Source organism: Excalfactoria chinensis, chromosome 12, assembly GCF_039878825.1.
Source record: "Excalfactoria chinensis isolate bCotChi1 chromosome 12, bCotChi1.hap2, whole genome shotgun sequence".
Taxonomy (NCBI): Eukaryota; Metazoa; Chordata; class Aves; order Galliformes; family Phasianidae; genus Excalfactoria; species Excalfactoria chinensis.
In genome coordinates this window covers 4,393,618-4,531,441 of record NC_092836.1, presented here as the reverse complement: position 1 = coordinate 4,531,441, position 137,824 = coordinate 4,393,618, and the positions used below count along the sequence as shown (strand labels likewise).

At 40.5% G+C, this 137,824-nt stretch overlaps 1 protein-coding gene across 1 annotated transcript; it reads right to left on the bottom strand.

The window, feature by feature from the left end:
• Positions 1 to 28,602: 28,602 nt before the first annotated feature.
• Positions 28,603 to 67,729, bottom strand: MDFIC2 (MyoD family inhibitor domain containing 2). The gene is made up of 5 exons (XM_072347637.1): positions 67,582 to 67,729; positions 66,816 to 66,903; positions 37,590 to 37,658; positions 32,724 to 32,945; positions 28,603 to 29,053 (listed from the first exon to the last, which is right to left on the bottom strand). The coding sequence occupies exons 2-5, from the start codon at positions 66,901 to 66,903 to the stop codon at positions 28,794 to 28,796; spliced, it is 639 nt and encodes a 212-aa protein (XP_072203738.1). The 5' UTR covers positions 67,582 to 67,729; the 3' UTR covers positions 28,603 to 28,793.
• Positions 67,730 to 137,824: the final 70,095 nt, after the last annotated feature.

Here is a 137,824-nt window from a genome sequence, read left to right as displayed (position 1 = left end):
TGCTTCCCTTTGAAAGGCAAGGAATTTTTGAACTTTCTGTGAATTCATTTATTTATTTGCACGAAATCAAGCTTGCTACTGAAAACTTTGCAAGCAATTAAGTGAGCTTGCTCAATAATGACAAACTGTTGTTTTCCAAGAGGTGAAAAATGAGTTTGCTTATGTTCCAGTCCTTGGGCTGTTAAAAAGCATTCTCATAGGTGTTTTAAATGTAATTAATTTACAGATACCATTTATAAATGTCCAGTGGATAAAATCCTTTTTTTTTTTTTTTTTTTTTTTTTTTAATTTCCTTCATCTGATCTAGGTCTTTGATAAATACTACAGACAAACTGAGTGCTGTAGGATCAATCTTGACAGTTCTTCAATAAAAGGCTGTGTGGTTCTTCGTCAGTGTCTTCCTTTCAGTGACAGCTGCTTTGTTCTTTTTCAGTCAGATTTTCTAGTTAACACATCAAAAGTGTATCTGTGTACATGCAGTACTGAGAAAACAGTTCAAAGAGGCAGGAGATTCACTTTTAACTCTTCACTGCATCTCCCCGCACTTGTCACAGAAGATAGCTTATACAGAAAGATTCTGAACAAGGTGAGGAGTTCACCAAGGAGCACTGTGAAGTACAGCGCGTGTGGATTAGTCTTAAAACACAAATTGGTCAGTCAATCCACTTACCATCCCAAATTAGGCTGCTTTCGAGCCAAGCCATTAAGCGATAAGAAATTTTCAGGTTTAGGCAGCAAAAGCTTCACATCGGACACAGATAAAGGTATGTGTTTGATCAAGCACTGAAGTTCCATCTGATGGTTCTTGCTGCCGTGTCAATACCTTATAACTAATTAAATTGAGTTCAGTGTTCAACTTAAACTCATTTCTTTAGAGGGTTGCCATCAGTTTCTCAACCAAGGTAAATAGTAAGGACAAGAAACTACTTTGCATATCTCTAATCTATTGTGGCTGAGAACTTATTTCTGACTACACTTTTAATAGCCTATGTTTCTCCCACCAGCTTGACAACATAACACACATCTTGGAACATTTTCTGATAATCTACACCTATTAGGCATTGCTCAGGTAAGGAGCTAGATCAGTGGATTAAAGTGTTAACTTGTGAGAACATATTCCATACATCGTATCCTAGTCTGAGCAAGGTGTTAAACCTGTGCTAAAATTCAGTAATGTTACACCTTACAGGAAGGCCTACTTCTGAAAAAAGGGGAAAATGTCATGACTGGTAGTGATGAAAGCTTCTCCATGATTGCTGTCAGCCTTAAACTACAGCAGCCTGTTGCTAACTGTTGTATCCCCAACTAGCACTGTCTACCCGGAGAGGCATCACCTGGTGGGTGCTGCTTCCTGTTGGGGGGCACTATGTCCCCTTCAAGCCCCTCTCCCATTGATGGGAAGCTAGCAGAGATCTCCTTGTCTCCAGCAGTGAGGTCAGTGAGCCCTTCCTCACTCACCTTCCACATGGGATCTGTGCCGACAAGTAGGAGCTACAGCATCTGGCAATGACATTCTCTGTGTTACCAGACCCTGCCTGTTAAGCTGGAGTGGTTGAAGGCCCACCAGATCTGCGTGTGTTCTCCTTAGCTCAGCACTACCCATCAGCTCTCACTGACATGTCCTCTGTGTGACTCCTGCAGATAATGGAGACCAGAAACACTCATCTTCCCGGAACAGACAAGCCTTCCTCAAGCTATCCTTGCTGAACCCATCTGTGGTATGTACAGCCCCAGACATGAGGCAACAAAGCATGTGGGAAGCCAACATCAAAGCCAACGCTCGTTGCAAACACTTCCTTGTGCCCGTCATCTCAGGAGTGGGCTGGAATAGCCTTGTGCCAAAATCCCTGCATTTACTACATGGATTTGTACTGTCTGGGGATGTGATGCAGCAATCTTGGTAGAGATCATCAAAAGGAGTGGCAGCTGGTTACATGAACAGACAAGGAGGTACGTGTCACAGAGCACAAGCTGACAAATGGGGATGGGCTGGAGATTTATGTGTACTGGAAACAAGTCACCATTAAAGCTGATGGGTTGGAGGAATGAGAAGGGGAGCTCTGTCCTGGGGTGGACTCCTGGGAGGAAGTGAGCAAGTCCAGCAGATGCATCTTCCAGGAGAACCACCAAGCTGTGCTGGGTTTCTTTTGGGTAGAAAGCAAGTAGATTAAATTTGTTGCTTATACAACAAAATAAAAAGTACTGAGAATATGATTTAGGGTGGGAAATTAGGCACCAAGCAGTTGCTATATTTAAAAACACCCAACATTATACATGGAGGAACTGGGTATACATTTATACATATTTACTTTGGAGAAAGATGTCTGTGCAACTAGCTGGTGGTGAAGCCTCATGCACTGCAGCTTGCACCTCCCTCCCTGCTTCTCAGCCCCACTCTGGCTGAGATATGAAGTATTCTGCATTGGATTCATTTTAGCCAATTTTTGGAACCCGTTTTCCACACTGCAAAGCAGCAAGAATAGTTCTGCTAAGCTCAGTGGTCCTCTGACATCAGCTGGCATTAGCAGTAGTGAATGAGAGGTCGAGAAAAATGTTTATATATACTGTCAGCCAGGTAGAAAGGTGGGAAAAGGAGTGCATTAAATATTCTGCATTTATTTGTCAATATCAGAGTGTGCACTGTCAGTAACCTCTGGCTTACATTGTTTTACCATGTCAATATTTCATAGCATCATAATGCTATTATATGGCTGACTAATGGGAATGGCTATTAACAGTGTTGATGTAGTTTGAAAATAGCAATCCATATTTTATGGACCAGAAAGAGACCAAGCCTTTACCTTAGACCTTAGCAAGCGTAAAAAGGGAGATAATGTAAATGAAATTTACCTTCTCATTTCCATCTTCCCCCAATTAGTTCATAATTCACACATTGTCCGTCTGCTTTCATGCCTTGAATGCACTTACACAAATTAAAATATCCTGAGGAAGTCTGTTGAAAAGTCATCCTTTTTTAGCCTGAAGTACCATAGATAGTTCTGCTCTGCCCAGCCGAGGAGTCTTACTAAATCACATCTGTCTTTCATGTTGTAGGCTATGCAGTATTTTGAGTGATTTACCAACATATGCTGCTAAGTGTATGGACTGTTGGTGCTGAGTGTCTTGGCAGGGAAGAGTAGGGGATGGTGACTTCCCAAGATCTCAGATGATGACCATAGTATCTGTAGCTTCAGTCAGGTTTGGTGTGAATGGAAGAGTTTAATTGTGAGAGCAGGTAGCCCAGATCTTACTTAAATCCAGGGCTGCGTGGATAGGACTCTGTTATTTCCATGGGCACTAGGCTAATGGCACAAGCATGTTTCCTTGGCTGAATATCCAATATATTAAATATTTCTGTGCCTAGTAGAATGTTCAGCTCTGCCTGACGCTCCAGTTACTCTTATTTTCCAGCTCCCTTTATTTCAGAGGACATCAGGAGACACACACATTGCTGAGCAGTGCTGCTCTGAATCTGTGCAGGTTTCTAACACATGCTGTAGAGAGGCAAAGGGAAGTATTATTATGCTGTAATCATCAATCTTCTGCACTAACCTGCTCTAGACCTTCATGGAGTTAAGTCTATGACATTAAAGAGAAGAGAAATGAAAATTGCAAATGGCCTGTGAATAGCCTGACTCTGAAAAGCTGCCATAATGCATGGTTTTACACAGGCAGACTAAATAGACTTTAATAGTAACCTAATGGCGGAGATAGAAATTAAATAGATCGGGTGTTAATTAGGTATTGGTTAATGCTATTATTTCACTTCATTATTCCATATTCCACCCTCAAAAAGTAGAATCTACCCTTCTGCTTGGTAAGCCCCTACATATGTAATACTTAAACCCTATTGCACTCAGTGTTGGGGTGTAAGCTCTTCTATTCTGCAAGAACAGCTGGAATAACACATCTGAACTTTCCTCCTTTGAAAATTAGCGGCATATTATTAGTGCATTATGAAATTGTTTCTACGAAAACTACATTAAATATCTCTCCAAACCAGAAGATCATTAGTTAATTATTCAAAGAAAGTGATGGGAAGCTTTCATTGAGGCATCCCACTAAAATATTTTGTTTCTTACCTTGGCCCTTACTGTCCTTATTACCACTGCACTCTATAAAAAATGCCGTCCACACAGTGGTGGGCAGCATATTGCCCTTAAACTAAGTGCCAATGAACAAGTATAGAGCTTGCCAAAAAGTGGAGAATTTGGAAAACCAGTGACCAGCCTGTGAGTCCAAGAGAGCGGGGTGTGCTGTCAAATCTGGCTTCCAGTTATGGGCATGATGTCAATGTTCCTTGTGAGCACAGTGAGACGTCAGAGCTGCAGTAAGCTTGCTGGGAAGAGGGACTGAGTGACAAAACCACTTTGGTGAGTTAAAATGAAGTTTATCCCAAGGCCTCTTGAAACTTCACTGTCATTTATGTTTCCCTTTGGATCAAGGCACCAAATTTCCTTTGTTTATCTTTTCAGTACAATCATGGATGGTCCAATAATGGGTGAGAGTGATACTACGTTTTCCCAGCAACTAACTGTAGAAAGATAAAGACAGGAATATTAAAGGTAAGCAGGTTTCCTTGGGTACAAAAAGAAAAATCTAAAAATCTAACTTACTTTACTCAGCATTATAGGTGCTCAAACTGAGATAATTTTCTCATTGGATTTTGCAAAAAAACATCTTTTCATTTTTTCCCCTGAAAATGCTGACTCCTTCCCATAAAAAAGACCAGGTATCTAGCATGGGCAGGCATGTTCAGTGATGTGAGTTTTCATCCCTGTGGGATTTTATCCAGCCTGAACAATTGTGGGTGTAGACTCACAGGATAGGAAAACCAGATAATTTTCTTGACTTTTTTATTAGTAGCCCCACACAAGCATTTTGTTCCATGTAATTTATGTCACTAGAGCCTATTTTCTTCTAAACTTAATCAAAATATCCTTGGCATGCTTTAAACTTTTAATACCGTGGTACTTGCCAAGTTAATTTTCAGTCTTTTCGTTGACACTTTGGGTTCATCATTTCCAGACTCCTGCCATGACATAACCATAAATCCTCTGCACCAGCAGAGCCCAATGGCATCTTACTCAAACAAGAAGGGAAGATTTTTTGTAGTTAATGTATGAACCAGGAGGTTGTAAGAGACTCCAGGCTATGGGGGCCTGACTGGGGGTGAAAATGACCAGTAAGAGCTGCCCTGAAGACACTTTTACATTAGGAGAAAATGGAAGAGCAGGGCAAACAAAATGCCTCTTCCTTGCTGATGTTCTTAGCAAAGTATGCCTTAAAATATATTTCAAGTGATTTCTGCTCTAATTAAGCAAAAAGACATTGTCTTTCCCCACACCTTTAAAAAACTCTTTTTTTTGCTAAGGTCCTCCTTTCAGGGATGTGTCATGGCAATGGGTTTGGTCAGCACAAGCCATCATTGCTCTGTTAGCACAACTCTATTGCTTTTCTTTCCTCTTGACTGGCAGGGCTGGAGCGCTGCAGGAAAAATGTCTTGATCACTGAGTGAGTTTTAAAAGCATATGATTTAATCTACAGAATTTGAATGGAAATATTTTAGTGCTATGTTCTCACTTTTCTAGTGGTTAAATGGAAATGGAAAATGTTAGCTTAGAGAACAGAGTGCAAATTGAGCATTTGTACAACAGAGACAAATTGCTACCACCTCAGTTCGGCGAAACAAGAAATCATAAAGTATTTTTCTTAAAAGAAATTGTAAATATGAATTTGTAATCCAATATGTATTGGCTCTGGTTTCTTCAAAATATATAGTTTCCAAATCTGAATTTAAATATTTATGCAGTAGCGCACATTCCTTTTATAGCTAATATAGGTAATATATTTATCTTTCGAGGCAGCAATATTTTTTCACTCATCTTTGACTTTTAAGTTTAAATATGCGTATGGGAAATGGTGCTGTCTAGGAGTTGTCTATGCTTATTTCTAAGTACAAATCAAGATAATTCAGAATGCTCCTTTAGGAGGGAGGTTTGCTATTTCTGTGTTCCAGCTGATCAAGCACATTGTGATAGTTTATTGTCACTTTTCATTTTTCTTTTATGGCTTAGACACTTTTCTGTACACACCTTCCAGAGTAAGAAGGCAAATTTCCACAGCCAGTGGAACTGATGGGGAAAAAAAAAAATCTAATGATAAATTGCAGTTTTTCCTGTAAGAACTCCAGAGAAGATTTTCATACATGTGAAGTCTGCCTTGCATCGTTCTCACACTTTAAAGGGCTTGTGATGAGTATATATATAGAGAAGCGTGAGAGGGATTTAGGATAACTGAAGCTCTTGTCCATATCTCTGAGTAGCTGGAAAAATCTATTTCTGTTGGACATTGCTGATAGATCCCTGACGTATTCTCTGGTATTGAATCCATGGCAGTTATAGCCATTGACTCCCGCTGAAAAGGAGATGCTGATTCCCTGCTGGTTGTTGCTGTCTGAGTTTCCAATCCTCAGTTTTGCTTGGGCACTGAACTTTCTTTTTATCAGGCAGAATTCCTAGATAAAGTTTTAATTTCTCCTCCAAATGCTTGAGGAAGAACCTTTCCCTTAGGGAAGTCCTTCCTCTCTCAATTTTTCTTCCTTTTCTTTGTCTTTCACCCCATTTTAAAGCAAAAGTAGGTGACAATGGAGTAATTTTTTCCCCCTAATTTTCAGAGGCGCTGTTTTTTCACGTAAATGTTGAATAGGTGACCCACCAGTTATTCCAAAGAGAATTTCAGGGGCTAGAGACACTGCAGCTACAAAGGATGTCTGAATGTCCTTATTTCACGAGACTGCTCCTCATTCTCTGTATCCTGACCTCTCCATCCAGCAGGACAGCTGTGGAAGAGTCCTCCCTTCCCCCCCCAAAAAAGGAAAGTCTCTCATGCACCAGCTCTGCAACAGAAGTATTATTCTGTCAATACAATGGCCCTTGGGATGTCAAAAGTTAAAAAATCTGAAGTGGAGAGAAAAGCCTGATACAGTTGCACTGACTTTGCATACACTTTGAATGAGCCATCACTGTGTCAATCAAGTGTCTAAGACTGAGTGATTTCACAATGTCAGTGCAAGCTCTGTGTTAAAATCAATGGCAGAGTTCCTATTAATATTTGGAATTTCTATTTTCTTAGACTCTTAAAGCTATTTTCATATCTTTTGAATATTTAGCAATGCATGTGAGAAATATTGCTGCTCTTCAGCAGTCGTCTTGTTTTCTGCGTTAGGGGTGGTGTAACAGTAAAGTGTTTTTCATGAACCTCCCTGCTGGCTCCTGCTTGAACAAGGATGCCTGGGAAAGATCTCTGGTAAGCTCTGTGTACATATACTAGAAGAATGAAATATTCCTGTGGTTTCTGAATCTGCCGCTGCTGATCCTTGCTTCTTTAGGTCTGGCAGGAGAAGAGTCGGTGCAGCCTTAGAGATAAGTTAAGTTGCAAAGGGACAAGAGTTGATACAGCCAGATATCTGCCTGCTCTCATACAGACAGCCCTGACCTGTAAGAACCCACCATATTAACCCAATCACCAAGCCAAAATTATCTGACATCCCCCATAATTTTGTAAACTACACAGGGGCTTATCAATGGCATTAAAATCATTATGCAGTGCCCCATTAAATCCCTCTGCAGCTGAGTTATAAGAAGGGAAATAAGAGACAGCATGCACAGAATATTGTTCCTCGGCATGGGTTGCCTGTCGACTGTACCAAGAGAGCAGAAGGCGAAGCAGCACTGGGTTGTTGGAGATAATGCCAGCACATCAGCATTAGGCAATAATGGGGAATGTATTCCTCATCCTTCTTCTCTCCCAGACAGATAGAGGTGATATATCTTTTGGCACTGTCAACCTAATCTAGGTCAGTCCTATTGTCAGGCTCCTCAAATAGTACCTGTCCACAGTTAAAATTTATGTTGGAAAAGCATTAATGCAAGCTTTTAATAAGATGAAGAATTTAACAGTATGCTGTTATCTGGAGATGATATATTTTATATACAGGAGACATATTTAATTAGCTTTGCAATAGTCAAACTGGCTCGTGCCGAGGCAGGCACTGCTGTACCTCCACTCCTTCCTCCCATAATTAGAGGCAGCAAATGCGAGGCACATATTAACTTTTCTGGCGGCTGAGCTGCCTTGTGTAGACCTCCGCACAGACTGCTGTTCACATCTAAATTAGCTTTTGTAAAGCACACTTGGTGGATAAATAAAAAGGAGGGAAGATGTTCCTTGAAGTTTCTCTGTTAGGTACCAATAGCAAAGGAGGAGTCCATGAACATCCACGTGGTATTGCAAGGCACACTTGGAAAAGAAGGCAAATATCACCATTGTGAAGCTAGTAGGGTTGCAGGGAGCCAAGTTGTCCCCATCACTGGGAACCCCCATCTCCACTGCTGGTCCAGCATCAGCATAACTGTGGTTTGACTCCTATCAGCAGTGTATGAGCCACATTCCTCCCTCCTGGAGTCAGCAACATGGCTGCAGCCAAAGATGCTTAAATGAAAGGTAAAGTTAGGAGCTACTGATGATCTTGCACAGGTTGTTACAGAAAAAAACAACACCCCAGCTTCTTCCATTTCTCCATCAGCCCTCATCATTTCCTCTCTACTTGTGCTAGATCCTGCCAGGAAAGCAGACATCTCACTGCCATGTGCTTCTGGAGGCCCTATGCAGCTCAGTGGCCAAGGACTACCTTGAAACCCTGCAGTGTTTCTGCTCTTGATTACAGCTCACCTGTGCCCCAGAATAAAAGCCCACCATGGGCAGGGTCAGGTCTGGCAGCTGATGATAGAGGAAGGCTGAAATGCTGGGACCCTGTGGCAGTGTGACAGCAAAGGTAAGCACAGCCATCACATGAGCCTTGGGGACAGCATTCTGAGAAGACTGTAAGTGCTCTGAGGGGGAGAACTTTGTTGTTTTAATGCCAGAATGATTTCTGAGGATCAGTAATGAACAGCAGATCTGTTTCAAAGGGGTTGCATTTGTTAGTGCTTAAAAATGAAACATCTGTGAAGAGATAAGTCAAGAGAATGCTTTAGTTCTCCCGTAAGAATGATATATCTGAGGCTAAATAGACAAACATGTTTTATAAATACAGTCTTCTAGGCTATTAAGATTCTTCTCCTGGCTGAAAAGATGCAACAAATCACCATAAACTAACTAAATTTAAATGGTTTCTATTTAAAAAACGACACAATAGCTCACTATTAATAAGCTGTTGAATAACAGGCATTTAAAGAAAGACATAACTATGATATTAAATAGATAAATGTAAAGTACTCCGTGTGCGTTTAAATGTGAATATCACATTAGGAGTTGAAAATCACAAAATTTTAAATACTGTAGGAGGTTGTTATGTAGGTAGTCTATAAAAAACAGACAATTTGGAATTCCTCTAAAGAACATAAATCCTAGATAGAGCTGCTAGTTCCTTTGATAAAGACAGGTCTCAAGCTGAAGGTTTGATGTTTAAACCCCCAAAAGGTGTCTGAGCTATCTTTTTCTAAGGGATTATATAAGATAAAAGCTTGCGCTGTAAGTCCCTATTTTAAGAAACAGAGTTGCTAGGAAGTTGCTAATACGAAAGGCTAATTGTGCATGCAAGAGCAGCACTGCTCCATTCACAAAATGAAGTGCTAACAGTTTGACATGAGCTGAACATTTGCTGCTCAGAAGCTGCTGCAGGATGTGCTTCATCCAGGGCTTCTCCTGGCCTGGAGCATGGGACAATGCCAGAATCAGGCCAGAAGCAGCTATAGGCACAGTGGAAGAGTTGTTAGCTCTTACACTAGTTATGAGTGAATAGAAGTGTGATACATATAGGTTTTGTCCAGTCTTCCCAGACTGTTTGCATCTCTTTTACCTATTGGTTTTATTCCATTCAGCACATTTTCTTCCCTTCGAACCTTTCCCGCTAACATTCCCATCTGACTGAGCTGCTGGCCATTTGTTAGTTTTCTCTGGGATATTTTCACCTTTGGGTCCCCGGTTTCCAAGCTATAATGCAAGTGCTCAGTGCTCCCTTTGCTGTCACTGAAATTACCTTTGCACTCCACAGACAACATCTTATATCTTAAGAGGGCTGTGTTCCCTACTGGCACCTAGTGCTTTCCATAGACTAGGACTGCAAACCAGCCCTGCTAATTTAAGCTTCGCAATTAGTTCAGATTCTACAGTTTGAACTTGATCCAGGCATCAACTTGATCAGGGCTGAATCTAAGGCTAGTCTGCAGTATAATTCCTCCACCAGATCTGACTTATGTGATTGAGGTGCAGGAGGAGGTATGTACTTTTAAGTGAGATGAAGGGAAAAAAGATTCTGAGTACGATTGGGTCAGCAGGGACCTTACATTCACTCTGCTGCACAGCCTTGTGATGCGAAGCTGACCCTTCTCCTTTTCTATCCTCTTCCTGGGCTGATGAACACATGTAGTGCAGCCCATGTAGTCATGCCTTCCCATCCATGGCATTTCAAGGGTTCTTTTTAACCATCAAGGTCTTATATTCCTGGTGATGCAGCAATTTATCTTTGTGTACAAGGGCTTGTATCAGAATTAAGAGCCAGATCCTCAGCTGATGCAAATTGACATCACTTCATTAATGTGGCTGCTCTCTGTGTAGCTGGGTTGATTTACAGCAGCTGAAAATCAAGACTCAGAGAGCTTCCTTTCATTAAAACACTCCTGATCTGTAAAATAAAGTTGCGAATAAGATGATGGTGACAGAAGGGGAGAGTCTGCTTTGTAGTACCTTGTTCGCTAACATTATAAATGGTATGGAAATTCAGTTGATGTTTTGCCTTTAAAATATTAGTTAAATCATTCTGTCAACACATATTTTTTAATACATATCCTCCCTGTCAGATTTTACACTTAATCTTGGAGTCTGTAGACAGCTCAAGAGCATCGCTTTCCACAGCGACTCCTGCATCAAGGTCTCCTTTTCTGTTATACTCAGCTTGCATCTGTTTAAACACAAGATAGGAGATAAATGATAGTGCCAAGCTTAAACATACATCATCAGGACTCTGATGTGAGGCTGTGGAAATGGCAGGCCAGATGGTGTAACGCAAAACTCAGACATCACAGTTTGTCATGCCGTACTCCAGTCCACCGTACTAAAAATGGACTTCCCGTGCACTTAGTCAATCATCCCTCTGGTGACCAGGAAGTGGGGGTCAAAGCAAGAAATGTCATGAAACAGAGGTTGTGGTCCTGCTTGGCAGCTGTTCAGCCCTCCAAAACTGGGCTCTGTCCTTGCTAGCTGCAGAGGAAAAATTAATAGTGAAAGGAACACGTTTGTGGATGATATCAGTGGGTCTGAAGTGTCACACTAAGGGTTAATGAAGGAAACAGAGCCTACTAATAGAACAGTCAAGAATATAAAGACCCATCTGGAGGAATGTAGTGCTAGGGAACTGTTTTCCTGGAGGACACTGAAGAGATCGATATATAAATAAGTTCTTGTTATGTTTGCTTGAGGGAAAGTACGTAAATGCCACCCAGGGAAGCAAATTAGCCACTACCTCACTATATTTATAGACAAAGTGTTAATCGGGGAGAGGAGTGGCAGAATTAAAAGATGCTAATTTGAATGAGTTTTTGGTGTGAATTTTTGCTTGTGACATACAACAGAATGTAGAATGGTAGCCATATTTTAGATTTTTTACATGCTGGCCTTAAGATTATATTTACAGATAGTCTTATTGACAGACAGACATCAGCATCAGATATATGAAACTACCAGGAGTAATTGTATTGGACATTCACTTATAGTCATATATATGTGTTTTGGGAGGATAGTTGCTTCAGTTTTGTATGTGTGTGCAATTGCAGTGAACATGCACTAAGATTCCATTGCTCCAGTTGTGCAGTGGTGTAAATGCTGGGACAGAGCAGCAGTGAGCTGAGCTCTCTGCTGTTAAAGGCAAGCTGGGAAGGAAGAAACCAAGGCTTGCATCAGCAGATTAAATACATTGTAGACCCAACGAATATGAAACGGTGCTTCTAGTTATCAGGAAAAACAAACAAACAAAAAAACATTTGTTGTATTATGCAGGGCAGGTTTGTTTGTTAAACTCCTTCAGCTGGAGAGAAAAAAGCAGTATGTGGTGTATGTTTTTGATTGATCAAGGTACGCTTTGCATTGCACTGCTACCTTTGCAGTAGAAGAGAAGGTTTCTTAAATCATAAAATCCTCGTCTTTCTGTTATTCTGTCTTATCAAGCAGCACCTCCAGCATGTGTGTGAGAAGTGGAAAAGACTCAAACAAAATGCAGACGTGTTTAAAAACTGCTGCAATTACCCAATTTTCCTATGTATTCAAACTGCCCTGAGATTAGACAGGGCCGAGTAAGAGCCCAGCACAGCTTAAAGCTTGTCATTATTTGTTGCATAAAATGAGATCTTTGGAAGCACATGTTGACGATACAGTGACTCGCTGGAGCAGACTGCTAGAAGTTGAGTTATCCTGGTTTGAAAGCATAGAGTTAAGCTGAATTTTATTTATGGGAGCAAAACTCCGAGAGCCCATTGGTATTTTATAGAGCTTTGATTCGATAGGTTATTGATTTTGGCTTCAGGGGATATAGCCTCTGTTCAGAAAGTATCAAACTCACACTTAATAAAATTGTCAAAATCCTTAAAACCAGTAGTGAGGTACTGGTTAGCTGCAACTGCAGTGCTTCTAATGGAGTGGGGAAGATATGCCTTATTGCCTTCAGACCTCTGGAAGCAGTTATGTGTATTAAATACTGGAATAACTTGATATTTTAAAAGCTTATACGCTCATCCAAGTAAAATGGGTTTAGAAGACTGCTGGGAGTTTCATTATTTTATGACTAAATCGATACCCAGATTTATGCTTTTTGGACACAGAAACTTAAATTTAATTGAGAAAATGGATCTAATGAGAATAGACCTTTTTTTTTTTTTGCTTTTTTTTTTTTTTTTCCATGCAGGTGCCCTTGTTTAAAAGCACACATGCAAGCAGCTCTGTACCAAATAAAAGGAGCAACTTTTGTTTTAAGGTTTGAATGCGCCCACCAGAGAGAGGGACACAGCTAAAACACTGGGGAATGGGCAGTGGCAGAGAAATAGTTCGCCCAAACACCTGAGAAACCAAAGGATTTTTTTCTTTCCTCTTGAATACAAAATTCATTAGTTAATGCATAAAAGCATATTATATTCCAAGTTATCAGCAAAATTAATGGCCAGATGGCAATAACCTGGCCATCAAATTCTGCACTTCTGGCTGACTCAAGTGCAGCATCAGTATTTCCTTTTTGCCCATTCTTTGGCGAATGTTTTATGTGTATGGTATTTATAATACACTTTTCCTACTATAAATTATTATCTGTAGTGATGAAAATCAGAAGGAAAGTGTATCAAGTGTATCTAGCTGAAGTCTGCTGCTTGCATGGAATCAATTAAACAAAAAGCCCCAGACAAGTACTTATGTGTGTGCTTAATTTTGTTCCTGTCTCTGAGGCCAACTTTAGACCGTGTGCTTTGCCAAATCAAAATCAAAACGTGGGGTAACCCCATTGACTTCAGAGAAATAACTCGAGAGCCAGTCCCACATATTTGTCTCAATGTGTTTCATTGGCTATAATAGGCAGTAACTATTTATGTCACAGTTTTCCTGGACTTTTACAGGCACAATTAGCACTTCGAGGGGCAAAAGAAAACTAGAAGGAAAAACTAACAAGTATAGAAATGTAGATAGAGATTCATTAACATTTCATTTCTTCTATACTTAGGCGCACACACACACACACACACACACACACACACACACAAATGACACTCCGCTGGGAATGTACACATCTTGAAAATTCAAATTACGCACTGAGAATAGGTTTGTGTTGCAACGTACAGCAAGGAATTTTCAAGTTTATGGTTGGCAAGAAATTAGCATTTACTATATAGAGAGACAACATGATGGGGTGTATTTTGCTCTTTATGCAGAACCTCCATTGATTGCCATGGGAATATTCTGCATGGAAAGGCAGTGGGAGCTGTGCCTGTAACAGGAAGCAGCAGTGATAGTGATGTTTCTGTCTGCACAGAAATAAAGTGCTAATAAAAAACAAAACCCTGCATTTGTATTGTTTAAAAGTCACAGCCGATAGATTTTTATTTTCCCCACTGACTTGAACAGTAAACTTCTGTAAACAAAATCTGACATGCCTATCTTATTTAATGTAATTTAAATGAGTACTCTGGGAAACAAAAAAGGCTTCAGTGAAAAGATACATGGGGTAGGACTTGAAAAGTAAACTGTTTGGGAGGGTACTTGGGTACGGTGCTGCTTTTCCCATGGAAATTGGCATGGCCATTGGATACTCCTTTCTTTGCCAAAGTGTGAAGGCACCACTTCCACGCAGGGGTGAGGACAGATTGGTGTAAGGGGTCCAAATGGCCCAGAGGGGCATTTAGTCTGCAGCCATGTTGGTCCCTGTATTTTATGGCCGCTTTGGGTGCATGCAGCACGGTGGCAGTGGGAGCAGCCAGAATGACTTGTCTGCTGTAGGGCTTGCGCTGGGGCAAACACTGGGCTAAGCATTCACAAATGCACAGCTGCAGATCCTTCTGTAAATAGCTGCCCATAAAAATAAATCTTGAGAATGAATAACTGCAAGCTATGTGCTCTGTGTCTATTACTGCTTGCTGTGCTGATAGAAATTCCCCGTCAAGCCCATACCGTTCGGTTCACACCAACGGGTTTCTGTTGGAGTTAATGGTGTGACTGTTGTGTACAGGGGCTGCCTTTGTGCACTGCTTTGCCCAGGGTAATTTGGGAGGAAGTGATCCCCATGACGAGCCCACTGGCTCTGATGCAAACCGCTGTGCTCTGTCCCATGGCTCCCAATGCTTGCTAACAGTGTGCTGTGCCACGAAGGAACTCGATGCTTATTAAAAATAGATTATTTCCTGCCACTTAGCCATACTTTTACTAAGAGTTTTTTGCAGTAAGTTTTCTTTTTTGCTGATATATTTCTTAAATTATTGTTTTAATGATCAACATATGATTACTCAAAACGAATCTAAAAAAAACCATGCCAAACCATGGAAGACAATCTATAAGACCAGAGTGTAAAGTATAAGTCTCTCTTAGAGACAACCAGGATGACTCCAGTGTCCCCATGCCCTCTCCCTGCAAAGAGCACCCAAGTAAGGGCCGTTTCATCGTCCTCTTTTCAGAGAAGGAAGCTCACATCTTTGTGATTAAGCTGCCCAGAGAAGAGCCTGCACTTTCATGCTAGAGCAGTTTGCGTTTGGTTTCTGCCAAGTGAAGTTTTCTTTTTCAGGCATGTTTTTCACTTTATTCTGTATATGAATAGGGTCCAGGTAAAATATTTTTAATTCATTTCAGGCTGGATTAGTTATTGGAAAAAAAGAGACCTTTTTTTCCTTGTTGTTACTTGATTTAATTAGTGCTCTGTTTTTAAAGTGGCAAACCAAGCTTTGCCAAGTCTGGTTCTCTGACTCATGCTAAAGGGTTTTATAGCCCCACCTGCATCTATGAGGAGGAAATAAGACCCAAAGCTTTATTTTTAACTCTGTGAATGTAGCTCAGTCATTCCATTAATGGTCAGTGGGTGCTGACTGGAAGCCCACCCGAATCCTTTGGTTGGTGGATGCTTCTGCAGTTAATTAACATAGAAAATAACTAAAAACTGTGTTATCATGGCTTTTCTTCTCTCATGGGACTCTGCCCTGTGTGCTTCTCCAGCAGCTGGGCCTTGTGTGGGTGGATCAGAGACAGCAGCTAACCTAAAATGCCACTTGTTTACCTGATGGGATGGAGAAAAATGTGACTGCATTTCTCTTTCTCTCTTTCTTCCCATTTCTTTTCTCCCAGCCCATATTGGCAGCTGTGTTTTGCACTCCTAGCCCAACATTTCCATCCCCATTCTCACCTCACCCTGACCCCAGGGCATGTCTCCCTGCTTTAGGCTCACCAGCAGTCTGGGCACGAGCCTTGTTTAAGTCCTGTTGGAAAAAACTATCATATTTACCATTGCTGAGGCTTTGCACAGGAAGAGGCCTGCTGTGGTGGATCACTCCAGTTTGAAAAGGGCTTGAGTTTAAAAAAAGAAACAACAAACATAACATTCTTTTTGTGAAAGCTGTCCGGGTTTTGACTTTGATTTGTTTTTCCTATTTTTCCTCAGAATTCTTGTGACTTTATTCCTGGGCCTAAAAACCAAAAATTCTGTGAGCTAAACAAATAGGGACATGGTTTAGTTGGTGTGGTGTTGGTGGACTGATGGTTGGACTTAATGATCGTAGATCATCTTTCCCATGCTCAATGATTCTATGACTGAAGGCTTCAAAATGACAAAAATGTACAGTTTGCTTTTACCACTGCTCAGAAATGATACTTTTAAAAATAAATTCCTCCTTTTTTAACCCTGAGCACAGACAGTCAGAGCCAGTGAGTGGTCAAAGCCTCCTGCAAGGTGGGAGAACTCTCTCCCCCAGGCTCTGCATAGTGCAAGAGTTCTCCTTCCACCCTCCCTTCTCGCTCCCTCCCTCCCTAGAGCTGCGTCCTCTGGCTGTGTCCCCGATCCCGCTCTTCCTGCTGCTGGCACCCTCCCTGCTGCCTTTGGCAGGAGCAGGCCTTTTCCTGTTGATTTTTTTTCCCCTCCCTGTCAATCAGTTCCTTTGACATCTAAATGTCAAATGACACCACATGGCATTTTTCGCTTGCGATTTAATTGCAGGCGCAAAGCGGTGGGTGCAGAGCGAGAGGGTTTCGAGAGAGTGGATCATTAGCAAATTCAATCAGCTGGCACCGGCGCGGGCTGGCATGGAGGGCTCTGGTGGTGCCAGGGAGGCTGGTGCCATGCACAGCTCCCCAGGCTGGCTGCTCACCTCTGCTTTCCCCAACCAGCCCATGATCCTGCAGTGCAATCCGCTAATAACGCGAGGGTCTCTGCTTCCAGGAACGATCCTCCTGCAGCAGCACATCAGCATTTCTTCTATTGTAACATCGTTCCTGGAAGTGGTACGATGTGACATGCCCTTGCTGCCTGTCTCGGTGTGAATGAGAACGCAGCAAAGCTCATGTTTCCCATTGTTGAAATACCAGCATAAATCTCTCACTAATGCACTGCTGTCTTTTATTATAACAGTCACTGTGGCATAGAGAAGTACGTCAAATCTCTCTGTATTGGTGCAGTCAGTTGTTGGCATTGCCCTGACATGTTGTTTCTTCCCTTAAGATGGCTTTGTGAAGGGACTCAAATGAGTTGCTCAGATTCTGGCAGCACCTCCGCATGTTTTGACAAATCTGAGGCTTCAGTGTTGTGTGTGAGAAGGTTCAAAGCAGGGGGAAACCGAGTCCTGGTGGTGGGCTTTGACAAATCCAGGCCCATGTTAGCGCTGAACAGGTGGTGGTAAGGAACCAGGACAGGAGTACGGGGTGTCCTTCAGTCATGGGTGGAAGAAGGTTGATCTCATATGCAGGTACAGCTTTGTTCCACCTTTCCCCTTCACAACTGAGTATTTCAGTTGTGTCTGCAGGATTGCTCACAGGTTGAGGTTGTTTAAGAAAACGCTTGTAAGGAGAAACAAAACCACAATGAGGTAATGAATATCATGACTGGCTGTTTGAATCCTGGAGCATTCTGTATCATTCCTATCCATCCACCCATTAATGCCTTCTTTTATTTTTCTTCCTGTTTTGGTGTTTTTCATTCAGTGAGCTCTTGCATGATGGGAAGCCTCACTGCACTTTCCAGCAGTGGGCTTCCCATGGCCCAGCATAGGCAGCTGAGGCTCTTCCTTGTCTCACCTGCTGCAGGATGCTCCTAGGATGCCTGCCCCAGATGCTGGCTTTAAATTGCCTCTTCTTGCAAGAAGGTGAGCCCCTCTCACCTCCTTTCAGAGAAGCAAAAGGCGCAGCCTCAGCCAGCTGACCCCTTGGTTCATTTTCTCTCAAGTCTTTGCTCCTTATAAGCAAGAAAGGAAAATACTTACAAGGTTTCTCCTCATGCCTGTAAGGCCCTCCTCCATCCCAGGTTGGGAAAAAACACTTGATGCTGATGATCTAAGTCTAGGGAAAGGCTCATCTCAAAGGTCCCAGTAGGGCCACAATGGCAAACCACTGCAGAAACTTCAAGTCATTTCCAAAAAGAGGAAAGCTTGAGTCCCATGTTTTCCTGTTTCTCTTCTTCTCAGTTTCCAAACGATGCCATTTGGAAGTGGATGTCCCTTTAGTGTCCAAGAGAACCAAGTATAGGACGTATTCACTTTTTTACATGGGAAAACGCAGGCAGAAAGCTTGTCTGAGGCAGCAGGGCTGCACATAGATTCTGGAGCAGAAATGGAATTAAACTGCACCTCAGCTGAAAGCTTTCCTGACAGGTCTGTCCAGCAGCCTCATCTCTTTGCAGACATCTCCAAAGTTCCCACCCCAACCCTTCTCCAAGGATGCACACTTTGTGGAGCTGCTGCAGGGTAACTTTCAGATGCCCCTTGCAAAAGATTGCAAAGCATTTGGCATCAGTGCAAATGAGCAGAAAGTGTTTGGCAAAGCTCCCTGGCATTTTTTGTTTTTCTTTTTTTTTTTTTTTCTTTTTTTTTTTTTTCCATTCTGCACAAGATGTTTTACAGCCTTTGTGAGCCCATGTAGAAGCTGGTTCCTGGCATGTGGTGTGCTGGAGACTGCAGGCTGTTGCTGAAGCCTCAGGAGTGCAGCTGGCCTTTAAGCTCTGCTTTATAGGAAGGAAACTCTCGTCTTGCTGGAGGGAGAAATGATCTTGTGACGCTTGGTGGAAATAGAGCTGGTTTCGTTCGATCAGAGGGAGAGGTTTTCCAAGGAAATATGAGGTTTTTAATAGTTTTCCCAAGTCCAAAAAAGTTCAGTCCAATTGTCTTGCTTTCCCAGGCTAATTTTATGAGGAGGCCCTAAAATGTGAATGAGGAGTGATTTAGTTCAGCCTGAAAAATAAAATTAACACCGGTATGAAAGGGACTGAAGCCCAGGGAACTGCAAATGCCTCGTATTTTACTGAAGGATGCAAAGGCTGCATTTGGTACATAAACAAAGTCCACTTTAAATAACGTATTTCATACTTGCCTAAGAGAAAAAAGTAAAATAAGATCCCTCTGGGTGGAAGCAAGCCCTTAGTGCAATAAAGGAGAACAGGGAAATTCCTTCTTTTCCTTCTCTCTTAGAGCTGACTTTGGGTCCTTTCCCCTAAAATCTGCCATTTCTCTCACTTAGGTAGGGTGTTCTATCTATTCTCCTTCTCACCAGCAATGTCAGAATTCATCTGGGCTCTATTTGCTTTGGTGCCTTATGTGTGTTCCCATCCCCTTTCTTCTGCTCTCGTCCTCCAGCACTGTCCACCAGCTCACCCCTTGGCTGTAGGCATCTCCTGTACCTCACCCCTAGTGCTTCAGGAGGGTCTTTAGGAGCAGTGTGACCAAACCTGGGTTGAGATGGATGGCCCTGGTGTCTGTCAGCAGTAGATAACTCAGATCACTGATATTTGGACCATTGAGAAGACAATTTCTTTGATGTGACAGTTTAGCACATAGTTCTCCCAATCAGTTAGACTTTTTGCAACCAAACATATTCTGGTAACTTCTTTGCTATATATAAAGTTCCCCTCAAACCTTTCTCAAACTAAGTCCCGTCTCCTCTCTGTGAAGCATCTGCTTCCCATTGCCGAATTCTTTTGCGTTCCTGTCCCTTTGGTCGTGTTTTCTCTGAATCCTTAAAAAAAAAAAATTGCATTTTGGCTGCGCGGTCATGCCAAAGAGTGTGAGAGTTTGCACATTTCGAGCAGGGATTGGCCCGTCTTGAATTGGTGCATCCAGAGAACCTGTCACAAGTTCCTTGAAGCACTTCTGCCTTCTGTTGTGCTGGCAGCGAGCTGATGGGCGCTCATTTTGCATGTCTCGGCTCTGCGCTTGGCTGCTGAGGATATTTGCAAAGCTGGATATTTCTGGTTCTACTCCACAGAAGCCTTAAATGGAATATTTGCTGTGCCCTGCCTACAAAAAGGAGGCTGGTAATAAAAGTTTGAAGGCTCTTGTTCAAAGCCTTGTGTCAGACCTGCCTGGGCGGTGATACGTCTCTCTCTGTTTGTGAAGGAGTTTCAGAATTCCTTGGCTGTCACCACGCTTCCTGAGCTCTCCTTGCTTTGCCTCACCGATGGGTTTCGGAGCGCTTATTAATGCCAGTTCTTCCTATACTGTTCAAGATGTTTTTTCAAGCCTGGATTTAAAGGTTGGGAAGCAGCCTGTGGCTGAGCTCAGACCATCTGTGCCCTGAACCTCCCTGTAGGGATGACAGCAGAAAGTACTTATAGAATCATTAAGGTTGGAAAAGACCACTAAGATCATCAAGTCTAACCATCAACTAATCACCACCATGGACACCCATGCTGCAGTCTGGAACCCCAGGGCAGGTGAGAGGCACTGACAGGGAGCAGTTCCTTTTCTTATAAAGCAGTGTATTAGAGCCTTGATAGCTCCATTTCTGTTCAGCCTCATGGCCTCCATCACTTAGTGGCAGGCGCCAGTGTTGCCTGACCAGCATGCAGCAGCAGCTACAGATCACTGTCTGCAGAGCGAACTGCATCCTTTGAGGATACCAAACTGGAAGTGATAGCATATGGATGCAGGTCTATCACCTGTCTCATCTGTCAGCAGTGACTTAATTACCTGGCACCTTGGGCTCCCCTCATTGCCCAAACAGAAACAAGAGGAAGGAATGACTGATTAAAAACCTCCTCTCCCCCTGTAGATTCTGGTCTTTGTTGCCAGATAATTTCAGTGGTACCTTCTGACCTTAAGAGGGATGAATCTAAGTTAAATATCAGGCGTTTCAATCTCAGCAAAGTTCAGATTTCCAAGATGAAGAAATACAAATAGTTAGAAAGGAGACACCATGCCTGCTCTTGGAGGGCTGAACAAGTGCCATTAGTGCTTGAGTGTATTCCCAACTAGATATAAAAGGAATCAGGAGTGTTAAGGAAAAACAGAGTAAAGTGTATGCCTATTACAGCTGTCGCAATAGGAAAGTTGCAACATTTGCTTGTAGGAAAAGATGCAGAAGCACACAGAGTACCTGTTAATGCGAGCGAAGCCAGACTTGGGCAGGATTTCAAGTGTTGCAGACATAATCCTGAAGGCTATATACAGAGCAGCAGACTTTTCCATTATGTTGGTTGAGATGTGCCATTACAATTTGTTTTTAATCTTTTTTTTTTATTTTTAGGCTGCTGAAGTTTTCTGGGCCTTAGATGTAGTAGACAGCTTAGGAGCACTGTGTGCACTGCAGGACAGGGCTGAGGGAGCAGCGTCCTTGGCCACATTACAAACACTGCTTGTCCCTGGGCTCCTTCACTGCAGATCAGTTTCTTAGTTGAGAAAATAACATTCTCAGTGGAAAAAATAAATCCACCCTTGGTCCCTTTGTCTTGATTTCCTGCTTACAGACTGTGCGGTCTTACACTTCTCCCTATCTGGCTTGAAAATTAGAAGCTCTCTGGGTCAGACAGGGTCTTGTCCCTCCCCTATAAAATACTGGTCATGACACAGATGTTACACACAGCCAGGGGTTTTATTCTGCCAGGGATTCTGAAATTTGGGGGGAAAAAAATGCTTTTTGTCATTAGAAAAATGAAAGGACTTGCATAGAAGGATGGTGAAAGAAAATTCATCTGGGAAGAAAAGGAAGGTTTCTGTTCTAGTTCTTATTTTATATTTTAATGAAATGGAACAGATGGTTGACCTCAATCTCAAGGACTTCCAGGCTTCCAGGAACGTGCCTGGGTCATCCTTGCTGCTATGGGCTGCCAAAGCCCTGCAGAGCCCTCCAGGGAAACCAGCAGTTCCCAACACTTGGTTGCTCGTGATGCTGCAAGGTCGGTTTGAACAAACGATCGTTCTGTCATAAGCAACCATTTTAATGGAAAATTTCTGCTCTACTTTAGCTCTGATAATTATACAGCTTCTAAAGGTATTAACAAATAATGCTGATCTGGCTTTGTCTTATAAAGCTTTGTATCACAATTAATCTTTGCCCACTCTCCATCATTTCTTGCTTCTTGGAACGCAGAAGCATTGCTATAAATATCCTTGAATATAAATATGGATTTCTACATACACACATACACTCAAGTGCACAAATTGATATTTTATCATATCGTACCATACTGTGTCGTATAACTTAATACAGTATTGCAGATATGCAAAGAGAAGAGGCATTTTTTCTGGCCCGGTTAGTCAAAGTGAAACATCGAAGGTTAATTTCTCTCTGCCTGTAATTTGCACCAAGTAAGTTAAGCCTGACTTTACTGCACCATGATAAACTTTGGATAGTATACCTTGTATAAAGGTAAAATACATTTTCCATGACTTAAAACCTTGTGGATCAGCGCTATGCTAAGGGCAATTAGATTTAACATCTCTGGAAGCTCTGAAGGCATTTTAAAGGGCTCGCTCTTTTGTTCCAACTCCGGTGCTCAGAGAGACTGAGACATTTTTGGAATGGGTTTTGATGGACTTATATGAAAATTTATATGACTAAGAATTGGATTTGTTCCTCTGGAATATTATGGATTATTTTTGCACTGGAATTACATAAGTGTGCAGAGCTGCATGCATTTGGCTTAATGTAGCTGAAAATATACATTCTGATTTCCACTTGGAAAGGTGGCTGGATTTTTCTCGATTCCCCTCTCAGTAATGACTTTGTGGTGTGTATGGGTTGTAGTTTACATGGAACTCTGAAATGTAGAGTAAAATCAAGGCCTTGAAAATTGATTGCTATTTGATTACATCTTTGAGAGGGTGATGTTATTGCGTGTCCTTCTCCTTTCTTGATTTTGAGCAGAAGATCCAGCTCTCCTATTCCGAAAGAGAACAGATTAGAAAACCCAATCCTTTCATTTTGAATGATTGACTCTTCTACTTAATGCCAACTTTCAACACATTTTTTTGTTCCCTCCATGAGGAGAAAAGACAGTACAACACCCCAAAAATTTTTAGGAGCTCAAACATTGTGTCTGTGGGCAGCTCTGCTGTTTCCCAAGCAGCGAGCTTGTGTGTGCAATGACTGCATTGAGTGCTAAGGAGGATTGACACTTAGAGGAGATGAATGACACAAACACACTGAACTAAAGATGAAAAAATTGAGCAGTTAGCAGCATGCTTCCATTAGGTTTTTGAGTGTTTTATAAGGTGGAACACATGGCATAAAACCAAAACTCTACTTTTGTTCAGCATCTTCACCTCACCCTGTGTGCTTTTTAAAACGGACATGTCACTTTGGCTGTATAATCTTCTTGTATTTAGATTTGATTTAAATCTTTCCTTTTCTCAGCTGTGCTTGCTAATGGAATCACTCATGCTTTTTATACAGTTGATCTAATAATATTTTCTTCACCGCTCTCTGATACTATTTTCTACTCCGTAGAAATCATGGCAAAGCTGGCCACATAAATTGAGTCTGCATCTTAATGATATTGATGGTGATTTTCCTGTGCTCGTATAAGGTGTGGGTTTTCCTCTTTTCCTTCATACCATGATCATTCCAATACGCTGTGGCATGAGGCAGTAAGTGACTATTTCAGTGGCAAGGCTCCCTAATAACAGATTACTTTGTCACTTAAACTGCCCTTCTCAGATAGGCCATCAACACAGTGCCTATGAGAAATGTTTTTTTTTCTTCTTTACATTTTATAAGCAGGGTGCTGTAATGCCTGTGAACTGGGTGGCTGGAAGTCTACAGTCTTCTGAGGTCTCTCCTTAATATCAGGAGAGTGGTGGCTCACTCCTGGAAGGCTCTAAGATAACTTGGTGACATTCAACATCTTCTGCCTTGTAAATTTCTCAGATTTCAGGTGAGGATTTATGAGTAAGTACATTATATTTAGTGACAATAGATTTTTCTTAGCTCCCTTCTGAACATGCCTAAAGAGAGGACAAAGCTTATACTGACAGTGACTGCCTCTGTTTCATTTTCTGCTCATGCAAACTCCATGATGACTTTACTGGGGGATTGGGAAGAGGCATGCTGAGTATGCCCCTTCAGAGCCGTTTTTCTCCTTGTTTTAAGGGGGATCTGTGATGGCAGGGGATATCACAGGGGAGTGAGGCCTGTTACAGAGGCAGCAGATGCAGTTCAACATTGTTTTTTTCTACTCTGACCATGGAAGAGCTAGCACTTGGGACAGAAAGTGCTCCATTTGCTCTCAGGCCTTGGCATTTCTCCTAAGGTTACAAATTATAATGATGGTTTTTTTTGTTGTTGTTGTTGTTGCTGCTTTTTTGTGATATGGGCACACATCCATTAGCAATTGGCTTGTGCCCACCAACTCATTTTACACAGGCCATGGAGCACACATCAGATGGCAACAATTCCTGTTCGCGTGCAAGGCTAAGAAAGTCTAGATTGTTACCAGCAGAATGACGAATTCCATATAATTGTTTTGCTCTGCAGTGTCAGGAAGTATGCAAAGAAAAAGTGCAGTTTCTCAAGAACTCTTCCCCCTTTTTTTTTTTAACCACAGGAATGATAGATTATTAATCATGATTAATACTCTGTTACTGTGAGTTATGGTAGAGAAGTGCCTAGTGATCCCAGTCTGTGCAGTAACCTTATGCTCTTGCATAACAGGAAACTTTTCGTTTAAGAGACCTAAAATACAACTTGGCATGGATGACAAAGACAGCAATGCAAAATACAGACTGGAACCACTCATTTCACATAATTAAAAGACATGTTTAATAGATATATACATTCTTAGTCAAACAGTAATTAAAGTTTTTCCATATATACAGGCATAACAATAGGATTGCAAGCATCTTACTTGCTCCTATATTTTGCTTTCTTCCTGAGAAACAAGGTCTTCTAGAGCTCAGTTGTAGCATGCAGTCTGAATCCCTAAGCAGCACTGGAGTTAAGGCAAGAGTCATCTTGACATTTGGAAGAGCTTGGTTATTCTGGTTGTGATTGCTTAAGAGAGTATGGAGGATTAAAATGCTCTAGGAAGTAAAGGAAAGTCACAGGCAATGATATAATATGCTCCATTCCTGAATTCAGAAAAATACACGGGATAATTTTTGTTTGCCCCCTACCTGAAGGGACTTCTGTGCACGGAGTGTAAGGCACCAGAACTACAGATGGGAAGACTCACTCAAAGTTCAGTTGGAGAACTGCATTTCCTTTGAGATAACTGCTTAAATTTGCAGAAGCACCCCGAAGCCCTGTTGCTGGGTCCTCGCATAGTGCTGGGGTCTGTACGATATTTAGCAAATGACAATTTCAGCTGCAAAGAATTTGCATCCAAATCAGTATAATGAAAGGAGATAAAAAGACATTTTATGTTATTAATTTTTTTTTGTAAGGATGAGATTGGTGAGTCATTTCCAAGTGGAGATCCTTAGAGAGCATCCCGTGGTCCGCTCCTGTAGAAGGCAGCAATAAAGATCTTCGTTATTCTCTCCGTCTCTCTCTTCCCCCAACCAATCTGTCGGCTCATTTATGGTGCTGAGGAGAGGCGTCGTGTCGGATCGATGTTCCCGTTTGCAAAATGGTAACGTTTATTTGTTGTTCTGAGGAGTCAGTTTCACACACTGCAGAGCTGACATCTCTCTGGGAGCACAGCTGAGTCCAACATGTTCAGAACAGCCATCCACCCAAATGCCTCCTACTCGCACACTCAGGCCTTTCTCCACAGTAGAGGAAAAATACAGAGAGAACCTCGAATTGTTCCTGATAGTTCTGCTTAACTGGAATGTCTATATCCATGTTCTTATCTGATAAACAGGTAGTTCTCTGGCTGAGGAAGTCAGTTTAATATAGAAATAGGGTGGTTCCCCAGGCAGGAAAACCAGTTTCTGGAATGCTGAATGGAAAAAAAATCTCTTTGTTTTTCTGGTGACATTAAACGGTCCCAGCATGGTGAAAGTTTAACATTACAATTAGCACTTTTATGGCAGAAAACAAAGTTGTCATGAGCTGCTGGCTGTACTGTGTTGCATTAAATAAAGTATGAAAACCATTAAATATGGAAGAATACTAACACATTTCTCAAGACTTCATTGCTTATACAGAATTCTTCTACAAATCTACTTCCTAAAGCAGGAAACTGAGCAATGCGTCCTTGTAGACTTTAGGCAAGAAGATATTGCTGTACCATTTAAAACACTACTGTTCATAGAATCATAGAATCGTAGAATCACTAAGGTTGGAAAAGACCTAAAAGATCATCCAGTCCAACCGTTCACCTATTACCAATAGCTCCCACTAAACCATGTCCCTCAACACAACATCCAATCATTCCTTCATCATGTTGGCAGTTCCCAATATTTTCCAGCATGATTCAGTTCATACTGTTGGGGCATCCTGTCTAGCCATGGCTGTTGCCCCAACCATTTAAAATCTGTCTTTAGCCTTACCCATGCCCTATAGTAGACTTGACTTCAGTATCCAACCTACACACTACAACAGGAAGAAAGGATTTATTTTTTTTTAAATAGTGGAATAGCTGAAAATAATATTTTATACCAGTAATCCCTAATTTAATTTGTTTTCAGAACTGATACCTGAAGCCATCTATCACAGGTTATCCCAGCATGGCAGAATCATGAAGTCTTGTGAGCTCAGAGCTGGAAAAAGACAAGCAAACGCTTCACCTCTATACACCTCATTGGCTGTGCTTTGAGGTGTACATCACCCTCTGGATGCCTCTTGGGCTCCTTCCAGACATTGCAAAAGTGAAAAGCTCTTTTTTGGATGGCAACATCAAGAACAAGTATTGCCAATATGCATCACTATTGGTACTCCTCTCAGAAAATATGTGTGGGTGAAATTTCTCCTCTTCTGACTTTTAAATGTTGTGGGTCCATCTCTTTATCGCATGAGCCTAATTGCCAATTTGTTGAAGATAACCTATGGCAGTTTTGGAATGATCCAGGCTTCTGTCACCAATACCCAAAATGTTGCCTTACCAGTGTAGCCTTAGTGCTCAGTATGATCAGATTGAAGATCAAAACCCTGCAGGAGAGTGCAGACTGGAGCACTGAAGCTCAGCATTGCTCAGCCCCAGGTGTGCAAATACAGTGCCTTGCAGATGGCGGTGGTTAGCACTTTCCATGTTTAGGTCCCGTTGCATCTGGCAGGTTGGCACAGGTGTGACAATTAAGAACTAATGACTTTCTTCCTTCAAGTGCCTACAACTCACAAAAGGCCACTGTAATTAGAAGAAGAAAACCTATTATTTTTTTCACTGATGCCCTGGAAGGAGCACAGAAGCAAGGTATGCTGGGCTTTAAGCTGCATTTCTAGTTTTGTTGTCCTCAAATCTGCCTCATTTTTTTATTTGTTATGGTAGAAGCATTTCATTTGCTATGTGGTAAAGAAGCTTTGAAAGATACTTGGTAAAGATTGTTAGCATTTATACCTACTCTTTACTTTCTGATTTCCAGAAGTTGAAAACAATATAAACTCACATTGGTCTCTGTCTCCATACATTAAAGATAGGTGCATCACAACTGGAGATTTGAGACAGGTTATTAAATAAGTGGTTTCAATGATTTCAGCAAAGCTGAGTATCCTGTAATCTTGTCCAGAACTCTTGTTTGGGATGCCCTGGGCATTTCTGCACTGAAATCAGTGGGGTTCTGGGAGAAGTTTTGTGACTATGCAAATCAAATGTGGTCTTTGGTATTAGTCTATAAATATCTAATGTGAGCAAGCAACTCTGTATTTTTCTCTGTGCTTAATACGATCGTTCTGCACCCTGAGGCGGCTGAGTTTACATGCTTTTGTTGTTGTATGTGTGATGCACAATATGTATTTCCTTTCTATTAATCAGACCTGCCATCAGAAAAGAGATAGAGGGAGTCTGAAAGCACAACCAGGATAGATACTGTCATTTTGTAATCTTTTGTGCACAGGTAGAGATGCCTGTTTCCACTGGAATAGGTGGCAATATTCTGCTGCTTGCAGGAATTTTGCAAATGAAAATCAGGCAAAGGAGTTACTGGCTATCCATGGGGGTAATTCTCCTCTGGAAGTGTGCAGTCAATTCCCATTTAGGCTAATTACACTTAAGGAGCCCTTTTCTGCAACTAATGAACAATAGGCATAACCTGTTATTACATAACCATAGGCACGCACATTAATACACTGCACTACCCTGTTAAAGTGCTTCCTCCACAAAATTCACTGGAGGTTTTTAGAGGCATTTGCTGTAATTACAGCTAGCATGGTTTCTAATTCATTTAATTTTCTTTTCTACCTAAACTGAGCATATATAAGTGTGTTTTAAGAGATTGAATAAATAAATTTTTAATTATAAAATGATGCTGTATCATACATTATTAATAATAACCAACAATGTGTAATACATGTTTATGTATGAATCCATTAGGAAGATGAACTAATATATATCAGTCCTAAAAGAACGTCCTAATTTGTCCTGTGTTTGTGAATGGGGGAAATCCGTGTTTAAAGCAATTAGGGGTTTATAAAAGCATTGCATTGGCAGCGGGTAACGCATGGAGCACACTTGGCACTTAGGAATTCTGTTGTTGTCTATGGCAAAGGAGATCTTTTCTTTTTTTTTTGCCCTTTATTGTCATAGAACCAGAATGTTACAGATATACAGACCTCCAGGGTGGGAGCAGCATGATGGCATAGTCCTGGTTGGAAAACATTCCTGTTGTGGTTTATTTTCCCCTAAAAAACCAAAGGGTCTCCTTGTACTTTGTCCAATCCCTTTCAGGCAGTTTTCAGGATTTTTGTCAATTGTTTTCCTATTAGCGATAGCAGACTTCAGATATCTCCATGGCAAGTTCCAGGCATTCGCCAGTCTCGTGGCAGGACTCAAAGAGGCTGCAATCAATGTCACAGTCACAGTTGCAGTCATTGTTGGAGTGGTCTTCATCGGAGGTCTGGTAGTATCTATTGGATGGACAACAGGTATCTATCAGCCAGTGTTCACAGGTATCAGGCAGCATTATAAGAAAGTCCCAAAATTGGCAGAACAAGCAGGCCAGGATAAGTGTTGCACATTCATCTAAGAAAAAGGAAAAGCAGGGAGACATGAGAAAAGGGGCATGTTTGATTACCCAAGATTGTTCTGCTGTGATTATGCAAAAATGAAATAATTCCTTTAATTTGACACTATGGAAATATGGAAAGATAAAAACAATCAGACTGCTGCTATTATTTCTTTGAAGATTGGAAAAAAAAAAAAAAAAAAAAAAAAAGAAAATCAACAAAAGAATCCCCACCCCCCAAAAAATAACCTCTTTCAAGGGTAATTATTTGCTTACAAGTATTTTGGTACTGAGTCTTTTTTGAGGGAATCTTTTCTGGGTTGTCTGTTGCTGTGCTCTGATTCAGTCTTTGCTGGAAGTCAATGCACAAACACCCAAAGCTTCTGTGGAGAGTGGAGCAGGTCTTCAGACTCTCCAGGTCTGGTTCTTACTGCTGTACCTGGTTGTTCTGGATGCATGGGACATGGTGTCCTTAACCCATGAATTAGATGTGGTATCAGGGTAAGGACTGAGATGATCTTATGAGAGCTGTACTCACAGTGGGCAGAAAACAATTACAGTTTCCTCAGCTACTTATAGTTTGGTTTCTATTAGAGGTTTGATTCCATGGAACTGTTTAATGACTGCTAGATGGCCTCGCCAAAGAGAAGGGGTAACAGCAAGTACAGAGAACCACACTGACAGAGGGCAGTGTGGATGGATTCTCAGCCCAAGGCTCTTCTACTTTCACTTCCAAATTTTACCACCTTTTCATTACAGCCCTGTCAACTTCCAAAACAAGACAAAAAAAAATTGGAAAACAATATCAAGAAGGATCACGTCAGCCTGTGACAGAAGACTTTCTGTTCTATTCAATCCCCCACAAAAAAACATATATGTATTGGTTACCACCCCAAGTTCAAACTATGACATCTGGGGAAGCTGGTGGAGTGCAGCAGGGCTCCAAGCAGGTGCAAGATTCTGACGGTGTGAATCCTGTTGGATTGCAAAGAACCAAACGTTTCCATTTTCTTCCCCTCCTTGTTTTTGGAAAAGAAAAATGCTTTCAACAACACAAATGTCTTTTCATTGGTTCTTTCAGGAAAGCATATGGTTACATCCGCGTTTCTTGCCCTGGGATGACTAACTGTGAACTCATTCAACTGCGTTGGTTCTGTTGTGGCATTTTTTTATCTCACGTAACATAAAGTTCACAGCCAGGAAGTTTCCAGAATTATGCTCCTTTTTTTCTTTCTTTCTTTTTTATGAAAGATTTCTTGATGGAAAACAAAATTAAAAATCATTCCGATGTCTTTATGTATACAAAAAGAAGGCAGTTATAGCAGGTAGCAAGAACAAATAGCGTGTGATTGAACTCCTTTCTAAGTAGCGTATCATCATCAATGCTATCAATTTTAATACTTATTTAAATATGTCAAGATCTATTTAGGTTCAGACAAGCACAACTAACTTCTAAGTCGGTTCTGTTGAATAAGAATGACTAGATTTTGGTGATACTGAGTAAATTCATGCTTATATTTTTTTCTAAGTAAATGAACTGAAATAATTATAAAATTGAAACATTTTATAAGGTGACACTGCTGCGTTTAATTGTATGAAATTTACAGTGTAGAAAATGTAATCATTTTATCCAGTAGCCTATGGTGTAATTAAGACTATTTTTCTTAATGTGTTTATGAAATTTCCTTTCTATACCTAGATACAAGAGATCACTTTCAAAATCAGGTATCAATTAAAGACCCTTCCTTTTAGTTTTTTTCCCTCTCCGAAGATCTGTTTTCTAATATCGTTTTCTTTCCCCCTTGATGTGCTCACCATATTGGTGCTCCTGTAATCTTCAGAGAAAAGGTGCCATCCTTAGGGCTCCATCCAGGAGAAGGAGCACACAAAAAGCTTAAGATTTTAATAATAAAGTAATGTTTCGGCACAGAGTCTGTGATGTGCAGTAAAGATGCTTTTAAATTCCCATCAGAGCACACACCATGAACTGTGATAATGGATGTAACACATTTCGAAAAATCTGCATGTGTGAGGCTTTTTTTGTCCTGTTTTAAGTGGGGTAATGTATATAAATAATAGATATTAGCAATTAAGCATCCATTCCTATGCATTCATTTATATATTTGAAAATAAATTAGCCACAAACTGCATAAAAGGAGATGCAATCTCCTGTTTTCTCTTCTGTTTTCCCCGCTGTTTGCAAAAAGACATTACTGCATTTATCTCAGTGAGAACAATGACCTCAGCTCTCATTCTCTACATTAGTAGATTAATTACCACAAAAGAACTTATAATAATTTACCCAGCCTGCTTCATCTCTACTTTTCCCTGTTCTTGTCTGGTGGCTGCCAGTTTGCCCCCTGTTTAGCACAAATGTGGACTAGAGCTTGCTCATGCCACCAGGGCCAGCATGGTGAGACCTCTGAGCTTTGGATCTGCTCTTCTCTCAGCACATCTCCAATTGCTGTGCCTTCAGAGATCCTCCACACACCAGTGAGTAGGATTTAGCTTTGTATGTGTGTGAAGTAAGCAGTAACCTCTCAGAGTAGGGAGAGCAGGGTATGCAGTGACAACCACAATTCTGGTTTCCTTTGGTTCTCTTGGCTTCCATCCAGTATGTAACATTATTAATTGAGCGTGGCTTTTTTTTTCTTTCTTTTTTTTTTTTTCCTTCTTTTAATTATTTCCTTTTCTTAAATTCTTTTGCTTTTTAAGGATTATGAAATCTGTCGTATACATCATGTGTGCACACCTGTGTGCCAGTAATGATTGAGGGGCCTGATCTGATAGCCAATAAACTCAGAAAACAGTGAGTGTCTGGGTGGGAGGATGAGTCCCTTAAATGGAAGGAACACTGACTGTCCTTCATTGAAATTAAATGCAGTCCAACAGAAGTGATGGAGACATCACCTTCGTTACAGGATCATTGTTAAAACAGAGATGGTAGTTGTTCCTTGAGAGCATTGCAGTTTATTGTGTTTACCTGTATTCAGAAGTTCTTAAATCAGGGATCATTTTTATCCTATGCGTGATAGATCTCAACATTGCTTGATATGAAACACTTACCCATTATTGCATAAGACACACATTAGAAACCTCACAAATGATTCACATAAATACTTTTTTCACATCTTTGCTAATAACCAGGAATAGCTCCTCAGGTGCTGGTTATTTACTAAAATCAGGGCTGACGTGCTGTTTACATTCCCAGGAGTCACAGACTGTGGCTTGTAATGCACACAACCATTTCTCTGCCTCCTTTCTTAGTTTCTTCTTTAACAGCAACAATAAAATTACAGATACTCTGCTCCTTAACCCATGCTCTTATTCAATTAGAAAGATCAGCTCCTTCATCTCACAAGGTGACACAGCTCTGATCAATAGTCCAAGAGCAGGTTATGCTTTAGCAGTATGTAGTGTTCACATGTAGGGGAGCAAAGGAGCTCTGTAGGCTGTAAGTTTCTCTTCTATTAGTTTAATATCATTGAAAATTTAAGATTCACTTCTACAGATTCTCATCATTCAAATGAGAAAACGTCTATAGAGCAACTTATTACTGCTTTTGGTTATGTTCTTGAGCTTCCCATTAAGCATGTGAGCATTTATTTCAAGTTAGATATGCATTGTGCTTTGAAGTGGTTGTTATTTAGAAATGTGCTTCAGTGCAATTTGTTTTACCAAACATACCATCGCTGTCTCTCTGATGAACTGAGGCATCGTCTTCAATGTAGGTGAATTCTCTGCATTTCTCCAGGGAAGCAATGGATGATCTGCTTGCTTCTGACAATTTCTTCTCATTTTTGGTTTCTTTTGATGAAGTGTCTGCCATGCTAAATTCTGCAACTGAACTCATAACAATACCTTTCACAGTCTTTTCATCCGTATGTTTTTCATTTGTGAGCTGGTTTTCTGGTGGGATTAGGAAGAAAATGGAAAAAAAGAAAGACTTGTTTGTGATACTAAGGTGTAGATCTGAAGAAATAACATATACTGAATTTCCAAGCCTATAGGTGTTTACTTCTAAGGGCTAACCCTACTTGATGATTTCAGTCTCTTTACCTATGTAAAGTTTATTCATCAAACACGCAATCATAAACTTGCACTCGAGGGTTTACCCTTAAACCCAGAGGATTTATAGGCTAAGTAATGACTCCCTTCCACTGCGTGGGGTCAGGTGAGAAGAGATAACAGAAGTATAGCTTTAGCAGAAATATCTTTGGAGCATGTTCTCCTAATTTCAGTTTGTGATACACGAGAATGCAGAACAACAATTTGGTTTTTCAATAGCAGCTCTTGTTTCCCTAAATTTACAGCCAACAATGTGTGTAAGGAGCACCCAGCTGGAGCTGGGCCAGCTGACCATGGTTCACAGTCTTGTTACAAAGAGAATCAGATTATCTTTGTTTTAAATTGAATTTTGTTGTTTCGTAACTTCATCTGTGCTTGTATTGTTGGCCTGAAATTCAACTAGAATGAAGATGGATATTTTGCATGCTGTCACTGTTCCAGAGTCATCTCAAAAACCATAGACAGAGCTAACTTCTAAGTCCCAATTAAGGGAGAAGAGTTCTGATCTCAATGTATTCTTGAAGAACTTCTTAGGAGCAGATAAACACAGGTTGATGTGCAGTTACACTTATTTTCAAAAGTGATCAAGAGTCCAAGAAACACAGTCATTTGCTTTACTGCTGGGATGATAAAACCTCATTAGTTCTTATCTCCTACTGATTAACTCCTGTACCTCACATCAAGCACAGCCTCACTTCTTATCTTGCTTGAATCTTGTGATATCCTTGCTCTTACGCTATATACAGAAAATCAATCTTTACAAACACCTCAGTTTTGCAAACATTACTTTCAAAGGGGATCAGTAAATACTCTAAAGCAGTTAGTCTGCTTTCTGCTTGCAAGGCGCCAGATCTTGCTTATCTCTTGTTTTTCGGGTATCTTTGATACCTGCTGTATATTAAAGAAAAGCCGAGAAAAGATTGATAGAGTGAAACCTTGCAGTTGTGCTCCTACCATTATACTCATAGCAGAAAGAAAGAAATTTGGGCAGGATGAGTGGACTGCAAGATGAGTGGATAAAAACTCTGTGATCATTGGGCTTGAACTGAGAGGAAGTAAAGGTTCAAGGTATTACTGTCTCTGGAGAGAGTCTCATGGAAATCAGCAAGGTGGTGAGGGGAGTTTGATGTAAGAGGAGATGTGGAATGAGCTGGATTTGTTTGCCCTGGAGAAGAAAAAGCAAAGAACTGCAGGGTGATGGAGAAGATAGACCTCAAGTCCTCTCTGTTTTGTCCACTTACAGGAGTGGAAATTCCGTATAAGATTTTACCCATAACCAGATTTCATCCCACTGTCATCTTCATGTTGTGAAGTTTCTTACAGTGAGGAAGCTGGGCACAGGTTATTGGAGTAATAGCATGGAAGAGGATAAAAGGAAATGCTAAGCTAGTGTATTCGTTTTTATTTTAAATCATGGTTAAAAAAATGTTTGTTGACAGGTATGTTTTTTTTCTTGATTGTGAACTTGTAGTGAAGACAAGGTCTGCTGTTAAGGAACTGCGGGTTTCCCTATCCCAGCGAGTCTATAGGTTGGCCTTAGGCAAGGAGTGACTGGTAGGATAGAGAGAAGTGGAAGGAAGAAGGCAGTAAGGCAGTAGTGGCACAGAGAAGGGGGCTTGGAAACCTATAGCTGTCAGGTTTTGTGAGCGTTATGATGACAGAAAGCCACAGGTGAGACTTGAGAAGGGCAGAAAAGGCAGCGGCTTCTCTGGGTGAGATGCAGCGGTGCAAAGCCTGTAGGTTGCACAATTGATTGAAGGAAATGAGAGTCCTGGACAAACATGTCTGTGTTTTTTTGGCTACAATAATTTGTTGATAGCTTTTTTTCCAGAGCAATAAGTATAGTTTTTTTCCTCTTCAACTTCTTAATTAACCTCTTGAATCCAAAATGTGAAAATTCATGCAATTTAGATGTACTTATATGTACAGTAACTACTATTTCCCAGTGTTTATAAATCAATGACATATCACAATTTCCCCCGTGCTTTCTTCCAATAATATTCCATCTCTTAGAAAGGCAATGTTAATAGAAGTAGCAGAGATCTGGAGGAAGTAATGTCCTCCCGGTCATGCATTGCTATTATTGGATAATATCTGATTTGTGGGTCCAAAAGGCACGTGCCCCACCTGGTATTCAGACGCCAGTCTTACAAATGGATCTTATTCGTCCAGGCTGAGGGCTGAACATGGGCAGAGCACTTGAATACATGTGGGTCAGATTGAAAGGTCTATGCAAGAATGACATTTTGTATCATTTTCCCCTTTCAAAATTAGCCCTAACGTCTAAGTTAGGTATATTTTAAATTGCAATACATCCGTTCAGTTTTCCTATTTTGCCACAACACAATGGCCCACAGAATGCATTTAAGCATTCAACAAATGAGACTGAAAAAAATCAGACGGAAGTAATCAGTAAATGCCAGACTAACATTTACTGTATCCACCGACTTCTACTATTCATGCTTCAAGTTAATTTTTATTCTTGAAGTGCTGTTGAAGAGAAATCAAAACCAGAAATAGAAAGGCATAGACATAACCTGAATTTTTCAATACAGCACCATCAAACAAAAGGGTAACAAAAGCTGTCATTCAAGGACTCTTCTGTTTGTTAAAGCGTACTACATCTTTGAAAATACAGTACATTTTAGTGTCAGACTCTTAGTTTGAAAAGCTCCCTTTAAGTAATGTTATACTTGTCTTGTACAGCTAGATCAAGTCTTCATGCAATCACTGTAACAAGCAACTTGCTATGACAAGCGAGATCCGTGCTTCCAGAAAACAGTGCGATAGAGGCTAAAGCAGTGTACAATTATAGGTCTCCATTTCATTTTTATGCAATTACCTTCAGTTCAGCTGTGGGTCCTTCTACATTATGTCTTTTATCAATTTAATGTTTGCACAAAGTGTTTAAAGAAATAAAGATTAAGCTAGACCGGCATAAAAAAAGTGGTTAGCATTTTTTCCCCCCTTTTTTTATAGTTTGTTTCTGCGTGGAGCAGTAATAGGCTGAGTGATGAGAACAAATAAGCAGAGCCAAACAGGATTTAATATATATATATTAAGTACAACTGATATTATTTATGACTGCTTTTAAATGAGAAAGTTCAAAAAATATAGCAATTGGAGATGGGCAGGAGGGGAAACTTTGTTACTGTCTTCAAAGAGCCTGTGTCCACAAATGCCTATTTTTAACAGGTAGAAATCATCCAATGAACTGGATTAGAAGGGGAAAATAGGTGCATTGTGATAAAAAAAGATCTCAGGCTATTTTGTGTTGATCAGACTGTTAGAGGTAGTTAGGGGCAAACTCCCTTAATGTGCCATTTTTGAAGAGTTTCCTGGAGTAGCCAATTTATTCCTCATCCAGGGAAGCTGGGGCTTGCTTGCACTGTTATAGCAGGGGACTGGGATTGCTTACCCATGCTTGTATTAAAGACAAATAGTAGAAATTTAATGTGAGTATTGAGATGTTTATTAAGCTGGGTGATTCAGGCCGCTGACAACAGCGTCTGAATTCATGAAAGCACAAAGTAAATCACCTGCTTCCCACTGATGCCAGCCACAGATCCCTCTTGTTAACAGTGAGGAGCAGTGGTGCTGTTTGAGACTGGTATTTACAGCAGGTCGCCTGACCCCTATTTTTCTTCATTGGTTCAGGCACAAACTAGGGTCTTGCAGCCCTGGAGAACAGGAGGTAGGATTTCCTAGCACACCCTAGAAATTAGGTTTTATACAATGGCATATAAGGGCTTTAAGTCTGCTTTATTTATTTGTTTGTTTGTTTGGCAAGGGACAGTGGGAATGAGAGGGCTGTGCTCTGCTGGACAGGGGTTGAAGCAACATGGGCAATGCTGCGGAGCTCACGTACATCTTATAACAAGGAACAAGTGGGCGAATGGCTCTGCTGACCTACTGTATTTGTTTCCAATTCATTCTGGCTGCAGCCCCAGCTTTGTGTTCTTGGGACAAAGAGTCCCAAGAGTTAACAGTGAATTCTGAGGAAAACTCTGGCAGTTTAGGATGTGTGATTTCTTAATTTCACCGTGAGGCATCTACGTATATCAGTGCAGAAGAAACACCGAAGGAATGCCTGGCTGATCTCCCTGCCATTCCCTATCCTATGCACTGCTGTCACGGCCTGTCTATTTAATATAGCACGTGCTCATCACTCGAGGAGCTGAGTGCCATGTCCATTCAGTCCTGAGATGGAGCCAGCAGACCTACATCAGACCTGATGGAGGATAACTTGTAAGTTTGAAGACTCTAATTGAACTCAGTTGATTTGAAAAGACTCGCAGAAAAAATGAAACCTAAACTCCAGAAAAGAGAGCGAGAGATAGAAAAGGAAGTAAGAAAAAGACCTTTGGTCACCTGTCTAAAGGACACATTTTGTTTCTTTAAATAATTATTTGCAGCAATGTGAGGGGAGGCCAGATGTGCAGCTGCATGGTATGATGTGACACATGCATGGGGATGGCAGCTTACCTGGGTGGTCCTCACTGCTCAGCATCACCTCATGGAGAACTGGGAGAGGCAGGGAGCTGGTGCAGCTGTCTTGGTGGAAAAACAACACAGCATTAAGAGAAACAGTGTAAATAGATGTGGCTCAGCCCAGAAGTTGCTCCAACCACAAGCCATTTAGGGGAGTCAAGCATGCTTCCTTCGTAGAGATGCAGAATAACTTGGGTTAGAAGAGACCTTAAAAGTCATCTCATTCTTTGAGAGAGAAAGTTTTATCTGAAGGGCCAGGACAAATGGATCAACACAGTTGCAATAGTTCTCATTTTGATTTGTTACAGAAAGAGTAACTGGAACTGAGATATTTGTAATGAACTGGGGGCCATCATCCATTCACAAGTACCCCAGAGACCTTAGGTGAGGTTCCTGAAAGGTCAGTGAAAGAGGAGGAAGGAAGACACAATAAAGGCACAGCCTTCATAGCTTAGCCCTCCTAGTGAACATGATGCACAAGGTCCTCGTGTGAGTGCTGAAATCCTCCACTCCTCTTACAACTGCCCATACATTTCCTATGCAGTGCTTGGAGTATCCAGTCTTTCTTCTTCATCCAGAGTCAGAGGGACAAAGTGGGATGGGGACCTGTCTCTACAATAAGCCCAGGCAGATCCGGAGTAGTATATCATGGGTGCTCTCATGGCCTCATGCCCATTGCATTTTGCTAAGCTCAGGCATGAGGATACAAGGGATCTAGAGACTGTTTATTTTTGTAATAGGGCAAGAGAAAATAGTACACAAGGCTATAAATATTTGGATGACATCATGAACTTGTGCAAGTGCTTCTCTTCTGATTTATGATGATGGACTGGTAATTCACAGAAGCTTTGAGTTTACTTCTTTTTCTTCTTCTTTTTCTTTTTTCCTTTCTGTAACAAAGTCGCAATCCCTGGAGGGGGTATTTTATCAATAGTGAATTTTTGACCTCATTGCATACACTTTAACTTTATGAATTAGTGACCCAGCTGACTGTAAAACCTTCTATAGGCTTATTATAAATCTATCAGAGGACTAGCAAAAAATTTTGGCCCAGATCCTAAACTCTGACAGGCATGTGTTGATGGACTGCATACCAAGCACTTCCACTAATATTTCTCACTAATTATACCATATATTTAAAAAATGAATGAAGCCAATGTTTATATGTAGCTTTAACTGCTTTTGATATAAGAAAGCAACACAATCCCTAATAAATTTTCGCCTTCAACATTTCTATTCATTATAATTTTTACCATGATGAATGAAGTTAGAACGGGAAAGGGAGGGTGTTCGTCTTGAAATCTGTTCAGTGAATGACTGAATTCACTTCCCTTCCCCAGCTTGTATTGAGGAAGGAGGGAACAGATGGACACAGGAAGAAAAGGGAGGCGAGTGTGGAGGGAAGGAGATGGGTGAGGAACAGATGGAGTTGGGGGAAAACGAAGGGAAGAGTCAGGAAGGATGATAGGAAAGTTTTCCACCTGACCTTGAGCTGAAATGAAGATCTGCATATACCTTAGGTTGCTTTGAGATGCATACTTATGTACCTCTGAGGCACTTGCACCTCGAAGTCATGTGGTCCATCGCAAAAGATTCACTGCGCTGTACTCCACACTTTTGTGAGGAGGCAGATGCCGCAGGTGGGTGTTTGTGCTGCGTTCAAGCCCTGCTGGTAATGGCAGAGGGGTGAAATAAGAGCAAACACCACAGTGCCCAAAATGGGATAGGAGGTAGTAAGTCAGCCAGGCATCTCAGCCAACCCAGAACTTAGAATTCTGAAGAGGTATCTTGCATCCTGTTGGCTGTTAGAATCTGATGGACAAAATGCTTAAAGTGATTTATGATTTTACTTGCTTAAAATAGGACATTTGAGATGGCCTGATTTTCAGAATGTGCTCAGCATCTGTGCTTTGAGGTGTATTGAATTATATAGCCCAAATCACTAGTAAGTCCTGGAAACCTTGACTATATTCTTAATTCTATTAAATTGCCTGCATTGGTTCTGGCTCTGCTAGCTGAAAAATGGAAGAGGTGAAAGTTAAATATTGGCCATGTGTGCCATTCCCTTTGAAGAAAATGGGAGCCATGTGCACACACCTAGCAGCAAAGTTTGGCCCCAACTATGATTTCACAGCTGGGCCCTAGCTTGAGGAATGCCATGGCACTAAATGACTCAATTGGGGTAATCTGATCAATGCTGTATTTTTACTCTGCATTTAAATTGCACACACAGCAAGAGCAGAGTTAGTTTTCCTCTCTTTCAAAATCACTTTTCTCTGCAGAATTGATAACATACATATATGATGTTTTGCTCTCGTCACACAAATAAGTGAAATGGCAGAGAACGTATGTCAAATAAAACGCATAATATTACATCCTTTTTACTTTCTGGAGGCTGTTTAAGAAAACGGCTTCATTAATTTTGACTGAATAAAAGGTTCCTTTAAGGGATTTCAATAGGTGACATGAAAAACGTTAATACGAACGATCAAGACAATGGAGGTTAAAACTGTTTTGAAAATATGTTTCTTTTATAGATCTCAGCTGCTGGAAGAGTTACAGAATAAATATATGGTAGTGCTGACATTCAGTGCTGTTTCATCTTAGGAAAAGAGTTTTTAATAAAGAAAATTCTTTTCAAGGAATGCTTTCTGCAGCCAGTCTTCAAAAAGAGGTTTTCCCCTCTCCTAGTTTAATAAAATTAAAGTAATTTATGTCACACTGATATGTCGATATGTTTTTCAATAAACTTTTTAACGGAGATTTTTAAAAAATTCTCTTCACTTTAAAAATTATAATTATATGTCTTCCTCCCACTTTGAAAATGGCACAAGGTGCTCATTTGCAGAGCTCTACTGTTCAAGTCTTCACTGAGAATAGAAATGTCATGACTCAGTTAACAATGCTTTATTATTCACATTGATCTTTTTTTATAGTGTTCTTTATCTCAAAAACATTGTAAATCAGATATCTTCCTCCCACTCTTTTGTTCATTTGCAAATTTTTATTATTCTAGTTTAAAAAAGCAATGGAGTGTCAAGAGTCAGTGTATATTGTTTATGTTCTTTTTCGCTTTAAAATTACTTTTAACTATAAAAAGTAAGGATGTACAGCCAGGAAAAAAAAAAATAATAAAATTAGCTGGATTTAAGGATGCTTAAAAAAGAATTGAAAGGATCAGTGTGAATTTTATGTTGTTCGCATACACTTTACAGTCGCAATGGACTTTGAAGAAAAGGGAGACCAAACACTTTATGAAAAGGTTTTTATGCTCTAATTCAATAGTGCCTATTGCATCAGACAGCATCATCCACATTAGACACCAGACATAATTCATGCTCCCAAGGAGCACAATAGCAACATTCACAACTGCTTTTGTGGCACGTTCCCAGGGGATGGTTTGCAGGTGCACACCCGGAGTCCTGCACTGCCACAGCTCAGCACCAGATCCATGGGGCCCTCAGCTGATGTGTCCCAAATATACCACTGGGTTTTCACAGCAGTGTCATAGCTGTGGAACTAAGTATGCAATTGCAGCAGAGAAGTAACCTCCGCTGGTCAACAGGTCACAGAAAGAAGTGGGCTTGGGTACAGGACATAGCCATGCATCCTTCAGGAGAGATGTACCAGAGCCCCCCGGGTTTGTTTCCAGGTCAAATCTTCCATGTTCTGCCTCAGGCCCTGTTTCCTTTCCTACCAGGTTCTACTTCACATCTCTATTCATGTCCTGGTGGCTTTGATAGTGTGAAATATATCCATGATAGTAAGAGATGCTAGTGCAGAAGGCAGCAGGACCTCATGGTGTTTCATGCTATGAAGGAGCAGCAGTTTCTGACACTGATTTTAAGCTCTAGATTGGACTTCTGGGTCATGTGACAGCTCTATCCCATAAAGCAGCCCTAGAAAGTTGTGGTAAACAGAGCCTTTCCACATTCTCTTGTACTTTCTTTCTGTTTTAGAGATAACTCAGAACTCCTAAATTCTCTTTATTCCTCACTTCAGCATAAAGCTGGTGATTCTGGTGCATTATCTTATCTGAATTGATCATGTTATTTTTCAAATGAAAGAAAACTCAAGCCTTATTATTGCTATATTCCTGTCTGGGCAGCACTGCTGCATTAATACAGCCTTCCTTCTTTCCTCTCAGGGTTAATTGCCCACCCCATTGGCGAGGTTAAGACTGTCTGCCAATATGATCAAGTTTCAAAAACCAAACCCAACCAGAACAGAGAGCCAAGAAGTGGGCAGGGGTTTCTTTAATGTGTTGGCACGGTAAGGTAAGCCTCAGTGGTGGATATGCATGCACAATTGCTTACTATTTAGTTTGGGAAATTTATAGATGAACCACTTCTGTATTTATTACAAAGGCAATTTTTTTTTGTTTTAGTTTTTGTTTTTCTCAGTATTTTTTCTCTGTCATTAATTTTGGCAAGGTTTCATATTTGGTAAGCTCTATCTGTTGAGAAGTTGAAATTTTAAAGCAGCTACAGTCAGAATCAGAGCTCGTCACACACCGTCTTCCTTTTGCATCCCGTGGTCTTTGGCAGTTATGGTCACAAATTTATCCTCATGCAGCATTAATGCCAGAGGAGCTCTGAGGCTGTCAGCACTTGAATTTGGTGGGGGAAAGCAGCATCAAAGCAACACAATTTCTTAAAGAATACTGAAAAATGCAGCCTACCGCTCACTACTCCTGGATGGTGTAGGAGAGAGAAGTGATACTCAGGATGTCCCTCCCTGTTTATACAAAACCGTTTGGAACAAAACAGTGTTCTTAGAAACAATGAATCTTGTGGCAGAACAAAGTTGCCTTCATGACTGTGCTCCAGACATTTCTGAACAAGCTGCTTGATCCTTTGAGCGCATGAAATATTAGGTTCAGCCCTGTCACCGGCAAACACTTAAATACTTCTCGCCATGGCACCTTCACTGTGGTTGTTTCTGCCTGGCTTTGTAGCATTAGCACGTGTAGTACAGGCACAAAGTCTTCAGATACATTTCAGTGGAGAGCTGCAGATTTCCTGCAGTCTTCCTAACACTGACTATCTGTTCTGTGTGGCATGGAACTGTGTTCCTGAGGAGCTTTGCTGGTGTCTGATGTGAGCTGCACACAGGGACTAGGGGCTGGTTGGACACTGGGCACTGAGCTTGCCAAAGCCCCAGGAGAAGCACCCTTGTGGGGCTGCATGGACACAAGGATAGATGAGAAGACCCACTGGAGGAGCTCATCCCTCTCCTCAGCACTTCCTCAAGTCAAAAGCTTCAGGAAGGTTCAGGTGGACCTCCCCTTATAAGCAAGGAGGTCACAGCCCAGGCCCTGGGCATGAATGAAATGGAAGAGGTGTCACTGCTTTAACACTCAGTTTAGGCAAACCTTAACCCCATTAAATCTTAAGAACCGGGTCTCTGGTTTGCTCTTTTTTCAGTCTATTCTGTATTCAATGCAAGTACATTTTTTTTCTGTCACTATACCACTATTGTTAACAACTATAAATGTATTAAAAACACAGGGGCATTTTAGTATGTGTATTGTGCATAAGAAATATTGTTACATGACAAGCTCCAATTGGCAAGTGAAAAGAGGTTTTATTGAAGGAAATCGCAGTAGCAAACAGTGAACTATGCAGAATAATGGTAATTGTTCCTTTAACATTGGCAGCGCACGTTCACTTAATATGACTGCTCCTCTGTCTCTGCCTCATCCAGACCCAGAGGACCTGTTAGACAAGCAGGCAGCCACCTCTCTCTGGGATCAAGCTGTCAATGCAAACTTGCTTTCTTTCTGTTTCTCAGAGCTAAGCTATACCCCCAGAGCTCCTGAAGCTTTTCCTGAGTGAAAGCTTTAAAAAAGCTCCATTCTAAATTACATCACACGAGCTGTTCTCTTCAGACTGACAGAACAAAAGCACAGGGTAGGGGGGGTGGGGGGGAACGCCAAAAGTACCATCTGAGTGACTTCTGAGTTGCACAGAATGATTTACCTCTTCATGCTTTATCAGAGCAGACTAACATTGGCTTGACCTTGCCCACCAAACCCCAGAAGTGTCCTTTAACTACCAGAGAAACTTTGCATCCTGTGTGTGTGTGCAATGCAAATAGTGCTAGGCTGTTGGCTTGCATCAGCAGAGTCTTGGACTCTGCACAGAAAATTACATTTATGGGGGTAAGATGCTTATGGAGCATTTTTGGATGGTGCAGATTTTAGTACAGCCAGTTTGCTGTTACTGGTAGGGCCCAGCCTGGTGTATCTTCTTATTAATAACACCCCAATTAACAGTCAGAAAAAGGACTGTTGAAAGCTAGTTCCAAAATCTGAAAAGCTTGGGTTGGTTCTGAGTGGGACTTTACAACCACAGGCCATCAGCAGAAGAGAGCAGATAGACATTCAAATTCAATGTGGCTGTGGAGGAAGGGGTTAAACTGAGTGATCTTCCCTTGCTCTGAAGGTTTTCAGGTGGTTGTGATGGGTTACACCCTCTCAGTCAGGAAAATGCTGTCAGCTGGGAAGGAAGGCAGGAGGTTATGGCTGTTACTCCTTCCTCAGCAGATAAATACAGGTAGGATGAAAGCAGAGTAAAGTTGTGGCTGCTCTCAGTGTCTCTTTATGTTTTGTCTGAGCTTTAGCAAATTAAAACAAGCAGATGTGGCTTATAGGCTTGGCCCTTTGAGGTTCTTACTCAGTTTTCAGAAGAAAATTCCTTGTATTCCAGGGCACGTAGGCTAAGTTAACTGCACTGCAATTCTTTCTTCGTTGCACTATTTTGGAATAAACCTTGAAATATTTCGCTAATTCATAGTAAAACAAAAATACTCTTTTTGTTGAAGATAAAGTGAAGCACGATGAGTCAATAACAAGGAAAAAACACTTTGCACATATTCCTTATGGAGTTAGAATATCTTGTCCTCTGTTTTTACGTGGAAGGGGGCACTTCAGTAGTTAGAATTATATGGTACCATGAGGAGACAGAGCTGAGGAGGCAGGGATCCTACCTGAGTCTCCATGGGGCTGGAGGATGGGCTTGTTTGGTTCTGGAAAACAAGAACGGGAAAGGAAGACTTTACTGAGCAGGAGAACTCAGCTGGCGAGGTGGAATTGCTACCCCATGTAAACACCGGTGTTTTGCAAAGCTGCATTGTCATTGGAGGAAAGGGAGAATTCAGACTGCTGGGGTTGGAGGCTTTGTCTCCTGATTGACTTCACAAGAAAAGAAACAAAGTTCTCGTGGTGGAAACTGGGAGATAACTGCCCCTTCAGGGCCCAGCGTCCTCTGGCCTTTCAGACTGAGATGTGATGTTTCCCCAGGGGATGCAGCTAGTTTCCATACGGTCAACACGACGCAGCCGGAGGAGCGGCAACTCCCTGAGGACCCCAGCTCAGCGCTCATCCCTGAATCTGAGTGAGTAAACCTTATGGTCTTGGCTTTGTCTTTTTCTTGGCTGATTATCTGAGTTGTTTTCTCCTAATCGGGGAAAAGGCGCTGCCTTGCTGTGTAAGGGACCAAGCTAATGCCTATTAGAGCTGATTGGAAGTGCTTAGCTTCGGGACGTGCTATATCAGGTGTTGTATCTGCTTCCTACGCCCAATCATGAAAATCTTAATTAGGCAAAAATTGTCATTAAAATAATTGCAACCGAGGAAAATGCTGGTAATGAACCTGAATGCTCATTGCTGTGTGCATCGTCACAATCCTTTTCCAAGCTGTGGTAAATATAGAGATGCTGGACTTTCTGGTTTTGAAGCAAGAAGAGGAAGTCATTATTCAAACGTTTCTAATTCATTCCCTTACGTTTTTTGAGCTGAGGTTTTGTCATATGTTTCAACAAGACGAAGTTTCCCGGGTTTTTAGCTCTATTAGGGCTTTGCACTGTCTTTCATCACCATAGTATCTGAGCAGCATAAAATCAATGATGATGACAAAGCAGAAATGTAATGGTGTCTGGAGCAATACACATTTCTCTGCTTGGAGGGGAAGATGTAGGCCCTGCCTGAGGGAAGGACTGTATACTTGGGTGGCATTGCTGCACTACAGTCTGTGGGATTTTGTGCTGTGCAGGTGTCACTCATAAAAATTTCAGATCTTTATTTATTTGGTAGATCTGGGTCTGTATGTGTGAACTAAGAAAAAACCTAACCTAACTCGTAAATCCCACGTAGGGTTTGTAATAGTGGCAACCAGAAGCTTGCTTGTAAAAGGAGGAAAACTTGAGCTGGAAATGATTTTGAGACAACAGGCAGGGTGCCACAGCCCTGTTCCCAGGCTCCTAATGTGAGCATAGCTGGCTTTGCTGCAGGACAACAGTAAAGGTCCTGGTGGCACAGGGATGTGTGCTGTGGGTCACTTACACCACCCCACAAGCAAGATCTGGAGTCCCTGGGATGGTCTGTTGCTGAGGAAGTTAATTTATTCATGCCACCACACGTGCTACCCTCTGCTCCTCCCTGTGCTGACTGGCATCCTGTGTTGCTTTGCTTTGTATGCTGGTACTGCCTGCCTTGAGGATGTATATGGTTAGTTGCTTTTGCTTAGTATCTGTGGTCCAGAAATTTTAGTTAGAAGTCTGTTAATGATGTTACTTGTTTGTCTTCTAAGAATTATGTGCAAACCAAGCTTTGTATGCTCTGAAATAATTGGAAATTTATGCCTTTTCTGTGCATTCATTTCATGACTCTTCTAAGAAGTGCGATGTGTTTGCATGTTTCTGTAACAAATTGCAATGGGTAAGATGGAATCCCTGCCGAGCTCTATGTGTTTTCAAGTAGCTTACTTTCATCTCCTCCAGAATATGTGGCAGTTCTAGGGTGGTGTATAACTTGCATGGAACAGGACCATGGAACTTAAGGCAAGAAATTTAAGGTCCCGTAGACAGACAGACAAACAAAATCACAAGAGTACAAAGTAAGAGTTTGCAAATGTGCTGTACCTTTCCTTTCCTGAGGGAAAGACTCTGGAAGGGACCTCCAGAGATCGAGTCCAACCCCCCTGCCAAAGCAGATTCCCTACACCAGGTTGCACAGGTAGGCATCCAGGTGGGTCTTGAATATCTCCAGAGAAGGAGACTCCACAATCCCCCTGGGCAGCCTGTTCCAGTGTTCTCCTATAAAGTGGGAACACATACACTTCTTAATCGTATACAATTGTTTTGGCACTAAAGTCATGGCTGTGAGTTAATATATGCCCTGTAAATGTGGTTGTCGATGTCTTTTAGTTGCCTTGTTCAGCTTCAGAAAGAGTCTTAAACTTTTACGCAGTTAACTTCTATGGCCATTACAGTTTATGGTCACCATTTAACTACTGCAGGAGGGTCAAATTTTGCAGGCTCTAGTTGCTTTCCAAACTGCAGGATTCCTCCTCCTCCAAGTCTGTTTTCTTCACTTGCCAGTACGCTGCCTTCTGTTGAAAGCATTCCTAATACCAAATAAAGCTAAAGATGCTCATTATAACAAACAAGTTGTTTCCTTTTCCACCAAAGTAAATGCTTATGCCATGAGGAACCTGTGTGTGCTTCTGGTTTAGGGCACAGTAAGACAACCATTTGTTAGAAGGCCAGTGCAGTGCATGTAATTTTACTTTTAATTACGCATTTACTGGAAAGCTGCTATAAGCATTGATAATCTAATTTTTGCCCGGTTGGTGGTGATGGAAATTCAAGGAATGGGGAATAAAAGGTTATTGCCATGTGTGCTGAATTGTGGTTTGTCAGCAGCAGTTGTCTTGTAGTTAAGTGGCCATCAAAACCCTTCTTGGGGTGGCAATAAATAAATAATAATGAAAATAAGAAGATATATCAACTTTCAAAGAGCAAAAATAGTTGCAGTGATTATTGTGGTACAGGTTTGCAGTCTGTTTCTCATTATCCTTTTGGCTGGAGAGTTGGGGTTTCTAATTGTGAGGTTAAGGAATCCTTTTTATGTATCTCTTGCCTCCTAATCCTATGCTAGACGGTATTGTTTTCTGTGTCTTTTGTCTTCTGGGGAAGGAGACAATCTCTGGCTCATACAAACATCTTGTTAAAGTCTGTTGAGGATTAGGGGGTGTGACAGTTTTCTTGCTGAGCCTTTTTATAGGGGATTTTAATGCTTGCTTTTTCTGGGAGGTCTTTGAAATATCTTTTATGTAGCAATCATTTCACTCTTTCTTTGTTGTCTCAAATGTTGAGGCTGTATTCTTCTCTGTTCCTGTTTATATGCCATACTAGCCGGTCACAACAGTTTGGCTCGAAACTATCATCCTGCTGTGTGCTTCTGAATCTCACAGTATTGCTAACCAGTCTGTGACAATTGCAAATGTGAGCGTTATTTTCGGCCATCTGAAGCTTTAGCATGGTTGTTTGCTATGAAATACTGTTAAAAAACGTTCCAGATGAAAAATAACCATCTCAGAGTTGGGCATTTTGAGTGTCCGTATCTAGGTACAGGCATTAAAACTGCTCCTGCTGTAATAGGGTCAGTCCCCCTCAGGGTGGTGTTCATCGCAGCAGCTGCTGTCTGCCCTAAACTCCTGCAATAATCAAAGGGAGAGATGAGTGTCCTGCTGGCACTGCAGCCCCACTTGATAGAAGAGCTTAAGCCAAGAATGAGTTTCTCTTTGGAAGAAATGTTTTGTCCATGCTCCTCACCCTTCTACCCCGCAGTGGTTGGCTATAAATAATAACAGTAAAAATAATAACTTAGGCTAGAAACCAAATTTATAGGTGACTGAAATCAGATAATGAAAAGATTAATCCCCTTTGAAGAAATAAAGGAATTTCTTCAGCTTTTCATACAAAGATTGGAAAATTTGGTTAATTTCACATTCAGAAATCTTTGTCAAAGGCTTTGTCAGCCTTTTTCTAAGTTTGTAGGTAAAGCAAAAGACTGCTTCCTCAATTTTATTTGCTAATGAAAGCAGCATTTCTACACCTTGAACAACTGTCTTAACACACATGGACCCTTGACCCTTTTTTCAGTGAAACAGTAAGCTCTTGTTATAGCTGATCTTATCATGGTGCTTATTTCGGACACTACATAAGCTTATATACCGGCTGGGGACTCAGTGCTAAGCAGTGAGCCACGGCAGTGTTATGTTTTGTTGATAGTGAAGGTACAAGAGGCAGTTCATACCAAAACAGCTGCATCACCTTCCTGTTGGTGAAGGCCTCAGGAAGAGTTTGGGAAGGCACTACCAAAGCTATCGCTGATTAGTGTGTGCTAAGGGCTGCTTTCATTTAGTTTTTTGTAATTGTAAGGCTGCTTCCTTCTTTTACTCCATTAAATATTTTCCTATAAGGCTGCTATTTCTCCCAGTCAAAAACGTTTCCCGTGTAACACTATTTCCACCTGCATTTGCTTACAGCTTCCCCAGCCCAATTTCTAGTGTCTGAGGCCATATATAACATTGTTCCATTTCACACTTAACCACAAAAGCCACTCTTCCAGATATGACCTCAGTTTATTTTACATCACATGCCTTTTTCTTAAGGTATTTTATACGTAGCATAATATGCAATGATACGGCACTGATATTTATCAAAATTGTTTCACACCGTAGTTATTTCTATTCCTGTCTTTTGGATCAAGTGTGGTACAGCTGCAAATTAATGCCACCTTCTAAAATGGGTTTAATGTGTTTATTTTCTTACCACATTCACTCCATCCACTAACTTGTTATATGGATTATATTTAATGGGAATCTTGTGGGACTATCAAAGGGCATTTATTTTCTATTGAAATAACAATTAAGATAACAGGCAAACTAATATAGTAATCAAATAAACCTGACGAATAACAAAAACTTTTTTTTTAAGCTGCACAGGCATGCTAACAAATCTATTTGATCAATATATGGGATGTGAAAAAAGAGGAGACAAGATTGACTGATGAATAAAATGGAACTGACACAAATAGGCTGACAGCCAGTCGCAAGTCTCTTTAGGGCAAATGCAATTAACTTAGAATAATAGACTCAAATTTGATGGTTAGAAATGCATTTTTATTAACAATCACAGGCTGAATCATTATGCACTCTTATGAATAAAATTGTACTTATACTGAATGTCTGTGTATACATGTATGCATGTACATACAAAAAAGGCTTGTTGAAGGAGGGCTTTATTTTTGTGACAGAAAATAACCGTATGAGATTTAAAATAAAAAGCATACATAAGTACAAGTCTGAATATTCAAGCCAGTGATATAAAAGTCCCATGTAGTATGCTAGTATTAATGATGAAGGCAATAAGCATCAGTCCCAGGACTGCTTGTTCTTTTGGGATGTGAAATTGCAATCGGGGATTTACAGATTTCATTCTAAGGCAGAGAAGTCATTACTAGAAACATAAGCTCATTCTCTTTACTTTAATAGCTATTTTAAATCATTCATTTAGAAAATACATTAACTATTTATTGTATAGACTGTACATTTCTATTGGCCTTCCATTTTCATGCTTTTTAATAATCCTTTTTAGCAAATTATTTTATTAAAAGAAGATTAGAATTAGCAAAAGGATTCTACCCATTTTTGAAAATGCTACTCTTGAAGAAGGATATTTCCTATTATTAACAGGTACAAGGTATTAAAACTTTAAAGAGACAGAAGATATTCAATTGCTAATGTGTCCTTTTTCTTTTGACCTTCATAGCAGGAGCTGATTGCTATTTGTACATTACTTTAAAAATTACTAATCTCATTTAATTTCTGAATAAATATAATCTTTTTTCCTCCCCAAACATCTTTGGATTTAGATGTGAAAAGAGCTGCCTGTAGGATACGCTATGGTGCAGAAGTCTTGCTTGTTGGAAAAGATAAAGTGCACCACTTAATGCAGAGAAATTCTAGATAGCATAAGCAAAGTGTGACATGAATATGAAAACACGAGGCCTACAACTGTAGAACAGTTTGTGTTGGAAAGGACCCCAAGGATCAAGTTCCAACTCTGCAGTACTTGGCACTTGAATATCTTGAGAAGGTGTAACATTAGTTGGTAACATTTGTGCACTGGAAGAGTCTTAAATCAGGTGTTCTCCAGCACTGTGTACCTGCTGGACCACTGAATGGCCAAGAATGGGATAGCAGAGAAATAGGATGCTCCTAGAGTTTACCTGTGAATAAGCTGATATGGAATGTTGTCATGCATCTAAGACAGTTTCTGGAGTTGCTGAGCTGTATCCAAGAATCAACTACTCTCAGCCTTCTCCCTTTGGAAGGTGGTTTTATTCCTCCCCATTTCCCAAAAGTGAGAAGAGCACAGATGTATGGAAGGCAGCCTGTCTGGCTACTGGTGGGGAGAGAGGCCCACGGAAAGCACAGAGAAGCAGGGATGGGATGAAGCTGGGGAACAGACTTCTTGGTAAACACTTGGTATCTGGGGAGTTAGTGTGTTTGCTGCCACGTTTTCCGCCTCTAGTTAGCCATAAAGTTGTTGCCACGGGGGCAAAACTTTTCAGGGACTTCAGTGATGGTTGGAGATTTTCCAGCCATTTTCTTCTCCCATAATCTAATTTAGATATCAACAGCAGCGCACCACAACTTTTCCTGAGGTGACTTCTTGAGTAGTTGCTATTGCCTATTCTCAGAGACAACGTGGGAGGACCACACGTAGTGCTAGCACCACCAAACCTGGTGTGTGTCTAAAAGAAGGGTATGAGACTGTCAGGTCTGGCATAGAGTTGTTTTTTTCTTTGACTCAAATTGTCATAAAAAGCTCAGGGGTTTGAACTGCTGAAGGATTATCACAGATCTGAGTTTGGTGAGGATGAAGTTGGAGTACTCAAGTTTACATTTCTGATTCTGTTTCTCCTTAATATCTTCGTAGCTCTGTCACTAGAGACTGCTGGAAGCAAATTTACTTCTTGAGTGTGATGTTGAGCAAAGGATATATACTGTTTTATAACAGTATTATTAAGCAGTTACTTAATATTTTAAATGAACAAAAGGTCTTAAAATGATTTATATGAAAGTTTTAGTAGGTAAACAGTCCAGAGAAGAAGGATCAGATGATCCACTGATTCAACTGGGGGCAGATTCTTTGCAGTTAATGTGAATCTGGCATAGGAGACTGGAGCTGTGGCTCAGCTCTTTCATCTTACTGGGTTTTGGAGTGAAATATCGTTGAACTCCACACAACATTTCTGAAGTATGGTGATATAAGAGGAAGGCGACTCAGACCTTGCATGATGATAGACTAATTCTCCACTGATGTAATCATGCAACCAGGACAAGAATGACTCACTCCGTCCATAAATATCTTAGGACCTTCTTCAGACCACATTTAAATTTGTTCACACCAACCTCATCTCATTTACTTGAACAGACCTATTCCTGAGTTGGACTCATGCATGCAAGAGGAAATCCAGGCCCTTAAAAATCAGATCATAATTAATTACTTCTTAATAGCTGCTCTACTAAAAAAATAAAAAATAATAATTAAAAAAGTCTGGTATTTCCAGAAAAATATTAGAAAGCAAAAGAGGATGATTTTAAGTGCATTAGTTTTTTTTTCTTAACCCGGCAGCAGTAGAGCTGTTGATAATGTATCATACTTACAATATGTTTCTATTGGCATTCGGGCTCCAAGTTGTTTTTTTTTTTAATGTCTTCTTTTCAGAAGTTGTTTCATTAAAAGAGGATTAGAACTAACAAAATGTGACTAGCAGGTTTTGTGAATACCTCTTCCAAGAAGGATATATCCCCACCAGCACCTTCCATTTTCATTCCACTCCTCCTTTTTAAACCTGTTCAGGTCTGGATCTCTGATCTCACCCTTTCATGATCCCAAAATATTAAAAGATTCAATTCTCCATCGGTTTATACTTTTCCAGTTTGTCTGCTACAAATCTGGTTTGGCCGGGATGTTCTCAATGGAACAAAAATACTTTCTGTTCACCCCATCCTCAAGCAGGTGCCAGGCAATCTGCTGTAGCTGTTCTGCTACCTGAGCAGCGTGCATATATAGCAACCCCAGGCCAACCATCACTGTCACGGCATGAGAAACCAAAAATAGATGACATGAACATATTTCATCCCATAAAGCTAGGTGAAATCTTCAGATTAGCAGGTTTAGGTGATAGAAAATGTAGTTTTGGAATGAAGAACCTGGAGTGTAATACAAAAATAGTATCCATATTCTATACACATTTGAGTAGATAGGGATAGAATGTTGTATCTATGCATTTCTCCTTTCCCCAGTGATGAGGGCTCTGCCAACAACCTGTCCTCCACATCAGGTGTACATCTCTTTCTCTATCAGCACTGCGGCTGGGAAGCTACAGAGAACTAAACTGCCTGCAAACCCATATTTATAATGTATTTAGTGGCCACAGCACTGATTTACTGTGAAATTCAGGATTATTCTTAAGTCTGGGTTGTGCTGGACATTGTGTTGTAATAGTGCCAAAGGCAGAGGGGAAAAAGCTGTATTTTCAAGGCAAGGAATGATGCCAAAAAGAATCAAAGATGATGGACCTGAGAAGGACCTCCTGGCTCTGCTACTCCCAGCCCACATGGCATGAAAATCTCTGTAGGATAACTCCTGATGTGTTTTTTCACTCATTTCTACGCAGACACCACAAAGTGACAATGCCTGAAATGCCTCATTAGGCAGAACTTCACCAAATCTTCCTTGTTTGTCCAACATTTTCCTGCTGTCTCCAACTGTTATTTTCTCTTTTACAAATGCATAGCTCTTAAGGATACCAGGGCAATTATTATTTCAACCCCAAATTTACTGAGGTTGGATAGATGTTTTATTATCACTGGCACTGCCTTCTATAAATAAAACAAGCAATTGATCTCATTTCACTTTTTATGATAGTGCTAATGAAGTTCTCTGTCTCCCAGAAAAAAACCAACAGGCTCTATGCTACAGTACATGTCTATACAGATGATGGATAGCATGGATACTGTCTGTTTTCCCCTGAAGATCACACTGGTAGGAATATCCAGGCACAACACTATCTTTTGAGTGCTAGGTAGGTAGCAAAAAGGCATTATTTATTTTTTTCTCCAGTTTTGAATACTCTTCAGATTGCTAATGGACTTCATCCTCTCTATTAAAAAGCCTTCCGTAGCTTTCTTCTATAATCAGGGAAAGGACTATGTGGATTCATTTTCTAGGTGGTTTTCCATCTCTGTCTGGTGCATTGCTTTAATTCTTTTAGGTTCAGTTTGAAACATTCGTAGAAGAACATTTATGTAGCTGTAGTGAAACTGCTAACGTTCTCCCTGGAGAAGCTGAATTTGTGAGGGTTCCCGTCATGCTTCTCTTAAAACAAGCTCTGCTACAGTATTAAGGAAGGAAAACCACAAAATTGCACTAAAATAACAAAGAAAAAAACCCCAACCAACCCAACCCCGCAGCCCACCTGTATAAAACATTGCTTTCTTGTGAAACTAAACAGAACCGTACCTCCCTCGAATTTCAGAGTGTTCTGTAGTTTCACGAGATTTTGGGACCAGGCAACGCAATTATCTCATCTGACCAGAGCTCAATAGAGCTCGTACAGCTTTCCCCAGTAATTTTTCCTTCGGAGTGAATTATTCTTCTGCACAAAAGTGAATGCGGTCAGAGCTCACCACGTCTAACCAAAGGCCCCTTTCTTTTAAACAAGGTGCTGCTCCCTGAAAGCCAAAGGGAGGTTTGCCGTTGACTTTGAAAGGGGGGGGACGAGCTCTTTATTTGCGACTTAAAGCAAGCACGTTAGAATTATGAAGAATGATTATTTAAAATAGCAATGATGTAATATCAGTGTCAATTCCATTATTTTAACAGATGTAAATTTGCTCTGCTCTTGAACTCTGGTGAATTTTAATGGCAATATTAAAGAGATACTATTAAGACTACTTAAAAGAACTATTTGTAAAAAGTGTCTCCAGCTAGGGAAAAAAAAGTTTAAATTGCTTTTTTATTCAGTCTGCACAATTATTTATTTGAATGGTTTTGTATATTACAAATTAATATGGATTAGAAGCTAAAAGATCACACTAATGTTACCAATAGCCATGGGGCATGGGATAGCTTGCTTTGTTTAGACAAAGACAATAGACTTCTTATCTAGCTGAAGTTTAGGTAGCCTAAACTTCACCATAGGGCAAATATAGATTTTTATGGTGCACATTATGGACAATATACATAAAGAAATACTTGAAATCTGGCTGAGTAACTTCAGTAGGGTACATTTATATATATTGTGAGGCAAGTTACAGGTCAACTCCAATACTGTGCCTGGCTCATGGTGACTGCTGCCACTTTCCTTGCAGCCAAAGGAATTTGAAGGTGCTCACAGAATCCAGTTCTAATTTTACTTCTTGGTTTTCATGCAACTGTGTTTCAATGGGACACCAGTGGGAAGAGGATTTAACATTCTCAAACCATCTGCAGTAGTTTCTTTCACCTTTGCCTTGTTAGGAAGCGTAAATATAAAGTGCCTTAGTGAAGCTGGACCTTATGATTCATTTGACCTAACAATTATGTTTTCTCCTAAGCATTTATGAGCAGTCTGAGAGTGTGTTCTTCCAAGTACTCAGTTTTGATCCAAGAAGAAATGTCTCTATTAGTTTTTATTTCCTCCTCTTGCTCCAGATAGAGTATTATAGAAGGGCAAATCCATGGCAGTTTTTCTCCAAGTTTCCCTCGGGAAGGGGGGGAAGCAGCAGGCATTTTTATCTTAAAATGACACTTTCTGTTTCATAAAAATACCTTTCATTTCTGTGAAAGCCACCGTGTGGAAAATCCTAGGCTGCCCTGTTATGGCAGGGAGGATGTGAGGGTGTATTTCACTGACACAAGCTTATGTAGACTCACATTTGGGCATTGTGTATGCCAGATTTGGGCAAAGATCTATTTCTTCTGTCAGCAGAAGTTTATCACAATTCTTATCTCTGGATTTAACATCACTTACTCTATTATACAACAACCCAAAGCAGACAGCTACTTGCAGCACTCCTTGTTCTGCAGCCCTTGGCTACCTGGTTTAGGCATGACCAATCCAGAACCAAGAGCTCAGGGCAGCCAGTTTGTAGCATAGATGACCAAAGCAACCGTATATCAGCATATGGTTTTAAAACTGAGCAATGCAGCCCAACAGACAAATTGCAGCAAACTTGGATGAGGTCTTCTGCCAGAATTCAAACCCCATTCTGCCAACTTGCTTGTAACTTACTGGTATAGTGTACATAGTGCTCCTGAGAATAATAAATGCATAATCCCATATCCCACAGTCCATTACCACACAGTGCTTGAAAAATTTCCCATTAACAAAACACAGTACATGCAGATAAAAATATCAATGGGTCTCATTAGAGGGAGAAAAATGGAAAATATGTGTTGCATTAAAGCCAAGTTTGGGGCTCTTGTGCAGAGTTTGAGGGGAGAAATACATTTCTGCAGGTGGTCTACAGCGTGGAAGAAAGGATACAGTTTCTTGGCTATGCTGGCAGTTAGAAAGGCCAAGAAGCAGCCTCTATTCTAGACCAGTTTTGGTGACTTTGCTCCTAAAATCCTGGGTACAAGAATCTTATCCAGTGTTTGCCTTGCTCTGTGGCAGTGCTGCACAGGTTGTGTTTGGTTGCACAGCATCCCATAGAGTCCTCCACTTTGGTTTTCATCAGCAAGATTGCTGAACTTTGCATGACAGAGATGCAAGTGGGGCTGAATTACTGGAGGGGACTGAGCCCTGACATAAAGTAATGCAGGAGAACTGTATGTGATGAATACATACATTGCAGAAGTGTGACTTGAAAACCACATAGGACAAACTACTTGCACTTTAGTGTGTATATAATCTTTTCTTACCAATTAATAGGAATGCTTGTGACAGATATCACTATTGCAAAATGCTATGTCTGGCAGGAGAGTGACTTTGGTATCATTCATTTCTATGAACAGCTTCTGCTCTTTAGGCCTGTTGTGCTAGCTTATGTGTGAGATGCTCAGTTTGTGCGATGGGGCTGAAAGGGAGCTTGATAGCTGCAGGACGCTGCCTGAAAGAGGTCCAAAAGGACCAAAGCTTAATTCTTGAGTATATAAACAAACTGCTTTGACCTGGTCTTCTGACTGAAATAATAGGATCTTTAACTAGTGGTGTTTATCTTAAGGGAAGAAACGCTATTTGTCATAAGTTTATAGAGTTGCATGCATCTTTCATTGTGTAAATGCAAACATATTGAGGATCCTTATGATTTCCTACTGTTCTTACTACACTGTAGGCAAAATCTGGGGCATCAGTTTCCACCAGGAATCTTTGCACCTTGCTGTTAATGTGGTGTTTCTGGAGAGATCTCTAATCTGTGGAAGAAAGAAATTAATGGAACTGGAAGTTTGGATAGGGAGGTCTGTTGGTTTTCTGCTCGCATAAATTCTCTGCAAAACACGTGTGGCCCTTAAAGGCTGTGTTGGGTGGAACAATTCCCCGGGCAGTGCAGCACCACGTGTTTCTGCTAGCCTGTGTTCTCACTGCAGCTGCAGAGCATATCTCAACTGCAAGCATGTTGCCTTGCCATTCTAGAAGGGCCTCCAAGACTGTAAATGACGACGGGCAAAAAAACTCCCTGAAATAAAACATTTGAGCCTGAATTTTTGAGCCCTGCTGGTTCACGTACCCAAGGCGATCGGTTTGTCCCAGGCTCTTGCCATGGATGCTCTTTAAGAGAGTAACTGACCAGGTATGATACAGGACATAAATCACATGCTTTCAGGGGCATGGGAACTTCCCTTTTCTTTTGAAGCAAGTTGAAATGGAGAATGGTGCTGTTGTGCTCTCTAGAAGTTCTGGCAGGCAGGGTTTGAAGGTTATGAACCTGCCTGGTGGCCCAAAGGTGTTACCTAGATATCCATGACATCTGTTTTCATGAAGTTGATTGTGATGTACCATTATAGTTCAACCACTCGTTGTTCAGTTATCTGACAAGTTTTATTAAAGAAACAATGGTGTTTTACATATAAAACTGTTTTATTTTGTATGAAATTTAAGCGAAATGATCTTAACGACTTATGTAAATTGAGGTATTGGGTTTTCCTTTTTCTTTCTCTTTTAGCCCTGGTCTCACACAGGCATTTTAATGATTATTTGTCAAAGTCACACTGTTTGCTTACAAGGTACGAAGGCTTTTTAGACACTATAATGACAGCTTTTGATTCACTTGATAATATTTAGAATAAGCCATAAAAGCCAATCTCTGAACGAACAGACCGCTTTTATTGGCTTTTAGTGCTATTACTGCTATCATAAGTGGTAAATTGGCCTAATGCAAGTAATACTGCTGTGTCATACTGTAAAAACCACTGCTTAGTTTTATATTTTATTTATTTTTCATAGGCTTTTTTTTTTTTCCTTAAGACATGGAGACTATACTACCCTTCTACAACTGTTGGTGATTCCCTTCAAGTGAGAGCTGGGGGAGTTTCCACTGCTGTTTGTATTTTTTTTTAACATGGTGATTGTCATGTCTGGACTGAAGTGCTGATCCTAAAGTTGGGGACAGAGAGAGAGTCAAGGAAAATCATCCTGAATTCAGGATGTCATTTGTTGAAGGAGGTTCCAGAGAGCCTTGTATGAAGCCAGATTTGGTGTATTTATATAAGGTTAGAACGTATTTTTTAAAATAACAATCTATATTCAACATTAGAATATTATTCACAGCATCTGCCTTGCTGCTTTCTTAGCCTCTGCTTTCCATGCTACGCTGGACTGACTATTTTTGCTACAGCCAAAGCTGCCTGACTTCCTTGAGTTTGTAGGGTTCCTGCAGAGTCTCTGGGTCCTTTGCAAGGACCCTGCCTCTCTTAGGCAGCCTAAGGGGTGATGTTTCCTGGTAGAGTGGCAGTAAGTAAAACCCAAAGTCATTAAAGCTCAGGTTGTTCTGCTGGAAATTAGATATTTAAACATGTTTGTTTCCCGAAAGTGGCTATCTGTCTGTTGCAGCTTATAGCTGCAAGAGGAGCACTTGGTAGGAGGGTGTTACATGAAGCTGCACTACAAAACTGCAAATACCTGAGAATGTGTTCTGTTTTTCCAAGATTCCTCTGAACTTATTTGTAAGTTTTATGTGAGCTAAGTGAGCACCATGCACGTAGCCAGCATGAAACATGGCTGAGAGTTAACCTGAATGTTGGGCATGGCTTAGTGAGCATGGTGTGGTGCTGGGTCGAAGGCAGGGCTAGATGACATCTGTGGTCTTTCCCAACCTTAATGAATTCTATGAATAAACTTTTTCTGACTGTCAGTACATAGGTCAGAAGCCCTTGGGACGTTAGGCCTAGGAAATACCAGTCTGAATTTGGCTTTAGTGATTGAAGTACTAATATAAGTTGGTGCTGTTTGACCTGAGAATCAAGAGACAATGAAGATGAATGATTCTTGGGCAATAAAAAAATATATTGTGGTGTTTTAAAGCCTGGATGTTTCAAACCCAAATTTAATTTCACTTTGTTATACCATGAGTCCTTTGAAAAAAAATTATCTTAATGGCAGAAAAGCCTACTTGAGTAATAATCACTAATTTAATTGAACTCATGCTTGAAATAATAGTTTACTTTCAATATCCCATGGGAACAAGAAGGTGAATCAGATTCCAACTATAATTTTGGTATCTGAGTATTTGTGCCGGTGATCATGTAAGATAACCATCCTCTTTAAATCTGCTGTCTGATGCTTGCTTTGGTAGAAAAACATTGCTTTAACTTGTGCTCTTCTCTGAGGAGCTCAGGTGACTTTATTTACCCAAATCTACATCTCTGCTTTTCAAATACAGGTGCCGTTGCACTGTAGAAAAGTGTTGCTATCTGCATCTTTGATATTGCAATAACACTTTCTTTTGAGACTACATGTAGGCATATTTAAGCAGAGATATGCAGGAATGTAATTTGTCAGTAATCAGTTCTCAGATGTCTCAACACCATCAAGGCAATGTTTGTGTTTTTCTGCAGAGCACAACACTGAGCAGTGCATCTACTTCATCTCTGAAGCCTACTGTCATATTCAGGGATAAGTTTTTTTCTTCCTGCACATATTTCTACACTGCGTATATTCATTTATATGTGAGAGAAAACATTATCGTGTTTAACTGCTGCAATCATAAGCACATTAAGTAGACAGATAATAAACAATCCATCTGAATTTATGATTAAGTTAATTGTGTCTGTGTTTTTCTAATGTGTTTATTCAGATTAAAGACTGAAATTAGAATGAGACTATATATAATCAGGAGACCCTGAGAGACTGTTTCAATCCTATAAAATAAGAATTAATCTAGTTTAGAGGGAAGGAAAAGATCTCTGCCACTTAAGTATTACTTAGGAGATAACGAATCTTTGTTCAGTTCTTTTTGAAGAGATGAATCTCAGTTATGGTACATGTCATAAAGAAACTTATCTAAACGGGGGGCTTCAGGTCTTTGTGTCTACTTTTCCTGGATTCATCCCTCCATACAGCACATGTACATCTTAGTGTTAAGTTGAGACATCTTGGTAATAGCTTTCCACTTCTTGCTGGATAGGGAAATATGCTTTCGCTGTGACTAGAGCCAATCTATTGCCTCCCATGCAAGTGCCCTCTCTGCTGGGCTGTGGAGTCCTTCCTCTTCTCTGGAGCAATGCGTTCTAAGTAGTCCACCCAAACATATGTACTTGGGAATCCATACACCATGCTACTAGAGTATCTAGTATCTGTGAAGCTGGAGTTCTTTTTTTCCTCTGGAAGATGTGAATTTAAGTCCTCTAACACAATTGCGTACTCTCAGCACAGACCTGAAGTGTCCCAGAAGAAGTCACTTCCCACTAAGCTGCTCTGATAAGGGTTTTATTACATCCAGTATTTGTTATTGAACATATAGAGCAGACACTTGGTGTCTAAGTGTATTTCCATTTGGATTTAGTTCTAAATAATTATTTTAAATGGATGGAAGAAGCAATAGATATAACACCAGAGGCAAATAGAAAAACAGCATGCCCAGGATTTAGCCCACTTACTGCAATGCAATTGAGTATTTAGAAGCTGCTGTATTTTGGTAAAGTATTACAAATCTGCAAGGAGAAAAGGCCCACTTCTTATAATGTGATTATCTTTACCTTAAGTATCTGTTCCTCCTCCTGTTCCCCCAGTAGTAAGGACTTTGCTGTATTACTATGTGACAGTCAGTCCAGCTCTACATATCAGTGCATAACGTTGCAGGCCTACAAAACTCCTGAAAATTGGCACTGAGCTGTTTACATCCATGATGTCTTTAAGCTTAATTAAGAATTTCACTTCTTTGAGATAATCTAAAACCCCACCGATAACAATATTTTCAGTGTTTTTAGGTGTCTGATGTGCATTTAAAATCCAGCATCTCTCAGTCACCCTTCAGGAGAATACAACACCAATGACATTTGCATTATTCAAGATAAGGGGAAATACAAATAATAATATTTTTTTGAGCTTTCTGGAGCGCAGGCTGAAGTTGATTAAAGAAACAGATTGGGCTGTCAATGAGGAGAAACAAACCAGTCTACGGCAGTGATGTATGTATTGGAGACTAATGCCAACAACATCCCTAATTTGGAATAGGTACGCAGTCAGAAGCATTAAGAATTATGAAGTTTCTAAAACACTCTTTATTTCTATTAACACTGAATTTTCTTTATCCGCCAAGGTATTCTGCTTACTACAGGCATCCTTCTTGTTTGTATTGCCTTCAAGCTGGGAAACCAGTTTCGTATTTGACCCTTCCTTCTACTAATTGAAGTGGTAAAAACGAGACATCTTGTGAATGTTGTTTGATTTCTTCTCACTCATTTATGCCCTGAGACAATTACAGGTATACATTAAACATGCTGCTTCAATTAAACTTCTGCAAATCAGTGTAACTCCACTACTTTAGTGGCATTGCTGATTGTGTTGATGCAGCCTATCTTAAGTAGGAAGTGTTACGGAGGTCCTTGGTAATGAGGATTCTGCTCTAATGTGTGCTTCTAAATCATAAAAACCAGCAGCTAATGGCTATTTGTGTTATTACATGGGGTTAGGGTTTTAATTTAGTTTCTTTTTTTTTTGACTGCACTCATGCAACAAAGGGGAAAATTTTGCACCACTGCAATCAAGAGCAAAATTGCTCTGGAAAATCTCCAGGGCTGAGTGCTACGAAACTACATCTTCAGGTCTTGCCTTGCATTGGCAATTGAACACAATGTATTTCATTTGTGGAAGATACAGTTAAGAATTCAGACAAACCTAAATAAACCTTGTCCAGCTTCGAAGCGTGACTTTAAGATAACCCTCTCATCCACAGAAGTGTCAGTGTACATTCATTCCACCTTTGTGTCAGTACTCGAAGCCTTACATCTCCAAGGATGCTCCGGTTCAAAGATCAAGGACCACTCAGTTTATAAAACTATAATTAGGATTGGTGAGCTGGGACCATTGCAGATTTCATATACTCCCTTCCCATTGGAAGAGAGTCCTTAAATCTACTGTTTTACAACTTAAAGGAAGGGTTGTCTCAATTAATTCATGTGGTCATAGTCCTGAAGCTGACAAGGCATCTTCCAGGAATTTGAGCCTGCTGGGATCCTTGTCATCAGTTTTTAAATGTGCTTTTTTGTGAGTGTGTGTGGTTCTTATCTGGAAGCAGTCTGCTTAGACTACAGCATTCATCTTATAGGCATTTGGCATTTTCTGTTATGTGAAACTGAGCGGTTTTTCTTTGCTATCAGTACTCTATAAAGCTTTTCAATCCAATGACTTAATTCAGGCTGGGAGAAGGGAAAAAAAACTGCTGGACGCAAGTCAGCAAAATGCAGGAAACAAGTGTCCAAGTGTGCATGCAGTTGTATTTATCATTATATTTACTGACTTCTGAGTATAGGAAGAACATCTCAAGGCAATACGTCCTTCCTGCTTTGTTACTTATACAAAAATCTCTTTTAAAGTCTTTGAGTATCCAGGGTGAGGGATATGCTGGGGAAGAGGTGTTTGAGTGCTGCAAAAATGAGATTTTGCTATTCCTTCAGGAACACTTCCCAAGGTGGGCTGTGGGATGTTATGGGGAGGTACAGTTGGGAGTAGCCTAACTCCCACATCAGAGGTCTGGGATATACCTCTAAGAAGCATGGCACAGTTGCACCCAATGGGATAACTCCTAGAATAAGGTATTATTTGAATAAAGTGAACAATGTCACCACAGCCAGGTCTATGATATGAGTAAATCCTCCTTTTCATATGAACTGTGGTCCTTGGAGAGGTGAAATGCAATCCTGAATAGAGGCTCCTTTTACTACTTAAGCCCTGTTTTATGGTTTAAGTGCTGACCTTGCACTGACCCACAGCACAGGGCTGAATTTTAGCCTACAGCAGAAATCTGCTGGCTAGAGCAGCCGATTAAAGAAATCAGGGCTCGACTTCTTACTCTGCAAGACAATGAAATTAGGCTTATGTTTTTTTCTACAAATATTTCTTATCATTGAGAAGTTTAGGGCAGAATGGGGCTCTTTAGGAGCAAATCTTGAAATTAGCCTTTCAGCGATATTTTTGGCAGGAGAATGGCAAGGAAGCCATTTCATTAACTTTTCCCTGGAAGTTATATATGGAGGGCATTTGTGTACACAGCTGGGCAGCATAAAACAGGAGGGCTTTGTGTGAGAATATCCTGAAATGAAATTTCTGTGCAACTTGGATTTGTGTTCCTGGGCTGCCAGGGTCAGTTTGTGATGAAACCATGGGAGGGCAGTGTTAAGCCCTCCCGTTTTCACTCACTTTCTGTCTTTTGTGAAGGATGCAGAAATGAAGAAGTAACCACTTCTTCCCCTGTGCAAGATCAGTGCCACCTTTTAAAGCCTGGTGTCAGTCAGATAAGCTTCTGCCTGCTTCTATGTATCCATATGGCTGTAATCATCAAGTGATACCGAGAGATTATATGTTTATAAGGCATTCCAAAAGCCATATGCTGAAGCTGGGTGTGAATTTAGCTCTGCTTTGACCTCTCTACCCATATGCTTGCTGTTCTGACCCTGTATCTCTGCCATGGTGGAAAGAGCCATGGTCCAAGTGGAGGAGGCACCTCTGGCCATGCGGGTGGTGTTCAAGTTGGGAACATCCCTCTCACAGTCCCTGGGAGTGTTACTCCTCTTCCAGTGCTGCGTTATGAAGCCATATTTTGCAGAGGACTCTCTAATAACTGTGTTGATGGCCTGCTGCCAATTGGTTTTCTCAACTTTAGTGCGATCCTCGAAAACAATAACCCTAAAGGAGCATTCCATATTACTGTAAAAGGTAACTGGTGCAAATTCTTGATCTCAAGACTTGTTGGGATATGGCTGTGACCAGTTTTCCTTCTTCACTGAGGCCCTCAAACCAGGATGCCTGCTGATGCTCAGAGTCAGGCTTTGGCACTGGGTGACCTAGGAGGTACCGAGCTGGTTTAGGGCTTCTGGATATCCTAGGAAAACTAGGCAGCACATCCACCAGTCTGATTCCACGGTTACATTTTTATTATTTCTCAATAGTTCCACATTTTCCTAGTTGCTGTGGAGGACCTCAGGCCCTTGATCAAATGATTACTTTTATGATAATTAAGAAACTAAAGGAGAGAGTAAATATATTGCTGCTCCTCTTAAAAATACGTTCTAGGGCAGTGGTTTTATAGACATTACTCTCCAACAATGTGCTAGATTGATGCAGCATTATTTTTTCCCTGTGTCATCTTTAACTCCCAGCAGTCTTCTGGTGCACTTGTGGCAGGGATAAATGTATGTAGTAGTGGGTACGAGTGACTTCAAGGTAGAGTCATGAGTAGGAATCTTTTGTGTCTTCCTGCCTAAAGATACATTTCAATAAACGCAGCCTAATGTTTTTCTATAATACTTTTTTTATGTGGCTGTTTTGGTTTCTGTTTTGTCTCGTGGAAGCTTTTCTTCAAAATGAGGGTTTGATTTCAGCTTTTAGAGGCTGAGAGACAGAAATAAAATATCTTCTTCCAAGAAAATAGAAGAAAAATAAGTAGAAGCCAGATTAAAACCCCATCTTCCAGCCCAGGTTAAGTGCTTCTAATGTTGAAAGCCAACAAGCAAGTAACAGATGCTTTATTTTGGTGCTGACCCACTGCACTGCTAGTCTATGGGCTGTTAGTCTGCAAAGCACTAGGGAAAAACAAATGTCTACAAGAGATACTAAAGCCACAGCCTTGTCTGTATTTTGATGTTTATTTCTGATACTATGTGGTTCATGATTGTTTCTTTTAGAAGGAACAAATAATCAATATAAAACCATGAATAAAAATAACTTTTCTTTAAAGCGTGATGCTAAAAGAACATATAGTCTTCTTACTGTGCTTGACGGAAACAGTACAAGTCTGTTTTCCACTATTCATTGCTTATTAGAATGCCTGAAATCTATATGTAATGTATTTTTAAAGCATTTAAACATAGAAGTTAAGCTTCTGCTCCAGACAGTTTGTTTTCACATACTCTAAAAAAGCGATGTTTGCTTTAAGCAAAGAAACAATAACAATTTCTTAATAAGCAAATTTCAGTGCAATATTAAATAATGTCCATATCAATAACTCAAGGAAATATTCTGTCTCTTCTGAGACACTTCATCTATTTATTGACTCAGCTGCAGTAAAAGACCTTCAAGGCCCACTTCTCTGTTGCATTTTAGAGAAGAGGTGCAAACAAATAGCACTTGTCTCACTTTCTAAAGATTACCTCCTCCAAGAACAAAACAATTAAAACATCACTGATGACCTGGAAACCCAGGACTGTGGAGCTCCTTAGGAGGGGGAGAACTACAGTGTGGATGTTCGTTGGTAAAACTAAACCAACTCAGGAATATACTGGTGGGAGAAATATGATTTGGCTCCTGGAGTACATCTAGGCCAGAGGATGGCTAACTGTATGGGGCTCACAGGGCTTGTGCCAATGGTCTAACCCTGCTCAGAGTCTCTTTCTTACTAAGGACCAGTTAAAGTCCCCTGTACTCCTTTTGTAAAGTTGCAGTCTCTTGTGCTATGCTGTATTCTGATGAACAAATATTTATTTCATCTGTGCTTGTTGTTTACAAGCTAATGTGCAATGCTATCTTGTAGAACCAGACCCAGATCTCACTCATCCATGCTGTTCTTTGTGATCCTCCACTTGCAAATCTTCTGCCTGTAGAGTTCCTATTGATGTAGCTGATATCTTGCAAGCAGGGGATTTTGGTTGTCCAGCCAAACAAGCCCTTCACGTTAACCAGTGAAACAACAAAAAAACACAGGGCAGAGGCTTTTAGGTTTAGTTTAAGTTGCCACTGAGGTTGCATTAAAAATCTATCAAAATTAACTTCATGAGCTTAAAATAGAGAGGCATGTTTTACAGATGACATAATAATAATTGTCTTTTCCTCAGTACCCACCTAGTTAATGCTTTCAAAATATGAAGTCACTTGTTGAGTCTTCCCAGGGCATTTGTTAGGATTAGAATACAACTGCTTTCTTTTACAAGCCCTAATTCACACTTAACGAGGCTTGTATCACACTTATCTTGGAAGCCTTTGCCCTAATACTCACTTTAAGTCATATAATTATCTTACGTGCATATGTATGAAATACAGTGAAGTTACTCTGCAATGATGAACTAACCTGCACAAAGAGGGCCTAAGAATGAGCTGTGTGTTAACTTATAAATACTTCCTTTCCAGCAAGGCAATCTTTTTTATTCATATAGGGATAAGTAATAAGAAAACTTTTATAATCATGTGTTTGCTTTCTATAATAGTTTAACATATTATTTGAAATACCCATATTTGACGATTATTTGCAGTGAGAGAGATACTAATTAGCTGTCAATTCCAAGAGTCTATACTTCATGAACTGCTGACAACTGATATTACTTGATCCTAAAGTAACACACTGCCAAGTCCAAAGATTTGGGTTGGTTTTTCACATGTTTGAGGAAACTCAACACATGCGAATCCGTTTCAGTAAAGGTTTGAGTTAAGAAAGTCTTTTCCTTGTGAATCAAGAGGATGGTCCATCTTTCTTAGTGCTGTAGTTGATATTAAGCAAAGCTTCCCAAGGAACGCAGGCATGTTGGGAAAACAAACTTTCAGGTTACTCCAAATGTTGGCAGTTTAGGCCACTGTGCACCAAAATAAAACATACATGGATATCTTATAGATGTCAGGTTATGGGGTTTGCGGTGGAAACCCCTAGCCCTATTTAAAGCTGTAAGATTTCTAGTGTGGTTTTTTTCTGAACACAGCCATGCAACTAATAACCCAGCAATGCAGCTTACCTTTCTTCAGCCAAGAAATATTTTGTTTGTCATTTTCAAAACTTTCTGCTGGTTTGATTTGTGCCTTGTCTGTCCTGGCTTCTGACATCTGTGTATGTGGGGGAAAAAGGAATGTTGGGACATCAGGAATTCTCTTAACATTTCTGTCAGATAAATATGTTCTCTGTTTAGGTTTCTGTTCTAAGGAATTGCTCACTTACACCGACACACTTTTTCTCTGCAGATTATTGATACTATATTATATCTGTCATTAAATTTATGTTCTGTTCCTAAATGCTTTATCAATATTACATAGTTGCTGAATATAGATGGTTTCTTTCGTAATGTTACCATAAATTACATGATGAAATGAATGAGCGAGACATTCATAGCAGGCTGCTAAGAGAAGTACATACAACAAACGGAACAGGCACAGTCTGGCTGTAGAGGAGCATCCAGCCTGCTTATCGTGGTTCAAAGTAGCTGTAAAGCCTGCTGTCAGAGAGGTATAATTATGTAAATAATGATCAGCATTTATAAAGGCAACTCAAACAAATTGTATCCAAAAAATCCTTTAGTGCCACTTGTGACTATTTATTTGCTGTAATGAGAAGAATCACATGCAAGTTACAGTACCTGAGGGTATTATGTATACAGGAGCTATCAGCCCGTGCACTGTGGTTTATTTCCATCGCCTGCTAGCAATGAGATTAGGCTGTCCGGGCTTCTTCTAACTGCTTTCTATTTTTGCTGAATCCTTTTAGCAAAAGCATTTCTCTGTTTTTACCTGTATCTTCCAAACGAGGGTGAAGGCAGCAGGGCTCAGATGCCGAGGAGGAGTGCTTTCGGCCGAATCCCTCGCTGTGTGTTGATGTCCAGCATTCCCATACACTGACAAAACCGAAAGGATGAGCAGTGCACTCTCTTCCTGCCTGCTGTGTGGTGCTAGATTTGTCTTGCTGCCAGAATCAGCCAACTTATTGCTGAGGGTTTTTTTTTGTTGTTGTTGTTGGTTTATGTTTTTGTTTTTTTTTTCCCTTTTTGTTTGCATGCACTTCTAGAGCAGGGCAGGGTAGGGAAGCAGGGGGTGATCAGCATCCCAGCACTACTGGAGAGGTGGAAAATCAACAGCTTTGCAAAAGAAAAATTGGTTTGGAAAGGTAATTGCTGCAGTTCATAACCCAGTGGATCAGCAAGAGGAGGAAGAAAAGAAAAAGTCAACAAGGAGATTAATAGGGACTAATCAGAGAAATTAGTCAATGTTATGGCTAAATGTTGGTTGCAATACTGAAAGCTGTAGGAATTAGACCCTAAGTGTCTATTTACAGCTGTTACTTTGGCAAAGAGAAGGGTCTAATCCTGTGGGGAGCTGGGTGTTGTGAGACCCCAAGGAGCTGTGGGCATGGTGAGTGTTGGGTAGGACTGTGGGCTCATGTGGGAGCAGCCCTTGTGCTGATGGGCAACACAGGGGTCAGTGTGGTGGGCTGGACTGCCCTCTGCCTTGGAGACACTGAAGCTTGGAGGTTGTTAGTTGGCTTTTAAAATGCCCTGGCTGTCTGTATCAGTGATACTTCGCTGATGTTGATGGGAGCAAAGAGAAAAAGACTTCAGGGTGCTCAGAGGTCACTCCCTACTTTTTCTATAGGACAAAAAGCAAATGCCACTCTGCTTCCCCAAACTGAATTTTGTTAGTAAATTGCTGAGTACTGAATGTACCCAGTTATTTTACCTTTTAGGCAATATTTACAAAATTTCAAGCAGTGTTTGTCACCAGATACTGTAATCCAACATCCCAGTGCTTAAGTGTGGCCAATAAATAATAACATACTCCCTTTGTTATGACAATTATCTTCCTCTACTCTCCCATCACATGTCATTCTTGCAAGAAAAAATGTTTTGGGTTTTTGTTTCTTTTTTTTTTTCTTTTTCTTTAAATCTCCTGTGCCAACATGCCTGAGATTCTTCTACCATCTTTAGCTAATTGTGAATTGCATGGTAAGTGCCTACTTACATCTCCAAATTGCAATGATTAGTCTTGCATGGTTTGAAAACCTATTTTAAGCAGGGTACTTTGGGAATAATTGCAACCACAGGGGGGAAACATCTAGGGGTAATATTTTAAGATCTTTGTTCCATTCCCCTTGGATGCAGCTTTGAGAGTCATCTATTTTCAATTGCAGTTCCCCTGCTTCTCACAGAAATACTTACCGATTTTTTTCAGTGTTGTTGCACCTGTAATGCTTTAAATTTATCAGTGGTGCTGATTCTTCAGCTGGATTTGGTCGGATAGGCTACAGAGCTCTCATTTGGCCCTAATAAAATCAACTGGTTTTTATGTGGAACAGCCAAGACCTACCTGATTGCAACTTGGACCTGATGTTAATGGCCACTTTAGAAGAAGTGTTTAAAATGAAGATATGGGTAGTTTCCAAAGCAAACTAGGGAGAAAAAATTATACATTCACTCAACATAGTCATGTTTCTCTAGAGATTTTGTCTGCATCCTAATGTCTCCTAAACAAAGTAAAAGAGACAAGAAAAGCCCCTCCAAAATCACAGCCATGAGGGCTGCTGTTCTTTGAAATCAGTCCCTAAAGATATGTCTTGGAGTATCTTTTTGCTGATTTTAAGGTCTGCTTGAAACCAGCAGGAGCTAGAGTTGAGTCCAGCTAGCCTCCAGGAGTGCAATAAGCCAGCACTGCTGGAAGATGCTGATGGCCCATTGCTAAACATCTCCCTGAAACCAGAACAATACTGATTTGACAAAACCAACCAAATGCAAACCTGGCTTTTAATTTGATCTTCAGCAAAGATAACACAGGTTCCTGTTCTGAGATGACCTATCCATCTGCCATTCCCAAGCGTGATGTCTGCAGGATCCCTTTACCTGCTGGTAACATGCAAACCTTCAGATGTTACCTAACCTGAACCTTGGGGTATTATCCATCACTGCTATTCCTTTACTAGTCCTGGCATTTCCAATCCAGAAGGATGTAATGCATTGTTCCTTAATCTCAATCAACTCTAGTTTCCTACTGAGGCATGTTTGTGTGCTCTTTGTTTGTTTGTCTTTATTTTTTTGTGAGTTTTTTTGTTTGTTTTTTTTACCCATTTAATTATTTTAGATAAACCCATTGATATTTCTGTTTCCTAATCAATCTTAAAGCAGTTAGAGGAAAGGCAGGCTTGCCTTGCATTCTCGATAGTGCTAGACTTTGATAAGGAGAAATAAAATAAACATTATGCAAGAAGGTCATTAAAATATTGAGTAAACTTGTTTCTATTAAAGCTGTAATTGAATTTTTAAAGCCACGGCCCATTTTAAATGCAGAACTTTAGTTTATGGAGTTTATGGTTTGATAATTCATTTCACTTTTATTTTATAGGTTTTACTTTATAGCCATTAAATAGCTATGGACCATCACTTGAACCTTTTCCTTCCATATTGTGAAATAGGGCATTTATATGGAGGATTTTTTTTTTTTTTTAAAAGAGCATAATGCTAAAATAGATGCAATATCAATCAATTGCCAGATAAATGTACTGTATAAAGTGCTTGTTGAGATTGGAGTGACTATTTTTCTGGTCTGCTCAACTAGGATTGCATTCAAGTCTTTGTAGAGAGGAGACTTTAATAGATTGGAGTAATCATCAAAGCAGAGGAATAAAAGTCACTGTTGGTCCTAGCTGTGATCAAAGCTTTCAAGATCTCCTTGTGTGCACCATTTTAGTCAGGATTCCAAAATGAGGCACTGTCCTGAGTCTAAGAGAGGTGTTAGTTATATCAATGGGTCCAAAGTTATATTTCACTACTAAATGAGGTTTTTTACATGAGGACTTGTACTGTGTGCCTGGAAGTTTCATTTTCAGGAGAAGACTCTCATGAAATTTCTACATTGTATCATGAAATTAAGCAGTTATTTCTCTTTTGCATAGCCCAGGTAATATGTAGGTAGGCACTTGTCCACTGGCAAGTGGCGCTCTGTAGCTTTGTAATGCCCTACACTGTAGTAAATGGGGGGGGGGGGGGGGAAGTGTGATGAAACAGTCTTTGCTCCCTTTTACACCCTGGGGTGATCATTTCCAATAATAAAGTAAGTATAATGTGATGTGCCCTGTCAAAGTTAAGGAATTTCTTCTTGATCATGCATCTGTAGGTAGAATATTAAGTTGTGGGAACATGGTATACAGCCAAATTATCCTGGTGATTACATGTAAAATGCATGGTTTTTTAGCCAAACCGTCATGTCCTGTGAGTACTTCAAATGCAAAGCAGCCTGTTTATATAGATTACCTCAAACTGGCACTGACAAATGATCTATATGCTGCAGAGGCTCTGAGCAGTACAAAGATAGTCAGACTTCACTCCCCGTCGCTCTGTCTAATAGATACTGGGTTATTTTTCAATAACTCGGTGTCCTACAAGAGAGATGCATGGGGCATTATCTCACTTTGCCACTTTATGCCATGCTGAATTGGTAAATGGGAGTAGTTTAGGTGGAAGGAGGAAATAAATCTGTGAAAAGGGTGGCAAAAGCAAGTTAGTGCATGGGTCGCTAATAACGTAGAGGAAGCGCAAACCACTAAAATGAGGAATAGTTCAGAATGAATAGGAAAGGAAAAAGAGGTATTGAATGCCAACAAAGGCACTCCACACACCAGAGTGGGTGTGGAAAGTGTGAAGGCAGTAAACAGCTGATGGGTTTTGTCTTTCTACAGGTCAGGAGGGACTGAGCCTAGCATGGGATGAAGGAGACAGTATTAGAGAAGCAGGTGGAGGTCAGGTCTGAAATAAAGTTGAGAGAATGATGGGGTGTTAGGGCAGGGGAGGCCTAACCTCAGAGCCAAGAAAACCCCATCCAAGCTGATGAGGAGTTGTGGATGCTCCTATATGCTTGGGGTGCTTTTCCTCCTACCAGCTGTAAATTCTTGGACTGGTTAAAATGAAGGCCTAGGCTTTATACTGTTTTTAATCCTAATGTGAGGTTTGTGAACCTTTGTGAACCCTGTCTGCAAGCAGAAACTTCTCCTGTTTTGTTTGGTTTTTGGTTCCTCATTACCTGTGTGAATGCTGTCTTTATAGATGGTTCTGCATTGGTGGGCATTAAATGGCTGTGTTTGAGTAGACAGTGGCTTCTGCAAGAGTTTCTCCCCCCAAAAATATTGACACATAGTGCATTGCAGGACAGCTTGCTTTTTTAAAATGCTTGGTTTTGGTCTGTTTGGTAAGGAAGGTGGAAATGTAAGTCCCATGGCCATGGGAGATGTGCTGCAGCAGGCCTTTGTGAACAGAGGTTTGAGCATTGCAGCAAAAATTAGGGAAGACTGGATGAGATGACATGAAAAAACAAATGGAATGTTGTAACTACTGCTCTGTCTCAGCATATGCTGGTGTAAGGGAGACTAGAACGTGATCATCGTGGGTTATGCTCTTTGGTGACAATTGCAGAATGCATAGTGGGACTGCTGACAGAGTGAGCTCACACCATCCTGATCATCCTTTATAAGCCAGTTAGGCGCTGCAGTGGTTTGGTATGCGTGCCATCATATGCAAAAAGTCAGTGGCAAATATTTGTAATGAAGAGGAATCCAAGCACTTACTGCTGATAAGCAAAGCTTGAGAGCACCTCCCTAAACAGCAGTATCCCAGATGAGATGTCAGTGAAAGCACTGCGCTTCTCAGACAGACAGAAAACTGACTTGAGTGTTTTCCCTTCAGGCTTTATGTAAGCCTCTTCCCAACAGTATTGAAATGTGGTCAGCTTCTCGGAGGTGCCGAGTATGGATGGGAAGGATTTCTTTTTTGGTCAAAATTACTCTTATCAGAAAGGCTAAATTAAACAGCTGGCTTATTTCAGAAAGATGTCAGGGGAACTTCTTAAGCTAGCCACTGGTGAAATTAGTTTCTTCTGTTCTCTTGCAAAGTTTGTTCGTTTAAGTCTCTGTTAGGCCAGAGAGAAGGAAGCAGTAGAAAGAAAACAGCAACTTTGTGAGTATTAAGGGTCTTCCCAGTGCAGAAGAAACCTCAGTTCAAGCTCCTTTAGAATGATTATATTCATTTCTATCTAGGGTGAAACAGCCCCAGCAGGAGAGATTAAGAACTCCTTGTCCTAAAGGAAGTGGTAGCTCAATGATTATGGGAGTTATTTGCGATCATTTTTTGCTAGCTCATCTATAAGATGTTTGGTAATGCCTGTGATTTGAACAAGTGGAATGAGAAAAAACTGTGGAGTCTCAAAGCCTTGTGAAATCTGCTCTCTGTCTGAGCACATACGGCCATAACTGAAGTCAGCATGAGCCCTGGGAGTGCAGCACCCTGAAAACCAGGCCTGATGTCTAAATGAAATTGAACTTCAGAATGAAAAGCAGTTTTCTAGCCCTTTGGGAGCCAAAACAAAAAAGTGTATTTTTTTTTCCCTATTTGATCAGCTATTCACAAATGATGCCTTTGTATCTTTAAAATAACTGCGAACCAAATTTAAAACTGGAAGCTCTCATCTTTGATGTTATCTGCTGATAAGATCGAGCTTTGAAGCATTAACAGAGACTAATTGGAACAGAATACCAATACAACCAAATAGTAACGGCAAACACAAGAATGGTTTGGAGCGCTATCGCTCTAAACTAGGAACATTTCCTTTCAAATGCTATAGAATTTCAGGAAAAAAAAAAAAAATAGAAGTGCAGTTCTCTGGAGTGTAGATGAAAGAGGAGAATTGTCTGATTTGATGTAGCATGATACTTCAAAAACAATCATGAGGATTAAACTTATTTGTATGTATTCACTGATATTTAAGTATCAAATTCTTTCATATATTAACAAGCTGGAGGATGGAGGAGCTTGGGGAAGGTGTGTCACAGGTGAGAGAGTATCAAATTCATATTTTTACTTGATGAAATAGGCTCACTTCCTGTTTTGTTTTGAAAATTGCATTTCTTTCCACCCTGAACTTGAAAAGAATTTGTCAAAGTTGCTGGAAGGGAAGGAAAAAAATACAACTAGTGGTGCTATATATAGAAAACATGCAGCTGAGAATAGAGGAAAATTATATCTGCAATCAGCCTAGACCTGAACATTAAATAATAAATTGCCATCAATTCTAACAGCATGTGATTGTGAGACAAAAGTAACTAAAATTTGTCGTGGAGTTTCAGCTCATATCCCATAGGCCAAGGCTGCTTCAGTGCTCATTGAGGTTCTGCTGGTGAGACAAACCAGGCGAGAGCTAAAGAAGAGAATAAACATGCTTTAGGGTTACTCTGGGGGGTGATCTGTCCTAGTTCAAGATCAGGCAGCTCTTTGGGTGTGCTGCTTTGCAGATCCTGAGCTATTCTTTCCAAATCTACTGGTGTAGTGGAGTGGAGATGCGTATGCTTGTATCCTTACTTCTAAAAGCATGTGATGGCAGTGCTCTCTAGATCTGGACAGGAAACCCACTTGATATAAAAAGAAAATTGTACCCATTGCTTAGTCAAGTTCTCTGATCTGAAGCAATACCAGAACTGAGGTTGCTCAGGCAACCTTATTTCTGCTCCCTCATTCATTAATGTACTAGGTGATGGTAGAGTTGAAACTACTAATTTTCAGTTCTGTTTAGTATCGTGGGTTTAGGCAAGGATTTGCGCAAGACAGCTTCTCCTATCACGGAAAACCTAGGAGAAGGGTTTTGCAGCATGTTCCAGGCACCATGCGTGTTTTAATGAAAATGTGAGGGATGGGGGTGAGGTGGCCGTTCTGAATAATCTGCCAGAGTAGAGTGCGATTTCCATTGAGGGCAATTGCTTAGCTGTGAGACCCCAGCACGGAGAAACCTCTGCCCTGTTAGGACAACACCCTCTGCTGTCTCTCCCTTGCAAGAGCAACCCAAATAGCCCAGCCTCTATACCCACGGCCCCACATATGTGTTTCTTTTTGATGTGGCATTTTGATGCGGTTTGGGCAGTACCTCTCTGAGCACACAGCTATCCACTGCTATGGACTTCTCATTTTTTTGCACCAGTGTTCCACTTAAATTCTTATCTCTGGCTTCTCTAATGTGCTATCCAGTCCTTTTTCCTCTCCCTCGATTAGCAAGCACAGCGTCTATCCTGTTCTGGTTGTTTCACGTTTGGAAACATCAGGCTTTTAATCCACGTGGCTTTTTTAACTATCTTATCACTTCCAACCCTTTGGAGGCTGATCATCTCTCAGCCTTTACCTTTCTTTAGTTGTGAAATACCATTCCTCCTTCTTACTATGCGCTTCTGCGAAGGTCTTACAGCTTAGTTCAGGTGAAAAGCACAGTCTTACTTGAGTATGCTTAGTTGTCTCCTTAAAAGCAAAAATCTCTCTTATCTATAACACTAGAAAGTAGTACACAATACGAAGCTTTTGTTTAAATGCCTGTTGTTTTTTCTTCTTGAGAACCTGGAATTTTGTAATCCTGTAAAGTGCTTGTTCCCTCTTGTAAACATTCCTCGCTGTTGCTATATTTCAGTGTTAGGTTTCTCAGGGGACAAAAGCAGTAAAGAAAGAAAATGAATAAATAAACAGCCCGAAGCCTTGAGTGTCCAAAAACATTGCAGTATCTTGATTTGAATAATCGAAAATTGAAACACTTTATTTGGGTACATTTCACACATGAAAAACTTTGCATGCAAATCTAAAGCCTGCTATTCTCTCCCATTCTATTGAACATTTTCATTGCTGATCTTTTATCTGTTGTCTGTTCCAGCATAAGAACACGCCTATGTATTATTCAAAAATAAAGATAACAACTCCTGTACTTAATATTAAAAAGAAGTGACCCACAAAACAGAACAGAAGGACCGTGATCCTGTGTGGGCTTTTTTTTGCAATGTCTAAATGAGGTCCCTTGATTTTTCTTGTTGTTTTGCTCTGCTGCAGGGATATGAGAAATGTCTGCGTTTGGCACTTGATGCCAACCTCTCTCAACCTTTGAAGCTGTGTTGTTTTTCTTTTTTCCTTAGTATTAGCTGAAAATAATTAATCTAATTAAAAACAGCAAGAAGACCTCTGCTCCCAATAGTTTATTGGGAAGTTGGACTTAGAGGGGGCTTAATGCAGCCATCCCAAATGAGACCATTTCAGTTGACTTATGCTTCTAATTAAAACTGCAAAACAAAGCCAAGGGTCAGTGAAGTCTGACTTCACTTGACTTGAGAGAATGCTGGGGGGGTTTGTGTCTCCAGGTCTGTCCTAAACATGTGGAAAAGAAACCAAAATGCACAGTGGGATAGGACAGTGATGTGCACTGTGATGTGGTTGGGGCCTGGGCCTGATGCATCTGGCAGTGGTGAGTGACAGGAGAACATCACACTGAGGCCTCCGAAGGATCCCTCTCACTGCCTGGCCCAGCTTGTTGGACAGTACTTAATTTTTAACATGTGGAAATTTCTGAAATATGCATCTTAGGATATCTGCTTAGCTTGCCTAGAAAGCTTTAATAATTAATGGATATTCAGAGTTGAGGTATAGTAATGATTTATATGGGGAGCTGTCTTTACACAATCTGCTCTCAAAGCTTTCTAGAGTATTACTCTTAGTGTCTAATTAACTTCCGAAGAGTGAAAGGAGCGATATCACTACGCTGATTGATCAAGGGCTTAACTGCAAGTCATATTTTCCAAGTGATTCCCCAGTGTCCTCTCTGCTCTTATAAGTTCTTTGCTGAACTGTCTCGAACATCAAGACTGACTTTTAAGTTTTCAGATTTAGTACCTTAGACGTCAGGATGTTTCTGCTGCTGTTTAGCTTGTATATCTGTAGCACAGACGTTTCTGGTATTTAGTGATGACTTGCTATGGAATAATACAGGCTGGATGGAGCTTGGAGCAACTTACTGCAGTGAGAGATGTCCCTGCCTGTACAAGGGGAGTTGAAACCAGAAGATCTTAATGGTCTTTTCCAACCAAAACCATTCTATGGTTCTTTAATCTAAATATTTTGATTTTCCCCTTCCCCATTAGCAAGTGTTCCTGGCATGCCATTTGGAGCATTCTTCCTTTCACTCGTTGGCATTTACTGTAATAACTGTATGCTAATACACTAAAATACAATAAAAAATTATAGTAAGTAATAGTGATTTAGTGCTATGAAATGATACTGCAAGTGCCAATGACCAGCTAGGGACTCTGAAAATACAGGGTTGTTTCCTCCTCCTCCTTCCATTTGCACAGTGAGTGAGTGAGGCAAATCCTTTTATTTTCCTCATTTGTAAGAGGATGTTGAGTAAAATTGTCAATCTTCACAGTACCTCATTATCCATTTAAAGCCTGTTTTCTATCAGTTTGTCCTGTTTGTCCCACCACTTTCTCGCTTCCTTGTAATCTCAGTGGAGTAGAAGTATCTTACAAATCTTTGCTCAGTCATAGCTACGTTTACTTTTGATGCTGGCAGCTTGTCATCAGCTGGTGAAGCAGACTTCAAAGAGAACCCGGTCTTTCATGAGCAGCCCAGTTCCTCTTGGGCCCAAACATGAGGGCTGCCCAGAGCCAGGAACACATGGCACCTTGACTTTGTGTGTTGCTTTAATCACACATTATCAGTCTCTCAGCAACACCTGAGAAATGATGGAGCCACTTCCACCTCTCCCTTTAAATCAAATATAGCACATTTTAAATTCTGGTAGTCACTTCTTAACCTGTGCCTTTCACATTTATGGTGTTCAAAAGCCTCAGTATAGGCTGCTCTTATAGCAGCACAAGGTGTGCTTTCCCACAAAGACGGTGCCTTCATCTCACACCTGAGTGCACTGCAGTGATGGCGTTGGCTTTGGAGACAGTTACCACTTGAGAACATCTAACTCCTTTGGATCCAAATATTCTTCCGACAGGATTAATGGTCCCACCTCTTAAGAGATTAGCTACATCTCCATTTCCTCTTTTTATCCAAACGACGTTTCTGATACTAATAACATCAGCCAGACTGAAAGAGGAGATAAAAGCACTGGTGGCAAAGTTCCACATGTGAAGGAAGGTGTCATAACGTCTTGGAGGGCTTATCTGAAGTTTGTACCAAAATTAATAACTGGCTTTGTCATTTAAATCGGCCAGGAACCCTAATGTATTTATTCTGTATCTTTATCAGTCAAAAGATAGTTTGAAAGTGCTGCATTGGAATTTGTTAGAGAATGTAATTTCGGTGGAGCCAGAATGAAGATCTTCAGTGTTATTTCAAGAAGTTGCAGAAATAGGCTGACAATAGTTAAGACACTTTTGTTTCTATCTCTCTTTCTTTACCATAGATTTGCAGAGTGGCTTGGATTAGAAGGGACTCTAAAGATCATCTCACGTAGTTCCAGTCCTCCTGCCAAAGGCAGGTTTGATACCCACTGTTGTCCAGAGCCACATCTAACTGGCCTTGAATGCCTCCAGGGATGGGGCACCCACAGCTCTCCAGGCAGCTTGTTTCAGCTGAAATCAAGCAGGCGTGTTAATATCTGGTTGTTACCATTTCTGGTGGTGCCCCCAATTTCTGATTTACTATTAATGAAAAAATTTGTTAACCCTTGCACAAAAACTAATGGTTTACTTACAAACAGTAATATTAATTAATGTAAGAAAGTGATTTCTTGATGCAGGTAGTATCTCCTGATGCAGATACCAGTCAGCCTCTCTCTTTGCAGTACAACATAGACCTAACTTGGCTTAAAAATAAGAGATGTTGGCTTTGGGGAACCATTAAAAATCCAGACGTACACCTGTCTTAGTGCTTTTGGATCAAGTTGAACCTCTCATATTCCCATTACAGTAATTATAATAACAAAATACCTTGCCCATGCAGTACAGTGTTAAACATACAGCTATTTGGAAGAGAAGGGCTGCAGACAGCAACATTTAAATTGTGGGGCTTCTCCAGGGTGAAGCTGCAGAAGAGCTGATCAGTAAAGCAAGAAATGACTGCTCTTGTGTTTGAAAGGGGAAGTGCTAATAGGGATGCCGCTACCTGAGGAAAAGGGCAAGTCCTCTTGCAGATAAGGGAAGAGAGAGCTGTAAGGGGAGGAAGCCATGTAAGGAAAGATTAGAGTTTTTTTAGAAGTGGAAAATGATTTAACATGGAAATTGTATCTCAAGCCAGACCTGTCTTTCCCAAGACCACTGCACGTTCGTAACCCCAACTTTGCAGACCACACTGTTTCTCTTAGATAACAAGGATACGGAGATAGGAAGAGGCACAAAAATAAATTAGAAAAGGATTTATTTAATGCTGCTAATAATGTATTTGGACATTATTATCATAATGAATCTTGTAAAATGAATTCACTGTTTCCCCTTTTATATGATGTATTTCTGACCTTCACCCACTTGATATGCGATTCCTATTCAGTGAAGGTGCCCATAATAGAAGGGCAAGAAGGATGATCAGAGTTCAAACAATAGGGTAAGAAATGCAGAGTAGTGGGAAAAAGCTTCCATTTTCCCATAAGCTGGGGCATAGAAGATACTGCAGCCTCAGCTCTACAGTATCTTATGAACAAACAAATTATGCATGAGTTTGCTCAGGGGACTACTCAGCTACTCAACAATAATGGGTAATTGCCCTCACAAACTTATCCTCATATCACTCATACACACCAACACTTATACTGAAAAGAGAAGACGCAAAGAACAAATTTCAATATAAAACACATTATTATTATGAAAATGACACATTTCCATTTAACCCTTTTCTAGCAAAAGGAACTCGCTGCCTTTCAAAGAAAATGGGGCTGAGAAATTTTAAATCTTAGTCTCAGTATTTTCCCTTGGAAGGCATGCTCAAGATTGTTTTACTTGGCACATTCTGTACTCTTCATTGTAGCAAAGGCTTGCGAGTATCTAATGACACAATCACAGAATGCCATAGAAATTTGGAACAAAATCCCCGTCTTCAATACAATTCAGCAGATTCACGCCATATGGAAATCCTGCTGTTTAATGTAACACCATTAAAAGCCACATATTGCTAAATTCATCTCTCAAAGATTTTTGCAAAAGTTGCAGGAACAATATTATTTCTGAGTTTTTAACCTTTATTCAGCCTCCAGCATTCTGAAGACTCAAATGTGTGTTTCATAACTGGAAATCCAGCTACTTCATATGCTGCTGATATTTTGATTTCTCAAGCATACACAGTAAGATGACGATCTTGCCTTCTTCATAACGAACTGATGAGTTAAAACTCAATCACTGGGAAAGAACCATAGCCAGAATTCAGTGTCCTAAACTAGCTTAGGTTAATTTTAAATTGTTCTGCACTTCTTCACCCCAAGCATGTTTCACTCCCTTTGCTTTCTATGTACCTTCAGTTCTAGCTTATAAGTTCTCTGTGCCTAATATTGTTTCTGTGTTAACATTTTGAATTGCAAAGCCTTTTGATATTTCTGGACTGCAAATGAAACTTGCTGCGTAGCCACTCATGCATTTTCAGTCTTTACCTTTAGGGAAATTTCCTGCAGAAGGCAGCCCTTACAGACATGCAATACACATAGATAAAGTTCTGTCTGCTCTGCAGGTGCTTTACATGATGTTTTCTACCACATCTGCATAGATCTATCAGTCCTTAGTGGGCTGCTCATAGGTGCAATGATTTCTCCTGCTTCATCTGCTTGCAAGAATTGCATCAGAAAGCATACAGGAAAATATAAGAGTTCAGTCTCTTGTTGCAATGTGTTTCCCCAAAATCCTGCTGAAACTTGAATTAGTATTTCTGCTCAGTGTTAGAGGATGTGGTGACCACCACTGCAGACAGCTCTTGAAAAACAAGCATGTCACTGTACACTGCTTGCTATCCTGAAAGGAGCATCCTTCAGCTCAGAAGTGCCTTGTGTAAGATTTATGTGCTAGGGAGCTTAGAGGCACCTGAGAAGAGTCTTACAAGAGCTGTAAGCTGCCTTTTCAGCCTGAACGTATTTCAGGTTTATCTATTTTTCTTTTTTCCCTGCCTAAAGCTGGGGTAGGGAATTTCACAAGAATTGAAGCCAACATCTCCAGCCTAAGAGGCGTTGCAGCTTCTGTTATCTGTATAATTGGGTCAGGAAAGAGCAAGATGAGTTGGGACAGACACCTTCAAGAGATGATAGAAGAGTTTGGGGAGAAGGAGCGAATTGACTAAAACTAGAAAAGAAGATGAAACACAAACAGCTGCTTGTCTTTAGATTGTTGATTCATAGCTCACAAGAATATTGGTCTGGATCTACACGGCCAATCATATTTATTCTGGGGAACTTTCAGATTTGCTTTATGCAGCTTTTGGCAGCTTTGCGAGTCCAGGGTTTGAACTCCAGAGCCGTCAGTAGGAGCAAAGTGGGCTTTATTCCTCTTCAGGGAAAGCTAGCATAGGAGCTAAGAGTTACAAAGGAACAAACTGCTCTTCTAATAAGATCAGCAAACACTGAGTTAGAAATTACCCAGTTGAAAGAAGAGCACCAGGCCTACAAATCTTCCCAGTTTGAGTTGCTAGCAAAACCCAGTGCCTTTCTGTCACAGGAGCCAGTGAAGCTGCATTTGAGGGTTGTGGTGACATTTGTGTATCCCTAATATATTTATAATTTAGGACAGAGTAAGTGTATGTATTTCACATTCTTTTTCTACTAGATATGTGGAGATTTAAACGGGTGAAAATGTGTCCACAAAGGACCATAAAGAAGAAAAGGAGTTATAAGATAATGCAGGAAGAGCACTGATGCATGGTTATTGCAAGTAAAAGTGGTTAACGTGTAGAAGGAGGTATATAAATGACTGCAAGCCACTCTTTCAAATGTGACTTTCCATGTTGCTCTTAGCAGTATCACCAGATGTGATCAAATCATTTTTACATTCCTCTGCCGCTGTAATTCTTGCAACTTAACAGCCATCTTAAAAAGAGGGTGTGGGGTCCACAACAGATAAGGTGCTTTCTGTTGTGTGATTCTCCGATGCTGCTGGGGCTGTTTGTGCAGGAGATTGAAGCTCACAGCTGCCTTACTGGTGGCTGTGGGTAAGCTTTCTGGGAGCTGCCTGCAAGAGAGCTGCATGATGAGGCCATTGGATGTGGGTTGAGTAGCACCCAGTGTGCGTCAGCTCCCCATGTGCAAGTCTTGGTATAGTTTTAATTTATTTTTAAGAACACAAAGATACATGATTTCAATATTGTGAAATCCTGTATATATTTTGGCTCAGTCAGTCATATGCCTGTTTACTCACAGATTCCCCAAAATCTGCATTTCCTCAGGCATTCATGTCTTTCAGATTCTTTATGCTTTTTCTGCCTCGGTTATTTCTGAACACCATGCTGCCTGCTTTTCCATAGACACAGCTGAACATGACCTTTTCTGTTAGCCTTGTTTGTGGCACATGTGGCCAATTGACCACAGCTTGGCTCCCTCACTACAGGGCCATCCAGAACTACTGTCAAGGTGGAAAATGTCTTTCCGCACTCTGCCTTCCTCCATCCTAAGTCAAGGAGAAAAAAAAAGCAGTAGTATAAAAGGAACTCTAATAATGGACCCTGACATAACCACAGGGGGAAGAATGGCATATGTCCCCTACTCAGTACTTGTGCAGCCTGGGCAAGCCCTGCTAAACCAGGAGAAGGGTGAGAGCTTTCCAATATACTGGCTAAAAGATGTTTAACTGAATGCCTGTTCAATTGATACGAGGGCAGTGAAACTTCTCCCTCCTCAGGCCTTTGTGGAGGGCAAGTTTTGGCTGCTAGATACTGAAAGGGCTGCAGTTAGGATTTCATTTTGATGGAAGCATCAGAGCAAGGTTAGTGAAGGATCCACTTGCCCTTCCAGTAGTTGGACTTCCATCTCCATACCTGATTCTCAGCCTCTCCATACCACAGTTTCTGCACTTGTAAGTGGGTGAGCCTCTTTCTTCCCCATCTCTTTGAATGTACCATCCCTGGAAGGGACCGTATGCTTTTGGTGCACCCTGTGTGATGGGATTCTTCTTTAGGATGGGGGTTCCTCATGTTAATAACAATAAAAATTGAACCCTTCTGGATCTTCCTGGGAAAGGAGGATTGCTGGGGGGAAAAAAAGCACGAACTTGAGTAAATGCAGTCTTCCTTGTCACTGAGCAGTATGTCATTGAATTCCCCTTTCCCTCTCCTATGAAAAAGATTTTTCTTTTTCAATAAATAAAACAAGTTTAGGGTACTTGCATTATCAAAGAGCCTGCAGTCCTGATTAGGAAATCTATTTAACCTGGTGTCAATTGGCCTCCTTGATGTAAAAATCCGCCCAAGTCCTGGGAGAGAGGGCAGGCAGTGCCCCACTTGAGATTTCTGCAGGAATAACTCATTTTAGAAAGAAGCCGAGTAAGAGCAAAGCCGTGCCTAATAGTCAGAGAGTGAGGGAATGTCTCAGTGGAGCACTGAAGGGAATAGATGCTCATACTGGTGATGAGATTTTGTTTTAATCACAGTGATAAACCTTTTAATTTTGGTGCACAGCAACTTTAAAAATGAAATAAAGGGTTTGTGACTAGTGAGAGACCTTGGTGTTGCTTCCAGAGCATTGCTTGAGCTGTTATTAAAGCCCTGCCAATGGTTTCAAGTGGAACAGCTAATGTTTCAAGTGTTCATAAATAATTGTTTAATGTTCCAAGCACTTTAGGAGCAGGTTTTAAAAACTAGCCTTGCACTGATTATTTCCACTGCTGTAAAAACATTCTTTAGTCAGTAGCTTTGTCTCCTGCACAGAGGATTCTGCAGAAAGGAAAAAGGAGAACAACCACCGTCCTCTATGAGTTGATGTAGAGTGGTGGACCTAGTGTTAGTAGCATGGACCTGTGAAGTAATCGTGCTGTTAGCAGAATTCCCCTACAAAACGGAATGAAACCTGGAATAACTTGGTGGGATTGTGAGAGCAAGGCCACGTTTGTGGCAGTGGTGTGCCATCCTTCTCTGCCTCTGTAGGTGCTGGCAGGAGGCAGCGGGATGGACACTACTGGGTGCTCAAATAGGGCAGGACCCAGCCCTGCAAAGTAGGCAGATCCAGTCATGATGGGGAGTGGTGAACCCTGACGTATCAGGCAGTCATTTTGGTCAGGCTGTGCAGTATTAAACAGAAAATCGTTTGAGGAGTAAGAAACTTAAAACAGCAGGTAGCACATGAAAGTAAGTAGTTTGGATGACAGACCTATCCTAACTCTGCTTATCAGCCACAGCAGTTTAGAGAACCTTTCAGTTTGATCTCTAACTTCTGGGTTTCTTTTGAACACTATTCTTAATGATGATGCCCTAGTGTTATTTTGCTGTTGTGCAAATGACATTCACATCTGATGGCTGAAATCTGTTCACTTCTGATGTCTTAAATCTGTTTTGTTTGTTTGTTTGCTTGTTTTTAAAGATAAATTTCCCCTGAAATAACATAAAAATACAAGTATATATGAACGTACACCGATTTAAGTCATTAGAAATTTCTGTTAAGTAGGATAAAGGTGCTTTGTACAAGTGTACATAGTTTTATAAGATTTGTGTGTCTAAATAGATATGGAAATCTGCATAACACTGTAGTCATAGGAGCATCAGTCCTCATGGGTGAGTGCTTTCAAGACTAGGACTTAGCTGTTACTCTCCCTGTGAGGATTTAACCAGCAGTTCTTCCACCGCAATAAATGCATTCCCCTTTGCTTTGTTTGCTGGTATAATAATGGAGATAAGGAGCATGAATTTATTTCTACCATTTATTAGAACTAGATCGCACAGCAAGACTGAGGGCTTGTGCAAACACTGGTTGCCGTTGGTCTGTGGCCTTTACTGTTTGTCTTGTTTTGTTTTTTCCTTCTTTTTTTTTCTCCCTCTTCCTGTAGTCTCTTAAATCCCACATCTCTTTAAATATCTCATCAGTGATCTCAGGAATGCAGTGCCTCCTGCTCAGGTGTGGAGAGCCGGTTAAGCGAGCAGTGAGCTGGCCTGCCAAGGAGATGCTCGTCAGAAAGGAGGGGAGGAGGGAAAAAGAGGGAGAAAAAAATAAATGAAATCTTGTGAGGACAATTGTTTGATCTGGCGAATATCTGCGGTGAGCATCTCGCTCCCCGGCCGGGATTACTCTTGCTTGGCTGCCCTCTGCCGGCACCGCCGCTCGGTACAGAGCGGTACCGATCCGGATCCGGCCCCGGCGGAGGAGGGGGGGGGGGGGGCGCGGGGCAAGGGTGGGGGTGGGGGGGGGGGCGGTTAATTAAGCATGAAAAATAGCCAGCATTTGTATGGATCAAAGAAAACAATTATGCATAATGGTTGAACAGAAAACAATTGACTATTATTGAATGAGAGGATTGCTCTAATTAATCCAAAAGATATACCCACTGCTAAATGAGGTGAAGAAAAAGCTCAAGAATAGATTTAACTCCGGAGCGTAATACAGCTGAGGCAAGAGGGCAGTTTATGACTCAACTCTGTAGAATTTCTGCTTGTAAATGTGATTGCTAACATTTTTATTTTTTTTTTCAATCACAGTTTTCTTAACTTGCAAATGAATCTGAAATATGTAGAAATAATAGTGTCTGTCGTGCAAAATGAATACAGGTTTTTCTTCTTTTTAAGCTTTTATTTTTAACTGTCTCTAGCAAAAGTGCATTAGTCATATTTATCTCACTCGTGAAAAAGCCTCTTTCTGTATCTCGCTTAGGATTTAACCCCTTTAAGGTTATCTGTGGTGTCAGCACACTGCTTTCAGATGTCAATGTCTATTCCTAACTCTTCGTGGATGTTTTCTTGGCATTCAGACAGCCTTATGGTGTGAAGGAATAACTGTAAATTCAAGAAGCAACAGTAGAATGTCAGCACTGCCTTGTTTGTGGTCAAGCAATCTTATCAATGACACTTGTGGCCAAGTAACCTTATCAGCAGTACAGAAGAAGGCATAGGGAAAGCAGTAGTGAAGAGGACTGGGTGCTGCTCCCTCCCTTCTTACTCCAACCTTTCCTCTCCTTCCCATTTCCTCTTATATTTCCTAATATAGAAGATGGATGATCAGTACCTGTGACCCTTAAATTCCTTATCCTCTGTTACATTTACACGGAGAAGATTATTAAATCTGCAGATAGTATTAGAGACCGAACTAAATTCTTTTGTATTGATATAATCATGGGAGTTATTTTGAATGTGATGGATGTAACCTGAGAGCAAAGTACGTCCAGGATGTCTAAAAGGCAGATGTATGAGTATTTATGAAAAAGTCTGTGTGCTCTTAAGATGTCACGCATAATCCGCGCTGTGTGTCTCTTCAGTGTCACAAGCACATTTACATAGATTGTCATGAATTTCAAATTGCACCTCAAATGAATGCCAGTGTAAAATTACCTCCCAGCACAATGCAGCCTTCCTATAAGAGTTAATCACTTAGGTCCTGCTCTGTTAGGAGGAAAAGCTGGTCCTCCTGCGACACATGCAGCTCGTAGCTCACAGAGCACCAGTGTCAGGTGCCCTGGCATGTTTTTAGCATCTCTGTGGGACCGAATGCCACCCCTGTCTGGTGCTGCCTCATGCCCTCAGCTGAATACAGAACATAAAAATGGTTGTTGCAAATACAGCTATCTCCCTAACTGGTGTGAGCAGTGTCTCCAAAGGGTGCTGTGTACATGCTTAGGGCTCTGTCTTGACAAACCATTCATAAAAATCCCACAGAGGATTTGTTCCAACAGGTACAAGAGCTATGATGCGCTTTCCCACTGCTGTAATATTCTTGCAGTCACCTAATTGCACGGGCCTTGATGGTGGGGAGTGATGCCTTGAGTGTGTTGTTCTCCAGTTATGGCCAAGTATAACCAACTACATTGGTTGTGTGCATCCAAGATAGATTGGGGTTAACTCAGCAAGACTTTTTGGTTGTGGGGAGATGAAAGGAACTAGAGATTTTATGAAGACCTTCCTAGGGTGATAGCCAGCACCTGGTAGGAGCAGCTGGGTCATCTGATTCCATGCTTCTTGCCTTGTCCCAGAGCACATGGCATCTTGCTAGAAGATTAATGCTTCCACTGTGCCTACAAAAATAAATAAATAAATATGTAGTGTTATACATTGATTTCTGAAGGCTGATGCAGTTCCTTGCTGTAGGTTACTCATTAGAGAGGCTCTAAATTATGGTGTGCCCAGGTTTTTGTTCCAGTGATCTTTGTTGTTCCCTCACTAAAGGCCACTCTTCAGATCTCTGTTCTAGAAAACAGCTGTGGACAGAGGTGGCCATTCATAACTGCTGTTTGAACTGTCATGAGGACTGGGGGCAAAGTGATCCTTGGGTGCTACAGCTGCTTCAGCAAAGCGATGGGAAGGAGAGAGGAGTGTTTGGACCGATGGCATTGCAAGTGATGAGAGACATGTAAATGCCAGCTATGCTATTTAGCATTTCTCAAGCAAGAGAATGGGCCAGCAGATATGTTGTGGATTCTCGCCAAGAATGTAGAGGGACATGTTGTTAACTTGCTGGTGTCTGCTGTAGCCAAGAAACTGAGTAGCCATGTAGGGACTTTGGCGGGCGGGAGAGAGAGCACATGCAGAAATAAGGCTTCTCACTCAACAAATTCTGCTGTTTGCATGCAGAAAAGAGGTATTTTTGCAAGTGGGGACTTAGAAACAAGATAAAATTTTCCCACTTCTATCAGAAAGGCAGTTAGTGACAAGCACATGTGAAAGGCTCAAATTCTGGTGCAAATCTTCATGAAAACAACTGAGCACACAGAAAATCTGGAATTGCAGAAATCAGGAAGTCATGAATTTGTGGACTGACAAGATGGAAAAGATGCATTCTTTGTAAGAATGTGGTGCCATTTAACCCTCCGGGCATTATCATGGATTTACTGCAGGTTGAGACAACTCTACTAAGAGACAAAACTGTTTTCTCTGCGTTGAAAACTGAGTAATCCCAGGCACTTGGGATGTGTGGCAAGATGTGGAGACTCTGGCCAGGATGTGCCTGTGCTGTCCTGTGAATACTTATCTGGATATCAGCCCTGTGTGTACTTAGCTGCTCACCCAAAGCTATGGATGGTTTCATTTACTCTCTCTGTCACTGTATTAAAAGAGGCAGAGAGCTTAAAGCGAATATTTTGTTCCATCCCCGAGGTAGCCATTGTTTGATGGCAGGCGAAGTAATGACTATATATAGTCACTAATGTGCCTTTGGATAGTTCTGGAGAACAACTAGTGTATAAATTTAAGGTATTATTATTAAGGTATTATTATCCACAAGTTGCAAAAAAACCTGTAAGAATTACCTTGGAGCACCTAATAGTGGCACAGTGGCACAGTTTAAAGTTCTCTTTCTGTCAATATTGTATTCATTTTATCTGGTGCTTTTGATTAAACAAACTAATCTGGAACAATTTCAGTAGTTGATTTGCTAAATAGAAAGGAACACTAATAACTGAACATCAAGTTGCACCCCTCTGACATCTGGAGAAAGGAAAATCCTTTATGAACAAATCAGGTGTGGTCACACTGAGTCCTAAACTCTACTTAGCTACCATCATGCTGATTTAATCAATCCTCGTGCAGTAAAAAAAGGTAGAAAGTGGAGAATAATACACCCGATGATGAGATATTTTAATGAAATAGGTTGGGATCATTTAGTGGTGAATGTAAGTACTGTGGATAAAAGTGAGTCAGAAAGCATGAAAAACAGCAAGCGTATCAGAACATGTGTACAACATCAGGCAATGGTTGAGCATCCGAAAACTACATTTCACATTTAAAGTGCTGATTTGGAAATGATCAGTCAAGGGCAAAGGAGCCAGAGGTAAAAGCTCTGCAAGCATCACGTATAGTTGTAGTCTGAGAATCAATGGGAATTGGTCCTTTGGGATTCTGCGCTGTTCTGATTCCTTACCAGACTTGCAGGGAGAGCAACAGAGCTGACTGTGGAGCTGGTATAGTGTGAGTCGATATGCTTATTCCTGGATGTGGAGGCTGAAGTGAGGTCTTTGGTACTTAATTAACAGTCATTGTGGGCTGAGCTAAAAAATTGGCTTTTTTACACTAAGGCTAAAACAGATACATTGACCTCTGTGTCCCCATGATGGCCTGGATAAATCATCTCTCTTCTTGTATGATATTATCAGTGTGAGGAAGGCAGAAGGGTGTTTGAGGGGAAGGATGGAAGGAGGGAGTTAGGTTGTCCTGGTTTAGTGTTTGGACCAAAATCTCAAGGTAAAGAAAAGCTTGCTGCAGGTTCTCATTTATCCTTCTGTGAATGAGACTGAGCTGAGAAAGACATTTGGGGCATCGAGGCACAGCATGCTTGGTTAGTAAGACCTCAAGCAGAGTTTGGGCAAAATCCTTGTAGATGCATAAGATGAATGTGGTGGGCACTGGGAAGCACCAAGAGTTATTCCTGAGGGTTAATGCTGTGTACGTAGGACTGAGACACGGACTTTGTGTTGTACTTGTCCCATCCTGCCTTGTATTACCAGATGCGTTGTTGACAGCTGTGCAGCAGGACCTCGTAAGTAAAGAAAAATAATGTAGTGGCAATTTAGAGAAAGATTAAAACACGCGTTTTTAAATATGTACAGTTTATATATGCCTAACAAAAATGCAGGGCTAGACAGGTCTTGAAGTGATGTTGGAATGCCATGCCTGGATTAAGCATCTGGAGATCTAGCCCAGAATTTTTCTGAAGCAGGAAGTTTTTTTTTCTCAGAACGTGCACAGGGAGCAGATCCTTGGGTTTGGGTAGGATCCATTTTTATACAGTCACTGTGCAGACCATAGCCACACTCGAAGCCAAAAATAGAAAATATATTTTAAAACCTGTTAAATTTAAAAGAAAGAAAAGAAAAAGAAAAACCTCCATCAGAACATCAGAACTTTACATTCTCTGACTCTTCAGACTTTCAGGTCTGCTCTCCTGATTACACATTTTCTAGCTGATGACATGCCATCAGCTAAAGATGGATTTTAAACACAAGTCATGTCAGAAGTTTCATTTAACCTCTTCAATATAACAAGCTGCTGATGGTTTACATTTCTGACAGCGGAGGTAAATTAATCTGTGATGGATGTTTGGAAGAGTGAGAAAGAAGTAAAATGTTAACTGATTAAGGCACTGGACATCTTCTGGAGTTTAGTGAATGGTGGGAGGGGTGTGGGTGTGGTGGCATTTCTAGATCTTCAGCTTTAACTATAGATATATATCATACTCAGTATACCCAAGTATGTGTGGTTTTAAAATAAAAATAACTTTCCATTATCCTTTGCAAGTCTGACATTTGATGAGGTAGAATACTTCCAGATGGGTTGGATTTTGGAGAATAGGGAGTAGGTTATGATTTGTCTAATGAAATGTTAATTTTTTGGCAGACAGAGGGGTTTAGGGTAAATCAGTTAAACCCAAAGATGATTAAAAAGGGATTTGTGAAACTTTGGAGTAGTAATTAGTATTAATTGAGGCCATCATTATTTTATATGATAAAGGTAGCATGCATATGTGGTTGGACAACAAAAACATGGTAAGCTCATCTTCCTTCTTTCTGGTTGTTGTAAAAGTTTGGGAGGGAGCTCTTGTTAGTAAGTAGCCCCAAGAGACGTAACAGGGTAAAACCTTGACACGAGCATATTCAGCCAGGAGACAGTTGATTTCTCAGCTGGGAGGTACTTTGGGAAGAGATGGCATCTTGCCGTCTCCACCCGGACTTGGTAATAATTCTCACTATTCATGAACAGATGTCTTTGGTTAGATTCCCAAGGTGCATTTGAATTCATTAAAGGATCTGGGGAATCAAGATATTAATTCTAAATTATTACATATTATAGATTATATTTTCTGGAAGAATGGGAACGTGGCAAAAAGAGGTTGTATTAAAGGTGGCAAATCATGTCAAGATAGTTTACTCGCAGAACACTATTAGTCTGCTACAGGCTGTATTCTATTTATTTTCCTTTAACGCATGCTATCTAAATCAGTTTTGTGAAGGTGTCAGTCTTGAATTCTGCGTACTGAGACCAAAACTCTGTAGTTGGAGACATCCGTAAGTGATATTTGTCCTTATCTTCAGCTTGAATAAAGTGCTTTGTTGAAATCAGTATCAATCAGGGTTGAGACGAATTCCTCGCAGAAGTACTTTGTACTTTTTAAGAGCAGTCTGCAAGCCTTCCTTTCCCAGGTCAGTTACTTTGGGGAAGTTTGGAGACAGTGTTTTGAAACAGAATATTCAAAAGCTTTTTCAAATCTTCATGACTAAACTCTATTCTGGTACTTGGTTACATTAACAGATGTGATTTTTTTTGTCAATGGGAGCTTGGCAGAAGAACAAATTTCATCAGCTAATATTTGTAAACTCCTTTGAGATCCACTGACGGAAAGAAACCTGGACCAAGAATTAAAAAATGCCAACTATTGAAGTTTGTTTGCTGAATTTTCCATCTTTGAATCTATATTTATAGGATTTCTTCACATCCCCTTAATTATCACCTTCCAATTTTATTCCTCTATCTTTCTCCCCTTTTTCTCTGTACAGATGGTACTTTAGTCATTTTTCTGTTCACCCGAGGTTTTGTTAACACAGAGGAGAGACAGGTCACTTCCAATCGGTCTTACAGATATGCTCAGTTTGAGTTTACTACTTCCTCTCTCTTTCTCAGAAGACAATTTAAACCATTAAGGAGGATACACAGGATCTTTTTCCTGCTTGACTCGGTGTATCTAACAGTGTCTCATTTCAGAGTCATTCTCAAAGGATGCCTTTTTTCTTTCATTTTTACAGTTGATTTATAATTTCTTTGCTTTGATTTTTATTTTTCCTTGTTGTTCTTTATCCCTGTTTTGCAATGGACTTGAATGAAGAGTATCTTTTGCACTTGATCTTGCCAATGAGACTGTTGCGGGTGATGGGCAAGCCATGGCAGCTCATTTGGAGTAGTAGTACTTGTTCAGTTTGCAGTATCTTGTGAGGACCCTTACTCCTCATTGTAAGAATAGATACGGCAGCACAAGATTCAAATACTAGGTATATATGCATTGGTATGTGTATATTTGGTAATTTCTTTGCTGAGGTTCCAGAACTGCAAAGTTATTTTTTTTTTTAACTTGCAAGAATCACCTGAGCAGACATCTCTTCTGAAGTTGGCGTACACATTATTTTCCTCCCAACCCTAATGCAGCATATGTTTCAAGCCAGTCCTGATAATGTTTCTCAGTGGTATTCATCTGTGATATTTGTAGTGAGTTTCTTGTTGTAATTGTAATTCAGAAGTTGTCTGTAGCCCTGCGATATGTGTATAATTGTCCCTGTCCACTGTAACCACCAAGCACCCCCTGTCAGCAGGATTGATGGTAATGTTTTGGCTCCTTTTTTAATAATTAATTGCTGTTCCTTCCAACAACAGAAGGTTCAAGTGGAGCTTTTGTTGTTCTAAATTTGAAATCTTAGGTCTGTGGAGATGTCTCCAGGAAGTATTTTCTCTGGTTCAGCATACACTCTAACCACAGGTGTTGCACCATCAAAGAGAGAGCCCCATATGCTAATTTAAAAATAACGGGCCTGTTTATTGTTACAGTGCATCATCATCAAACAAAACAACAACAACCACCTGTCTTTAGATGTATAATTAAACTGATGGGTCTTTATTCTGTGCTAAATGGTATGGTAATATATGAATGCAGAGAAGAGAAATTGTTCTTTGTAATTTTTGAGGTTCTTCGAGCGCAGCATTTTAAAACTGGGATATTTTAAATAACCTGTTACTAATAAGATGCTTTGCCTCGTGTACTAATGCCTCCTTTAGCAGTTTTTACCACCTTAGAAACTCATCTTCCTATAGCTCTGGATGGCGACATATTCTTGTATCATCTTCTGTGTTTTTTACTGTTCTTTACTGATTCATTCCATTTGCTTTTTGTCAACTCTTGCTAGTTGACCAGTTTTCCTACCAAAGCCCAATTCTTACACAACATGCCCACTCCTACAGTTACTTTAGGTGGAAAACAAGTTAGAATGTTTTTGCAGATCCTGTTTTCTCCAGAAACTCTTTTGACACATTAACTTGCATGGCGAGTGTTCTTTGATGAGTAATCCCAAATGATGTTTTCTTTTGAAAGGCCTATTTGAAATCCCTTTTGCTATCCACTGGGCCTGTTAGCACAGGCAGAAGGGAGTGTTGACCTGCAGGATGTATTGTATTGGATCTCTCCCAAAGGACGTGGCTCTCAAAGTGTTTGGGGCTATAGAAATTTTGGATAGACCTCTGAAAATGAGATGAATGCAGGTCAGCTGGAGAAACCTGCCCCTTTTCTCTAATTCCGCAGGGATGCTTGTCTCTCTGAAACCCCTTCTTCCAGAATTCAGCCTCATCTTTTTAGTCTGACTGCCACTTGTCTACCCTTCCCATTATCTTCAGCTCTTACAAAAAATCTTCTTGTCCACAAAATGAGCCTTTATGGTAGAAATACTGCCATGAGGTAGCGAGTTGGCATCTTTGTCCTGCCAGCTGTGGGCATAGTATTCTGAGGGCAGAGGCTGGTTTGTGAGTAGTTGAAGATTTATGAAGCAGATGTTCTTTACTGAATTTTCTTCTATGGACTTATATGAATGAATTAAGGCAAGACAGGAGTGTTTCTTCTTGGATCTTTTGTGGCTGAGGTTTGAAGATCTGTTTATTAAATTGGCTGTGACTTTTGGAACTGTTATATCTTAGTAGTTGAGGTGGTAAAATTGAATACTAAAAGTGTGTGGTTGTGTGTAAAGGACCTAAAGTATCTTCAGTCCTCTCTAAACAGGCAGAGAGATGGTCTGCAGAAGCTATGATAGTCACTACTCATTTCAAGAATACTGCAGTAAACCTGACACAGTCCTTTCCACATGAACATCCAAGCCACAAATTAGCTCCCTTTGCCTGCTTATCTTTCTTTGGTTTTTGGTCTGAAATTGCTTTACTCTTCTTTGAAAAGCTGTTCTGCAAAGTGCCTAATTTTGCATTGGAGGTCCCCCTCCAGATTATGGTATGCACTGATGTGTATTTTTGGTTCTTTTCTCGAGGACTATGTTCTGTAGACTTATTTCTAATCATCTATAAATAGACTCATCTGTGTTAGGTCTATATATCTGAGTAAGGGAAGCCACATGATAGCACGCCTCACTTGTTGGAGCAACAGCAGATCTGGGGAGAAAACTTGGCTTCATGGGAGTGGATGGAAAATTCTCATTGAATTAAACACATCCAAAATCTCTGACAGCTTCTTCTCCAGACTCTGATCCCTTGTGTGGGATGGGATGAGCTGCTCAGTCTTGGTTTAGCCCTCTTCAGAAATATGACTGGTGGGACTCAGTTCTGTAACAGGTCTGGATCCTGAGGGAATAAGAAGCTGAGAAAAGTATTTAACATGCGCAGTGCTGTTTTTACTGCCTTTTCTGGATGGTGTCATTGGCCATGTTATTTATCAAATCAGTGTGTCATAGTCTACATAATAATGTAAGGATAATGCATTAGGACCAGTTAAGTCGAGGTTCTTATGAACTTAGGCATGTGTTGAAGAGTTTACAGTGCCATTATGTACATTTTGCCATAGAACTGGGCTAAGAAATAATCTTTCAACAAGTAAATTGACAGCTTTAGCCCCTTTTTAGTCTGTTTTTGACTTCAGTGAATGTTGTATGTAACTCTAGCACTTACGGAAGGTAACTGGGGAAAAGAGAAATAAAAATGATAAGTTTTCCCCATTACATATGATCATTGAACTAAATTATTTTCTCAATTTTTTCCCTTTAAGGGAAAAAAAAAAAAAAAAAGTAATTAAAATTTTCCTCCTAGAAACCGTATTCTTTCAAAATTCACTTTTTATGACTCTTGTAAGTTTGGACACATCATAGAGAACAACCAATGGAACAAAAGCCTAAACCAGCGAAAGCTGAAAACATGGCTGTGAAATGATTAGTTGAGCAGACAGTGGGATAAACATTGTAAACAAAGTAAAAGTACGTGCCATTTTTATTTCTAGAGGACTACAATTTTTACTGTATTTTTGATGGCTTTAAAATATTATATATCTTTGCAGGCTGTGAGCAAGCACATGTAAGATTTGTATTTCTTTGCCTGTTTCCACTTGCCCATCTCTCTACCTTAAGGCAAGACCACTGTACCTGTCATATTTGATGGACGTTGTCTAATCTATTCTTCAAGACCTCCATTGACAGAGACTCTCCATCCTCCCCAAGCAATCTATTCTAGTGCTTTGCTAGCCTCATTGTTCAGTAATTTTCCCTAATGTTTAACCTTAATCTTTCTTCCTGCAATTTAATCCCATTACTGCCTGTCCTATCTGCCGTGAGCACAGAAAATAGTTTCTTCCCTTCTTCTTGTGTTTGAAGGCTGCTCTCCTATGACCGGTCTTAAAGCTAAGTCACCCCAGTTGCCACATTTCCTTAGTGGCTCTCATGGTCTCCAGCTCTGGATTGCAGGTTGATGACTTGCATCTTTCAAGAAATACAGCAGGGAAACCTGGGAGATGTATCTTATGTAGTTGAGGAGGGCTTGCAAGGGAGTGGTAAAGTCAGTGAGATGAGTGGGAGAAAAGCTGAGTGAGCCTTTGTGTTCTTCTCCTTCCATCACTGGGAATGTCACATCCCCTTCCTTCATTCCAGTTGCACCTTGCACTGAGCAAAGAGGCTGTGTTTTGCATTTTGTTCAACTACAAGATAACTGTCATGTGCCAACATTCCTGCAGCAAGTGTCATGATGCAGTCAGTGATGGCCTCCACCTCCCTGCACCCACTGCTCCATTCCCTACTTGTAGAGCTACCTCTTGTAGAGCTAAGGCATTATTTTCTGCCCTCTTCTGCAGCCTGGGCATATGGACCTGAAATAGAAACTTAAGGGTATATGCAAACGTTTTAATGATGCTATTTGCATATCTGGAAGTGATTTACAAATCACTGCACATGGAGCTGCTTAAAAACTTGGCACTGACAGTCTGTAGAGGAACATGGCTGAACACAACAGAAATGGAATATTCTGCTGGTTTTTGCCAGCTCTCACAGAGAAGCACTGCAGCTTTGGCGAGCACCAAAGCAAGTCTGTCAATGGAGGAAGATGTCTGAGTACTTACACCAGTTCCAGTTCTGCCCAAGGGGAAAACACCCTGCGATGCACTGCCTTTCTCTCTGTGCCTACTGCCTCGAGCAGAGCAGCAGCTGCAGTTGGTCCTGGTGGTGGGGAACCGCTCTCCTGCACAGCCAGGGAGTGCAGGAGGAGGGGACCTGGGGCTTGGAGCAGCCCAGGAACACTGTCAAATATGTTCTTACAGATCTTTTTCCCCTCCTTTGGATATATATCTGTAAGATTCGGAGAATGATTTAATTGAAATATCCGAATTTGGACTTTTCAGAAACTGGCAACGTTTTACAATGATCTGTGTAGCTGGTTTGGAGGTGGATCCTCTTTCCAGATCCGCCATGCTGGGAACTAAATCCTCCCTTCCTATACCTAATCTGTAAGAGCTGACAGTGTCCAACCTGTTTCACATGCACTCCCTATGGAGATGCTGTAATGACATAACTGAGCAGATGCTCCTAAATCCTGCAACATCACTTTCCCATTACTTTTAAAAGTTCATCACTGTAAGATGATCTCAGAAAGAAAGGGAAGGCCAGATAGCACTTAGTTGTGTCAACCTTTAGAACTTGACAGTTTTGCTTCCCATGTTTTCCTTTATTTTGGCTTGAAGTTTCTTTATGCTGATAGAGAGAGGACATTGATGCTTTTGGGGAGTGCATAGCAAATATGCAAAAATGCACTTTCTAAACCCTTAATGCAAGTGGAAGGTAGTTGGAAAGAAAATAAAGTTAGCAGGGCTGTTTTCAAACACACGGAAATGTTGATGTTCCATGTATGAGAAAATCCTTGCAGAGGAATGCTGTTTGATGCATTTAGTTTATGAAAATGTTTGTTAATGATGAAGTTCAGTTCAGGTGGAGATGGGACAAGTTCATGGCTATTGTGTGAGTGATATTTCATCACATTTACGGTTGGCTAAGGATAAACAGAGCTGAAAAGAGGGAATTTTCTATAGCTTTGACCTGTCGTCATGCTCCTGCCCAGGCATCTGCTTGTGTCTGGTGGTGAAGGCAGGGCCCAGACTGAGACGAACTTCTACTGTGGCCCAGCACCATCACTCATTTGCATGATTTTTATTTATTTATTTATTTATTTTTACTTTTTTGCATAAATTTTTCTGTCATCTTTCAAGAAAAGGAAGGATTAATTCAGAATCATCCTGAATAGTATATTCAAATACTCTTAAGAGTGAGTTAATCCTGTATGCATGTGATGGAACTAAATACCCTTTGTTGTTTGTGGGTAAGGGTATAGTTGAGAGGTTCTGCAAAGTAAACCACAGGTTCGTTGCGTGCTCATGTTTGCAACAGGTGAAGGAAATGCAAGGAAACAGCAAGACAGGGTATCTTGCGGTGCACCAGCTTCTGAGCTATTGCCAAGCATTCTGCTGGCTTTGTTAAGGAAAAAAATATAAGTATTTTAAAGAGAGAGAAAACAATTCAGGGCTTGATTCCTGGAGCTGCTAACAGCTGCTCTTAATGGAAATATTTACCCGTGTCACTCTGTTTACAGAGTTTGATGTATTACTTGCAACCTTGTGACTGTGGGATGTGCTGATATGGTCAGATAGTAGCAGTAGAATATATTCTCTGAAAAGAAAAAAGAGTGTCCTGCTGGAAAAGACCAAATAATTCCCCAGACTGCCCCTCCTCCAGACAATGCACAGCAAACACAGCACTTACAGCATGTTTTGTCACCGTTCTGCTAACATTGCATATACTTTATATTTTCTTTACAATTGCATAAATAGCATATAGGAAAAGGGAGACTATTTAGGGAAAATACTAATTAAAATGAACAATAGAAAATAGGAGATCTTATGTTTCTAAAATTAGAGGCTGGTTTTTCAGTAATAAATAGCTCTGTCATTATTAGTTTGCAGTCCCTCCTTTCTCTTGCCTGACACACAATATCACAGTTATCCATGGTTTGCCTGTCTAAACATGGTTTCTTTCCAACGCTCTACATTGTTTGCTAGCCCATGTTACAAAAGCTCCCCAGCTCTGGGCTTATCTGGCAAAAGAAAATAAGGAGAAATACTCTTTCTAAACAAAATGGATTTGATGAAGGAATAAAAAGAACATTAACAAAGGTACTTTCATGCACTTCCTGCTAGATGATGCTTGCCCTCTGCTAATTTCAGAAACCCAAGAGCATGGATCGAGTTTTTGTTTCCTAACAATTTGTAACTATTTTGATGGGTTTGATGGTTATGCTAAGAATGTGCTTGCTTAACATAAAGGGAAAGTTTGGTTTGTGTCATTACTCTGTGAGCAGTGACTATGTGCAGCCAAAAGCTGTGGTTTGGGCTGGGCCCATGAGAAAGGCAAAAGGCTGTGCATGCATGAGTAAGGACCTAGGCCTTGGGTGGCTCTAGCAATAGCAGCCTCTTGGCTTCCTGGTTATTCTGTCTTAGCAGGGTCTGACAGCAGGAATCTCCTGTGGGTGCAGTTTGTGTGGTTCTGTGTTGCCTGAGCTTTTTTCTTTGTGGAGGATTAGATTAGCTCTTCCCAGAGCTCCCACTGCTGCACAGTCCCCAAACTTGTCCTCCCAATGGACTTCTGTGTACTCGGGAGTAAGCCTTACATGTGCTGGAGCAATCTGATAATGTTATTTAGTGCTGAAACTGTGTTGTGCATTACTCAATTGTGTTTTGGATCTGCCTGGAAGACACTGGACTAGATGAAGTCATTTTATGTTTTTATTGCTTTGATTCCATTGTTGACTGGAACAAAAAACAACCTCTACTAAAGGGGAAAATGGAGCATACAAGGTGTAGGAGTCTGAGTTGGCTCAAAGGACTGTAATAGGGAAAACAAAGAGAGGAAGAGAACAAAATTCCCAGGGAAAAAAAGAATAAATAGAAAGGAGGAGCAGGAAAGAAAGAGGTATGAGAAGCCATAAAAATCTGGTGCTGTCAGCTGAAAATTGGGGAGATTCTGTCATATTAATGACAGGAAACCATATCTCTATTAGCTTTCACTGACAGAGCTGCAAGCAGCTGCTGTGGAAGGAAGATGACTCGAGCATGAGTGAAAATATCTAAGACACTGTGCACTTATTTTGCAGAGAGAGGATTTAGTGCGAATTCGTCTGTCACTGTCATATCCTCTGGTGAATGTGTTGCCCTTGGCAATGGGTGCTCAGTAACTGATTTAGGTTTTTTGTTGCTTGGTAGTACAATTTTTCTTCTTGGTTCACCTGGTAGCTGTGATTTTCCAAAAGGAAAGAACAAACAAATAAAATCCTGAATTATAAAACAGAACTTAGGAAACGCACGCTTTGATTTTTGGTGCCACTCATTTCCTGGCATCTTGTAGATCTGTTGCAAGTAGATTGCTTGCTAATTGCTTTACAGGATCTCACCTCCTGTTTTCAGTCATAACTACATATTAGGGGGAGGTGGTGATGAAAGGGCTTTCTGCTTTACTAAATGAGTTGAAACTGGGTGAAACTTTTTCAAACCCAGAGTATACAGCTAGGGAAGTATCAGTAAGTGGTGGTGCCCATTTGGTTCTCAGTACGAGGCCAAGCTGACTGCTGTATGTCAAGGTGTCAAATGTAGGTGTGTAGTAGCCCAGATAAAGGCAAACTAACGACTTTCTGCAAAATAAGATATGGCCATGACACTTGGAATAAGAATAGTGCTAGGAGATTTGAACGTCTGCACAAGTTCTTTCTACAGCTTTGTGTAAAAGACCTTGCAGAGTAAATTGGGTCAGGTTTAATTTATCGAAGTTGAGAGGGAAGAGCTGTCTTGACACTGCTGAGTTTCAATCCTGTGGCTCCTGGCAGCTGTGGTAGTCCCAGCCCAGTGCATAGGTCATTCATCCATTCCTTGCTTTGCATTTATCACTTCACCAATACAATACTGCATAATAAAACAGAGAACATACTGCACTCAGCAGACATCAGCCTGTATTTAAAGCCCAGAGTGAACGAGCAGTAAAATCTTTCAGGAGTGTAAAACCCAGACAGCTTTCTTTAAACCTGTCTGTGCTGACTCAGAGGGTAAACTTGAAATAAGCAGTGCATAGTGCGATGCTGAACCTCTCATGATCACATGCTAAGTTTTGTGGACTTGAAAAACTCCACAGCAGTTTAGAGGAAAGGCACAAGTCTGAGAAAAGAGTTTCTGGGAACTGACTCGTCTCCCTTCACAGCACTGATTTCCAGCACTGTATTGTTCAGAGACTGATGCATTAGGGAAAAATAGGTTTTTTTGCATGAGTTTTCTCAAATTTGCTTCAGTAGAAGCATAAATCTTTGACCACAGGGTGCTGAGCAATCCTCACCTCAAATGCTGGCTGAACATTTCCCATCTGATTTTGGCAGGAGTGATGGTGTGTCACTGGGCGGGGGGTCACGCTGCTTCCTCCCCCTGCATAGTGACAAAAAGCAGAGAGCTGAGGCCCTGGTGTTTTGGAAGGCCGTCCTTTACCTCCTCTTCAGCTTGGCTTCCTTACTGCTTTTAGTTCTCAGTTCCCCCCCATCCATTCCTCCCCTCTCCACAACTAATAAAAATAGGGGGCATTTAAGTTATTTGGGTCGTTTTACAGAGTTAAGCAACACTGAAGAAAGAGTACTTTCTCTTCATTTAGTATTTTTAAAGAAGTAATAAGTAACACGGCAGGATACAATTGCAATAATATGAACAACTCTTAGGTATCTGAAGCTTTATTCCTTGGCCTCCCGCCTCTCCTGATCACTATAAGTCATGCATGAGCTATTACTTTTACTGTATATAATTTCTAGTATTCTTTGAGATCCAATCACGCCTCTGACAAAGTGATTTTCCGACTATTTCAGCCATGCTTACATAGCTGTTTGTGTATGTGTGGATGTAATTTATCTGTTTATTATAATTCTAATAATGAAAAGAAAGTGGAATGCTATTATAAAGCTCAGCATGGTAATCAGTTTGTTGTTATTGCTGGTCACGGCAATCATTTTAAAGTCTCCATTTTGCTAATGGTGCACCTTAAATTTTCCAAATTGGATGGGATTTAGCCATGACTGTACTGAAGACGTGAGGGTAGAACGGGGAAACTAGGCCATAGTTCAGCAAAACACTTGAGTGTGGGAATAACTTCACTCATATGAGTAGATCTACAGGTTTATAACAGACCGTTCTGACTTACGAGTGTAACTGTATATGTTAAATCTGATGCTTGGCTTGAGGCTTTTGTGCTGCCTTAGAAAATCTAGCCTTTGGGGGAATCTTTGTAAACAGGGTTATTGTAATTTGTGTCACTGTGAGATAAACTATCTGGAGTAGCTTTCAGAAGATAGGAAAGGTGTTTTTGTTCTAAATCATGTATTCATACTAAAGCAAATTGAACAACAGAGCAATATGAAGTCAATGGCTAAGTAGCTGCTTGTAGCAAATACTTTCAAGAGGACCATCATAAAATTAGTTCTTTAACTTACACAGTAAGAGCAGTGGGAACAATTTCTCTATCAGTGGTCAAATGGATTTGCTAACATTGATGGCTACAAGTTAGGAATACTATTGAATTTTTTTCTAATTAGCCTTTTTTTTCCCTACAAAATTGCCTCTTAATAATTTCCCTTCTTGTCCAGTGCATGAAGGTATCCTTGTATGTGAATTTAATTTATATGCCAATGATGTCTTATACATTGTCTTGTCTGCATCTCATTACTGTCATTAATAAGCACTCCAATACATCTTGTTACAAGGTTAATTGGGACAAATCTAAAATACGTCCCCTTTTATACTGTAAATATGATATCTCCTGGCAGCACAGTCCTCGTGCCTGGACACAAAAGTTATGGTGGCTTATTAAAGGTTCCCATATAGTATCATAGTTGCATTCAGTAACTACATTATACTGTAAATACGGCTCTATGGAAAAGATTTCTGATTCTGAATTATTATATTTTTAAAATGTGTGTTCCTTCAGAAGACCGAGCTGCAACCTGTTATGACAAATAAAAAGAGGCATTTTGCAAGTAAAAGATGTTTTCTTTTGGCAGCAGATAAGAGCCGTGGTGCTGTCATATCTAAGTGCATCTCATGTCAACATCTGTCAGAGTCATCTAAGATAGCACACAAGAACAAGGATTCAGGTCACAAACACACCTTCACTCCCTAGGACTAAGGGTTAAAAATCAGGAGAAGTGGGACTTTCACTGAAATGTACATTCCTGTCGATGTGACTTACACTGCCAGACCCCCCTGTCACACAGCAGAAGCACAGATAAAGTCTTAGCAATGGGGCTGAAGAACAAAGGCTGTGGATAAGAGGGAATCCTGGGCTCTGTGTTCCTATGCAGCAGGTAGGAACTCAGTCATTTCTTTCCCTGGACTCTCTCGCTCTCTGTGAGGACTCAGTGGTTTTGGAAGGAGCATGTAGGCCTCCTGGGCTGGGAGGCTTTACCTGAAGTCTCTGTACTGTGACACACAGGCATGAAGAGAGTGCACTGCTGCACAGATGAGTTTCATCAGCACACTGTAATTTTCATTTGCTTATTACCTTAAAAAGGGCTTTCTGTGTTCATCACCTGATGAGTGCAGCTTTTCCCCCAACACCAGGGGGCTGAGTTTGTCCATTGACTATGATGAGTGTGAAGGGTTAAAAGCATCTATGAGTTGTGTCTGTGATGATCTTTATGGAGAGATTTATGGCCTGTACTAGAGATGGAGTTAATTCCTATCTGAAGATCTGTGCCAAGATTAATACACCAGCTAAGTCCCTCCGAAAGAGGGCTGTACTGGTCTGCTTTCTCTTTGCAGTGTTGAATTTCAGTCTTTCAGTCTCCCTTAGAACCATTCTACAACAAATTCTTGATTGTAAGCAGCACCAAATGGGATTGGACCAGGAATCCTAAATCAAGACCATTTCATAAATGTTCTGCATGTCTGTAACTCAAGCCTTACTTTTGAGTTTGATGCCCCTGCATTGGAATGCTGTGACTTTAACTTATCTTAAGTTCAGTCAAAAACGTATTTACTCCACAGTCTACTCAGAATAAAGGAAAGAAATAGACTCCCATAATGCTGTTGCTATGGAAGGCATAGAAATGCTATTAACATTCCCAGATCAAGTAGGATACAGCTTTATAAAACATTAGATAAGGAAGTGTGTGTGCCTCCTTAAGAAAATGGTAAATTCCAGCCATTCATTAGCATAGTGAGTCCAACCATTTTCCCCTGGCATACTCTGTAAAGTCTCCTGTCCCCAACCACCAGCTAAGTAGCACTGTAAGGCAGCATAGCTTAGTCCCAGTTTAAGTGATACAGTACTGTTACTTCAAACAAGCCGTATTAGTTGCATGTTATCTCTACTGTTGTTTGTTCCATACCCTAGGCAGCAATTAATTCTGCCACGCCAACAAATATTTCATTTGATTTCTAATGTACCATTGCTAAAACAACTGCAATATATTTATCCTAATAAAATCCATAACTACTTTTTAATGGTAACTTGTTAATTGTAACAACAAAAGCCCAAAAATGTGAAGATGCCCTGTATTCATGTATTCAGCAAAACTAGATCTGTTATGAACACAGAGACAACAACATGAAAATGTTAGGCCAGTGTAGGTGACTTCTGCTTGGGGATGGATTGTAGAATGATAAAGTTGCATGTTGCAGCTGAGGCCCAGTCTCACAAAGTGCTGAAGTGGTCTTCAAGCATCAGGACCTGCTCTGGTCTATATGTAGGTTGGGCCTAACTATGCTGTCCTGGAACAGCAATACTGACTTGATGGTTAGATGATCAATTAAATAACTAGTTTTAGATTTGTCTTAAGAGCCATGTGAAACTTAGTGTTGTTCTTGTATGGAATGAATGCATTTGTGACAGAAACAGGCTTCAAATAGCACTCTTGCTAACATTAAGTGTTTTAACAAAGTAAGCCCTATCACACATTATCATACTTGAATCCTCTCTAGCTTGGCAAGAACAGAACAAATAGTGGATATCAGAGATCTCATCCTGTGGAAAGTACGCCTCAAACCAAACCTCAAAACATGTGTTTTTATCTCTTTAAATGATCCAATGTACACAAGCTGCTGTCAGCTCTGCTCAGTGGTTAGGCACTCCATAATGCGTTCTGAGTAGATTACTTATTGTTTAATTTTACAGTCGCTCTGCAAGTGTCTGGAAAAGGAAAGCTTAATTTTACTAATGTCTTGTATCATTACTAATGAAGCAGCATCCATATCAGCCGCATCAAAAACACATTTATTGTAATTGTTACATGCAATACGGAATTATTTGTTCCAATGTTTATATTGCATTTCCAGGGACAAAAATTGAGGTGAAAAAACTAACAAAACCCATCCTATACAAATACTCCCAAGTTCTAAAGCAGTGTTTTGAGATATCAGTTCAGTCCTTAAGTACAGCTATGAAATACTTTCTTAGTCAGAAGGGCAAGAGCGCATCCTCTGACTTTAATTTCTCCCATACCCTGAGCAGACAGATAACAGATAGAGCACAGACATCTCCAGAAAGTATGTTGGGAAGTTAAAGGATTTATTTTCTGGGGGTTCTGTACCATTTCATGCTCCTGGAAAAGAGTAGCATGCCTTGGCATGAGAGGTAAGGTATACCCATATACCTTTCCCTTCGTCACCAGGTAATGTCTCGCTCTGACTCTAGATTGCTACCCAAACAAAAACAAGCCTTGAATGCCTAATCACTGATGGTGTTTTGATTTTCCTCTCATCTGTGAGTACCACCAGGCAATCAGCAAGGAGGGGGAAAAAAAAGAAAAAAAAAAAAACAACACAGAAAAAAACATGTTCTCTCAGTCTATTTTTAAATACAAGTAATTGGCATTTCTTCCTTCTGCTAACAGGTTCCAGGTAAGCACAGCTCAAATTGACCTCATCATATAACCCTCTAGGGAGGAGAGGGTTTTTATAAAAATAAAATAAAAGGGCCCAAGCAGCTGTGATGTGTAGCTGTGAATCAAGAGGAAGCAGGGCTCATCATCCTGGTGCATGTCAGGCACACCCTCACCAAACCCCCACCACCACCCCACATCCCACCTCTGGCTTGACCTGCCCAGTGTGAGTGGTCCAGCCCTTCATGGGTAGACCTTCTGGCTGTGTGCCTCCAGCCAAAACGCCCCTGAGCAGCTCTGACCACAGCTGTCATCTCACCCCTTCAGCACACCAAGGGAGCACTGCATCCTTCCCCAATTCCTTAGCACCTGTGCCCAGGTTTGAGACAAACCTTGCACCCAGGGATGCAGCCATCACTACTGTCTCAGTGCAGTGAGGTGGCAGGAAGAAAACTCCTTTGCCTGCTTTACTGCAGAGTGCCACAGCCCTGGCTTGTCTGACTTTGATGAGAGAAGATTTTATACAATCAGATATATTATGCATTTATCTTTAGAAAACAAGTCAGGAAGATCCATTTTCCTCTAGCAGAAAGAAAACCTTATCATTGAAGTTGCTGCCTAATGACTTCTTTCCAACAAATTCAGGCAGATTCTGGGAGACTGACTTTGATCCTCCCACTTCCATGTACAACCTGGAAGCAGCTCCTGGGCTGCTATAGTATGGGTGGAAATAGGGACACAGACAACTGTTGTGAATGGGAGTTATTTCTTGTCATGCTCAGATGTACAATTCTGTTACTGAGGTTTCTTATCAGAAAAAGCACAATAGAAGTGAAGCGTATGAAAACGAGAGCTCCAACCAAATGTCAGAGTCACTGCTGATAACACGAGCTCAGTAGCAAAAGCAAGATATGATAGCTTGTTTATCTTTCCTTTGCATTGTAACCGTCCCTTCTGAAAAACAGAGACTGAAGGAGCCCTGAGTCAGACAGGTTCTGCTAGCAAGTGCTGGGTGAAACACATGAGCAAGTGGGTTTGTGTTGAAGGAAAATGTGTGTCAAGAAATACAGGAGAGGTGGTAGTGGTTTGCCTGGGAGGACTCAGAGAGAATGGTAGGATCCATCGTGTTTTCCAAACATCAGCACCTTTAGTTTGGGAATTGCTCTCCGCCTGTTTGATGGGATCTGTTCTGTGCCTGCTTGCATCATAAGGCTGTTGCTGCTTCTTGGGGCATTTTGAGGCCAGTTTCATTTTTTAAAACTGTCTGCAAAAGTCAGCCCTCATTTGAAGGCTGGGCTGGATAAACTGTGCTGTTTGCCTTTGATGCATGGCCAGAGATTTGAAAATCCTTTGAGGGACAATTTGGGAATTGCAACTGGTAATTAGACCAAATGCTTAAGTGCAACGGCAGTAGGAGTTTAAAGACACATAACCCTGAATATTGAACTCACCTACCCTATGCTGGAGGCATAGAAATCTGGTGTCTGTGAAGAGTGAGTTTTGCCTTTACAGATGCCAAGAGCTGACAGCCTCAGCAGTGCAAACCCTTCTGTGCAGGTCCCAGTGTGAGTGTCACAAAGCCAGAGGGTCAGGCACTGTAGTTGCCACAGCTAGAGGAGTCTCCCTTTGCTATGCAGATGTCAGGATTGCATTCAGTGTATCTCTGTTCTTGTAAGCATGTGTTTGCAAATCGTTTCATGGAGTCAGGGCTGCAGTTTGCAGGAACAAGGAGCAGTGAGTCATGCCACAAGCTGGCACTGGTAAAACCTCTCTGTGCTCACGAGCTACACCCAGGACATGTCTCCTTTACCTGGGAGAAACACACTTCCCTTGTCCTCCTCCAAAGACAGCAGAGCTCAGCCTGGTTGCTGGAGAGCAGCGGGGTGGGATGTGTGGGTCACACTGGTACATCGCTGTTGCCATCTGCCAGCTGGTTTGCCTTTAATACAAAGAAGAGACACTGTCATCCCTTTGCTTTGTTGTACATTTCTAGTGAAGATGCACCTGCTTCCCTGTTCTCAAGAGGAAGAGGTGTAGGTGTGAAGGTGCAGAAGGGGAGGGCTGATGTACCATGTGAGGCGTTCGGTGCATGGTCCTAGAGCATTTCTAGGTGGGTCCCACCAGCTGCCCCTGTCTGAAGCTCCTCACATTGTTATATATTGACCTATAGCAAGGGGGTGGTTCTCTGCTCATTCTCTGTTGGTTCTTCTTGTGCCCATATTCCAGGCTGGGATGTTACAAAATGATGTAAGGTTCAGAATAATCTTAAATAACTGCTTTTCATAGAAAGCAAAGATGTTTTGCTGCAAACTGTCTGTGCGTATGTGTAGCAGATGTGTTAGTAGGAGGGCCATTTTCCACCACTCAGCAAATAGTATAATGGGACATTATCTTTCAAAGCAAACGTTTTTGTACTAATATCTGATCAGACACAATGGTAACACAAACAGTTCCTTTTCTGAGACTGATATGTCTGTCCTGTGTATTGCTTACGAGCAGTGAAACGAGGCATTTGGAGACTATCAGAGCAAAACGAGCTTGGCTAGTGATTTCATTTCTCTTGCTGTTCCCAAACAGGGATGTATGTTTGGTATTTCCCCCCCAACTCCACAGATATACTTAAGGGTTCTTGAGACAACTTGGCAAGTGGTTTGGCTTGAATTCTAAGAAAATGAAAGTACTGAGGATGCCACTCTGTGACAGTTGTGCTGTGTTCCCCAACTGATCCAGCTGGGTTCGGTGGGGGATTCCTAATGGTAACTGAAGCAGGGCTCAGTCTGTCAGTGAGCAAAACCCTTCACTTGCCACTCAGAGAAGCAGTCCACCAAATGCAAATACGCTCTTACAGTAGTTTCTGCAAACCCTGCTTGCAAACAACAACCACACATAGGCATAGCGTTTGGGGAGTCATAATCTGAATGAAGTATGAAAATGTCAGTCTACTGAGTTTTAATTAGGAAAACAGTGATCAGCTTTTGTGTTCTACAAAAGTCTGCTAGTGTAGGTTGCACTTCTGGTGACGTTTTAATAAAAACCCTTTTGAGGAACGTTTCTATGAGGACCGGTAATGTTTATTGTATGTGTGAATTAGACGTATGGATTAATGCCATTATCACGAAGTACTTGTGAAAATTTATAGTAAGGAAGCCGAATTGAATATGGGCAAGCGATACTGCTGATAGCATTTGAATTTATGTGGCAAATTTACTAACATGGTGTTAAAAAATATACAGCGTGTGATTAGAGAAGAAAATTCCTCACATGCATTTTATTCTATAAAGCAAGGACAGTCATTCCTCCTGTGAAGTTTATGTTGGTTGAAAGCATAAATTTCACTGATATATATACAGGTTTGTGTTCCCAGTGGTGAACAGTGTTACATTTAGAAAATTGACAAAATCAATGGCAATAAACCAAAGATCAATTTAAATTTCACATTTAGCTTCTTGTTTCAGAGCGTCTGCGAAATTTACAGCCAGTAACATGTTTTATGTTTAGAAGAAATAGATGAATACAGCTGCTGTCCATTTGTAGCAATTGTTTTCTAAATCTGTGAAATGAAGGGGGCACGTGTGTCTATAAATACACAAATAAAATTACACATATCGTATACACAACTGTTATTCTCCCATATATGCTTTCTACAGATTGTTTCCTTATCTGTTGAAAGTGTAAGAGAACGGACACTAATGAGTGTTATAAAAATAATGAATAGTAATAGATGGAGATACCCAAGCTTTCTGAGTTGCTAATTTACTATCCCTTTCCAAAATAGCTGTCAGTATAAAATCAGGTCACTATAGAGGTAAGGATCTATAAATATAGTTTCTATGTCATATCCCATCATCTACAAAAGGATCGTGCTCTCTGTCCGTTTAAAGAGGTTTACATATTCCTTATAATACACGTATGATAAATTAAGCACTCTTTTCTGGACCACTTTAAAGGGAAGGAATTGAAAACACAGTAATGATATAATTAATTGCAGCCTTATTCTTGTAGAAAAATTACACCTTTTTCGATTAGTGTGAAATATAAGTGTCAAAGAAGTAATAAAATCCTGATCAATAAAACAATAATAACTATGTTGTTAAAAGCAGACCTAGAAAGGTGTTCGTGGCAGCGTATTTTAGGGGTTAGAAACCCTTTTAAAATAAACGGATTTCATCTTTACACTATGTCATCTAAATCATTACAATGTTTGTGTATACAATTATCATCAGACGATAAATTGCAGCTATTGAATGGATTAAGTTTGAACTTTTTGACCTCATAAATCTGGGTTTGTCATAGCTTTAGCAAATGCTTGTGTAACAATCAGTTGATTACATGGCAGAGCAGATGTATGTATGTTAACTGGAAAATATGAAGGGAGCAGGGTAATTCAAAGTTCAGTGGAAGAAGTTTATAAATGTCTGACAACAGAGCGTTAGCACATCCTCAGTGCACCTTTCTGGCTATGAGCTGGGATCAGTTTTTATTCTGTCTCCTCCTTAGTTAAACTTGAGATTTAATAGAAATAGAAAAAGAAAAGAACAACAATTAATAGGCAAAATATTGAATTGGTCGATGGAATTAAATGGAACAAGAGTAAGAAAATAATATTGGTGGGCTCTAGCAAATCACGCTATCAATAAATCATTAAAAATTCACAAAATTGAAATGACTACCAAAGAGTTCTGGGTGGAAACAGCAGTAGAGTCTTGTAGTGAAAGGGTAGCATGTCAAAACATGAAAATTCGAGCTATGGATTTCTTTGGGATTAGTTTAATACATGGGTCAGATCTCTTAGACAGGGATGACTGACTTGTATGAAATTATTTGTCTTGAAGGGGTACAGATGGGAAATGACTGAAGGCCAGGTTTGCATCTCCAGTATTTTCCCATCAAGTTGGAAAGAACTCTCCTCTTTTCATCAGATGTTGATGACCCAGAGGACAGAAGAGCTCAGGATAACTAATAATTATTCTCCAGTGTTTGTAGTCATTGATAGGGATTTTGCTATTAGACTAAATTTTCCAAACAATATTGAATGTGTTGCTGCAGTTCTCCATGCACTCCCAAACCGCATGTCTGTCTTTGTATGAAGAAAGTAGCAACAACACCTTTGAGTATGCACTATCCTTAATTTCTTAGCTGACTAATGTGATGTAAAAAAAACCAGCTCTTTGAATAAGAAGAGACTTGTTCAACATGCACACCTACGGAAAGGTATGCATGGCATAAGTGCATTCTGCGCTACCCACATTTCTTCCTATTATTGTTCAAGATGCCTCTGGAAAAAAGATTTTCCTCTTCATGAGGAATACCTGGCTGAACAAGTTATCATTATATCATTATCATTTTTGTATACTCCTATAAGAAATATTTGCAACACCTGCTGTAGTGCTGCTCTTTTTGAACTGGTCTGCTATACCCAGACTTCAGAGCAGGGACTCAAAGATTGGTGAGGGAGCAGCCTTTATGTCATGATGTTCCTTTTAACAGTGAAAACCTTCAAAATCGAGCCAGGTCTTTCACTGATTGAAATTGCAGCTTGCCCTTGAATGACAAAGACTTTGATATTTAGCATTTTCCATGTGTTCTGTCAATGTGAAGTAAACCCAAGCCTCTCTGCAGAGCAGCACACTGAGCAGCTGAGCACACCTTTCAGCAGCAGCTCCCCCACGTTACTGCACTGGGAGATGGTGCTCCAAAATTACACCAGAATATGTTCCCACAGCTTTATCATTCCCAAACGTTCTGTTTTGCATTGAAATCTCAATAATTATTTTAAAGGAATAATAATGTAATAGTAATAATAACATTATTAATATTGAAGTTTTATTGTAGGCATTTTCTTTTGTCTTTGAAGCATAAGGCAGGCAGTTTGGATTATAGTGTTCCTACATGACTGTCTTTCTTCTTAGGAGTTCAAAATGTATCTGCTTTAAATAGTAAAGGCAGATTCTCAGTGTGAGGCAGATCCTTAGGATGTAAATTGTCATGACTCCCAGGAAGTCAACTAAGTGGCAGTTTTCACCACTGGGTGATACTGCTTTTAAACACCACCGTGCTAAGTGTAATAGGAACCACTCTGGAAGACCTCTGTGTCCTTGGTGTTCGTGTCTGTGTGAAGTGCCTTGAAAAGGTAACTGATTAGATTGTTAGTTAGCTTAATTTTTCTTTTCATCTTCAGCCGTGTGTCTACAGAGAGGTTAATTTGGAGGGCATTGCAAAGTCATTTGTTTAGCTGTTGAAGTGGAAGTCTGCCTGAATTTGTGCCATTCTTTAACATGTAAAAAAAAAAAAAAAAAAAAAATCAACCTGTCATTGAGATAATGTTGTGGTATCACTTGAGTTGCCAGTGAACAATAGTCTATATCATAAGAAAAAATATACATATTTTGTCACAAGCCTCTGATCAGCAGACACGCGGCACAGAATGAGCATAGCAACTACATTATCTTTCACCCTGAGGTTGAGGTCATTGTCAAGGATTTGAGGACAAGCTTGTATTGCAGCTGCCTGCATTTAGAGCTGTCAAAGCTTAGAAAAACCTGCCCAATGGACACGTTCTTGTTTTGTATCATTTTTTTTTTTAAGCCCTGCCATCCTATGGGAGATTTAACTGAAGCCAGTGAAGAAATTTAGAAGAAAAGAACAGCATCCTTAAGTACCTGTTGTTGTTTAACAGTCTGATCCTACATACTCCAACAACAATTTGCTCTAGGAGAAAACAAATGACGACTGATCAGAACCTGCTCCTCAGGCAGCTGCCCACTGCTTGCTCTGCATGGTGTGTGAAAGGCAAGGCTCTGCACTTCCAGCTTTGGAAGGAGGGTTGTTTTCATGGATATTCAGATCTCAACAAAACAGCTTGCTGGAGCCCTTATTTGCAGTGCAATTGGCCTCCTTGTGAACAAATGAACTTTTCCTTTCACCATGTTGAGTCTGTTATGCACAATTAAAGGGAAGCATAGCTGTTTCATTTCTGACCTGCCTAACATATAATTAGAAGGTTCTTAAAGGTACTTATAATTGAATTATGGGGGGGTTCATGAGCATTCCAGGTAGTAGGTAGAGATGAAAAAACCAAAGCTTATCAGGAATGCGTGTAGGGAAAGCAGATGATTTAGTAGGTCTGTATATTGCCTGAAATATTAGATTACAAGTGCAAGTCAAAAAATCTACTGGTTAAAATTTATTTTTATTAGGAAAATTATCCTAAGACTCTAGCACCAATTTCTGTGACAGCATAACTGGTTGCAGCTCGATTGATTTCATTGAAGCTCTACACATTTATACTTAACTCAGGCTAGGGAAGGGTCCAGTGAATTAGTCCCAGGCACATATTTATCAGGCATGAAACATTCAGCTAATCTCTTGGAGCACTGTAATTGGCTAACATAAAACATAACTGGATGATTAAAATTACAGTTGACTTTCATATTTGTTGTCAAGTAGATTTGAAATGTGGGGAAATAACTTAAAGGGTCCAATTTTGTGCTCTCTCTCCAGTGTTTATGGATTGATTGTCAGATGCAAAGTCCTTGTAGGCTGGCAACTCACAATTGCTCTCAGCTATACACGTCCTTCACCTTCTGTGAAAACTGCTGTTCTGGTGCATAGACAGGATTATTTAGCTAAACGTCAGTTTGGGAAATACAGGAGTATTATTAGAGGTGAAGGACGGCACCTTTCAGATCTGACCGACATTGTCCTCTGTGTGGTTGTGGTTAGGGTGGTTGAGGTTTTGATGGAGGTCCCAGGACTTCTCTTTCAAAATGGCACAGAGCCAGAAAAATCTGACTGATCTCTCCTTTGACTGTAGATAACTGAACAACGGGCTATTTCATCCTGTCAAGGATGCTTTGGGAACAGGAAGAGGTGAAATTAAAGATGAATCTCTGCCTGATTCATAGTCTCAAACCATAATGTTGTGCGATGGAGTGAAGCACATTCAGTCATCTACCACATAGAACTACATCTCCAATACCGATCAGCTTGGAGCTGTGTTGATGGATATTTCCAGTCCCTTGTTTAGAAACAGAACTACTCCTAGAACTACTCCTAGCCGTTAATTTTAGAATGTCATATTTCATGAATTTATAACTGATATCAAGAAGGTCTTTGAATTATCCACATTAAACTATTTGATAAGGGAAATATCCGTTTTTGTGAGGCTGATAACTTGGTTGCCTTCAAATGCAATTGCAGAGGTAGAACTGGAGAACATGTCTTTAGGTACTGTTCTTACTGCATCTGTGGGACACTGCTCACAGAAAGCATTAACTTACCGCTTAAACTAAGGGCATATTGATAGAATTGGTATTCTATTTTAGCATACTTCAAATAAACAATATTCATAAAAATGTCCATCATCTTCAATTATAATGACCTATGAATGTTTACTAAGGGTCTTCCAATAGTTTCTGATCTGCTTCCTAATAAAGCAGTGAATAACATTAATGTATGCACTGTGTCGTATTCCAACAGATTTAGATTAATAAGTTATATTGATTGGTTAGAAATTCAGATAGTATCTGATACCCCATCTCCAGCATCAAAAACATGTGTTTGTATTGTTCCCTTCTGGAGTTCTCATTTGCTGAATGATCTTGTTGACTTGACAGTTCCTCTCTCTTTGATAGAATCAATATTTTAAATATGAAGCTAAATGCACACTGGGAATCCTAGGCATTTATAACTTTGTCTATATGCTTGAGTGTTATTCATTTCAGTCTGAAGGCTCTTTGACTCATAACGCATAACTTTAGTTAGCCAATATCTGACTATCTGTATAATTACACATCTTAATGGTATGAGTTTGAGGTTAAAACCTGTATTTCTAAAAGATGTTTAGTAACAAAGGAGGGCAAAATGGATCTGCCTTGTGTCTGTATGGCCTCTGACTGCAAAAGATAGATAGGGTCTGGGGATCAAAAGCTCCCCTTTACCAAGTGGCTACCTCTTAACATGACTTGAAGCTGATGTTGAAGCTCTTGCCATTCAAACAAATCACCACAGTGCTGCTTAGAACATGAGTTGATTTTTAATTTGTATCATAATGACTCTATACATTGTGTGACCATGAGTGATTTAAATCCTTGTCTTGTGTAATGGTTCCTTTGTGCTGAGTAGGTCACCATGGAAGAGATTTCTTCTCTCTACCCTCCCCAGGTGGTCACTAATGCAGAGTGCCTGATATATGTTATATAAGAATAAAAATCATATCAATTCCTCTCTATTTTAATGTATATATTCCATTACTAACCCAGGCATCAGTTTTCAACAGTGCTTTCCAGAAAGCATGCAAAGGCAATCTGGACAAAAGAGCACAAATGCAAAGTGAGAAGAAAACAAAAGAGGGATATGAACTAGTAGTGGAGGAGTAGTCTTGCACCAGTTTGCAGTGCCAAGAACACTCACACTATATCCTCTTCTGGGACCGTACCTCAAAGAGGATGGAGAATATCTCAGAGAATTCCAAGCTGAAATGATCAGCTTCTTCCAGCCCATGTTTTTGGTCACACATGTATACAGGATATTCAGTCCAGAAGTGGTTCTCATCTACCCACCAGAATACAGTTGTTACTCTTCTGGACACATAGACATATCTAATTTCCTTCCTATTATTTTTCTTTTTTTTTGACCTGTTTATGGTAACTCTGGTAGAAATAGACTATTTCTTTCAATCATCTGTTGTCAGCACTCATCTGTGGCGTACAATATTCATGATGCTTAGAGAGGACCGTGCTGTCATCGGTACGCTTTCATTCTGCTCCCTTAAATTCTACTAATTCTGAAAAGCCTTTCTTTGGCAATTGAACAAATCCGCAAAATTGCAATTTTAGATTCCTATGCAAATTGTTTGTGTTCTCACTGTTTCTCTTTTGATCACTGCTGAGGAATGGACTTATTGGTTTGCCATTTCCTGTTCTCGTACGAGTCTTTGTCATAGGAATAATAACTCAGAACGCCAGTGGTTCAGGAATACTTAAAAGTAATGAGAGGTCTGCATCCAAAGCTCTTTTGCAAAGTGGATTGAGAAGGCTTTGTTTTTGCTTTTCAAAACGTTTCACCCTTTTCTGAAAGGCACGGCACAGATACATTCTTATATCAATCATGCTAAAAAGATGAAGTATTGCCAAAAAAATCTTTTATGGTAAACACTGCAATTCATCTCTCTTCATTCCCTCTTCAGTTCCTCTTCTTGCTGCAAACATCTAGCCATTCGCAGGCAGCTGGACCTGGCCAGAACATGCAAGCCTTTGCTCTTACATCTTATTTCTTCAAACAGCTGAAAACAGGCAGTCATTAAAATACTGATGTCCTCGATTTGCTGCCTGTGCTTTGAAGAAGTTTTTCATCATGGCTTTGCTTATCAAGATTTCTTTTCTGATGGATTGCTTTCCTAAGGTTTTTGGTAAACTTTCCAAGAATTATTACTTTCAAAAACAAGCCAGTCGGCAAAGGCCGTTGGCACACAGCATCTGCCCATGGGCATTTTTCCTTTTCTAATATTGCTGTGTAAAATTTGGCAGCTTTCAAAGTGTAAACTTCAGCTGGAGCTTCTGGAAATTGCCGAGTGCAAATTCTTTTTTGTTTAAGATGAACAAACCCTGAGAAATGACCGAGTAGGAAGTGCCATCTTTGCCCATATGAACAACCAGATACACACCTGATTCTCATCTCCGGGACTGCAGCAAGGAGCCATAGCCTGAAATTGCCTTGCTGGTGATTTGTCCTGTGTATCAGAAGGAAAACTGCAAGCTTTCATAGGAAGCTTTTATCCTGGATTTTTTTTTTCTATAGAGCTTGTGTTGTGGCATGCTTCTTCTGCTATTTTTAGTTATTAGTGAAATCTCCAGTCTAGCAATCTGTCACATACTTAATTGTGAACCACTTCTGAGACAAAGCATCAAGAAAAAAATAACCCCTTCAAAAATGGATTTCTGAGATCTTTCACACTGCCAAATTATTTCTGAAATAGAGGTAGCATTTGTGAAGCTCAGCTTATTGCATTTCCCATATTCAATATGGAGAAAGATTTAGAATAATTACGTTATCACATTTCTGAAAGCAGTATCATGGGATGCTCGTCTAAGGCTCCAGAGCTCCTTATTAGGTAGTTGTTATCCTTGAGTCATTCCAATAAACTTTGTACAACCAAATATTTAAAGATGCTGGTAGTGCAGAGGACCCCAATGAGTACTTGACGGTTTAATTTGGTGTGCTGCTATTTGAATTTGACTGTGAACATGTTTGCAAGAGGCAAAGCTTTTGTGAGGTGGAGGAAGACAGGCCATTGCTCAGAAGCATGCATCTTAAAAGTGTTCTGGAGATGACATTGAGGAATCGGTCATTAAGGTGTAGTTTATTGCAACTGCATGCACTGAGAAGAAAAGTGACGTCTTTTATTTGGCAAAGAAATTTGGAAGACCAGAAGGCGCCTCACAGAGCCATCCAAATGGACACCCATAATTATAGCTCTGAATCTCTTGGTTTTGGTTTTGTCAGTGACCTAAACCAATGCCAGTATCATTACAGAGAGCGCAGCCACAACACAAAGCAAAGACGTTCCTACTTTTGTTTTCCTATTACTTTTAATTTCTTTGTAAATACATTTTAACCCTGTAGGGCACTAAACACATAATTCAGCCATGCTATATAGTTTTACTGGCTCTTAACTAAGCCTGCAGTATTTCAGTGTAGTCTGAAAGATTGTATAATATTGGTTTGCACTAAAGTCCAGTAATCAAACTGGGTTTCCCTCCTTCTAACTGGAAATGTTTGCTGTTCTGTTGTTTGGGTTGGTTTTTTTTCCCAACGTTCCTATCTTTAGGCTGCGTATCTCTCTGCTTCTTGTTTCTTTATTTAAGAAATTGCTCTCCTTTCCATTTTCCACTCACCGCCTTTCTCCTTATTATTTCTTTCTGGCTCAGTGCATTTACCTGCCAGCTGCTTCCCTTTGAATTTTTTCAGCTTCCTTTGTATTCTTTCTCCACCCATCTACCAGTATAATAATATATCCTGTTGCAGCAAATGTGTCTGATCCCATGCACAGTAGTTAATCCATGAATTTCCTTAAGGCTTTTCATGTACGATTTGCTCTGCACATGACACTGTAAAATTATATTTTAATTTGTTAAAACCTCTGATAGTTATTAATATTTATATCAAATCAAGCTTAATGAATATGTTTTTCAAATCAAAGCCTGTGTATAGAAGGAGATTGCAGAGACTATCACTGCTTCTTATTGAAGGCTCACAGAAAGTTTTCAGCCATCTCAAAGAAAGCATCGACATTCATTTTCAACGCCGAGCCTTATGAATCCTTATGTTTATAACACTCCTCAACTGGAATAAATCTTCCAGCTGATTATCACAGCATTTGGCACGGTGCCACAAGCAGTTCTGGGAACAGTATTCAATCAATGTGTAAACGAGTGAAATGCCAGGAACTTTGGAAAGACTGAGAAGGATGATTAGTTAGTAAGGAATAAACAGTGTTCAACTGTTGAGGACAGCTACTAGCTAACACAGGGCTGAGGAGAATTTTCCATAATTTAAAATGAATATGTAACTTACGATTTAGACAGGTATTTATATTTTGTTATCTCACACTCCAATATTTGTTTAAGTGAAGCAAGGTATACAGGGTTAGACTTTAAAAGAAATAAACACTTTGATTATACTGAAACATGTTTGCATTACCAACCATTAACTCGCCTTTTATTTAGAGTTAAATAGGAAGCTAATGGAATATAAAAACTGAAAGATGAACAAAATGTTTTTTAAAAAATCTTTAAGAATTGGTATAATAAAAAATCACTTTGAGTATTACTGGAAAAATCAAGCATTAGATCGTTGCCATTTATTCTGTTTTCACGCTTGGTTTTATTCTTACAATAAGAATGTGCCCCTTTCAAGTTAATATCAGTTGTGCTATTGGAGAAGAGGATTTGTATTAGTTTGTGTATGTTTGAAAGAAAATAATCTGTAAGCAGTAATAAGCTTCTGCATTTCCCCTAGAAGTTAATAATCTTCAGAAGGGTTCACCCAAATATCAAAATACTCCTTGAGTTCCAGAGGTCATAGTTGGTCCTATACACTCATCTGCTGAAGTCCTGATTTCCACAGCTTCCAGCTTATGTGCAGTGATGCCTTCCATTCAGCCATGCTCACCCAGTGTTGATGGAATCTGAGAGGTTTAATAAGAGTAATTTTTAGGAAATCTTGAATTTTCCATTAGATAAAGGAATGGATCTCATACTCAGAGCTGAACAGCTGACATACACAACCACTATCACTTAGAGCAGCATTTCTCTGTAGAAGCTATTTTTCAACCCGCGCACTGAACTTCAGCTCTTTGTTTACCCGCCAGGCATAGCAAGAGCTAGGTGGAAAATCCAAGCCCGAAGTATTTTTACATTATTTGAAAGAGCTCTGGTTAGCAGACAAAGTATGTGCTGACAGCCTCTCAGACGCGCCGTGGTAGCAGAGTCAGTCTGTTGCTGCATCCTGCCTACTGCTCGGTGCACGGAAATAATATCTGCAGTGCGTGTGACAGGAAGGTGTCGGGGAGGTTCCTTTGGTGAGGATGGGTTGGAGATGTCTGTGTACTTCATGCTATGTTGTTACATTTATAGACAACTGTAAATATAATACATCTGAACTCTGCCATGCAGCAGGAAAAAAATATGTAGGCTTGCATTCCTTTTACCATAGCGTTTAGTAAGTTCAGAAACTGCATGGGGTCATGTACTGGATTTATTAGATCTCATAGTTTTATACTTTTATACCCACAAGTTCAGGTCAGCTGTGCGGCTTTTCCCATGATCTCATTATGCGTCAGTTGCCACGCACACAAAAGCAAAGTCTTTGAAAAATATTTGGATAATAGAAGAGTTCAAGTTTTCTATTCTCAGACAGAATCTGCAGTCATCTTCTGAGCGCTGCTTTACAGTAGTGACGCTGTATTCCAAGTGGGAATAAATACGTGTTTTCCAAGGACAAGAGTAATATTATGACAGAAAACATAATAAAACATTGAATTGGCAAGATGCAACAAAATAGGGGTAAGAAGAGGACTGTTCAGTCTGGTTTGAAATCTCTAATTTAATACACGGTTGTGTAAGGATGTTAAAGAAGGGAGAATCTAATGTGAAATACAAGATTTCAACATATACAAACCCGATGCCCTCCAAAAATAAGGCATTTTGCTGTATTACAGCTCTCTGAAACATCTGCCTTGATTATATATAAGTGCCCTGTCTAAACTCTTGTGCATTTTGGGTTGGCACCGTACCACTTCTTGATGTGATACAAGGACACGTGAGAGTGGGAAAGAGAAAAGCAGTGGAGTGTGCATGAAGGTCTGTTTGTGTGTAAGATGGAGATTTGGCAGCAGGCAAAGCAACTGCAGGAACAACAACAAAAATTGCATTTTAAAATACCTGAGTGAATACTTTTAACGTCAGGTTCTCTTTGTAATGGGTTCAGCTTTTTAATCTATGAAGAAGGTTAAAAGTGCTATCTTTGTTGAGTAGCTGCTGTATATCTATTTCTTGGAGTTTTTTTCCCCCCTCATGATGTGGAAATGGTTTCAATCCCTTTTAATATTCATTTAATGTCAGTGCAATATATATTGCCACCTTACTTACTGCATTAGTAAAAAATGTGCTTATGTGCTATGATTCTCTTATGATAGAAACATAAAATCTCGGAAGGATCAAAGTCCACCAATATTCACCCTTCTGCAACAGCAGGAAATTGATCATGAGAGAGATGCTCACCTAATGCTAACATATTATTATTATTTATTATAGCACTAACAGCATGTTAGGTGCATTAGACACCAGTGTGAAGATGAGGTCCTTGTCCTGGAGTGGCTTCAATCTCCGGGGTGATCTCACAAACACTTAGCTATATGACTTAATACGCACGCATGAAATCTCTTTCTTGCTCACATACTGAAGTGACTTTTTTGTTAGGTACAAGACATTCCTACAGGGCCTGTGGATTTAATTAAGCTTAACTTTCCTCATCACCATCATTTGTATGCACACATAATGGGGAAAAGATCCAACTCTTCTGGTGCTTTATGATTATATGGAAGTTTTATTTTAAAAATGCCACCCCTGTTCAGCATGTGCCTCTTATTTCCCTACACTGTATTTCCCACTTAATTTTTTACAGTCAGTAAAAGCTGTATTTTGTTTTACAGTTCTATTAAAACAAAGATCTTACTGACTACAGTGAAATTCCCAAAAGGCATTGCTGTTGGACCACAGTCTACAGAGGCAGTTATGTAAACCAGCTCAGAAAAAAAGAACATACATTATACTTTGTCATGTATATTTTAGGGTTATTCAGATGGTAAATTCTGGTCCAAATCCAAACTGAAATAAGTTTTGCCCAGACCTCCTTAAGACCTCATTTGTTTAATCCTTCTTTGTGTGCTTGCTTCCAGCATCTCAAGAAGATCTTGCAAAACATCACTATTTGTGGTGGTGTTATTGATGTCTAGCAGAGCAAGAGCTGGCATCTTGCTATCTGCAGTACTGTTATCTGAAGATATAAGCAGATAACATCACTTCTTAGTAAAACTATTCAGCAGATATCAGTACAAGCGTGGCAGTTCTTTTGACTTGCATTGCCTAAACACGTATGTTTTGTTGCATGTTGTTGAATGTCACAGTATCTTTCATTTGTGAAACATGTGGTTTTTTTTTCAGAAGTCTCAAAGATGCTAGCGAACGGGAATAACTTTAAACTCATTTTTGGACATATGAAGCTTAGAGATTGCCAATTTCCTTTCATATGTTGATGAGAGAGGGATGTAAATGAGTCTTTTTGTTAATTTTTCCTTTAGCTGTGGATATGACTTTTGCTGGGTTTTCACTAGGATGTTTATCCACGCAATCGACTGATGAAGTGAAGCTTGTGGTCCAGTCTGGGTTTCATGACGCCCACACTTAGAACCATGCAATTAGGCACAGCTTTCTCTTTCTTGTATGTGGTCCAAGCTTTTGTTGATGGTCACAGACTAAGTCCTGACTTTGAGTATCAGGGCTATGAAATGGGAATCAATTACCTGTGTGATCTGTGACCAAAACCTCTCATCACCCAAACTGTGTTTCCTGTTTTTAAAAGAAAAACACAAAATTATGAAAAAACACAACAACACGACAACATGTAAATTATACTGATAATGAGAACGTATTTGTAATTACTAAGCGCAGAGGTAGATATCAAAGCTGTGTTTTTCAAACAGGATATTATTTGTTAATTAGCAAGAACTTCAAAAGAAAAAAACTGAAGACGCGATCATTATAAATTGCACTAAGTGCAGCTCAAACACCATTTGAGCAAAACAGTGTTTGCTAGCAGGGAGGATAATTTCAAGGGAGGAAAAATTAAAACAGGGCAGTGTTAAGAGGAGCAGGTCCAGTTGCACTGGAGAATAAGGCTCTTTTCTTCATATCAGTGCTATGAAATAATTCTCTGTATCGTTTATTCTACTGGTCTTAATTGATAAGTATTAGGTGATTGATTCTTGCAAAAGAAAAGCGCTCAGTGGAACTTATTCTGCGTTGGCTTGGCTCATACTTATCATAAAAATGAAAACTACTGGAGCATAAAGAACTTACAGAAAGGAAGCATTGCTGTGGATTTAGTACAGTTGGTGTTTGATACACTCAGTTGTATTCATCACATATACTGCTTCAAGACATTGCTTACAATGCACTGGATCCCATTACAGGCCATAAGCAAGCATGATATTTGAATTGAATGATGCATTTCGTGTCATTCTGACTTAATTCTTATATAATAAAGCATTTTGAAAAAGCAAGTAGCATCCACTTCCACATAATCTCTCTTAAACCTTATTTGTATTTAACTGTATTTTTCTCATCTTAAAAAAGGCAAGGATTGCTGAGAAGCCAAAAATTTTAAAAAGAAGCTGCAAAGATGTTTACTGAGCACATGCTATTTATTGGCTTCTGGATGGTCGTAATGTTAAGCACATCACAAGCGTAAATGGGCTTATTTCACAACTTGTTCCTGAGACCACAAGGCATGAGTAATGCTCACATTTATAGACAGCCACCAAAGGAAACACAATGCAGGAAACACAGTGCAGCCCAGTGCTGTGCCTGTACTGCATGGGGAGCCTTTGCTGCAGCTGTAATGCAACCAGATATTTTTTTAATACTGTTTTTACTACCAATCTTAAAACTTGGAGTTGGTTTTTGTGCCCTCTCAGTGGACAACTCCTTCTCCATTAGACCTTTCAATTCATCTAGACACTGGAGTGCCAAACACAGCCTCCTCTCTGGTATTTAAGGATACCAAGTGAGGCAAAATGCTGGTGTAGCTCTGCGGTTAGCAAAGTTGTGTCATGCCAGTTGGTGGGTTCCCCAGCCCCATGGCATAGAACAGGAGCTTTGTCACCAGGACAATTCCTTTACCTTTCAGTCTGTGAGAATTTCATTCTGAACCAAAGACCTTTCCATGGTCGAGGACAATTTCATGGCATCACCCAGCCAGTGCACTGATGTAGGTTATGTGAAAGATGCCCCGTACTTTCCCTGAAAGGAAGAAGTGCATTTTCATTAGTCTGCAGGATGAGTAGTTCCCAGAGAAACCTTTTCATTAAATGTTCCATAGGTAAAATAAGAATCGATGTATAGTTTAAGCTGTTGGCTGCCAGCCCCCTGCAGGTGTGTACTTATTCTTCTCAAAAGAATGACCTCAAATAGGGCTCTTTTTCTCCAAGGTTTTGTCAGTGTGTATCCTCATTAAAGTATTCTTTTGTCAGGAATTCTGATTTTTTTCCCCATGTCTTTATGTAGATGATATTCTCCAAAATCATCGTCACAAACTCCAGTAACTTGCAAAGGTAACTTGTCGAGGAACGGAAGGAAGGTTCGATTGAAGGAGATTCAATTAAGAACACTTGAAATTTTGGCCAAAGTTTACCCCCACACACACATTTCAAAACACCTACCAGCTGTCTTTGTTTCTGGAGCTTCTAGTTTTCAAGTCTCTCACCTTGCAAATCTCCATGTATGTGCTTTATTTCTTAAGTGTGTGCAGACCATAGGCAAAGTATGGGCATATGTGTGCGTAGGACTCGGATGTGTTGTAGCAGATGGTATCATGGTACCTAAATTTCTTCAGAAGTCAGCTGAAGCCTTTCGGCTTTTTATGCAGATAAATAGGAAAGCAAATTCTGAATGCTTTGTAAGGTTTATTCATTAGAATTTCATACAGGGAATAGACAACACAATGCGATAGAAAACTGGTTAACCTACCCTCTGTGTTACTGTGCGTGTGAAAGCTGAGTGCCAGGGTTCAGCTCTTTACTTAACATTCTGCATGCAAGAGAGTAAGGAGTTATATCTCTAAAGCAAATATTTTCCCTAAGAGAAAAAGATCCATACATCACCAACAGAGAGAACAGCCCTAAGTCTTGAATCTTAATATAACTCTTAGTTCATTAACATCAAACTCGGCATTTTTTGTGCGTCCCAAAATGTCCTTATCTCTGTAGAGTTCTGTGTTGATTGCTGAAGGTGATTTTGAGACAAAACACTTGTAACGGTACGATACAGTTTGTCTTTGTGTCAGAGGGAAGGGTTTCAATGACTTGAGGTAAGTCAGCAGAACAGCACTCGTGCATTTGCCCATAGCCTTACCTGAAGATATAGTTGAGCTTGTATTACAGAGAATTCAGCTGTATAAATACCTCGTGCCATCTGTGTATGGCAGGGGAATTGAGCCAGTAGAAGCTCAAGACCTGTGTCAGTGTTCTCACAGAAGGACTGTTTATGAACAGATGTTACGTGGTGTTTTTCACAGAAAATGGGCTCTGGAGAGAGAAAATGTCTATCAATTACCGAGGTATTATGTATAACAGCAATTTTTAACCTTGAGAATGATACTTTAAAGTTCTCTGTGAAATATTCAGTGCCGCGACCACTTCCTTTGTGCAAAGTAGCATATGCTCTTGCAGACTGCACAATTATTTTTTTCTAATGTTGCATTTTAAGTTCTTTTTTAGAAAATGTACCGTATATTGTAGGGCTCCTTAATCCCTGCTCAAAAACTTCCTCTTTTTGCTGTTCCCAAAACCAAGCTGGGTTTTCAGAACTGGGTGCCTGTGTGTTACATCTTGAGCCTCCCAGAGAGATCCAATGAATACACGTATTCAAAAGCCGTAATTTGTTAAGCAAACTACAAGCATCAAGTGAAAGGGAAAACATGTATTCTGGGTTAGACTCTGTCCCAACCTTGACAATTAGAACTGATTTCAGCAGGATATTTGAAAGATTGAGGTCTTAAGCTTAGCGAATATAGATGATTTTACTTGAGACTGTAAAATAAGGCTATACTCTGTAGAAGTTTCTAATTATTAAATGCATGTATTTATATGATAGACTGCCCAGGCTATTTCTGCTAGACCAGTCCTATCTCATTTTCCATTTTTATCACTTCTGTCAAACTCTTGCCTTCAGAGGACCTTTGAACTCAAGCTTTTCACTGCACAATGTTAAAACCGGAGCCCCCAGTTACTGCTAACAATTACAGCTATCAGTGTTGTGCTGCATTTTACCAGTCTGCTCTTGCTTCAGGAGACTAACAGCATCTTGCACAAATACACTGTCATTAAATATCCTCGCATGGGATGTCTGTGTGTCAGAAGACCCTTACGTGACCTGTGGACCGACACCGTGTTTTGCATAACATATATACTTTCATTTTCCTTTAGCTTTCTTATTATTTATTCAATAAATCCTTTTTTCTTGCTGACAGCAGTTGTATTTATAAAGCTAAATCCAACACAGCGAAATGTTCATCACTTTATAAACTAAACGCTAATGTTTTATTTATGTGTAATGAACAGAGAAAAAAAGAACTGAATTGATGTTTACCTAACAAGCTGCAAAAAAAGTGCAGTAACATAATAGTGAAGTTCATAAGCATTCTGGCTTGTAATTTTTGGTGTCAACATTTGAATTGCAGAAAGAGCTTATGCAGACATAGCACGTATACAAGTGCAGTTTAGATCTACATCTATAAAAATAACATCTGTTTAAGCATACATTACATTTAAAAATAACTGTACAGTGATCAGCTGGTTAAGTACAGTTAACCAGATGCCGTTTTAAAGTGCCAGATGGAACAATGAAACTAAGATTGAAAATTAAAAAATACTGTGAAAGGTCAAATCAATTAAGCAACCTGTTTTGTTGGCATGTAACAGTTAAAAGTAAGTTTAAACTACTTAAGGAGTGAGCAATGTGAAGATGAAGCAGTTAATTTTTAACTTGCTATTTAGAAGAGGGAAAGATAAAAAGCCTGCTGCAGTTGCAGGTTCGCTCAGCAAGCCTGGAGGGATACCGCTAAAATAGACACCGCTAAGTAATGCTTGCTTTGTTTTGCTTTCAATTTAAAATAAATAGCTTTCTGTCTTTTAAATAACACTTTTTATGGCAGGCTGAGATCATGCCACACATGGGCAAGGATTTCTTTCTCCTCCTTTATGAGCGGTGGGTGACTGGCCAGATCAGCCTCCCAGCATGGCTCATTCACAGCAGGGATGTGCGGGTGGCCTAAGGACAAGGCTAGGGCTGGGGTCGGAATCCAGTGGTGTTGTGGGATGGATGCAGCCACCCCTCACACCTGAGCCCTGTAAGCCCCATCTTTGCTGGAAACTAAACCCACCTGTGTTAGGATGACACTTAGGGATGTGGTTTAGTGGGCATGGTGGTGATGGGTCAGTGGCTGGACTTGATGATCTCAGTGGTCTTTTCTAATCTTTATGATTCTATTACAAGAGATATAACATTCGGTTTTGGAAATAAGTGTGCCTCCAGTTATGTGAGTAAATAATATTTGTTAAAATTGCACCCAGTAATAAGCCACTGAAAGACAGATATGGGAGAAAGAGGTTCTGTAATGTGAACTTGTTTTAAGCATAAGGGGAAGAAGGACATCTTTGAAATCTCTGAGATTCAATGCATTATTTCTTCAGTCCTAGACCTTGTAGGATTCACAATCTATGTTTTAATTTTGAGCAATAGGACTGTGGTATACTTGCTTTAATCAAGAGGTGTAATGATGGCTGCAGGTGTGCTGGCAAGCAGTGTAGCATTGGTGGCCAAAGAGAGAGAAAGTGTTGATTTTCCCATGGAGAACCCTGCTGCTACCTTTTCTTAGTTCTTTTTCCAGCCATAACTGATTTTCATATTGCTGCAGCTCAGTGTCTCTATCTCCCAGGTATTTCTCTTTGCTGGAAAATGCTCCAGAAACAGTGTAGGAACCAGTGACATTGGGAACTGCCCCTGAGTTGGAAAGAGAGGGTCCCTGCACAGGATTTAGGACCATGGGTCAAAGGGAGATGCTCGGCTGAGCAGGGGAAGAAGAGCCCCCCAGCAGTGACATCCATCAGTGCTGGAGCACGGCTGCTGAACTAGAAAGGGAATGTTTCCTGAATGAGTATAGGGCTATTTTCAACCCAGGAATTCAATGTTGTTCTTTTGTTTTAGTAACTTTGTTTATATGTGGTTGGCGGAGGCGAGGGGAGGAGGGCAGAGCGCTGGAGCACGTTGCTCCTTCCTGACACCTCTTCTCCTGCTCCCACAGTTCCCAGTGAAACAGCAGCTGTACCTCTTGCATGCACAGCCAAATGTTTAGTCCGAGAACACAATGAGAAGATTTTGTGGCTGTTAAAATAAATAGCTTCCCTGTAGGGGGTGGAATAGTATGGCCGTGCCTAGGAACTTAGTGTACCCTTCTTTCAGAATCTGCTTGGATAGGACACGCTATGGGGAGAGAGGAAACAAGCCTGGCTTCTGCACTTGGCTCACTGCTCCTCACACTGAGAATAGTTACCATACAGATCGCTGGTCTTTTTGGATTCCCTTTCATGGAAATATTTTGCGTTCCTGCTGGTTCAGTGGCTGATGTTCAATTATTTTTATTATTTTATTATTTTTTTTTTCAAACAGTTTCTCTTGGTTGACAGCATAAAGCAAACATTTGGGCTTGCCGTAAATAGAGAACATACCGGACCGGAGGCAGGTAGCTTGTGATTTTTAAGTGGATTGCCAACCAAAGTTTGTAAATCTGGGAAATCAAATCATTACATTTAACAGACAAATGTGTATAATATAAAATCAGTGAAAAGATAACATAATAAGTACTTTGACTATTATCTGGGGGCCTAATTAGACTGGAGAAATCACTGTAGTCAGTGAAATTAGAGTTCTACAACCAGGGGGAGGGGAAACCCAGCCCTTGAACGAAAGCTAATGGAGCCCTGTTGACATTTGCTGTCCCAGGTATTCGGCAGCTGTTCCTCTCCTTTGTGGAATGCAGGGCTTTGCTCTTGCCAGGCCATAATTTCCTTAATTTAATCCCATGGCAGAGGAAGCAATGGAAAAGACCAAAGGGGCTCAACCCTGCTTGTAGCCCTGATTGCGCCACTACATGCAGTGCCTTCACGGCTGTGCTCACCCACCACCATGGGCACTAAGAGGCAGTGTCCCCCAAGCAGAGGCCCTGGGACTGCAGGTCTCTGTAGCCAGGACAGCGGAGGGATCTGTGCACCAAGAGAGGTCTGAATGATAGTAATGGAGAGGCTGGAGTATCTGGGAACAAGCAGAGAACGGCATGGATTGTGTTGGGCTGGTAGCTCTTTTAGGGACGTGAGTCATTTAAGCCAAGCAAAAGATGAAACAAATAATTTTCAAGGAGGATCTTTTGCTTGAATTCTGCCAGCATGTTTAGCTGCAGAGGAGATGTCTGTGCTTGCAGGGCACTGTGCCTCCATAGCTGGGTGAACCCACACTGGTAGAATTTGAGTTTTAAGGCTGCTTTGGCAGCTAAAAGGAGGTCTGGGACACTTCCTCTGAGAACAGCAGTGCCAGAAAGCTTGATCCTCTGGGGAGGGTACAGGAGGAGATCTATGAGGCTGTAGGCTGTTTGTTTGTGTTCCTGTTTCCCCATGCCTGGTCAGCCTTCCCCATTACTTCTCTCCTCAACACTTTCCTAACCTGTAGCTAAATCACCCTTGGCAAGTTTTCCATCCCTTGTAAAGACGGTAACTCCCCTGTCAAGTTCTTGAGCATTTGTTTGTGCAGTGAAATCTGTGATGCTCTAAATCTCAATGTGCATCAGCTGGCATGCTCTGACATTTGGAGAGCCTCGCGTCCATTGTGTGCCAGACACACAATGAGAGGCTCCAGCACAGATGTAGCTGGACCCCAGGTTCATCTCTGAAGGTAGGGAGGGATGTGCCGCGGGTCAGCAAGTGACCTGGGGGCTTTTTAGGGGGAGCATAAGAAGGGAGCAGTGGATAGCCAGCTGGCTGACTGCAACAAAACCAGGGCATACACTAGAATATCATTTTCTTCTGAATTCCTGAAGTACTGAGACATCTGGCTACCTGAAATACAGCAACAAATAGGTCAGCTCAGATTGCAGAGGCATGCCTCACATCACAGAACCTTTACGAGAGCCAGCGTCCTGCCAAGAGAAGTCTTCTTCCTCGTAACAGTAACAATTTTCTTCTCTTCAAAATCCTCTGCAGGCTTTTTAACTGGGATTGCTGGGAAACGTTAGTCTGGGAATCGTTAATTACAAACCACATAAAGCCAAAACATGTTCTAGGGTGTGCGTTTCTGGAGTGGAGGCAGGAGCGGTTCAGGTCCCTGTGCTGTCCCAGCAAAGTGCAAGCTGTTCCCTCACACCCATGCGATGGTCTGAGCTTTCCTTTATCCCTCTGGTGGTGCTTCTAAGCCTGTTTTGCCCTAAATTATGTTTTTGGATGGATTTCAGCTCCTGATTAAGGTAATATATAAGAGTTGAGGTAGATGATGCTACCGTTTTCCCCGTGTTTTACAGATATTCCTTTGTGAAATCATTTTCAAAGCCTGAGGGGTGCTCGCATAACATTCCTCCCTTCTCAAGTCACAGAGGAGCCAGCTGACAGCAATAAATAATATCCTTACAGTCAGAGTTAAAAATAATAATAATAAAAAGTATCGAGCTAGATCAATACAGGGTGATATCGTTGGTGTTGACACAGTGTGAGTTCTGGGGCACGGGGTAATGCTTTTTTCAGTCTTTAGCAATACACCTCATCTTGACTGAGCTGTGTTATTTCCTGCCTCCCTGCCTTTCCTGCCTCAGTCTCACTCTCTGCTGAAACAGCTAAATTTGCTGCAAATGAGGAATATTTTGGGACACGAATTTTCTTACAAAACATGGGAGAAATCTAATGCTCTAAGGAAATAGCTCTCTAATTAGTACAGATCCAGCCTATCAAAAGCATTTGTAGGTTACTGTTATTTCAAACAAACAAACAAACTATAAAAAAAACTATAAAAAACCACCAACAAGAGATCAAGAAATTGATGATGAACCCAATACTGTCACTTATAAAAGATACTGACCACTGACGTTTTTGGGAATGGTACCAGAGCAGCCATGAGCTCAGAAATTCTGGACCTGGAACATATGGGTTTCAATAAACAGATTTCTGTTCCAGCTCCTCAGTTGCTTTTTTTTTTCTCTTTCTTACTTTTTTTTTCCTCCTTACTGTACCAGCTTAATTTTATGTGGCTGTGCGCGATTCCTTTATTAATTAATCTACAAGTATTTGGCATTGCTTCCTCTCCGAGGTTTTCTTTAATTTGCAAATGTGCTGTTTTTGTCTGAGCAGGACTTGTGTCGCTAATGTTAGAACAGCAACGCATTTAACCCTCTGCTCCGTTCGATTGCTATCGCCTCCTTTTCTCCTGCTAGGAGAAGGAGCCAACCGTGTCTGTGTGCACACGCACACGTGCACGTGTGTATTATTAGCTGTGCTGTCAGTTTTAATCCTTTCCTTTCAATCATCATTTTTCCTCAGACATGAAATATTTCAGTCTCACGCGCCGCACCGACTGTTCGCGGTGAAGCACCAGGAGCGTTTTCGAGATCTACAACAGAGGAGTACCATGAGGATAGAACAAAAGAAATTAAAACACTAGATATGCCACAGTTGTCTTATGCAGCTGTTAGAAATTTAATTATTTTATCTCATAGAATAATGTGCCCTTCAGAAATCATTTTGGACTAGATGTTTCAAACCAATGATCTGTAGTTAATTATCTTTAATAACTGTTGCACATTATGGTTAGATCTATGTTTTTGCTAAACCAATTAATAATATCTTCATTAGTATAAAGACAAGGTAGCTGGATCCTTTCATTTTTCACATTGAAAGAGTAGATATTTTAAACACTGTAATTTACTTTAGCCATACATTCCCGATGATGTGACTAATTAATGAAACTTCAAAGACATATAACTTCCAAAAGCTACTTATTTAAAGTCATTGTTGAGCACTTAATGACATTATGTTGGGGCACCGCAGAAGCCCTTGCTGCCTGAGTCTTAGATTTGCTAAACCTTTTTAAGCTACCGGACTGAATGAAGCTCAAGTTATATTGGAAAGGAAATAGAGCCAATATTTCTTCGTGCTCATAAAAACCACCCCTGAACCTGTTGCTTACAGGAGGATCTATCCAAAGTCGATGACCTCCTTTCTGCTTTTCAGTTGTGGCTGTCAGTTGTGCTTAATCAAGCAAATCTATGTGGAAAATGCTGGTAGAAGAGCAAAGTAAATATTCAATATTTTGTGGCTTGGCTGGTGTTAATTTTTTTTCAAAATCATTAGTTTTCCAAATATTCCTTTTATTTTTATTTATTTCTATATATTTTTTCATGTCCATAATTCACTTTTGGGGCTAGCTAATAACTGCCATGTCGTTCAGTCTGCTGTCTGGCAATAGAATTAACCCTTGAGAGGAGTATTAAATGCACAAATGATGGCTTAAAGTGGTACTGGAAGTTTGGGGCCAAATGTTTAAGGTCCCTCTCTGAGGCATGAAAACTGATGAAAAGCTTCTCCAAAAGCAAATCCCCTGCAAAATTTCCCCAACCTTGAGGTAAACCGAATGCTGTTTTTCATCTCGTATGTATTTTCATACAATCTTCAAATATCATGTGGCCATCGGGGAAGGCTTTCTGAATCTTAAAAGAGCATTGTATATACAGCCCTCCAAGAAGAGGTATTTCCCTCTATGGAGAAACATACACTAGGAATCAAGTGAAAAAGGAAAGGGGGGAAAAAAAAAAACCAACAAAAACAGAAAGAAAGAAAAAAAAAATTACATCTAAGAGAATAAAATAGTTCAGTCAACTGTACACAGGGCTGGGAGGCCAGGAGAGGAGTGTTAACAGCCAGTTGTGACAGCTACAAAATAATTATCCGAGCAGCAAGCACCTGGTCCTTCAGCTGCTGAGTTTCCCACAGGAGTCGTCTTTAGTCCTGGTGCAGATAGGGAAGAGGGGGAATACATTTGGCTGGGATTACACTTAACCAGTAGCAGAGATGGGGTCTGTGGGCTGTGGTTTGCTGTGTTCCTGCTGATGGAGCTGGAGGCTGCTGATCCCATTCTGTGCAGAAATACTGCTTCCATCAGGAAGGTGGTGAGGGTGGATTCCCTTAATAAGAATGTGGTAGCTTTTAGTGGGGTTTGGCTGTGGAAATGCATTGTCCAAAAGCAAAGAAAGGAGAGAGCTTTGTAAGGAGTTGGTCGTAAGGTTTTTGTGGTGTTAGCCATGCCATTTGTTGACTGGCATTTCAAATCTATATTAACCTCTTGCAATGCACAAGTTAACCCGAGTGATCAATGTTTAATGATAATGTTAATACATAATAAAAGGAAAAGAGCAAGAGGTCTAAGGAATGCTTTCCACAGTATATTTCCTTGGTTTTTGTTTTTTTTCCTTGTTGTTGCTGTTTTTTCTCTCCATCTGCTTGCTGAATTGAAAAAACTGGGTTGGAGATTCCACAGTCCAGAGTGGCTTTCTTGTAATGACCAGTTCAAACCATCTTGTAGGAACTTGGCAGGCAAACCATCAAAAAGATGGTTTTCTAATAGGAACTGTATTTTGACAACTTGTAAACTCACATATCACTGGGAAGCGATGGCATATTTCTCAGATGCCAGCACTTCTGCAAAGTCCTCCCCCTCCCCGTAAAGCAGTGTCATCTTAAAAATATCATGTATTTGTGCCAGACTGTTTGAAGCTGTTGTTATTAATGCTCCAGCGAGCTGCGGGAGCCTCTGTGATCCTGAACTCACTAATCTGTTGGGGTGAGCCCTCTTTTTCTGAGGGAGAGAAAAATGAACGTCCTCTAAATTACTGTCATCGTTTGTTAATCTTCAATGCATGTTTTTCTTCAGCTAGTCTGAAAATATTAGCGAAGGGAAATACTGGATTGTTTGTAAATCACACGTGTAATTTCAAGCCTAACTTAAAATCCCATTTCTGCAGCTGAACGTAAGGGAATGTTTAAGACTTAAAATGTTGCCTGTGTTTTCATCTTGCCCTGTTGTGACATTTACCATTTCTTAATTAGGCATAGGACAAAAGTACTGGGTTAGGATGCCCTTCTAAAAATCTAGGGTGTTTTCCATGCTTTCAGGGAAGGAAATCATAATTCTAGTAATCTTTAATAAAGGTCCATTAATAATTCTGGGATATTTTGAGGCGTAAGTAAAATAGGTGGCTCTATAAGACCAATACAGATCCTCTAAATTGCAACTCATTCTTAAGTCGACTGTAAGAAAATAATGCCATTGTTCATTTTCTTTCCCTGAGGTTTATTCTTTGATGTCCTACATACCTAATCAATCTTTAAACCAATGCCAAGTTTGATTAAAGATTGTCAGATGAGGCTGGTGCTGGTTACTTAACAGTTTTGCTTCAAGCAAGGAGTACACAGATGAAGCAGCTTGGTGTTTGGATACAGTGAAAGCATTGCACTAGCTCAAATTTCTATTATCAGTGCATAAGGCATCTTGCTGCAGAAACAGAAGATGGTTTTGGAAAAAAGAACATATTTTACGTTTTTCAGCTGTGTAGTACATACATGTCAGAGTATGACTGGAGATACTTTGCGAGTGCCGCTGCCACGAGTGTGTCTTGAATTGTTGTTCGAGCTTTTAACCAGCAAAGATTTGTCTGTTTTTCTAGCACAGAGCTGTATGCTACTTCATGTCAGTGATTTGTTAAATATCTTTTGAGAGCTCTAACCTCCCCTATTTTCAGGCTAACGCTGTAACTCAAACCCTTCTCTCTTCCTTTTTAAGTCTGGACAGGCAAAAAAATCCAAACATTTACAGTATTCTGTGTCTTGAAAGCAAGTTACCAGGAACTGGGAGAGGCTCTATACACATTAGGTTACAGATGGAAATCATTATTCCGTTTGATGAAAGTTTCAATAATATTCTCCAATCTTGAGGTGAAGAAGGCTTTCTTGTACGGCTCTGTCACAGCATTGCATTTCCAGTGCGAGAGCAAAATGAAACTCCACAGTTTCCATTGACTTCAGCTTTGCATTGGGGGTTAGTTTGCACGTGAAATAAGTATCGTATGTAAGCCAGTAATGAATTGGAGCAAATCTCAGTTGTATAAGCTGATGTTAGTGAAATTATTGAAAATTTACCACTTGAGAACTTCTGGTAATTAAAGATCACTTTTAGAGGTTCCCCTGCTCCTTGGGAATAAGCTTGTGAAGTGTTCATCTAAGGGCTATTTGTAACCTGCTTTTCTTAGAGTCACTCTTTGCTATCGCAAAACTGGGGGCTGGATATAAAGAACGAGCATTTTTATCACGTCTCCTTCTTTGCTGAGTCTGTGCCTGGTCGGTAAGCCCTCAAGGAAGAAAGATATAATACAGGGAATTTGATCTCTAATTTGGATATCTTCTTTGTAACACCTTAAAATTATCATAATGCAATACTGTTACCGGAGAACTAATTGGGAAACCACAGAAACTTGGAACGTGTATGCCAGGCCTGCGTTAATGTTACTTCATGTAAATGCATTGGGTTTGGAGTTGGGGGTATTTTATAATTTAAGTGAGGCTTTTAAATGATGTGGTTATAATTTAAACAAAATGTATTGTGCATGGGATGATCACTCAGAAACCTCATGGCCACTTATCCAGCTACTTGTCCCCTGAGAATACTTCATGTTGTGAAAAATCCTGAATGGGCCAGCAGTGCTTAATACATAAATGCTTCCTAGCTCCCAAGAAATGACTGATTGAAAATGTTAAATGTTGCTGCTGCCATATTTATGAAGAGGAATCAAAGCTCTCGGGGGCTGTAAAAACCTTCATTTTCCGGTGGCAGCCTGACTCATCTGGCCAAAAGATACCCATCAGAAAGGAGCCAGATGAAAGGGGCACTGAGCCCAATCTAAGGCAAATGTGCCGCAAGGTATTTTCTTTTAAGTAATCAGTATTTAAAAAGTCACTTAATGTATCCGTACAACTGAGAACAGGGATTTCAGGTAAACTCAAGATCAGACAGGATATTGGTTAAAAACAATCAGTGGAACTGCTCTGAAACCAAAACTTGTCAGAGACTGAAAAATGCTGTGTATATTTTCTTTAGTCATTAAAATTCCAACTATTTCTCAAATGCAAATTCATATTCACCTGCTTGTACTGGTTTTAGCCAGGGGAGGAAAAACTGTGTGCAGGGAGACCTCTGAGCTGAGAGGTGGCTGAGCCGACCCATACTGGCCTGGGTTAAGCCCTGCGACCCAGGAGCCGCATGGAGCTCTGCTGGGGAGTGAAGCTACTGAATTCTTGCTTCTGTTTTTCTTGTTGATCTTTTGGATTATTTGTGTTGTTTGTTTGTTTCTAGCAACCGGAAACATGATTTCCGGAGAAAATTAAAACACAAGCCGTGGGGCTGGAAAAAAACCAAAACAAAACAACCTGGCTCTCGTATCTGCGTGCTGTAATCAGGATTACATCCTGAATTAAATCCAGCTTCGCCTTATTTATTACCCGTCGAACCGCTTTGTGCAAACGTTACGAAAGAGAGTTGCGTCGGGGAGTTTTTCTGTAAGCGAGCCATTGGTTTGGCTGCACGGGGTCCTGTCGGGGCGGTGCTGCGTCCACCAGGCGGCACCAACGCATCTCGCATCCCCGCTGCCTGCCCGGCTCCGGCTCGCCGCGCTCCCCAGCGCTTTTTGTGCGCTCTCCGCCGCCAAACCCGCTCTGCCTCTGAGCCGCGAAGGGCCGGGTTAACAAAAGAGGAGTTAACCTTGATAAGAGCCGTCAGTAATTGCCTATACAATAGATATTGTGTGTTCTGGGAGCTTTAAAGCGATGATAATGTAAATTGCCTATTTGCTGTGACAAACAGTGTTCTTGTAGTACTTTTCCAGCATTTCAGTGACTTGTGAGTTTTGTGATAGATACCCAGTTGCCACATAATCTTTCGTAGTCTTTGCAGTGCTCATAAAAGTGTTAGAAGAGCTGGTATGATTGGATTTCTTCCAGTTAACAAATGCATGCAACCCTCCTCTCTCTCCCACAGCGGGTGAGATGAAGTTATCTCTGGTCTTTGCAAAGTTGTGCACATCATGTTGCACTTTTCTCAGAGACATGCATAGTCAGTGTGGCAGGTACGTACAGTGGCAGGTATGAGACAGTGTTGCACTGCGGGGACCTGCTCAGCTGCAGTTGGTGGCACCTACAGGACTCCTTTGCCAGCTGTAGTTTTCCTTAGTGGGTGCAGGATGTAGGCATGCCCCACACTCATGAGGCAGCTTTAAGTCTTCCCTGTGCAATGTGGGGGGGGAAAGGGTATTGCAGCAAGACATTTCCAAATGTTTAAATGAGCACCGACGTAGAAATTGCTTCTGGGTATAGTCAGTCAGTGATATTGCTGGCTTTGTTTTGCACTGATACATGGGAAGCCCAGCCAACCAAGGTCTGGGCTCTACTGAGTTCAGTTTATTTCAGTGCATGTAGAAATTTGTCAGTAAACAGAAAAATGGGAGAGGAAACAACTGGATAGAGAAGAAAAAAAAACATCAGTGATTTTTTTTGATACCATTGGCATGGATTGGGTTGTTGCTATCAGTAAGGAGGGCAAGTTTCCTGATTTCACCTACTCATGCAGTAAACTGCAGCTGGAGAACCCAAGTTTTACAGCAGTGAATCATGCTGTGCCTCTTTCACTGATAACCAGATGACCAGGGCTCACTCTGTAAGCTATGCTTGATGCCTCTTCCCAAGGAAAGCAGGGCTATTTTAGTGAGAGATCAGGTTTGGAAAAATGCCTTATTAAACTTGAGAACAAAATCTATGCAATTTTATTTTATTTTTTTCTGCTGCTGACGCTACTTGTCACAATGAGTTGGAAAACCAGAAATACAGATTATACCCACCGTGCTTTGTACCAGCTCCATAACTGCAAATGTTGCAATTGCTGCGCCTTAACCAGAATTCCCTTTCTATTACTTAGCAGTCTGAGTACAGATCAGAAGAAACAAACATATCAAAGCTTTTGCTCCTAAAACCTGACTGGCTCTTCTCCCTTGTTCTGTGGTCAAAAGTTAAATAGGATGTTCTGATTATCACCACTCCCAAAACAGATCAGTGGTTGGTTGTTGTTTTTTGTTTTTTTTTTTCCTGTTCAAAATAATTCCTCCTCTTCTTGCACTTACTCTGTGCCAGCAAATTCAAAATACGGGAAGCTCGACCTTATCTGTAGTTCTTGCCCGTGTGCCACACATCCTGCACCTACCAGGAAGCACGGATAGGAAGGGCTGTCCAGTGGAGACTTCTGGGTTCAGCCCTTCCTACCAAATTGGTGACTTAACAAGGGAATAGTAACCCACTGGGAATCTGATGTGAAGCTTATTTGATGATAGCAGAACTCTGAGGTTTTGTTGCAACAGTTTTGTAATAAATAGATGAGGCAATGCTTTCCACTGTATGCATGTGGATGCGGTGAAAAGGAATCTTCACCTCCTCAGTGCTGAGGGGAAAGGCAAAACCTCTTTCAAACTCTACTGCATTCACCAGTGTAGAGTGAAAGAAAACATTCCTCCCTGATCCTGATGCTGGCGATGGTCCAGAGCCCAGAGCACCCTGGGAAATACCACTTTCCAAACCCCGCTGTGCTACCTAATCACACAACGGGCTACATATGCCATCCAAGAAAATAAACACAGGTCTGTGAAGCTGTTTGTCCTGCAGGGCTAGGAATGCTCTTCCTAACTTGGCAGGGCAGCATAATCCTCTCTGAAAGGGGAGAGCTGCTTGAACTCAAACTGACTAATGGGATAGAAGAGAAGCCCATCAGAAGCTGGCACCGTCCTTCCCTCACCCTGCCAAAGTGCCACCAGATGACATGGCGCTGGGTGCTCACATGTGCCTTGTCTTGGTGTCATGGTGGAAGGCAAACCACGGCCCCAGAGCCCAGCAGGGCCCCAGAATGTTGATGAGTGGCAGGTTGTACCCTTGGGTTTGTGGTTTATATGGGAAGTTCTTAGCTTTTCTTGGCCTCCGGGCAAAGTCTTACTCAGTGAGTTGCTTGCTTCAGTAAAGAGCACGGTCTTCTCTCCCTGGCAGCCTCAGGAGTGACTGAAATTTGTAGCAACTGCAGATGCTTCAGAGGTTCTTGTGCCTCACACAGGTTTGGGGCTGGGTCCTGGGGTCTCAGAGAGGACGGAAGTATGGGGGCTTGTTGCAGGTTGCCAGCTGGTCAACAGCAACAGCAAACTGCATTGACTTCCCTGAGTCCTGATCTGGTGCTCTTCTCCACTTCTGAGATCAAAACTATATTTTTTCTCTAAGATTAAGACTTGTGTGCATGATAATACAAATTGGGATTAGGCTTTAAATCACCTTATTAGCTCTTCTTGAGAGATGAACTGAGCGACACAATTTGATTAAAAATTGCCAAGACTTCCCCTTCCACCCCCCTCCCTCAGTTTCGTAGGAAATGTTTGCTTTGTGGAAGCTAAGAATGAAAGTGTTCCACGAGGGCTTCTTTAATTACAGCGTTAATCAGGTACGCTGTATGTTGCTCTAGGAATCTACAGATTTGTTGCTTTAAACATACTGCTATCTGAAACTCTTGAAACTCTCAGAAGTTTTAAAAAGTGTGTGTTTAGGTTAAGGTTAAGTTGCCCTTGACAGCATTTTTTAAAAAGATTTGAATTGTTGAATAACCACCTTTCACCCATCCCTAATTGTAATTTAAATGACAATATGCTCCCAATCAATAGCTCTTTGTCACACTTTGAAGATCAAGGATGAGATTTCACCCCAT

Coding starts and splice junctions, on each gene's coding strand:
- MDFIC2 (XM_072347637.1), bottom strand. CDS start 66,903: ATGTCAGAAGCCAGGACAGACAAGGCACAAATCAAACCAGCAGAAAGT. Junction 37,659..66,815: donor TATTTCTTGGCTGAAGAAAG/GTAAGCTGCATT, acceptor TTTTCCACCAAG/ACAGCTGCACCAGCTCCCTG. Junction 32,946..37,589: donor GAGCAGTGAGGACCACCCAG/GTAAGCTGCCAT, acceptor TAATCCCACCAG/AAAACCAGCTCACAAATGAA.